The 142,534-nt window shown below is 42.0% G+C and overlaps 4 protein-coding genes across 9 annotated transcripts; 3 read left to right on the top strand and 1 right to left on the bottom strand.

The window, feature by feature from the left end:
- Positions 1 to 579: 579 nt before the first annotated feature.
- On the top strand, positions 580 to 60,541 carry KIAA0232 (KIAA0232 ortholog). 5 transcript variants are annotated; one of them, XM_064151508.1, is made up of 9 exons: positions 580 to 1,081; positions 17,559 to 18,062; positions 30,259 to 30,396; positions 41,362 to 41,428; positions 42,351 to 42,432; positions 43,342 to 46,639; positions 54,834 to 54,915; positions 56,829 to 56,926; positions 57,856 to 60,541. In XM_064151508.1, exons 2-9 carry the CDS (start codon positions 17,832 to 17,834, stop codon positions 58,033 to 58,035), a joined length of 4,176 nt encoding a protein of 1,391 aa, XP_064007578.1. In that variant the 5' UTR covers positions 580 to 1,081; positions 17,559 to 17,831; the 3' UTR covers positions 58,036 to 60,541. The 5 variants fall into 5 exon arrangements, with proteins under 5 accessions (XP_064007578.1, XP_064007582.1, XP_064007581.1 ...); XM_064151512.1 differs by having other exon boundaries at positions 17,559 to 17,600; XM_064151511.1 differs by having other exon boundaries at positions 57,705 to 57,946.
- A 5,598-nt stretch (positions 60,542 to 66,139) lies between these two features.
- Positions 66,140 to 124,965, top strand: TBC1D14 (TBC1 domain family member 14). Of its 2 annotated transcripts, XM_064151514.1 has the most exons (14): positions 66,140 to 66,513; positions 72,026 to 72,737; positions 82,640 to 82,760; positions 95,768 to 95,886; positions 98,109 to 98,191; positions 100,211 to 100,328; positions 102,202 to 102,308; positions 103,216 to 103,296; positions 104,639 to 104,733; positions 105,690 to 105,761; positions 107,483 to 107,611; positions 108,927 to 109,036; positions 119,003 to 119,261; positions 121,602 to 124,965. In XM_064151514.1, the coding sequence occupies exons 1-14, from the start codon at positions 66,471 to 66,473 to the stop codon at positions 121,665 to 121,667; spliced, it is 2,115 nt and encodes a 704-aa protein (XP_064007584.1). In that variant the 5' UTR covers positions 66,140 to 66,470; the 3' UTR covers positions 121,668 to 124,965. The 2 variants fall into 2 exon arrangements, with proteins under 2 accessions (XP_064007584.1, XP_064007585.1); XM_064151515.1 differs by lacking the exons at positions 66,140 to 66,513; positions 72,026 to 72,737; positions 82,640 to 82,760 and adding an exon at positions 91,374 to 91,464.
- Positions 124,966 to 126,517: 1,552 nt separating this feature from the next.
- On the top strand, positions 126,518 to 132,646 carry TADA2B (transcriptional adaptor 2B). The gene is made up of 2 exons (XM_064151516.1): positions 126,518 to 126,789; positions 127,963 to 132,646. The coding sequence occupies exons 1-2, from the start codon at positions 126,520 to 126,522 to the stop codon at positions 128,953 to 128,955; spliced, it is 1,263 nt and encodes a 420-aa protein (XP_064007586.1). The 5' UTR covers positions 126,518 to 126,519; the 3' UTR covers positions 128,956 to 132,646.
- Positions 132,647 to 133,642: 996 nt separating this feature from the next.
- On the bottom strand, positions 133,643 to 138,168 carry GRPEL1 (GrpE like 1, mitochondrial). Its single transcript, XM_064151517.1, has 4 exons — positions 138,042 to 138,168; positions 136,975 to 137,143; positions 135,369 to 135,450; positions 133,643 to 134,702 (listed from the first exon to the last, which is right to left on the bottom strand). Exons 1-4 carry the CDS (start codon positions 138,110 to 138,112, stop codon positions 134,356 to 134,358), a joined length of 669 nt encoding a protein of 222 aa, XP_064007587.1. The 5' UTR covers positions 138,113 to 138,168; the 3' UTR covers positions 133,643 to 134,355.
- Between the last annotated feature and the right edge of the window lie 4,366 nt (positions 138,169 to 142,534).

Below are 142,534 nucleotides of genomic sequence, written 5' to 3' on the forward strand. Positions count from 1 at the left end.
TTCATTACTCCACGGTTGTGTAAACAGTTCTGATTAAGGTGGCATTTAACAAATTGGAGTACATTTTCCCCGGCTCCTGAGCTCACCTACTAAACCCGACTCTCAATAGCATCTATCTTCTAAAAGACGACTTGCCTTCCAGACGGGTTTTCATTTAGCAATAAAATAAACTTTATTTGCAAACCTTGCCCTGACAGTCATTCAGGATTTCACAAGGACTTCACATTACAAACACCGCCACACTGCATCATTATCCCCCGTTTCCACCTTCGCGTTCCTGCCCCGGCTTTGGGTGTTTCCCTCTCCCTTGTTAACGCAGCCAGCCAGCCCGAGAAGGCAAGGGGCCACCGCCCGCCCCCCCTCCCTGGTGCCGGCTGCCCCAAGGCGGGAGGGTCGGTGGTGCTGCTGCCCTCGCACGCTACTGAGGCGGCCCGCGAAGGCTCCCTCGCCGCCAACCGGCCGGTGACTTTCAAACGCCTCTCTCCCGCCCCTTTTCTCCTCAGGAGCCCGGCGAAATAGCGCGGCCTCTCACGGCAGGCGGGGCCGGGCCGAGGCTGTACAACCAGGGCACAGGGACAATTTCCCTCCTCCCAGCTCCCATCCTTCCTGCGCGGCCGCCCGTCCGCCATGGAGTCGGCTCTCTGGCGCCCGGGCACTACTGGACGGGCACGGAAGAGCCCGTCTTTGCCGCACAGGCTAGCCGCCGGCGCGGCGAACAGTCTAGCGCGCTCCTAGCCGCCACCCCACTGGCCGGGCACCCCGGTGAGGCCGCACAAGCTCTGCCAGCTCGCCCGGGCGGCGGCATGCGGGACGCCCTCTGGGCGGAAGGATACGGGGAGGAGCCTGCGGCGCGGTCCGCCGGGGCGCTGAGTCCTGTTGCCGGGTGACGGGGCGACCGGCCCCCTCCCTCCCCGTGGCGCTGGGAGCCGCCGCTGCCGCCGCCGGTTTACGTAACGCCTCTCAGGGCAGGTCCCGGCTCCGTCCCGCCCGTCTCACTCGGGGACGGCAGCAGCGGGACGGAGTCCGCCGCCTCCTCCGGCTGCCAGAGGCCCCAGGGCTCCGCTCTACGCTGCCACGGCAGGTAAATGCCCGCCGCGGGCCCGGGGAGCAGAGGGAGGAGCAGGACTGGGAAGAGGGCGGCAGCCGCCCTCCCTGTGGCATGGCGAGGACGGAGTCAGGAGGCAACGGGCGATTCGCCTCCCCCCGTTTCTTCCCGCCGCGCTGAGAGACGAGGGGGGAGCGCCGGGCCAGCGGCTCAGGGCCCGGCGGAGAAGGCCCGCGCTGGCCCGCTCTCCCCTCCTCTCTGTGCTAACAGCCCGGGAAGAGGAGGAGTTGTGGGGCTGGGCCTGGCCGGCGCTGGGAGGAAGGTTTCCCGGGACGGCGTGTCCCGCTTCTCGGCTGCGCCTGCCGCAGCGCGGCGGGAGTGTGTTGGGGAGGCCGGGGGGCAGTGTCGGAGAGAGGGGAGGAAGCGCGGCGACTGGAGGAGAGGGGCCGAGGAGGGGGTGACAGGGAGCGCCAGGGGCCGGGCTGGGGGATGGGGGGGGCGAGCGGGGGGTGCTGGCTGCAGGCCGACGGCGAGGCAGAGCTCGGGGGCGGGGCTGGGGGCCCGGCCGGGGTGCCCCGGTCCGAGCGTCTGCCAGGGAGCTGAGCCCTCCCTGTCGTATGTGTCGTCGTCGTCCCCGCACTGCACGCCTTCATCCCAGATCGGCCCCTGGGGTTCCAGCGTCAGGTGAAGAGCTTGTGCCGACTGTCGGGAGGGAGACGCCGGCCTGGAGCGGGAGCCGTGGCTCCGTGCCTTCGGGCCAGGTCACGCCTGGGAGGAGAGGGGGGAGAGTAAGGCGGCACCCAGCACCCACCCGCCGTGGATACCGGTCTCCGCCGATGTGGCCCCGCGTCAGTGGACGGGAAACCAGAGGATGCAGTGCTTCGGGTCAGGGTAGCGACAAAATGAGCCGAGCAGCCCCTTTCCTTCCCAGCCTGACCGTGAGGCTGAAGTGACAGGGCTCTGCGCAGCTCCCCCGGGCTGCTGGCAGGCATGCGGGTTTTGCTCACGCCGTGACCTTTCATCCTGTGCGTAATTCTACAAAGCGCAGGCAGTGGCCGCTGACCGGCGAGGGAGAGCTGGCAGTCGCCTGTAAATGCCTCGGACGGGAGCAAGTGGAAACCACCTCTGCTTAAGCCAGGCGTTACAGAGTTGCCCTGGGGGCCGATCTGATGGGACTCGTTCCCCTCCTCTTTTTTTTTATTTTTTTTTTCTTCTCCCCTTCCAGCAGCATTGTCCTTTAGGGGCCTATTGAAGGCAAAAGGCGTATAGAAGGGCTAGGGCTGCTGCTCTTCCAGAAGGAGGAGCTGGGCTGATCGCAGAGTGACGGGAGCCGCATCCTATGGCCGCTCGGAGCTGCCAGCCACCTGGGCGGGCCCCGCAGGGCCGCAGCCTCTCGTAGGCAATGGGCGGGGTGGGGGGGTCCGACAAGGTTCGGCGAAGGTTACAGCTGAATGCAGAAGTGACACAAACTGATACTTCGTTCCAGCAAACTCATTTCCATCTTCTCGTCGCGTCCCGATTAAAAAGTATGCCTTTATTAAGGCATGTCATGAAACTTTGAGACAAGCAAAAAGTGCGATGCTGCTTTTTCTGCTTTGCCTTTGTTTTAATTGCTCATTGCAGTACCTGATACTGATCTGAAGGGTGAAAATCCTAAGATTTGCTTTTCCTTCCAGTTCAAAGGCATCTTGTATTCCGATGTTTTTTGTGTATAATACAGGTTGTAGTTTATAGATCTGGGATCAGAGGACCCCGTAGTACCAGTAACTGATTTTCCTCGTGTCAGACCCTTTAGGTGTTCACCCTTATGCTGCCCACCATATATTACTTTTACGTTCCTGGGATGGGGTGGGAATTGCAAATGAAATTTGGTTTCTAAACTGTCAAAAGTGAGCTCACAATGATTCAGTAGAAAATTGGGTAAAACAAACTACTTCACTGCAAAGCTTAATAACCAAGTATTGCAGGCTTCTCACAATCCATGGAAGTCTGAAATTGACATTTTTCTTTATTACTTAAGACAGAAATATGCCTTATAAAAGTAAATGACATGGAACTTGATTGCTACTTGACATGTAACTGTACAGATTTTATTTTGTACTAATTCCCCATCTGCTGCATCTTGTCAGTATGGTTATGCTAAAATGGTAGTGTACAATCCCTTTTTTCCAATCAATAAAGTGTGTTGTATAGGTATAAAAATCTTCTTATTTGGCTATTGAGATATCAGAAGGGAACTTGAATAAAATGGGTATCACACTACATATTTACGATGTCCTTAATTTTCAAAGACTAAAAATTGTGGCATAAATCCTGCCTTGTGCACCGTATTGAAAGCATCAACAGTTTATATCCCTACCATATTCCACTTAGCAGATATTCCCATGTGTACAGTCATAGAACTTCATCAGTTCATTTGTTTTGTGCGTTGTGGGGATGAGATTCTTTGAGACCACAGATTCTGCAAATTTGGATGAGACACATGACACCATAGCTTTTATGCTTATCAGGAATTAAAAGGAAGGATGAAGAGAGTTGTATGTGACCCAAGAAGAAAAAATGGAGGCCTTGAACTTCTCTTGTTATCTTAATATGCTGATTTCATAGTCTGCATTCCCCACTGCTTTTGTTGCTGTTCTTTATTCTCTGAAGAGAAATTCTATAAGCGTAAAATAACATCAGCATTTCCCTTTGCTTGTTTGCTGTGCATTCTAGCAAGAATAGGGACAGAAGAAGGCACTGCTTATAACTTTTGTCTTTCTTGAATATCTTGTTTCTAGGTGGATAGAGGGAAAGAAGGAAGTCAAGGGGTGAATTTTCTGTGGAATTTTATTGATCTTCAGGCATAGTGCTGTAGAGTCGGGATAGATTTCCTTAGCTAGAACCCTGGCCAGATCATCTATCAGTTTGCTTTTTTAAGCTTTGTGAGAAGCAGCATACAAAATTTCTGATGATGGACATTGAAAGTAGTATGTGTTAAATACTTCCTTTAAAGACATCTAAACGTTAGTCTTCAAAATAAGAAATTTTAGATCTTAGAGCTCTTTTTAAAAAATCTGGGTATTTTTATTATTATTAATATTATTTTGAGAAAGTAAGATACCCTTATTTCTTGTTATTCTATTGCAGCTTGGTTTTCTTTCTTTTCTTAAGACATGCATTTGTAGCATAGGTTTCATGCCTGATATCCTGATGTCAAACCCCTAAAACTATATAATGGCAATAACAACTAATAGCTAATAACTAAGAGTAATAACTTGTTACTCATTATAGTAATAAAATCTAGTAAAGCAGAACACGATGAAGACAGCAAGATTTAGAATTCCTGTAGGCTGAGAGAGGTAGTAGCAAGAGCTATTCTTGCTTTCTAAGCTGCCACTGGAGCCTGGAATACAAATGATCTTCTAGAAACTGTTAAATATGCTGTGTATATTGGGGTAGTTTCTTCTATAATTGTAGAAAGGAGTTTTTGTGCTGGGTCCATCCCCCCAACCCCACCTCAAGATTCTTTTCTGAGCAGAGTCAATTTCATGATATAAACCAAAAATCTTTAGATGAATATTTGCATGCACAGTTGTATTTCAATGTACAGTGAAAAAGAAAATTGACTGATAGGAGGGAACAGTACAGCTTTTTTAGTAATTTGGAAACAATTTACCAGAATTTTGTAGGCGGAAATACCAGATAATTGCAGGACTGTCAGTGTTTTAGCAGAAAAAGATCTAGACGAGCTAGTTAGAATATTTTTATTAAAAAGCATCTCATTCTACTTTCCCAAAAGTTGGTTGGGTGTGTGTATAGCGGATATAGGAGGATTGAATTTGTATTTTGTTGGGCCACAGTGGTGGTTGAGGGAAGGGCTGAGTAGTTTGAACTTCCAGTGCAAAGATTATTCTTTCATGGACCTTTTACTAGAACTTATGTATCGACTTTTTGGAAGCTACTTAAATTTTATTCTGCTGTTCTTTGTGGTTTCATATGCAGGTGTTTGGGTTTGCCTGCATAAAACTATTAATTGATTGTTTCTGTATCATCTAGATTCTGTTAATAACTTGGTATCTGTCTTTCCAAGAGATTTCTTTCTAAGGCAGTAGCATGGCATTGTCAGTTATAAAGGATTTACATTCATTTTTTACTCTTGTGATGTTACCTGTAACAGAGGAGTTATCTCCAGTTTGTGTATAATCTGTCCTTGGGCTTGCTATAACAATACCCACTTTTAATATAATTAGGGCAATGCCTAAGTTACTTTTTTCTGTATTGAAGAAGTTTCAAATAAATGCTCCATGCTGGTTTTACTTTTGCCTGTAACTTACAAGGGTTGTTCTAGAAAGCATTGCACGTGAAAATTTATGCTTGGTGCAAATAACTTTTTAATAAATTGTAACAAGAATGAAATCTGAATAGTTTTGTGTTCTTTCTGAGGCTTTAAGAATCTTCTCCTAATTACTATTAAATTTGTGTAAGGAACAAGCTCTGTTGGCTAGAGTACCGGACCAGGACTGAAGAGGCTGCAGTTCTCCATGAGCTGTGTCACTGAGTGAATTCATACAACTGTTTCATCTTAATGTTCCTGTTTTAAGGTGCTTCATGGAAAGCAGGAGCTCTTAGATCTTTTGTATGTCAGTAAATTGTGTGAGTGTGGGCTTTTTTTGTTGTTACGGTTTGGTTAGAGGAACTAGCTGGGTAATAGAAGAATTCAGAAGGGATTTATAGTTGCATTGCAGATGAGATTTTGCATATATAGAGTGTGGAAGAAAGTATGGAGATAAGATGGTAGGAGAAGAGAGGCAGTTGAAGACTGGAAAAAAGAAAGCAACTTTTCACTAGATTATGTAGTTTTAACATCATTTGCAAGATACAAGTACTCTGCAAGGTTATTCCAGGTAACATTTGCTTGGATGAGACTTAGATGGGCATAATGATATGCAGCAGTAAAGTGAGAAAATGGGCTAAAACATACACAGAGTGTATGTTTAAGAAAAGTAGTTTGGTCGCCTAGCTTGTTTCATATATGCTTTTAAATAAAAGAAACTGTCTTAACAGCCTAAAGAAAAAAGGCTGCTTGAAGCATTACTAATGGAGAAATCAGTAATGTGCATTGCTGCCATTGGATGAGTAATTAATTCTCATTAAATCCTTTTGACGCTCTAATCTGCTATTACAAACTTGAAACAAATTTGAAGACTCTGTCAGAGTGGGAATGCAACGCTAAAACATGCAATGAATTTGGGACACAACTATCTTGAAAGAGGCAGAGCCAACTTCCAGTGATTTGTCTAATTGATGATTTTGGCTAGGAAACTTCAGGAAGAACTTCTACTATTTCATGATGTTTTAATTCTGCTGGCTGAAGATTCTGAGCTAGTGACTGTAACTAATTAGCTAAACATTGCTGCTGAGTGAATTCCTGGTCTTTTTTTTCCCCCGTGGTAGAAGTTCATGCTGCTGCTTATTTGCCTATTGCACTTAACAGTGAAAACAAATACTTACCTGTAATATTTGTGTATATGTGTGTGTGGAAATTTTTATAGCTGCTTTGCTGAATTGTGTGGGATAAAACAGGAGTTCTGAAATATTTCTCTAAGTCCAAATAGTAAATTTTCATGTTTATACAAAATGTTCTTTCACCACCGTCTCTGACCAGAATATCTTATCAACTTGTGAGAAACCTCAGAGTTTCATTTTTTAGTAACTTTGTTCTTGAGTTGTGAAAGAGTTGCCTTGGTTAATAATGCAGTAACTTCCTTAAGGAGAACTAATGTAACGCTGACCTGCTGTTTCTGTAAGAGGTTTTTCTGCTGGTGATAGTTAAATATTTTTCCTTTTAGTAAAATAAGATTTCAAGCTGTCATTTGAAGTAACAAAAAGCTATTTCAGTTTGTAAACGTTTTAAAAATAATCAATAGTAGTGGAAGTGGAAATATGATATAGCAACAACTATCACCACCGCTTTTGTCAAAAAAGAAGAAAGCTTTGTTTTCTTGGTGGTCTTACAACATAAACTGATACAAATACACTCAAATACTGAGAGGTTCTTTCATGTGAATTGTTACTCTGTCCAAAACTGCAGTCTCCTACTTCTGATCTCAATTTATTAAATTAATAGAATTTCATTTGCACACATTTTACACGTTTTCTCTGCTGCAAAGTTGGTACCTTCTCTGCAGGTTAAGTCCTAAAGCTTGCAAATTCAGCTTGTCCAAACTGAGCCTCTTGTGGCTTACACTGTGCATTTTTATATAGTTATTAATGAGAATTTTGAGACTTGCAAGTGAATTTAGGATAACTTTTTTTTTTTTAATGAAAAGAATTGCTGAAGAGACTGTATAATTATGCAATAGTTATATTTTGTTTTAAGCCCTTCATGAGGCTATTTTAAGCTTTTCAAAAAGATGATAATTAACTGGCATTGCAGGCCCAGTACAGAAAACTTCAGCAGTAAGCATTCAGAGAAGACCTTTCTACAAATTAAAGAAGTTAGTAAAACAAAGTGCAATGTATAGTGCATTCATTAACTAGTTAGCTGTTTATACAGAGCTAGATTATTAACTTTGGAAGTATAAATAGATGGAGAAGTATATACAGCTCTTAAATTAGTAATGTTTATTGGATCTTTGGAATCCATAGTTCATTCTCCTTTTCCCTCTCCAACTGAAAGCTGCAACATATGCCTAGGAATCAATTGTTTATTCAGTGAAATAAATTCTATATGGTTGCACTGAAAGAGTGGCCACTGAGCTGCTGCTGCAGTAGCTTTCCAACTGACATGGAGAACATTGAATATTTTATCAGCTGGGGGATGATTCCTGCTGGTGGCTGCTTGTGCCTTGGAGGAGGCTGGCAGTACTGGGCACAGTGGTGTCTGTGTCTTTTCATGGAGGTGTTATGAAACTGGAGGCAAGTCTGCTTTAATGGACACAAATGTAACTTAATGCTCAGGCCTCCAAGCCATTATTTTCCCACTCGGGAAAGGAGTTCAAGCACAGAGAAATAGCTGTCATTAGGAGGTAGTTTGAACTGTTCTAAAAGTTGAGGAAATAGGCATCAGGAGGGCAGGAAGGAGAGTGATTGAAATAGCATACATCTGTTGCTGGTGGATAACAAGTTAACTATGGGACAGCAATGTGCCCTTGTGGCCAAGAAGGCCGTCTTGGGGTTTATTAGGAAGAGTGTGTCCAGCAGATCAAGGGAGGTTCTCCTTCCCCACTACTCTGCCTTGGTGAGACCTCATCTTGAATACTGCATTCGGTTTTGGGCTCCCCAGTCTAAAAGGGACAGGGATCTGCTGGAGAGGGTCCAACAGAGGGCTACGAGGATGATTAGGGAACTGGAGGGCATGGCTTATGAGATGTTTATAAACATCTGAGGGCTGGTCAGGAGGTCGGGACAGGCTCTTCTCACTTGCTGCCTGTGATAGGACAAGGAGCAATGGGTGTAAGTTGCAGCACAAAAGGTTCCACCTCAACACAGGGGGGAACTTCTTCACTGTAAGGGTCACTGAAGCAGGCTCCCCGGAGAGGTTGTGGAGTCTCCTTCTCTGGAGCCTTTCAAGGCCTGTCTGGATGTGTTCCTCTGTGACCTGTGCTAAATTGTCCTGCTCTGGCAGGGGAGTTGGACTCAATGATTTCCTTGGGTCCCTTTCAACCACTATCATCCTGTGATCCTATCTTGCCCTTAGTTGACTGTATCCTCTGCTGTGGTGTTAAGCCTCAGATATGTTCTAGACTCTAGAGGTTGAAAAAGTCGATACAGTGAGACACAAGTTGAAAGATTACAGGTTTCACATGCTGAAAGTCCTGAAGGTAAATGTCTCAGTGAGATTAAAATGTGTGCATCCTTTGTGATCTCAGTTATACGTGGGTTGTTTTTTATTAACTCCGTTTATGTTCCTTAAATCTAACAAAGAGTTACTGAGGTATGGTGGTTGCTTGCATACATAATGAAAGGTAGAGCTTTGGTAGTGTCTCCGGGAAGATTCCAAGACCTCTCAGGCCCTGCAGCAGTCCATCCAGGGGCAATCCCTGTGTGTAACAGACTTGAAGTAAATGGGAAAGTGAGATGTCTGTCACTAGCTGTGCTTTGGTACACTGATGTAATTTTAAATTAAAAAACAAACAAAACCCCAAAACCAAACCAAACTTTTATGTGTGTGTGTATATATATATGTATATATGTAATGGGGAACATGAAATGCAAAATGCAACAGAACAGTTGGTAAACTGATGTTGGTGGTACTGAAATTACACTAATTTTAGAGAGAGTATTCAATGTCTACGTTTTTCAGGTGTACATGTGCTGCTTTCTGCAGCAGCACTCGCACTTCCCTCGGGTTCTCCATGCTTTGGGGATCCATAATGTTCTAGGCTAGTGACAGTGCAACATCTGCTTCTCTTGTACCAGACATGAAGCAATTGGAAATTTCTTTGTCATCTCCAGACTGCTGTTGAGGTGGGATTCTGTTTGTTTTGAGGCTGAATGATATCAGTGTGGGAGACAGCTGGCTGGGTCGGTAGGGAGTTTCTGTAAAAATGTTGCAAGTACCTATGATGTGTGTTGAAGTGTTTAGATTGACTTCCACACTTTATGTTCCAAAGAATAAAGGTGGTCTAAAAGACTTGCATCTGCATTAACTAAAGTGTAGGTTCTGAACTCTGCCTTGCTAAGGTTCTTTTGCTATACTTAAGTGGGCTGCTGCTGAAAGGGCAACCCCACTTCCTTGGCTTGTGCCAGATGTATGAATTTTGTGGCAACAGAGTTAGTAGCTTATTTGTATTTTGTGAACATTGGCCCACCAAAACCTTTTTTTTTTTTTTTTTTTTTAATTTCCATTTGGAATGAACTGATCCATTTTGTCCTAGGAACCACACAGGGGATAGGTAAAGTAAAAGGACAAAAGGATGTGAACAACAGGAAGGAACATGGGAGAAACAGCAGAACGTGCTCTCTTGGTGGCAGTGTGCAGTTGTAGTGCAATGTGTGTTACACTTAATAACTTTTGAGTCAGCAATACATTTTTTTTCTGTCAGTATCTGGTGATGTTTGTTACTGCTGGTGTAAACCTCCTCCATTCAGTTTTTACAAACTGGTACTTGTGCTGGCAGTAGTAATAATCACTTAAAATTTTGTCAGTCAATGCAGCATTGCTTTAAATTAATTTTTATGTAAAGAAAAAAACCCACTTAAATATTTACTTCAATTCCTTATCATTAGATGCTGATTTGCGTGAAAATTACTCAGATTACTGAGAATTCAGGATCCTGGCAATGTAGCTGTGTCCCCAGTGCAGGTGCCTCATCTGCCAATTCTGCAGTCCATTAACGATTGCTTCCCATAGCTGTTCCTGCTCTCTTGACAGGATTGATGTTCTGACATCTTGTAACAAAGTTCATATATGTTAATAATGTGCAGCCCTGTGAGAGGATCAGCTAATTGAACTCCTCCAGCTACTGTTTTTTTGAAGTCTTGTTCTTGTATTATGGTGAACATGAATGTTTTATAGGAACAGCTGTACTGGTTGAGACAAAGGCTTTGTCAAATCTGTACTTGCCTGGAACAGCATCTGTAAATGAGCCGTTACGGGCAAAAAAGAGCAGGGAGAGTGTATGTGATACCTCTGCTGAATACTCCCTCAAATCTCACGCTGTTTTCAGTCTAGGGGATTTCCTGACCCTAATGTGGTTTGTCTAATTGGTAACTCTCATGGGATCTCTTGTTCAATTTCCTTTGAAGTCCATCTGATTTTTTTTCCCTCAGTATCTTTTGGCAAATAATTTCTTGTAGCTGTTACGTGAAGTTTTGTACATTGCTCCTACTAAGTCCTTAGTGCATTCTGTTAAAAAAAGGCATTGGACAGTCAGTCTCTGTTGATGGAGGGGCATGTCTCTCTGATATTCCTGGATCAGGGTTGCATGTTATTTTATGTTCACTATCCCTGATAGCTTGTCATTCAGTAACTTCGTAACTCTGCCACCCATCTCATCTTGCAGGTCACTTATAAATTTGTTAAGCAATGCTGGTTCCAGTGCAGAATCCTACAGAACTCTATCAGTAACTCCCCTGGCATTGCCTTGGTGTTCTCTCTATTCTTTTTCTTTGGTAACCTAAGTAAATGAGGCTTACATGGTAGCTCTTGAATCCTATGAGTATTTCCATTAAGCTTTTATACAGGATTAGCAGCTTCAGATTTTCATTTGGGTAGGTGTTACGAAAATAAGCTTGCAGATTTACAAGAAAGAAAAATCCTGCAATAACACCCACATGCTGATTCTGCCTCCTGGGTTCTCTGGTTTGACTTAACACTGGAACCACAGCATAAGCCCAGGCCTCTTAGACATCAGTCAACTTCAGAACATATATCCACTACAAATGAGATTGTGTCACTCTTGCACGTCAGGATGGGACTTCTTAAAAAAGGAAATTCTGTGTACATCTACAAGTTAAGTCACAGAGCTGCTTTTTTGCTTCCAACCGCTTTTTGGAGGGTTCCTCACTTTGATTCTAGCCAGGTGTTTCAATCCTTGTTTCTCTTGGCACAGCAATACTTTTAAAGCTCTTGTCTGAATCGAGGTGGAAGCAGAGGCTTGTATACATAGCATAGACCTTATGAAGTTTTTTATTTTTCAATAGCGTTTCAGTGCCTTGGTCATGAATCAAGTCCCTGCTCTGCTGTTTATTGTACAGTAACATCAAATGTCACTAACTTGGAAGAAAGCTGTCCATGCTCTGAAGACTATACAGCCAAATTTTTTAGATTGTCAAGGAATGTGATTAAAAAAGAACAACCGCTACTTCTTCTGAATTCACATGTCTTTTAAACACCATGTGAAATTTATTAAGGACACAGATTCCATTGTTAGCTAGATTTTAAATAGGCTTTGTTCCTGGGCTTAGACAGTGCTCTGCCCAGTGTGTGACAGTTTGGTTCACTTGTTAAGGACTTGTTTAGATTTTTTCAGTGGGAAAAAAAAGAAAAAGGCAAGAAAAGAAATGATGGTAGAATTGCTGATTCCTCTACAATATATAAGAAGAATTTTGGACTTCTGTTGCCATCACGTCATGTGACTGTGCTTTTGATTTCTAGAAGGGACTGAAACATATTGAAGTATCTTATTTTGCTATTGACCCAACTTGGTAAAAGTTTCACTTTGATTTATACTAACTAGGATTTGCATTTTTTTTGCTATAAATACTTGTTAGGGAGAGGAAGGATTTGCTTTTAATGCAGCCATACTAAGGAAAAATGCTGCATCTAAAAAAAACTTTGTTCTGGTTAAAAAATGTGGACACTTACATTGACATTATATTAAAAAAAAACAATCTTTTTTTTTTTTTTTCCCTTCTTGCAGTGAGAAATTATCCTGTCAAAGACCATAGTGGGGGAAAAATCCTGTTGAAAAGGAGAGATATTAATTGTAATGTGTGTAATATACTGGTGTATTTCAAAGCATAAAAGGGGAAACTTTGTGTAAAGCAGCAGTTAGAGCTTAACTATTGTGTGAGGATGTGTTTGGTCTAATTGTTAACATATAGGAGTAGGCAGAGTGAAGCACTGGAAACACAAATGTGTTTTGGGAATGGAAAGAATCAAAAAGTAGCATCTGATGCTTTATCCACAAGATTGATTTCTCTGCAGTAGAAGTATCAAAATGTGTAAAGAGTAACGTTGAGGTTGGACTTTATTTGCAGACTGTACAAATAAATAATATATTAGTTTTCAACTTCATTCAATTTGTAAGCCCTGATGGTTTTTTTTTTTTTTTTTTTTTTTTTTTTGTTTTCTACTAAGAGCACAGACCCCAGGTGTATCCTTAAGAAAGCCTGAATGCTTGTTAAAGCATTAACTCTATGTATTTTTTTCATTTGCAAAAAATGTTTATTCAGAAACTTGCTGTGTGGATACATAATTTTCAGAGGCCTCTTGATGCTGATAAAATACAGATGAAGTTAGTTTAGATTAATTCAGTGGGTTTTGTGGTTTGGATTTGGTCTCTGTTTTCTGAGATTAGAAACAATTGGGGAAAAAATACTTTTAAGCTTCTTAAAATACTTTTTTGGTAGAAAATGAAGTTATGTAGGTAAAAGAAGTGAAAATGTCTTGCTTGGCAAGAGCTTTTAGCCAATCTACTCTTTGAATTGATAGTCTGATAAGAACAGTGACATGTGCTAGAGTGGTGGGCTTGTATCAAGCCTCATTGAACAGTGATTTAATTTCCCCTTTGTTTAGCTGCCCTCTCTGATAATCTTAGCAATTTGACACTATCATGCTGTGTTCTGGTAGTCTTCACAAGGTCTGTGGCTCTCATGGCTATAGTACCAAGAAAGGTTTTAAAAAAGTACTTCATGTATTTCTTATGCCAATAGCTGTATTCCGTTTCACTTACTGGGAAGAGAGGGATTGCTTAGTCTTCAAAAAAGGTTATTTACCGTGCAAGAGATGGCAAATATGGTATATACAAAATTATATTTACCATGTTGCCTGGAGTGGACCTGCAGTTTCTACACCATTGATCCTTTTTTCTTGTTTCTTGCTATAGATTAAGTTGTTACTTTTCCATAATTGATCTCAGGAGACTAAAACTCAGTTGTTCGCAGCTGTCTGATTTAGGTCAAAAGACTATTCAGTGATTACCACACTAAGCAGAATTTTGAGAGTATGTATTTATTCTGAGATGATGGTCCAAACTGTAAAGTCTGCACCGTTTTTTTTTCACATTCCTTTGCAAGATGCTTCAAAAATTGGCTCTTGTGCCTTCAGTTGTTAAGCTGTTGACAGCTTATCTACTGGTGACCTTATTAAGGTCACTGATTAGTGTTAAAGAAACCCTGAGGTTACTTAATAAGAAAAATGTTACGAGAAAGTGGATAGAAATTCATTTGAAAGAACTTAATGACATATTTTTTACTTTAAGATTTGTAAGTCATCAGTAGTTTTCATAACTACAACATGTAGATTTTCCTTTGTTAATTCTTACTGTAAAATATGTCCTTCAATCATATTTTATATCTGGAAATGGAAAACTCTTTTCCCACCTTTGATTAGTAGCCTTATACTAATTACTTAGGCTGTGTTGTAGTCTCCCTGTTCAGATTGGTCGTGGTCATTGTGAGGATGGAGAAGATAATTTTTAGCAACATAAGATTAAAAAGGGCTGATAACTTCTGAGAAAAAGTTGTCTGTAAAATCGATCTTTGTATCTCTTAGCAAAGATGTTTGCTCTTTGAATGACTTGTATTAATTTTATATGAAATGCCTCTCTGTAGTACTGGGATGGGGAAACAGCTTGCATGAAGTTTCGTTAAACATATTTCCATTATCTTTTGCAATTAAAACTTTTTGTGTAAAGCAAATTACTTGACAGTTGTAAAATTAGAACTCTCAAATGTTATTTTGAAATCTTGTCGAGGTTTTTATGGCATGTTTGTATTTTAAGATTTAAAATATTGTCAAATTAGGTGACTGAGTATGATCAAACTAGGTGGGTTACTTAGGCATATTTCTTAATTCCTGTGAAATTTATTTCCCTCTTGCATTCTCTCCCCTCTACATCTGAAAAAAAACAAGACATGTTTTACCTGGTCAGCCAAAGTGAGTCAGTGCCTAGGAAATCTCAAGAGCTGTATTTCTCAAATGCAACATGAAAATTAGTGTTAAGATAGAAAAGAGAGGCTCCATTACCACCTCATTCGGGGAGAAGCGGAAGCATAAACTCAGGTCTTATTAGGTTCTGAGGATCTAAGCTATGTCTAAGTGATTCTTGATTGAAGTGATTCAGTATCCAGAAGGTCTTTAGTTTGTTGTATAGAATTAGAAAGGTTGAGTCGGAAGGATCCTCGGTGCTGTGGGCGGGGACATCTTTCACTAGATTAGGTTCTTCAAAAGCCTGTCCAGCCTGACCTTGAACAATTCGAATAGGTCGTTCACAGCTTCTCAGGATAAACTGTTCCGCCCTCATTGTAAAAATGCCTTCCTTGTGTCCTATCTAGATCTACCTCCTTTCAGTTTAAATCAGTCAATCATCCGTTGTCCTGTCGCTGGACCCCTTATAAAAGGGTCTGTTCCCAGAAAGTACAGAAAGGCTGCAGTAAGATCCCACTGCACCCTTCTCTTCTCCAGGCTGAACAGCCTCGAGTCTCAGCCTTTCTTCGTAGGAGTGGTGCTTCAGCCCTCTGATTTTCGTCACCTTCCTCTGGATCTACTTTAACAGCTGCGCATTTTTCTTCTGCTGGGGTCCTCAGAGCTGGATACAGTATTCCAGGTAGGATCTCATGTGAGTGGAGTAGGGAGGGAGAATCTGCTGGCCGTTCTTCTTTTTATGCAGACCCTTGAAACATGGGGTTTAAGGCTGACTGGAGTTGACTTAGGGGAATTTTTATCGTGTGTTGTGCTGTGGAGTACCAACGGGAGAAAGGTGAAATACATATTTGTGTGGAATTTACAATTATGAGAATATGAATCACTTCAGAGTTTGGACTTGTGGATCTTGGAGTATCTTGGTCACGCTATTAGCCTTTTCTCACGCTTTCCGTTTTCAAATTATCTGATGAAGCAGTAACTGCTGGGACTGTTTCAGGAGGTTTCTCCCTACTGTTACTCGTGCTTACTTCTGAGATTTTCACTAATACAAGTATGTACCTGACAAAGATTTAATGCTCTTGTGTTACTACTTCCTCAAAATGAGCGTTGCTATCAGAGAGGTAGTGCAGCTTGTGGTAGTTTGAAGCCAGCTGGAATATTTTGGTGAGGAGAATTAGATTATAGGCTGTAAAAAGGAAACAGTGGTGATGTCCGTTTCACTCGTGGGCTGGCTGACATGTATAAAAACAAGAACACAAACATAGATAGCACAGCTTCTCGGTCTCTGGCTGCCTGAACTTTTCTCCCTAACCTGCTATCTAACTAATCCTTCTGCTTTCTAACTGCCCTGGCCGAATCTCCAGAATCACCTTGAAGGGGTTGGGAGCTCCTCCTGGGGACTCTGTTTTCTGGGAGGGCTGTTGCGTTTCTGTATTACTTTTTTTTAAACCTGTGTATTTCTGTATATAGTGTAAATATCTGCTTATATATTGTGCTAATGTAAATGTAAAGCTTCATTCTAGTTTTCACATCAGCTGAGTCTAGTCTGGGTAATTTCATAAGGGGGAGGGGGGCGGGTAACACCCAAACCGTCACACAGCTTTATCTTATTTGAGGGTTTTGTCAGCTCTAGCAACTGGTTATGATGCCCTTATTTTTGCAGTTGACATAGTAAAGATCAGAAATACACAGTTGTACCTGGGTGGTGATGCAAAGGAAGCTCATTAAAATGCAGCCTTTTTTTGTGTGGACATGGAGATCAGCTGTAAGGTCGCTTTTCAATTTCCTTTGGCTGCAAGCCACATGCTGCCCACAGTGCATAGTTTAGATAGATACATTCGGTGATGTCTGTTCTGAGAGTGTTGAGCAACTTGCAGTGGAGTGGAAACAAAACAGTACATTTTGCTTAGATCTTTTAGTCTTTGTTTCCTTTCAGTGAAGGGGTATTTCCTGTTAGGATTGAAACTTTGCTTTCTCTTGCTGAGAGAAAGCTGGAGAGAAAGGCAGATTGGCATGTGGCTGATGGACAGCCCAGTCCAAAAATGTTTTTTTTTTGACTAGTATTTTCTGGCTTAGAGGACAGAATGCCCACGTGTGGCGCTTGCACCTCCTGCTCCTTACTTAACAATATCGATTTGGAGTTGCAGGCATAAATGTTTGGATGGGTTATATTTTAGGATATGGTTTAAAATGTAAGCTCTCAGGTAAGACAGCTGTGTGCTTTCTGCGAAGAGGGTAAAATGTTAATTATGGTAAACTGTTCTGATGAAATTTTTAAAGTTATTCCGGAGATTTCAAGCTTTCTAAGGACAGATTTTGGATGGTAAAATGTTTTACTGTCTGGAGACAAGACAAATATTTAAACAAACAAACAGTAAACAACCCCCAAACCTGACACCTGAAGATAGCAACTGTTCTGTGGTAGGATTTATTAAACTTCAGGCCAGATGGATTCAATAATTTTTTTTTTTAAATAAACAACACGCTTTTTCATATTCCAGAAATGGAAATAATTGCAAACCAGTAGGATTATATTGTCTTCTAGTGAATGTGAAATATACAGCCAGTTTATGCAAACTGACATAGATTTTTAGGTGTGTTCTTTTTAATCAAAGTGGGTTTTCTTCAGCTGCTAGTGAAAGCAATAAGTCTCCACTTTCCAATAGATCTAAGTCAGACATATATTTCAGTCAACCGATTAGTTGTGAGGTCTGTAATGAAAGAGTCTAGCTTCTTGCATTAAGAAGTATCTTTTCTAAAAGTCACATTTAAACTGGAAACAGTTCCTTCAAAATGGCACTGAACAGGAGCGCTGCAGACATGGAGTGAGCAGTATTTAAACAACTGCTTTCTACATTGGGTGCTTATTTTCACTGTTTAATATTATTAATGTATGGATACATATTATCACAACTTATCATTTTTTCCTCTTTATAGGTCCTGCTGGGGACTTGCATCTGGCCTCAATGTGAAATTAAGGTAGAAAAACACATCTACATATGTGTTTGCTATTAGGATTTAGTTTATTCACTGGTCATGCCTGAAGAGTGATGTTCGTCTCTAGACGGCTAACTGCCAGGAAATATAAATGATTGTCCTAGAAGTCAAGCCTCTCTCCTATTTACTGGAGTGAAAATCACCTCCAGATACCGACGGAATATCAACTGCAGAAAATGCTTCACCTTATAAGGATGCCAACCACCTAGATTCATGCGCCCTATCTGTACGGTTGTTGTGGATGGTTTGCCATCTGAAAGCTCCTCAAGCTCTTATCCAGGCCCTCTATCTGTTTCTGAAATGTCTCTGCTACATGCTTTGGGTCCAGTGCAGACCTGGCTGGGACAAGAGCTAGAGAAGTGTGGCATTGATGCCATGATTTATACTCGGTATGTCCTCAGTCTTCTGCTGCATGATAGCTATGACTACGACCTGCAGGAACAGGTATTTACATATTTTAGATGTTGTCCAGTGAAAGTGAGTTCTTGTATCAGTTATGTTTTGTGTATTGTACATGGGCATGGCTTAGATGGGGAGGTGGTTGTTTTTCAGTTTGGGTGGCAGGGGGGTATAAACCACACTGTAGTCAAATTTCATGGGTTAACCAAGATTAATGTAGTTTACTCTATGAGCTATTAACATTTTCACATTCCTACAGCAGATACCAGAATTACTAACACTGAAATTGTTCTGCATCATAAATGCAGACCTTCAGTACATGTGATTTTAAGGTTAGTTTAATATTGAGACATCAGTAAACTAACGTAATTCTTACAAAGTGTGTGTCAAATTGTCCTTTTCACAGTAGTTTGCAGGTTCCTCATCACTTCTCATGGATTTCATATTGTGCTTTTTTCAGTAAATAATAAAAAAATACAAACACTTTTTAAAAAAACAAGTATTTAAAATACATTCTTGATCATATGTTAATAATCTCTTCTAAAAGAATATTAAGGTGCAACCCTGATAAGAGATGTGCGGAAGAGTCATGAAGCTGCTCTATGTGGCTGTGGTTCAGAAAGGGCGGAGGAAGAGGAGTGGAGCTCTGGGTGGGATGGACATCACTGTTACTGTTTCCCATGTAACTTTGTTGCTGTGGATTTTACACCTCATTCCAACATAGTTTTCAGTCCTGATTTCACCTCTTTGTAATTTCTCTACATCATCAATGTATATCAAAATACTTTTAATAGTGGTTTTCTGGATATAGGATTTGGAAAAGTTCTGGTGTTTTCAAGAAGGAATGAGGATGATGTTGAACATAGACTTATGGTGGCTGTGACCACAGTGAGAAGAAAGGAAAGAAAATTGGGTGGCTTAATTATATATATATTTTTTTTGTTGCTGTTGTTTTGGTTATATTTATAACTATTTCAGAACTTTATTTTTTTCCTAGTTTACCTTTTTTAATAACCCAGCAAGGGCAGGGCAAGGTTGTGAAATACGTCTAAATGTAACTGGAGCAGAAAAAAGTCTTAGCAACCATTACTGTGTATAATGTCCTTCATTATGCTTCCCTTGTGCAAAACAGAAAACTTGATGTGTAAAAGTCTTTTTTTTTTTTTTTTTTTGTTCAGAAGTTTATCTGACATCAGTGGAAGTCACCATGAACCACCTTATAGTTAATAAAATTCCCTTTGACTGCAGGTACTCCATGGAATGTACCTTAAGAGTGAATTTACCTAGGTCTTGGTCAGACACGAACAGCTGTATTTTAGAAGAGGACACAGAAAAGTTCCAAAACTTGTATGGTGTAGGGTGAGGGTAGAAAAAAATAGGAAACAAGTGAAACCACACCAGAATTTGGAAAGCTTTATGAAAAGCTCTGTGGCCTTATGGGAAAGATGAGGACTCTTCTGTCCATCTGAGCGTATAGTCACCACTGCGAAGTCACTGCTGTGATAATTGGAAATGACTGAAGTGCCATAATTAGTTTTCTTTTCATCAGGCTTTGGAAGAAGCAGGATAACCCTATTATGAAAACATCATTCAGTTTATTTCTCCTTTCGATACCTTAACTGGGTGCTTTGTGGGCTGAACAGCAGAGCCTTAAGGAATGTGTCTGTTCTTTTTCCAAGTTGATTATCTGAATCTAGTGAGCCAGAGAGAGAAGAATGCCACATGAGTAGCCAAAACCTGTGCTGTTGAGTGGGTGCTGTAGTAAAAACATGCAGGATGTCTTGTGAATGACATCGAGGTTTAAAGAAGCTGGAATTTTCCACCTCCTCCAATTTGATCTTGCTTATAACATAGTTCTGTTACATTTCTTCCTTCAACTTGGAACCAATGTTTTGTAAGTTTTGAATCCATTTAGTGGGAAGGATGACAATTCTGTGGTAATGATTGGATGCATGTGTTGTGAAACGTGTTGCTACCTATCTCGAGCGGCATAGTCTTTGAAAACTGCAGTAGAGATTTCTTATGTCGAGGAAATCTTAAAACGTCTGATTGTACTGTTACTTATTGTAGTTGTACTTACTACCTCTAAACCAAAGTTTAAAGTGCCAGGTCATTTGTATGACCTGGCACTTTAAACTTTGGTTTAGAGTCATTCAGAAATAAGAAAATCTGTACTCTGAAGCATATGTTTACATATAAGCAGTCTCTCTTTAGGGGATAAATAGAACATTAGGACAAAGGGGGAAAACAAATCCAGTGTTGTTTACAAACTGGGGACAAAAGCAGCAATTAAACATAATATAGGAGTAAAATAAAGTTGCTGAACTTCTTTAATTCCCATGGAAGAGCTGTTTCTTATTCCTCAGGAATTTTCTCTTCTATGTAATTCCTTTGATTCGTCAGAAAAATGACAGAAATTCCAGGGAAAGAGCTGTTCTCAGTAGTGGGATGGTTATGATTTCTCCCCAGATTAGAGGACAGTTATAAAGAGGATGGAGAATCTCTACTCAAAAGGAACCACGCAGAAAAGATGAGGGACAACTGGGCTTAAGTTGCACTGGGTGAAATTTCAGTTCAATATGAGAAAGAACCTTTTTTTTTTTTTTTTGTGGAACAGCCTCAGGCATGACAGGCTCCACTGCTGGAGGTTTTCAACATCTGGTAGAACAAGGTGCTGGATACGAGACTCCTTTTCCCTTGAAAGGGTGGACCAAATGATCTTTCAAGGTCCCCTCTAACTTGGGCTGTTCTATGATTCTGTAATTCTTTGCTTCTGGAACTCTGTTACTATGGGGAGTAATTAGCTGTTACTTGTTCCCTAGAATACAACAATGACTTCTCTTTTAGACAGCTTAGAAGTAATGTGTGGTCTCTGAACACAGAGAATGGGATACTCATGAACAATTCTTTGCAATGAAGTGTTTTTTTGGAGGATGGTGAGGAGAATACTGTGTAAGTCACCTGCATTGGAAATATTGCAAACTGAAGTTAAGATAAACATTAAGACTTTTCCACTTCAGAATGTTGATGATGTCATCAACACTGTTTCAATTGCTTCAGGTAGCCTCCTTCCATGCTTTCTTTATAGTGTTTGGTGTCCTTAACTGTAGGAAAGAAATGAAACTCTGAAGCCTTGGACTGATGTTCTGTCAGTTAAGCACAGAAGGATTTAAAATAAACAGTGAATGAAAAAACATCCCCAGTCTTACAAGGCATAGCCAGCTATTTAAGGCTTTGATTTTACTGCATTATCAGTCCCTTTTCCTTGCATTTAAAGTAAGTATTTCAAAAGAAAATAGTAGGTTTGATTGACTAAGTCTTCAGAGTTATTTTTTAGAATAAGAAGGATATTCCCTTCAGATTTGCTAGTAAATGCACAACACTTGCTCTTAGTTCTTAATGTTTAACCAGCTAGTTGCTTTAAAGACTTGTGATTGCTTTTTAAGTGCTAATTAAGAGCGTGCTTGCAGATACACATCCGTACTCAAACCAGTTTGTGATACAGTAAATATTGCATTAAGATAGTGTAATCTGCGTGAAGTGCAAGGCATTGCCTTAAAACACGTTTTGTGTGAAACGTTAATTCACTGACCTGTGTTTGCACAGCATTAAAAGCAATGCTCTGTGTTTTATCTTTTCTATACTCTTTATAAGAATAGCTGCTCCTGAATGTAACAAGTCCATGTGTTGTTGCCTGCAGACTCTTCTCCCTTTATGAAGGTTTTTATTAAAACAACCCTCCCAAACCCAACAGCTAGACACTGAGATAAAGCCTTTGTTTAAAAGCCTCTGGTCATGCAGTGTGGAGGTCTAAATGCATTTATTGTGCATACTTTCTGTATCAAGTATCCTTTGTTGCTACTTCAACTGATTTTGGAAGCTGACTTTTTTTCTGATCCTCAAGTGTAAAAATCCTAAAAATTGCTTGTTTATTTGTGGCTTGGAGTTTTGTGTGTGTGATTGTTTGTAAATATTTCCCTAACTCTCAGAATTACATAGCTGATTTACTGCAGACTCTAGTCTTTTGTCACCAGCATGAGATTTTTTCCTTTTGATCTTTCTGTTTCTAAGACAGAGTTTCATTCTGGAAGACTAATTATTTGTAGACTGATTTGAAATAGTTCCATTCAGGTAATCTTTTACATGGAGGGACAAGTCTTCAGGATGAGAGCTACACTTATCCTGACTCTCTCATAATAGTTTTTGTTCTTACTTTTTCATTATTAGCACATACACATTTAATGTTGAAAATACAGTCATTTTTTATGTATTAAAACCAGAGCAGTTGAAAAGAGAGCACAGCCTGTATATGCTAAATTTAGGTCTTTGTGGGTTTTATCTCTAAATGCTTTTGGCCTGTCACTCTGAACTGGGTTGTGGCTGTCATTGCCAACTCTGCTGGATTTGACTGGTGTGCATTTGACTGGTGATGGGACTCTTTACTGACATCAAGGTCCCAAATCCAGCAATCGAGGGGTGTTTGTTCAGTCAGTCATCCCATGTTAACCCAGTAGAGTGACCTGCTGTCGAGATTTATATTCTAGTAATGGATATTTAATTCTTTTCACATGTGTTTTAGGAGGAAGAGGGTGTGTTTTATGTGAAAATCTCATCCGTAACCCAAAGATAGGAGGGGATTTAATCTTTGTGTTAACACTAACCCTTTATTAGTCTGGCTGGTGGCTACTTAACAAAAGATGATGATGCAGATTCTAGTGTAACTATAACTGCTCTTTTGTCATCCCTAAGAAATAACTTTGGGTCATTCAACCCCCTGTTTATGTGTGTTTGTTTGTTGTTAATGCATTACAGTATGCAGAGTGTGGCTTAGTTACAGTAGGATAACACTGTGTCACTGCTACACATAAGTGTCATTAAGTTTCACCAGCAACTTGAAGAAGTAAATTTCTTAAATGCAAAATATTTTCAGTTCTGTTAGTTTTGGTGCTTACTTATGTGCAACATTCCTGTAGGGACAATTGTAGATGTTTTCTGACCTTAGCTTTTTAATCATACCCCAAACCAATATGTAAAATTCCACTTTTGGAAATTTGTGTGTGAGGAAGAGAATAGGTAGGAAAAGGAGACAAGACTTCTGCCTGTACATTTTTGTGTATAAATAATTTGAAGTCCTTCTGTAATTCAAAATTCAAAGGTGTTCATATCTGCAAGAGGAATAAAGCCTCTCTTGCTCATATGTAAACAAGAAAAGGGAAGAAAGAGCAGATTGATCATGTTTTCAAAACAGTGCGGTATTCTCAAGTTAATATGTCCTTAAAGCTTATTTATTAACAGAAGGTAGCTTAACTTCTGTGAAATCATGGATGAACTAATTTGAAATACTCACAGAGGAAAACTGAGCTGCCCTCTCCCTCCTCCCTGACTGTCTGAGGTCTACGGAACTCACACTGTTGTGTTTAAACTTTGGTAAATAACTTTTTTCTATACATGATAAACTTGGTGAGGAAAACTAGTGAGGGTTGGGGGTGGTGCTGCTTTGGATTCCTCTTCATTTGACAGAGGAAGGTAACTGAAATAGTTTTACTGTAAAGGCATGTGCAGCAGGTTAGGGCCTCTTGGGGTTTTTTTTTTGTCTCAGAGCAAGCTTGAGCTTTCTTGGCACAATGGGTTTTGTCCTTTGAAGGCACCTCTGGATGAGCTTGTGGAGTTTATTTTTATGCTTTCACCTCTCTTTTTTTTCATTTTCCTTTTTTTTGTTTTACTTTTCTCTCTTCCCTCTTTCTTCCTGCATTTGTGGTTTTGTTGAGTTTTAGGGATAGGAAAGGTGGTGGCAGGGATTTGAGCTTGAGAGAAGACTCTCAGGGTTGTTGTATTTGCGGAAGCTACAGGTTTCAGGGTAGTCAGCTTCAGCTGCTGTATTAGTGAAGAAGGACTGTGGTTATCTGAGAAATGTTTCTTTCATAACTGTCTTCTGCCTTTGTGCAGGTCTGAATGATTGTGTTGCCTTTGACACTGTTTGCTATAGCAAAGTCCTGGCCAAGCTGGCAGCCCTTGGCTGGGACAAGGGCACTTTGTGCTGGGTTAAGAGCTGGCTGGAAGGCCAGGCCCAGAGAGTGGTGATGAATGGTTCCACATCCAGTTGACAGCCAGTCACTAGTGGTGTGTCCCAGGGGCATCGGTGCTGGGCCAGTCCTGTTTAATGTCTTCATTGATGATCTGGATGAGGGGATCAAGTCCACCATCAGTAAGTTTGCAGATGACACCAAGGTTGAGCCCAAGTGTTGATCTATTAGAGGGCAGGAGGGCTCTGCAGAGGGACCTGGTCAGGCTGAATAGATGAGCACAGTCCAATGCCATGAGTTTTAACAAAGCCAAGTGCCAGGTTCTGCACTTTGGCCATAACAACCCCATGCAGCACTGCAGGCTGAGGACAGAGTGATTGGAGAGCAGCCAGGCAGAGAGAGACCTGAGGGGACTGGTTGACAGCAGCTGAACATGAGCCAGCAGTGTGTTCAGGTAGCCAAAAATGCCGGTGGTATCCTGGCCTGTATTGGGAATGGTGTGGCCAGCAGGACCAGGGAGGTTGTTCTGCCCCTGTACTCAGCGCTGGTTAGGCCACACCTTGCGTACTGTGTCCATTTCTGGGTGCCTCAGTTTAAGAAAGCTGTTGCTGCTTGAATGAGTCCAAAGAAGGGCACCAAGGCTGGTGAGGGGGCTGGAGCACAGCCCTGTGAGGAGTGGGAGTGGGAGCTGGGTGCTCAGGGGAGACCTTACTGCTTTGCAGCTTGCACAGCTGATTCCCTTTGATTGGAACTTCCTGAAAGGAGATTGTAGCCTAGCAGGGGTTGGTCTCTTCTCCCAGGCACCCAGTCACAGAACAAGAGGACAGACTCAAACTGTACCAGGGCAGGTTTAGCCTGGACATTAGGAAGAAATTCTTCACAGAAGGAGTGATTGGCATTGGAACGGGCTGTGTAGGGCGGTGGTGGAGTTGCCATCCCTGGAGGTGTTTAAGAGGAGACATGGTTTAGTTAATTAGAAGGGTTAGATGATAGGTTGGACTCTGATCCTAGAGGTAGTTTCCAACTTGGTTGATTCTGTGATTCTGTGAAACGTTGTTTCCTTTGTAAACGTGTCTGTTACAGTTTGTCAAGCATACATTGCAGGACATCACGTTTATGTGGGGTCTGCGGTACCTATCCTGTGTACTGTCCTACAGTGCATTAGTACCTTTTTTGACTTTCTGAATAGCATCTGATATGTAGTCACAGCATATCTCTCACAGTCCTAAAAAGAGTAACAATCACTTTTTTTGCTGTTCTGATTTCTAATGTACTCTTACAAAGGCTTACATACTGCAAAGCAGAGATGCAAGCTCAAGTGCCAATCCTAACAGTCAGGATTCATTTGCAAGCACCTCTCTTGTGGTGCTTCGGATTCTGGGGCTAGCTTAGAGATCTCCTTAGTGTTTATGCAGTAGACCATTGAGTGACAGCACACTTAGCATGTGTCTCTAAGAACAGGTGTGCACTGCCTATATTCTCTGAAAGCAGATGATTACAGTGGTCTCTGGTGCTTGCTACACAGCTTTATCTCAAAGTTCAAGAAAACTGCCATAAATGCTGTGGAGCAACTTCTCCAGTCACACCATGTCCCTTTCAGATGTCTGGACTTTAGTGCAGTTTGAGTTCTTGGCTTTCTTTTTTGCCATGTGGTTAAGACATGCAAGTAAAATGATGGCTTTGTAGCTTTATCCTTGCTTTTCTGCTTTAACTTCAATAGGAAAACTCTAAAGGCAGCCTGCGCAACAAACACAGGATTTCAACAGATGCAGCATTTGCATGTTCTCTCGCTCTTGGGAGCGGGTGTGATCAAATTTCATCTGCTTGGTTTCAGCCTAGAGAAACTTCTAATTAGTGAACAAGACCTAGACTGGCTTTTCAAGTTGATAGGATTATAAGCAAGAGTTCATAATTGACAGAAACTTGGATTAAAGGATTTTATACTTTGATTGGTTTTGATAGGTATGAGTTCTTCACTGCATGCAGGTAGCAGATTCATCAGCCCTTGAATGCCCTGAGGACCTTGAAATCATAGCAGTGTGTGATGTGTTTCTGAAACATCAATTGTTCTGTTACAGTCCAGCTGCACGGGACTGTAATGCTCTTGTAACTGGGAAGGAGGTGACTGGAGTGGCTAGGTGGTGCTCTGGCTTCATAAGATAAATTCTTTCTCTGGCAATACTTGGATTTGGAGTAATTATCTTAATATTAAAGGATTTTTTTTCCAGGCCTCCATTCTGTGGTAAAATGGCTTCTGACATGGAGAAAACTTGTGCCAGTCTCTGAACTGTACTCAGCTGCTATTTGTCTGCCGAACCTCTTATTGCATATCTTGTGGCGAATATGAGAAGATGAGCTTGTGTCACTCTTATGTTTTCTTCTGAATTGTCTTGCATATATGTTACCTCATTACAGACTGAGACAGCCTTTGAGGAATGTCTGAGCGGATGCTGGCCCATTATAGTCCTTTCTCATTAATTATAATGAGATGCAATGTCTCTTAAAAATGTTTGCAAAAGCCATTATGTAAAGGTATATATGCATGTGGCTGTGAGCCATCTGTCAGAGTTTTTCCTGAGTCTCAGTTTAAGGAAGTGTTTTTTAAGGGAAGATCACTTGAAGTAGTTATACAGCCTGCTTCTCAAGTAATTTTACTAGTGAAATACATGTGTGATCTGTCATGATTTCCCCCGACTTCTCCATTATGAGCTCTGCCAAGAGGTAGTGAAGCCTTACTTATATGCATATAAATATCTAAAGGGTAGAGGTCATGAGTATGGAGCTGAGCTCTTTTCAGTGGTGGCCAGTGATGGGACAAGGAACAATGGACACAGACTAGAACACAGGAGGTTTCACTTGAACTTCAGGAGAATCTTTACTTTGAGAGTGCTGGAGCTCTGGACCAGGCTGCCCAGAGAGGTTGTGGAGTTTCCTTCTCTGGAGACTTTCAAAACCCACCTGAACACCTTCCTGTGCAACCTGATCTAGGTGTACCTGTGTTATCAGGGACAGTGGACTAGATGATCCCCAGACAGCCCTTCCAGCCCTTGTCATTCTGTGATCATACATTACAACTGGTTTGTGCTCCATTTAAAATGCTCAAAAAAGAGGAATTTTCAAAATACTCTGATTCAGAACTGTTTTAACTGCTTTATTCTTTTCCATAAGAGAATGGAAATTCTTGTCCTAAAGTCTCTTCTATATAATTTAAAATAGAAATGCTGACCATATAAGATAATTAAGGCTGCTCAATACATTATCTGAGAAGTCGATATACATTATGTTTGCTCATCATCTTGATGTCCATCTAATTCAATCTGTAGTACATTTACACAGGGAGAATGTTGGGAAGTCAGTTTCTTTGAAGTTACTTTAACAGAAAATCTGATTTTTTTTCCAATATATTTTTCTGCTGATTTGATTTCTCCATTTGGAGAATTGTTTGATCAGGTTATTAAATCTGATTTCTTTCCTGTGTGTTCTGCTGATACAGCAACGTTTAAGCCTGTTTACTTACCTGAGCAGAAACTGGAACCTTGAGTCATCTCGTGTTTCTGCATCAGGGAACTTGACTCCAGCCTTTATGAAATATGGGTAGTTCTAGCAAGATTCTTCAAGTACAACACCAATTTTCCAATTTCAGTCATATCACAAGGTGTAATTTTTGTTCTCTTACTGATAATAGATTTTATTTCTAACAAATGAAAGGAAGAGCTATCTCTACCAAACCGGCTTTCCTTGTATCCTTCTGCTTTCTCGGTAGTGTGGAGGTGGTGGATTCACTGCTTTAGCATAGTTGAGCAGGAGAAACACTTTAGAAACCTCTTCTTAAAATTTGCACCTGTGTTTTAATTCAGGATTAAATTAAGCACTCCAAGTACTGGATTTCTTGAGGCAGCAAGGAAGCATGCAGAATACAGATACTTCACCACTGTTTCTAGGTGATCTTGCCTTGGCAGGGAGCTTGGTCTCAGTGATTTGTAGAGGTCACTTCCAACCTCTAAGGTTCTGTGATTTGTAGTTCTTAAGGTAATTGTGTAATTTTGTGACTTTCAGCGTCTTTACAATTACAGATCTCTAATATGGAATCGTGTAGTTACTTGGGAGGTAGGTACAGCAGTTCAGGTATTTATCCTTGATTTTTTTCCAGTATCGATGGCCTTGTCTTGATGATATTTATTTGGTAGTCATCCCTTAAAAATTTAAGCAGTGGTAGTCTGCTTTAAATATTAGAATCCTGCAAGCCAAGTTCCCATTTTTCTTCTGTGTGTATGCATGCTCTTTGGGTGGCATTGTTTTTTGAAATACTCAGGGAATGCTCACAGAATGGGGAAAATGAAGAGTGATGGTGGAGCTCTTGCACTGAAACAAGCATTGCCTTGTAGCCTTTAGTTCTATTAAGGATCCGAAGGGAAATGAAGGCTTCTAGTAGCTGAAGAGAACAAAAGTACTCAGTGATTCTTTCCATGTGAAGTAATGAGTTTATTTGCCTTTATGCATATAGAGTGTTCTGTTGAACTGCTCTCCTTCCTGTTTGTCATGGGCTTAATATTTTCCAGTCTAAGAAGTAAACCTACCAATAGACTCCTGACCACCGGAGACAACGGAAAATAAAGTGAGGAAGAAAAGCAAGAGATTAATTTGAACCATTTACCGTTTGGGGGGGGGGGGGGAAACTTTTTTTAAAAATAAATTTATTCATCATATAAGCAGAATTCCACTTATTGCTGAACTACACCTCAAGTTCTGCAAACTTCACTCTCTAGGATATGGCATTGTTTTGTTTCTTTTACCTCTTCTACTGTAAGGTCTTTATTTCCCTTTTCAAAGTCTGATAGATTAGAACACAAGAATTACAAGTAAGGATTTTTCTTCACTGTTCTGTAGTGGTTTATGGGTGTGGTGTTTAAGTGCAGAAAATGCAAGGTCCTCAATAAATTTAAGTGATATCAAATGCATATATAGTGCTGATAAATAGTTGATGTGAGGACTTAAAGCTTCAGCATTTTGAGTGAAATAGCTGTAATCCATCATGTTTGCTAATCTTGTGAAATATGAGGCAATTTTGTCCAGGAAAAATAATCAAAACTGAGTTTCAGAAGGCTTTTTCATGAAAAAGCAAAGTTGTCAGTGTGAAATGTTGACAGCCAGGTGTGACTGAAATCATATGTTCAGAAAGAAATTTTCTGTGTATTGTAGAAAGAGGTAGAAAGGAGGAGAGGGTTCTTCCAGAGCTCTGTCTTCAATCACTGCATCCTACAAGATGCCACATGGTTCCCAGCATCAACAACCAACCTATCTACTCTGCAAGCAGGGATGAGTCTGGTACATGCAGCTCTGTTGTGAGGGCCTGAGAGAGATTTCCATTTATAGCCTGCCTTCCCCTCTCTAAAAACCTGGATGTTCACTGCAAGGATTAATTTTTTGAAAATTGAGAAGTGTTGAAGTTTGTAGGCAAGTGTCAGCTGTCTTTCAAATTATGTGTGGAGAACTGAATTAAATGCTTTTATAAATCTCTGCAAGCATGAGGGTTCTCACTGCTCTGCTGGCAGACCACTAGTGTGTGTAGCTGGTAAAGCTACTCTTGCAGAGCTTGGCTTCAACGCACCAGCACAGAGCAAAAGCTTTGCTGGCATGGATAAAACAAAGCATATTGATGGAGTGGGGCCAGAGAAGGGTAACAAAGCTGGTGAAGGTCTGGAGAAACAGGTCTTATATGAAGAGGGAACTGGGGTTGTTTAGTCTGGAGAAAAGGAGGCTCAGTTCTGGTTCTCTACAACTTCCCGAAAGGAGATTGAAGTGGATGTTGGTCTCTTCTCCCTAGTAATGAGTGACAGGAAAGAGGAACTGGCCTCAGGTTACACCAGGGGAGGTTTAGGTTGGATATTAGAGAAACTTTTCACTGAAAGAGTTCTCAAACACTGGAACATTCATCCATAAGCTGGCCATAAAATTATCTTTATGGATGTGCTCTCCCATTGGAAAATACTGTGATGTCTGAGTCACCTCTGTGTCCTGTGAAAAACATGTGTCTTTCTCTGTATAGTAGTTCAAGATTTTCTATAATCAAACTAATATTTGTTTTGGCAAAAAGTAGTTTTCAATAGATAGGATGAGGTGAATTTGGAATTTTATTTGTAGTTTTGTTCTGCTATAGTACTGAGATATTAATCTACTTTTATTTATAAATAAATGTAATTTCTTTATTTTGATTTTAGGAGAATGACATCTTCCTGGGCTGGGAAAAGGGAGCTTACAAGAAATGGGGAAAGAGTAAGAAAAAGTGCTCTGATCTAACACTAGAGGAAATGAAAAAACAGGCTGCTGTCCAGTGTCTTCGCTCTGCTTCTGATGAAGTAAGTTTGGACTATTTAATAGATCCTTGAGACTTTATGTCATTTTTTGGTGTTATATTTAGCTTGCAATGCGAACATTTCATTTATGGCTTAATGCAGGTTCACCAAGAGTTCTCTGAGAGTTCTTTATTTTTCTTTAGGAAATGATGAAATGTGTGTGTGTATGGCAGCCGAATTTCACAAGATTCTGTACTGTCATGCTTTTCCTTTCTGTAAGACCTCACCTGTTCTTGTCAGTGACAGCTGCAATGCACCAGTTTGTGTTGAAATTACCAGAAAGCTTTGCATAAAGATATTTCTTAAAATTCTAAACTTGCTTTATGTTGTGTGTGAGCAGCAAGGGATGGAATATTTGGGCAGAAAGCTGCCTTGCTTTGTGCACGTGGTGTATGTAATCCAGACTCGCTAAATAAAATGCAGTGTATAGTAGCAAATGTTCACTTGTCAAATTACGGCATTTGAGTGGAAGTGGGTGGAGTTGAGGTACACTGACTGGAGAAGGTGAGGAGAGGTGAAGGCAGCAAGTTCAAGGAAAATATCAGCGGCAGCAGATACTGTGTAGCTTAGTGGAACAGTGGACAAAGGGTGAGGCTGCTGAAGGAAACATTGAAAAACAAAAAAATAATGTGTAGCAGAGGTCACTGAACTCTGCAGGGAGATGTTTCAGGCAGTTTTAAGAACCAGAAACAGTTTGATCTGTTGCTGCTGCAAAAAGAAACTGCACCCCAGCTGTGCAGCCTGATTGTGTTACTGTTCTGTACAGCCTCCTAGTCGCAATTTGTGCTTATGCAAGCACTTGTGTGGTTGTGTGGAGAGCTCAATTGGAAAAGTGAATTAGTTGCATGAGATTAACCTGGTTAGGATGAAGGAAGTGTTAACCCAGAGAGGTTTCCTGGTCAGATTGGTATCACAGACACTTGTACCGGCAAGAGTGCGGAAAGTGTCGCCAAGAGTAATGATGGAAGTGGGGTTGATTTGTGGCTACTCCCACTGCCACCACCTTCAGCAGCATTGCCATTGTATATTGAATTACTGTTTGTGAAGCTGCTTGAGCATTTCTTCAGTTAGTAAGTTGCTAACTGACTAACTGGGTGACTTCTGAACTCCCATTTTCTTGAAATGGTGCAAAATATAATTTTGTTAATTTGCTCTGCTCTTATAGTTACAGAATATTCAGGCCAGCTTTCTGACTACCATAAAAACTTGAAGCCTGCATGAAGAAAGTAATGTTTTCCTTGAGTAGAGGAGTATCCTTGTATACTCAGTTTATTTTTGTATTGTGAAGGGTCTGTTAATAGCCCATGAGCAGTTCTGGAGTTTGCTTGTAGTTTTGCTTGTCATTCTGTGATCCTTTTGCCAAAGTAGGTGGATATAGAAATACCAATACCCTCACACAGATACAGCACACTTCCAGCCTAACCTCTGCTTTCAGCCTTAACAGTGAAGCAAAGCAAGCAAGGTTGAGGTAGCTGCATTATTGAGAGTAACTGAAAGAAGTTTTTGTGTATTTAAACTGAGAAACAATTTAATGAAGACTTCAGAAGTTTGCAGCCTGATCTGTTCTAGGGAGGACAACATGCAGTGGAGGAAAAGGCATTAAGGAAGTTTTCTAACTCTCATTTTGATGTTTAATTATTGCATGTTGAGAAACCAAAGATCCTAAAATTAGGTGATCATTTTAAAAAAGATGTTTGGTGGGACAAGGAAGTAATAAAGTAGACTAGGTGAAAACTGACTGGAGAACAGTAAATGCTGTTTTGTCAGTCTTGTATTTAATAGTTGAAATACTTTGAAATCTGGTGGATTTTCGTTTACACAGCACTCATTCTTAGGAAGTAGCTTGATTTTGCTTGAATTCATTTTTTTTTGGTCTCTTTGGTATGAGTAATGCTGTAAAAGTCTAATCTGACAGTGCTCTGCTCTGCATCACAATGTTTTCAAGTGATGTGGACTCTACTTTTGTGAGAGGAGGCCTGATTTTAATAAATACTAGATGGTATATGTAAGACAGAAAATTGTTAACATTATGACGACAGTATTTTTCGTGTACAAGCATTTTGGTGTCTCAAATTGTTCATATTCATGTGAATCTTTGGCTGCAGATACTTTTGATGCAGTCAGAAGCAGAGGAAATGTAAATACCTTGCAACTTGCCAGAAAATGAAGACTGAATGATGGTGAGAAGAACTTTTAAGACAAGTACTTTAATGTAGCAATCAATTGCTATTCTTACTGCAGTTATGAAGTTTATTTTTTTCCAACACAGTTGAACGAAGTATAATTAGCAGTTAAAGACTTAACTGAAGACTGGGTCAAACTTTTAAAAGCTTGTTAGTATTGACTTTGAGTAAAGAGTTTATCTTAATTCTTATCCTGTTGAATTGTAGAAGTGTTGGTTTGCAATTAACTGTCAAAGTAGGGGTATCTATCTTACTGAAATGCTGGGTAAAAAGAAATAAACCTATAACTCTTTAGGACTGGGGAGTGCTTATGCAAAAATCCTTTGGGGAAAGTAGGAAGTTTTATCCTGGAGTTACTACTTCTAATTCTAAGTAAAACCAGCTGGTTCTGTCAGCATTGATTTCTTTTTTTCTAATGTTTGTTATTGTTTTAATTCCTATCTAATACACCTGAAACTGAAGAGGTCAATTTCTTTCTGAGATTGTTTTACTCTCAATTCCTTAATTGAATAAGGAAGGGCAGGTCTCGCCAACATTTTATGATCAGGTTACCTGGCTGGTGAATGTGGGGATGTAGTCTACCTGGACTTCAGCAAAGCCTTTGACACTGTCTGCCACAAGAAGCTCCTAGCCAAGCTGGCAGCTCATGGTTTGGACAGATTCACTCTGTGCTGGGTCAAGAACTGGCTGGATGTCAGAGCCCAGAGAGTAGTGGTGAATGCTGCCACATGCAATTGGCAGCTGTCACTAGTGATATTCCCCAAGGATCAGTGCTGGGCCCAGTCCTGTTCAATATCTTTATTTGTGATCTGGATGAGGGGATTGAGTCCAGCATCAGTAAGTTTGCAGATGACACCAAGCTAGGAGCAGGTGTTGATCTGTTGGAGGGTAGGAGAGCCCTGCAGAGGGACCTAGACATGCTGGATAGGTGGGCAGAGGCCAATGGGATGAGGTTTAATAAGGCCATGTGCAGGGTTCTGCACTTTGGCCACCACAACCCCAAGCAGCACTACAGGCTGAGGACAGAGTGGCTGGAAAGCAGCCAGGAGGAAAGGGACCTGGGGGTACTGCTGGATAGTAGGCTGAAGATGAGCCAGCAGTGTGCCAAGGTGGCCAAGAGAGCCAATGGCATCCTGGCCTGCATTAGGAACAATGTGGCCAGTAGGGCAAGGGAGGTTATTCTTCCCCTGTACTCAACACTGGTCAGACCACACCTTGAGTGCTGTGTCCTGTTATGGGCTCCTCAATTCAAGAGAGATGTTGAGGTACTGGAAGGTGTCTAGAGAAGAGCGATGGAGCTGGTGAGGGGGCTGGAACACAAACCCTATGAGGAGAGGCTGAGGGAGCTGGGGGTGTGCAGCCTGCAGAAGAGGAGGCTCAGGGCAGACCTCATTGCTGTCTACAACGACCTGAAGGGAGGTTGTAGCCAGGTGAGGTTGGTCTCTTCTGCCAGACAAGCAGCAACAGAAGAAGAGGACACAGTCTCAAGTTGTGCCAAGGGAAGTCTAGGCTGGATGTTAGGAGGAAGTTCTTCACAGAGAGAGTGATTTGCCATTGGAATGGGCTGCCCAGGGAGGTGGTGGAGTCCCCGTCCCTGTGGGTGTTGAAGCAAAGCCTGGCTGAGGCACTTAGTGCCATGGTCTGGTTGACTGGCTAGGGCTGGGTGCTAGGTTGGACTGGATGATCTTGGAGGTCTCTTCCAACCTGGTTGATTCTATGATAATGAAACTTGTCAGTAAGGAGACAGAAAGCAGAATCTTTGCAACTCATAGTTCAGTAAAAAAAGTAAGAGTTGAGAAATACCTGAGGTGTATTTTTTTGCAGGTTGTGGGTACTGTCTGAACAAGACTGACATTGGAGGTTACTTGTTGAGACTTTTCAGTAGGTGTATTTCCTAGTAGTAATATTGACATTAATGATGTGGCTTGTTCACTGGTCATAAATTCAAGCTTAATTACCTTTTAATTGACCAATTTTCTGCTAAAATTCTGCTCAATAGTGTGAGCAGATCTTTCATCTGTGTTACTGCAGTTTCTGTACAATACAGTTGCTTCACGTGTGATTTTTCACCCCAAGATGGTGCCAGAGTTTCAGTTAAAGCACTTAGTGCATCTTTATTCTGCTGAACTGTGAGGACATTTTTAGAGTGAACAAAGGAGACTAAAAGATACTTCCTATGTATTTTGCTTTCTGCACTAATATTCCCATATCTCCCAGGCTCTTTCCTCTTCTGTCTGTAGAGCACATGTCCTAGAAGGGCTCAGGCAATGTGGTCCAATTTGTGTTGGTTTCAAAGGTTTTCCGTTTCCCCATTCATGTACTAAGAAGTTAGCTACATGGTATTATATTTGGCAAACTACATTTGCCTGCGTTTTATAACTTCAAATACTATATAGAGAATTGAAGTGACATTGCCTTGCCATGGTAACCATCACAGAATAATATAATGGCAATAAATCAGTTCCTTTTTGCCTTATGGCTTTGGTAGTTAAATCAATATTTATAGTACTGTGTCTCATTTGTCAGGCTACTGCAGCTGGTAGCCTGAGTGTAATAGTAAGTTTAATTTAAGCTGACAAAAAGTTTAATAATTCCAATTTTTGAAGGAGTTTCCTTGACCTAGAAAAAAAGTATGTATCAAACTGGAGAAGTTCTTTGTGAGACCTTAGTCCACACAGAATTTGCTTTGTAACATTTGGGGGAGAGCACTTCTAAGTTTACATCAAGCTAGCAAAAGTGAATTGATATTGAAGTATTTCCCGTAGAATAATGTGGTCTTGGAGGCTGAAAGTAGATGTTTGGTGTAATTGAAAGTTATTTCTCCTTGTGTGTGCTCCCAGTGATAATGAGGGAGAAATTGGAGTAAGGCAATTCTCTCACCACCAGTTTCTCTAAGACTGAGACAAACAAAAAGAAATGTCTGGGAGGGAGAAGGCAGTACAGTCTTGTAGGTACACAAGCACGGGCATGGAAATGGCAGAGAAATTGGTTACAGAGCTCTCCTGAACAATGCCTGGTGTTTCAGCACAGAACAATGTCACTAGATCATAGTTTTCCTTAATGTAGAACAGTCTTTCACCCAAAATTTGCATTGGTATCTGTTATGAAATCTTACCCTTTGCACAATCAAACCTTAATGACTATGGCAGAATACCCGCTGAGGAAATTTCAAGTGTCCTTTCTGCATTTCACCTGATGCAGAAAATAACATTTGCATAATTGGTGGGAGCACTTTGAAAAGTTTCTGCTGTTTCATTGGCAACATAGATAACATTCCAGCATCTGGAAGCTGAAGTACCCTGATTACCTGAAATCTCACAGCAGCACTGCTTACAAGGTCAGTAAGCCTCCTTTGACTTTGAAGTCAGCATATTTGTTTATAAGACATGAATAATAATAAAAAAGACCAGTGTCTAGAGAGAGATTAGCCCTTTTTTTAGAGAATAACTTTTTATCATCATGTAGCCTGCTATGGGAGGGAGCTACAAGCATTAAGTTTTAAATAACAAAAGTCAGATAGCTGCTCTAGTAACCTACATTTAGGGGTATCATATTCATTTTAAGTTAATTCAAACTGGTAGTTGACCTCTTATCTAGAATTAGTAAATGTGCTATTATCTCTCTATAAGAATGTGCAGTAGGAAGTGGTAAATTACAGCTCTGACATCTGAGCCTGATCTTAGATATGTGATTTGCCTTTCCTAATACTGTTTTAATACAGAAGACAGGACTGGGAGAATTTCAAGAAAATTTTCTTATCTCCTTGTGTGTGGGGCCTGTTGTTCTTGTATTGCTGGAAATTGCTTGGATTTTTGTGGTGTTAGCTCAGTTTGTTTGCTTGGAAATGATATTCTAAGGTCACACATTATTGAAGATTACTTTAGTCAAGTATTCATGAGCCTCAAACAAGAAGTTATTAGGGTTTTTTTTTTCTGACTGCTTCAAAGTATGTGTTGTAAATCATTATATATTCAAGTGAAAAGATAAAGGTTTCATTGTATTTTCACTACTGAAGGTTCAAAAAGGTGTTGTACAAATATACTCTTAAATGTTTGTTTGTGTTACCCATGCATTATTCTAGGGGAGAATCCCACAATGCAAACTGGACCCTTGCTTTATTCCTTTGAGCTGCTGTTTTGGTGTATTTATTGGTTTAGTTATTTATACAGCAGTGATCTTGGGATTGGGGTTTGGGTTTTGTCGGTTTGTTGGGGTATTTTTACTTGTTTTTTAGTCTTTCTGTTGAGCACCTCTTTTGGAGGTACTTACAATCATGGAAATTATACTATATCAGAATGTTAAAAAATGAAAACCTAGACTATTATCTAGCTATCATCATACTACAAAATATAGAAATGGCTGCAGTGAATCACATTTTGTGCTTTATTCAGTTCACATGGCTTAACAGCTGATTCATAAAGAAGAGCTACCTAATCCTGCTCTTGGTGACAGGCAGTGGGCCAAGAAAACAGTCTGACTACACTCCAGTCAGAGTTCCATCTTTGTCTGGAAACTCTATGACCTGTGCAGAAATTGTGGCTTTTGCACATGGCATGTCCTTTGCATGGCCTTTTTGGGTGGAAGTATGAGATCCATAACTAGACAACTTTACTGGGTCACAGGAAGGGGGAAAAGCTCAGTGGAAACATGAAATTTTGCTGAAAAACTCTCCTCAGTTCAGCAACTATGTGAAATAATAGTGGGGCATGAACATATGTAAAAAAACTTAGTCTCCTGGATGGTGACTTGCTTGTTTGTAACAATCAGAAGTAACCTCCCAGATAAGAGTGTCATCAAGACCTGAAATGATTCATCAAGAGTCTGAGAGGAGCTAATGTTTCACAGCTTTTTAGTGAAAATTCTCAGAACGTAGAAACTGAATTTGAATTTGGTGTACAAAATAGCTTTTTTTTTTTTAACATGGTTCACAAACTGAATATTTTATATGTATAAAAATATTTCAGAAGTAAATAGACTTGTAGATTTAATGTGTTCGGGAACATTTTCTGCAGCTCTACAAAGGTGTGAATGTATGTGCAAAAGCTCCTGGGTTGATTTAAGATAATGAGTTACCATTTGACATCTCTGTCTGCTCTACTTTCAAAGTAGAGTGTGTTAAGAAGATCTTTGATCTGAAATTCAGCATTACCACTGTCCAAGTGTAAGATCTTGCTCCACTCTGAGACCCCACCTGGAGCACTGCATCCAGCTCTGGAGCTTTTGAAACAAAATAGGCATTGAAATGTTGGAGCAAGTCCTGAGGAGGGCTGTGAAAGTGATTGGAGGACTGGAGCCCCTCCTGTGAGACAGCCTGAGAGAATTTTTCAGCCTGGAGAAAAGAAGGCTTTGGGGACACCTTAGAGTAGCCTTCCAGGATTTAAAGGGAACCTACAGGAAAGCTGGAGAAGGACTTTTAACAAGGGTGTGGAGTGATAAAACAACAGGTAAAAGCTTGAACTGAAAGAATGTATATGTAGATTAGATGTAAGGGACAAATTATTCAATGTGAGGTGATAGGGCACTGGAACAGGTTGCCCAGAGAAATTGTGGACGGCGCCTTGCTGGAAGTGTTCAAAGCCAGGCTAGATGGGACTTTGAGTAACCTGATCTAGTAGATTGCCTGTCGCAGTGAGGTTGTAATGAGATGATCTTTGATGTCCCTTCCAACCCAAACCATTCTATGATTACATATCTAGATATAGGTATATAATTTCCTGTGTGGAAAAAACAAAACAAAGCAAGCAAAGAGACAAATAAAAAGAACAACAGCAACAAAACCCCCACACAAATCCTTCCCCAAAATCCCAAATGAACAAACAAAAAACTCCAAACCAAAATGAAACAAAACCCCACTAAATCAACAAAATTTTTTGCAGAGACATTTGAAAGTGTGGGAGCTTTTACTGCTTGCTTGCTTGGGCTTTTTTGTAATGTGGGATTTTTAATTACTCACATTCCCTGTTATGGAGAACTACATTTATTTGGCTCTGAATGGAGACATATTGGTCAGTAAGGAGAACAGTGGGTAGTAGAGTCTTGTAACTTCAGCACCAAGATGGGCTGTTCTTGTTCCTGCTGGATGAGTTCAGAAGCTTAATTTATCTGTAAGCATGGTTGCTCCTATGCCAGTAATATAACACCTCTCCTTTATGTAATCCTTCCCTTGCTTTAGCCAGCTGATGAAAAGTCAAAAACCAGCTTTTGATGGAACTGGATGTAAGTTAAAGCAGGAGAAGGAAATGGAAATACACTGGAAACAGCATAAAATTTGTTTGGTGTGGAGAAAGTTTTGTTATGTAAAATGAAAAATACGGATTAAAAAATGTGCTGCCCATTGTAGTTTGAATGAGAGAAAAGGGTTAGTAGAATTCTGGGTCAGTCGTTCAAGTGTTCTTAAGGACAGCTGTGACTTGGAAGCCTTTTATGTTGGAATGACCAAAGAGATCATAATTTAGCACTTCCATGTTGAAAAATGCTGTTAAGATACTTCAGTATTGTACAGTTTGGGAACTATCTTTGAATTTGAACATAAGCAGAGCAGGCAGATCACTGAACTGATTGTGTCCTGCTGAACCAAGCCAGTGCCTGCAGTATCTTTCTGGCTGTTGGGCTGCTGCATTAACTTAAATGATGGAAAAAATACAGCAAGTAAATCTTGGAGACTAGTGCTGGCATATAAGGAGTAATTGCTGAGGCTTTCAGCACACTACAGCTGCAGCTCATTTTTTGTTACGGCAGCAAGAGGTTGAGCAAGTGGTCTCTGGAGACTTGGTATTCTGCACAGTGGCTTCCCCCCCTTAAAGCCGGCACTGGCCACATCAGTGTGCTATGCAGGACAGCGTGCAGCCTGTCAGCTGACTCAAGTATTAGTTTCATGGTACAGGAGGAAATTAAGCGTTTGCTTCCAAAAGTTTTCCTCTCTTCAGTGTCATGGTGAGCATACTGTTGCTGTTTTGGGGGATTTGGGGGTGCTTTTTGGACCCGGTGTTACAATTAAGTTAAGGGAGCAAATCTGTCTTCCTAATATTTAAGTGTTTGCTACAGGTGTCCTGATAAGACATTTGGAGAGCTAAGCAAAGCCAAGGCCAGCTCCTCCTCTGTTGGCCTTTTGGGGGGGGGGAGGGGGGTAGAGGGGGGAGCTAGGAGTGGTATAGCCATAAAGTGAGGATTGTTACAACTCCAGAGGTTTGTATATCTGTGCTATGTGGTTCTTTCTAAACAATTTAATTTATGATGATAAATTTACTGGTTTAGAAGATACCTTCTAAAGTTTAATACTGCTAAGTCATCCTCGGTTAAGTATGTGGCATAAAGGTTTATATTTAGCACTTCAGTGCAGCAATGCAGTTAGGAATAGAAAATTGCTTTCTCACTTGACTGCAAATAATTAAAATCTAGAAGTTAGCATAGAAGTCATTGCTTCAGTGTGTGATTTTTTTCCCCCTTTTCCAACTGCATGCTTCTGGCAGAATTAAAGAAGCTGGTTTCACTGTATAAAATTAGCATCCCTTTTTTCAAAATGTCTTCTCATACTTCAGCAGTATATATTTACATTTCTCAACAGTTTCTATCCAGTAATCAGGAGAATTAGACTCTTAGATCTTGGCAAAATGAAAGCTCTATAGAGGTGACACAGCAAATCAAATGCTTTTGTATGCGTTCTGTAACTTGATACTTGACCTGCATTAGCTTTGGAGACCATGTGTGTTCCATGGTGCACACAGCATCGCATCAAATTCAGAAGGTGACATGATACTGTAGGTTTGTGTTGAGTCTTGGAGTCTCCAAGCATGATGTTGAAACTGCACATGAGAGAGAAGAAGCTGCACAGTTCCCAGCTGTATGGTAGTGTGCAAGCACTTCTTGCATATTGCCCACTTGCTCTGGATTGCTGCCTTTTGCTGTGATTCCAGCCTCATGTTTGTAGTTGTGCAAAGTGTCCTCTCCAAAGGTGATCCCTGAACATCAAAATAATGAGCACAGTACCCACCTCACCTAGTTTGCCTTCCAAAGAGAGAGGCTCTAGATTGTGACAGACATGCAGCTTTTATTCCATTAGAGCAGTGTGAGGTTTTTCCCCTGTGAGGCAGTTGGTAGTATGTTGTCCCACTTCGAGTCAGTCTTCCAGAACTTGAAAGATTTATGCGGGGGAGTAAAGGAAAGGAGAAGCTCATAATGAAGATAAACAAAGTATTTATATTTCCTCTCTGCTCTCCTGAGTGAACAACACAAGTTTAAAAAGGAAAAAAGCTGGGCATTGTAAACTATGGGATATGTTTTGCGTGGAATTATACCTCCTACATGTATGTCTTCATGCTGTTCTCCGTCTCACCTTCACTCTTGATTTCTCTGTATCCTTTTCAACAGTCTCATTCTCACAGGTATAAATCGTCCAACCAAAAGGGGCAGGATTAGCATTTTTAAAATGCATCTTAGTTATCAGTCATTTCTTGAACTTTTGTCCTAAGACTCTGATCTAAATCCTAAGTGATAAAGTGCAGTAAACATAATGATGCAGAGTGTGCAAAACCTTGGACCTAACGGGACAGTATAACTTGTAGTGCAAAACCTGTGTGAATGTATCTGCATTTGGTGCAATCCTTTTGACCTCTAATGTATTTATAGGAATGGATTTAGAATTAGTAATAATTCTTGTTGTGCCTTTTTTTTTAAAAGGCAGAAAGAAAAATCCATATATGCTAAGATATGTTTACTGTAACGATGTCTTCCTCTCAGATGAATATTCTTTTTAGTAAGTTTTCTATTTTCTCTTTTTGTCATGCAGAGCTCTGGAATTGAAACGTTAGTGGAGGAGCTCTGCTCCAAACTGAAAGACCTTCAGAGTAAGCAAGGTGAGAAAAAGCCTTGAAATTTCTGAGGCCATACATTGTCTGTGTTACATTCTCATATGGTGGGGTGGGGGAGCGAGCTTCTCATTCAGTAGCTTTTAGTAGAGGCCATGGAATTCACAAATACATTAGAACCATTTCATTCAAATGCTTTAATCAAGCAGTACTTACAGGAATGTTTCTTCAGCACACAGCACTTACAGTAGTATTAATATGCTTGTCATTCAGTATAAATAGCTGTAAATAAGGGAGAAATATTTACTTGCTTACAGCATGATTTTAGCTGTTTCCATTTTCTGGTTTTGTCTTTAAACGTTAATTGCAGTCAGCCCTTAGTAATTGAAGTGCTGTGCTGTGACACTTATTTATTCAGTCAGGGTGCCGTTGGCCATTTATTTGGGGAAGGAAAGATAAAAGCAGTGTGTATCTTGCAGCATTGTTTTGTTATTTTACAGATTTTAATATCTCCTACACAAGAAATACTACTGCAAGCCAAAGCATAGCAACTACTGTAGGGATGTTCCCTATAATGACACATGAGAAGTTAGATGCAAAGATTCCTAAAAATACTTGGTTCAATAGTTGATTAAAAAAAAAAAATCTTGTTTTCTATGAAGCACTGCAAGGAGGAGATGAGGCATTCTCCTAGGGGAGGCTTTGCTAGCCTTGCAGCTGCATGCAGCTGCTAGATGGATATGTTTGGAATTTACAGTTATCTTGATTAGTCCCAAGATATGGATCCCAAAATATGGATCTTGGGTGGTAACCTGTAACTTCCTTATATAGTAACCAGAGTATAAACTGTGATGCTGTTTACAGTGTTTTATGGAAAGTAACTACTACTGGATGGTGCTTTTTGTTAAGCTGTTATACACTGGCTTTTTGAATTTTTCTGTTAAGCATTTGGAATTTTCTTCCAAAACAGAGGAGAAGATTCACAAAAAGTTAGAAGGCTCTTTGTCTCCTGAGACTGATTTATCTCCCACAGCAAAGGATCAAGTAGAAATGTATGCATTTATTATTATTATTATTATTATTATTGTTGTTGTTGATGTTGTTATCTGAGATGCTTTTCCTTTTCTTCTTTTACTCTCCTATATTTTAACACAGTGAAGTTAACTTAGTAGGGAATCAGGAGTTCTGTGGATATTAGGAAATACATTTTTTTCTGCTATCTTCTTTCATTAATCTTATACATTTAAATATAAGTATTTGGTACTGTGGGCTAGTTTAATTTCTGGCAAAATTGTAGGTTTCTTTTGATTATATACAGATCTCAAACCATACTGTATTGTAGTTTCCTTAAGACCAAGCTAACTAGATTAATCAAAAGCCTTTGAAACAACATTAATTGACATGTTAGACTTGCTGGAGAGAATCTGTTTCATGGGTTCAGGACTCTTTGTATTCTGATGCAGAATGGGAAAGAAACTTAACAACCTTTAAAGTCTTCATAACCAAAGTGGTCTGCTAGTTGCCAAGTACCCAAGTCCAGTGTAACTGAAGTACCCAGGAATTTGATCATTTACTTCTCTTGGATATATGCCTGCTGCTGTGTCTGTTAGTAACAACCATTGGTAGCAGCAGTCTAGTTGATAATTCCTCAGGGAACTGATTGTGCTAATGTAGCTTGACCTACGTCCAAATGGTTGCTAGCAGGTTTTCACTGAAATAGATGTGATTCACTGTAACCCAAACCTATATTAATGAAAACACTTCTAAAGCTTGCCTTAATCTGTCATGTGTTACTGTACAGATAAACAGTGCAATGAGTGGCATGTGCACATGTAGTACAAACTAGATTTTCTAGCAGTGAGTTTGGTAGTGTTTTGATCTGCTTTTTTAGTAATACTTTCTCACCTTAATACCTGTCTGAAGTTCTGTGATCTGAATGTCACCTTCTGTTTTGCTTTCAGGTACTATGAAGCATTTCCTCCTCTGTCTGAGAAGCCTGTTTGCCTGCAGGAAATTATGACTGTATGGAATAAATCCAAAGTATGCTCTTACTCTAGCTCCTCATCTTCATCCACTGTTCCACCAACTAGCACGGATACATCTTCTCCGAAGGACTGCAATAGTGAAAGTGAAGTAACTAAAGATAAAAGTAATAAAGTATCTGCCACTGTACAGGAGAGAGGCCAGCAGAAGAAAAGTAAAAATGAGAAAGAAAACAAATTTAGTAACAACACTGTTGAAGAGAAGCCCGTTTTGTACAAAAAGCAAGTCCGACATAAGTCTGAGGGAAAGATGCGTCCTCGTTCCTGGTCATCTGGGTCCAGTGAGGCTGGCTCGAGTTCTAGTGGTAATCAAGGTGAATACAAGTCGTCAGTGAAATGCATTAAAGTCAGACACAAAACAAGAGAGGTTCGAAATAAAAAAGGGCGTAATGGGCAAAGCAGGCTTGCAGTGAAATCTGGTGAAAAGGCTGATCGCAAAGTCCACAGCGGAAGCAGCAGCAGCAGTAGCAGCGGGTCCATCAAACAGCTGTGCAAAAGAGGTAAAAGGCCATTAAAAGAAATTGGAAGAAAAGAAGCTGGTGGTAGTGATGGAAAAGATTTGTATTTGGACAGCAGAAACGAAAAGGAATATAAAGAAGAACCCTTGTGGTACACTGAGCCGATTACAGAGTACTTTGTTCCTCTTAGCAGGAAAAGCAAGCTGGAGACGACGTACCGCAACAGAGAAGATCTATGTGGAGTATCATCAGAGGCTGTAGAAGAGTTGTCTGAATCAGTGCATGGTCTTTGTATTAGCAACAATAATATTCATAAAACATACCTCGCAGCAGGTACTTTCATTGATGGTCACTTTGTAGAAATGCCTGCAGTTCTAAATGAGGATATTGACCTCGCTGGGACCTCAATATGTTCTCAACAAGAGGACGACAAATATTTAGATGATGTTCATCTGTCAGAACTAACTCACTTCTATGAAGTGGATATTGATCAATCCATGTTGGATCCTGGTGCCTCAGATACGATGCAAGGGGAGAGTCGGATTTTAAATATGATTCGACAGAAGAGTCAAGAAAAAACTGATTTTGAGGCAGAATGTTGCATAGTGTTAGATGGAATGGAGTTGCAAGGGGAAAGTGCAATATGGACTGATTCGACCAGCTCTGTTGGTGCTGAAGGGTGGTTCTTGCAAGACCTTAGTAATTTAGCTCAATTTTGGGAGTGCTGCTCATCTTCTAGTTCTGGTGATGCAGATGGTGAAAGTTTTGGAGGAGATTCTCCAATCAGATTCTCTCCCATCTTAGACAGCACAATACTTAATTCACACATGCTTGCTGGCAATCAAGAGCTCTTTTCAGATATTAATGAAGGGTCTGGTATAAACTCTTGTTTTTCAGTGTTTGAAGTGCAATGCAGTAACTCTGTTTTACCATTTTCTTTTGAAACACTCAACTTGGGAAATGAAAATGCAGATTCTAGTAGCACTGCTAATATTCTTGGGAAAACACAGTCTAGATTGCTAATATGGACCAAAAATAGTGCCTTTGATGAAAATGAACACTGTTCCAATCTTTCAACGAGAACCTGTAGTCCATGGTCACACTCGGAAGAAACACGTTCAGACAATGAGACTTTAAATATTCCCTATGAAGAATCGACGCAATTTAACGCAGAAGATATTAATTATGTAGTTCCTAGAGTGTCTTCGAGTTATGTAGATGAAGAAATTCTAGATTTTTTGCCAGAAGAAACCTGCCAGCAACAAGCTAGAACTTTAGGAGAAATGCCCACTTTGGTATTCAAAACAAAATCTAAGCTAGAATCTGTCTGTGGTATTCAGCTAGAACAAAAAGCAGAAAGTAAAGACTATGACACTACACAAGGGTGTAGTGAAAGCAGTCCACGTGAAGATGGCTACAGCTCAGGGGTTATTAAAGATATTTGGACAAATATGACAGACAGAAATTCTGCAGCGATGGTAGAAATAGAAGGAATAGAAGATGAATTGTTTTCGACTGATGTAAATAATTATTGCTGCTGTTTGGATACAGAAGCAAAAGTTGAAACCCTCCAGGAGCCCAATAAAGCAGTGCAGAGATCAGAGTATCATCTTTGGGAAGGTCAAAAGGAGAATTTAGAGAAGAGAGCCTTTGTCTCAAGTGATTTATCGAAAGTAGATGGTGGTGATTATACTACACCGTCAAAACCTTGGGATGCTAACCAGGAGAAGGAAAACTCATTTATACTTGGTGGAGTGTATGGGGAGCTCAAAACATTTAACAGTGATGGAGAATGGGCGGTGGTGCCACCTGGTCACTCAAAAGGGAGCTTATTGCAGTGCGCAGCTTCTGATGTAGTGACAATAGCTGGTACAGATGTTTTTATGACTCCAGGTAATAGCTTTGCTCCCGGTCATAGGCAATTATGGAGGCCGTTTGTATCATTTGAACAGAATGAGCAATCCAAGAGTGGAGATAATGGATTAAATAAGGGGTTTTCTTTTATCTTCCATGAAGACTTACTGGGAGCTTGTGGTAACTTTCAAGTTGAAGAACCAGGGCTTGAATACTCATTCTCTTCCTTTGACCTGAACAATCCATTTTCACAAGTTCTTCATGTAGAGTGTTCGTTTGAGCCAGAAGGAATTGCATCTTTCAGCCCTAGTTTTAAACCCAAGTCAATCCTGTGCTCTGATTCAGACAGCGAGGTTTTACACCCCAGGATATGCGGTGTTGATCGAACGCAGTACAGGGCTATACGCATTTCTCCAAGGACTCACTTTCGCCCAATTTCTGCATCTGAACTTTCTCCAGGTGGTGGAAGTGAGTCAGAATTTGAGTCAGAAAAAGATGAGGGAGGTATTGCTGTCCCTTCTCAAGTAGATGTATTTGAGGATCCACAAGCAGATCTCAAACCTCTGGAAGAAGATGCAGAAAAAGAAGGGCATTATTATGGAAAATCAGAGCTTGAATCTGGAAAATTCCTTCCCAGATTAAAAAAGTCTGGAATGGAGAAGAGTGCACAAACATCATTGGATTCCCAAGAAGAGTCAGCTGGGATATTGCCAATAGGAAGCCAAGATCCCTGTTTAGAATGCAGCATGAAAGAATCTGTAGATGGGAGGGCGATGGAGAGCTCTAAAGTAAACTGCAGAATAGTGGAGCCACGTGAGGAGACTGGCAGGTTCTGCAGTTGTAAAGCAGGGTGCCATTTCCCCACGTACGAGGATAATCCTGTTTCTTCAGGAGAGCTTGAAGAGGTATGTAGCTATATAAAATTACAGAGTTTGCAGCTGGCAGCTGATAACCAGCAGTTTGTCATGTGACAGTTTGATTTCAGTGTTTATAATTGTGTAGTTCTCTAGACAAAATAGAGTTTTGTAGAAACACTGGAGGTTCCATCTGAACAGCAGGAAAACCTGTCGTGGTGATCTAGCACTGGCACAGGTTGCACAAGAAGATTGTAGAGTCTCATGCTTGGAGATACTCAAAAGATGTCAGGATGTGGTCTTGGGTAATCTATTCTAGATGGTGCAGCTTGAGCAAGGGGCAGTTGGACATGATGTGACCTCCAGAGTTCTCTTTGAACCTCAGTCGTTCTGTGATCGTGTGAAAAACCATCTTCAGGCATTACGGTGTCATCTTGCATACCTTTAGGAATATATGCATGTGTACACTCATGTGACTTTAAAGTCTGTTTACCTTAGGTTTTTAGCTTATCTGATTTACATATAATAGGTTAAAATGTGCATAACATTTGAGTACTGAGGTGTTACTGATCTTGACTCGAACCTATTGTGAAATTTTGAAAAGGAAGATCTGAAGTCAGTCTTTTCAGTATAGTTACTTCCAAGCAGAAGAATTTGGAGTGGGTTGAATTATCAGGTGTAAAGAAAAGAAAGCAAAGAAAGACTTGATTGTCTGGAAATCAAAATATTCTCTTATTGGCATAGACACAAAAAGAAACAAAACATGGATGCAAAATATCCATCACAGTACTGTAAGGAGGCCTAACTGTAACTGTTAAGCTCAGTTTTCTTGTAGGTAATCGTAGCCATATATTAAGAGCAGAAATCCTCTCCATGCAAAAATACTCAAGTGTTTCTTGCTGTGAGCTCCTTCTGCTCTTGAGAGCAAGTTCTTGACCAACAAAATAATTTATTTGTGCAGCCAGCCCAGGGGTATTGTCTGGACAGTTGTAAGATGCATCTTCTATTTTCTCTTCAGCCTCCTCTTGTACATCCTCAGCAGTTGTACTGTCTGTGTTAGAAGGAAGTTTGTTTCAATTTCAAATTCAGAGTTGCACCTAGTTCATGTGGCCTGATTATGCTCTTCCGATTTAGGTTTGAAATGCTAACTCCTGTATGGGAAAGCTAACCTGTCTCTTGCTAAAACTAAAGCTATCCTGTTTCTTAAATAAAATCAGAATTCCTTGTTTTCCTCCTTCCCTATTCTCCTCTCATACTCCTTTAAGTTTATTGCTATTGCGACTTCTTTTCCCAGTGTCAGTGAGTTGTTGTTTGCTGCTTGCAGGAGAGAATCTGATTTGTGACTTTTTTCAAGACCCTTTCTAGATATCTTGGTTCCTTCTGCTCTGTTAAATTGATGTTGAAGTGGTTCCAAAATTCTTTACTGGAATTTCTGTTTGTGCCAGGCCTTGCAAAATGAATCACCAAAACAATCAATTGACTTAGACTGTAAGTCAGGACAGATTCTGGAGTTACCTTTACTAGGGTTAGCAGGATCTAATATCGTTGTGCAGCAGGGCATAATGAATGATAAAAAAAAAAAGCTTTGGTAGTGAGTAGTGATCAGGAAGGTCTGATTTTAAGTTCTTTAGTACAAAAGGAACACTAAATACTACCCTTGCTCAGGTTTGTAGGTATTTTCATAGCTTCAAAGTTAAAAGTACGAGGTGCCAACAGCTGCCTCAGCAGTCTAGACTCCAATTTGGTTTGCAGTTAGGCTCTTCCTGGAGGGGCTTGAGAAGCCAATTACATCTTAAACCTGGGTTAACTATCCCTCTGTATCAGTGTGTCTCCAGAGGATGTGGGCACACTCTGGGCTTTTCTAAGAGCCATTAGTGTGCATCTGAAGATAATTGGATTTTTGGCATGAGATGATTCATATACATTTATTGTAGTTAAATTTCTCTGTGCAAGATGAGGTTGTTTTAAGCATTAAAATATTTAATATGCTAATGATACTAATTTTTTTGAGTGTTAAACAAAATCAATATGAAATACCTTGAGTCAGAACAGGTTAGGAGAAACATTCTTCCTGCACATCCCCAGCATGTACATGAATGGGAAAAAGAGTTGTAGCTTGAGCAGAGGCTATGAAATGGACTGATTAGTACAGATAATATTTGTAAATAGCTTTTTTAAAATCAACTTCTGTGCTTTCTTTTGTTGACTTATGACAAAATAAATCGCTGTTAGCTGACAGCAAGTTTGAGTTGTGTCCTGAGGTGCTGTCAATATTTTTGCATCAATAGTGGATGTGAAAATAGGAACGTAGAGCATTAGAGTAATAGTGACACATCCTGGTTTGCACCTTAGAAACCTACATTGTGTACATGCTGTGCAAACACCTTTGAATGCCTCCTGTTTGCAAGACTTGGGAGATCGTGGTTCAGTTTCCTCCCTCTTACCTTCTATGTTAGAGCACTTCTTTTAGAATTACAGTATATTTTACTGCAGGACTTTGCTGATAGCTCCTGCAGGAGTTTTTTACAAGTGCATGGTAAAAAAACCAACCAAACAAAACCAACAAACCCAACCCCCAAAAAACCCAAACAACCAAGATAAAAAAAGTCAACCGAACAAAAAGTCAAACCCAACACATACAAACCCAAAACAAAACAAACTCCCCACCCCATCCACTCCCCCTCCCCCTCCACACACACACACACCTTGACCCTCCAAACATCAAGAGCAAACCATACAAAAAATGCCCTCACAAGTAGAGTCCTCTAAGAGTTCTTCCAAGTAAATGCTCTTGCATTTAGCTGTGGAGTGGTGGTGAGTACACAACCGTATCCAGTTAGTGATCTCAGAATGTAACAGCCCCAAATATCTTATCAGCAAATCTGAGGCTCTGATCTAGAAGATGTGTCCTAGGAATGCTTATCCTCGTGAGTCCTTGTGGTGGATACAGAGACTGGTGGGGATTTTTTGGGGTCAGTCTCCATGTGCCTAGGATGGTGCATTAGGAAATTTTCCTGGCAAAACACATCTTTATGGAGCTCATGACTTACCTGGCCTGTTAGAGTTGGTGAGACACTTGCTTGACAGGAGTAGTGCTATGTAAGTGCGGAAGTCTTTTAGGAAGGGTGGCAAGAGAAGGGAAGAGAGGTGTCTTACATTGGTTCCAAGGTCAATAATGTAGACAGAAACTGCCATGAACCTGGATAGTGAAAAAAAAAGACAATTCAGAGGCATCTGGGCCTTAAAACCAGGATAATCAAGTTAAAGACAACATAGAGTTGTTGTTTTTTTTTTCTGGTCTGGACCATAACATTTTCATATGGAATCAAAAGATTGTTAAATTGGAGAAAGTGTCTGCCCAACAGGGGCAAATGCAAACTTCTAAAGAAAACAATCATCCTCAGAAATGCAGTGTGAGGAATGATAGATGAGGAAACTGAAACAGAAAATCATCTTTCAAAAGGTCATAAGCTGGGAATACAAGGGGAATGTCACACTGCAAAAGACAGCGACATAGTGGTATATAAATAGGAATGCCCTTTTCTAAGGGGGAAAGAAATTGCTCCTCTCTAACTGGAACTGCAAAGCCTTCTGCTGGAGTACCAGGCTTAGCTCCCATTACCTTGTATCAAGAAAGACGTCCTGAGGAGAGCAACACAAAGATCGCTGCCTTTGGAAAATAGTGAAGGAACTGGGTTGGTTTAGCTCAGGAAAAGAAGAACTTGCAAAAGAATCCAGCAGCTTTGCAGAAGCTCAGATACAGGAGATCAGGAAGAAGGTATGCTTGTCTTGTAGGCTCTGGTATGTGCAAAGGAGGTGAATGTCATGACCTTCAGTCATGGGGAAACTGAAGAAAAAGAATTCCAGCCAGAAAACCAGCTTACTATAGTGCCCAGTTATTTTTATGGAAGCAATGGGAATTCTCTCTCAAAGAGATTTAGAGTTTTGGAAATTGTGCATTGCAGTTGTGTGAGTAGAGACCAGTGATCTCTTAGGGACCCTTACATATCTTTTCAGTGATGTCTGAGAATTAGGAGACTGACAAATAAGTGTTAAGAATATAATGTCTACACTTAGCTCCCTTTGTGACCAGCTTCTTGATCCAGATATATCTTCCCTGGGTAGCTGAAGAACTAAAATTAGGATGTGTTCCTTTGGAATGGGACTCAATGGGTTCATTGCTGCTTTGACTTCTAAATTATTCACAGGTTTCTTGTATTGGTTCTGATAGTAAGGGTCTGCCAAGTAGGTTCAAGGACATTTGTACTGACAGATTAATATGACTTTTTCTGTACTTGGTTATGAAACTGTCAGTTGTAACACTTCAGGTAATACTCAGATTATAATGAGGCTTGAATGCTTCTTCTGTTTCCATTCTGCAAAACTCTTGTCACTGCCTCAATCCTTATCAGCATGCATTCTGAAAGAGCAGAAATAGTCAATGCTGGTGTTTTCACATTAGTATCTGAAGCTCAGTCTATCATGAAAGGCTTAACAATTTAGATAAAAAATAATAGCTAATAAGGTGAGTAGCTAGAAAGCTTAATAAAAATGTTCATAAAATATAGGGAGCAACTTTTGTTTCAAGACTTGCAGGCAGATGACCTTTAAAGTGTAGATTCCAGCTCTGAGAAGATGCTTTGCTTAAATTCTGCTAGAAGAATCAAATTCTAACTAATGTAACTTTTCTGATTAGCAAATGACTAATCTGCCATATGAACTTGCTGTGGACTTTTGTTTGTAACTCTAGGGAAAAGAAATCAACAAAACTGATTGCTGCCTCCTACAAAATAATTAAAGAACAGCAAAAAAGAAAAGTCATACTAATAATATGTAGACTGTTGATGAATCGAGATTCAGGTTAAGTGCATCTTCTGTACTTAACAAGTTAATGTGTTCTTGGTGGAGAAAAAAAGAAGTGTTGTGTATTGGTCTCAAAGAAATTTGTATGAGGTTGCAAAATAGAACTGTCATTTTCTACCAAGAAGAAATAAAGTAATTGCTTAATTAACTACTTGCATGAGCAACCAAGCTTTCACTTGAGCAGCAATATTTATGTGTATATATACATAACAAAAATAAAACCAATCATTTGGGGTTTGTGGAGATTCTTAATTTATCAACATGAATTTCCCTTTTAATACATCTGGATACATAAGGAGAAGGAACCCCACCCATCCCCTGTCCTCCCCACATTTCTCCTACCTGTTGTTCCTTGGCTTTTCCATTACCCAGACGGGTAAGAAAAAGCTCACACTGGAGATGTGACAGTGCCAGTATTTTGTCATAAGCCTGGGTGGTTTTTCCTTGCATTCTGCTTTCATACTTCTAGATTTGGTCTTTCTCAGCTTTGTTAATCATTATTCCCTCACCTGCCTAAATGCTCTAGAAGTCAATTTAGTATCCTGTCATACAAGAACTTCAGTTAAATTTCAGCTGTGTCAGCAAACCAGCAGTACCACTCCACTGTGCTGTTTATCAGGCTGCCTACTGGTCACAGCTGAAAACCTGCTGTGGTGGATGTGTCCCTTGCTGTAGGGAGTTTGGAACATTTTATGCAAGCGAAATGAGGGAAAGAGCCAAATGCTGCTTCTGGTAGGCTTGGCTCCCCACTCTTTAAGTGTGTCAAACATGCCCTGTCCTTTTGCCCAGATCCATGTAACATGGTATCCTGCTGCATTCTTCCCATACAGCTTCAGCAGCTCAGGAGCTGCTGGCATAGCAGTTGTGAGGAGAAAGAAGTAATGCAGTAACACTGTAGTAATTGTCCTTGGCTGCTTGATTGTATTTGTGCGAGTGAAAATGATGAGGAATAATCTCATCAGCTGTAGGAAATGACAGTCACAGTGCAGGAAATTTCTTTCACTTCTCTACTTGTTTTTCTGTTTATTCAGTTGCATCCCTAAACTGCTGAATTGTGTTTCCATTGTGATGCTGGAGATAAAATACCCTGTTTAAAATGGTCATTATCTACTTGAACCTACAAGGTCTTTTCTTCATGTTAGCTGCTTTACTCCAGCTAGATTACAGAGTCATTCCACTGTTACTTGATCTTTGAAGAGCACTAGATTATTTTGGTTGAACAAAACCCTAATACTTTAGAAAATACTTGTACTGATGTTTGCAGTCTGATTGTTGTTTTGTGTACCAGAGGTTTCATGGGAAATTCTGGATGAAAGACCCAAGTGAACAGTTCTGTTGTATGTAGTCCTTAGAAAGGTTCACTTGAGAAAACAGACGTAAAATGATTATGGAAGAACAAATGTGAGCAAGATGCCAATCAAAGACATACAAATGTGATTTAAAGTTTTGAAATACCAATCAAAATGATTTGCTTTCTGTTGTTGGCTTAGCTCTCGGTATGGGAGAGGTAATGGGGACAGAAGCAGAAGTGTAGTTTTCTCAGTTTCATGGTGCCAAACTGTGCAATTAGAGTAAACATCTGAGCAGTTGTAGAAAAAAATGTTTTCTTTCAGCTCCTGCCCTCCATCCCCTCCCAACCAAAACCCTAAGTGGCTTTAGTTTGGATAATGGGTCTTCCTACATTTGTCCTTTTGCTTTATGCATCTGACCTCAATGGTGGTTTAGAAACCACAACTGTTCTTCCTCAAAGGCCAGTGTGGGGACAAGAGGTCAAAGTCTGAGCTCAAGCTGAAATCTTGCTGAGCTGTTTTGTGTTCAGCTGGGAGAAGCATGTCTCTGGTTTTCTCAGCTCTTCTGGGAGGCAGCCTGCAGCTAGCATCAGTTGTCACTGAGCCATCCTGAAGCAGCTAGGTAGGCTCTGATGATGACTCAGCCCTGGGAGCAAGACCACTGTAACTTGTTTGCTGCTAGAAGACTCCATCTGGCTTTGCTGATAACCTACTGGGGTTCATCCAGCTTGTCACATGTGCAGGTGTGACACCAGCCAAGTGAGAAACTTTGAAGTTAATAAAGCATTGTGCCTGTGGAGTTATTGATGCCTCTATCTATAGTTAGCAGCAGAGTGAGGCTTCCACGATTGAATTTATTTTTAAACTCCCAGATTTCTTATCAAGTCCTGCTTCAAATATGTTAAAGCTTGCTTGTTTTCCTTCATTCTTTCCTTCTATGGCTTAACCTTCTCAGAACTCCCTCTTCTGGAGGTGGGGTCTGAAGATTTTGGAGAGCAGTTCCGAAAGGACTGTTCCTCAGCGTTAGGAGAGGAAATAGATAGATTTTTAATAGTCATTACAGCAGAATCTTGCAGGGAAGAAGGTTTAATCTGGCACATGCTTCTGGGTTAGAGCACTTGAGTTGCTCATTTGATTTGAGATTATTTTATTAAGTAATAAATAAAGTTTAGGTTTTATAGGTGTGCAGTTCTACAGTAGCTACAGTAGCTTAGGCAGGAACAAAAGGAGGCTTCTGATTTTCCATGCGTAAGTGTTCTAAGGTTTACAGAGATACTCAGTGCTGATGCTTATTTGTTAATGGTTTTAGTAGCTACCTGCACTGTAGTTTGGTTTTGACTCATTCTATCTTATGAGACCTACAGGGGATGTTACAGGCTGGTGTTCTCTTTGGAAGGTTGATGGAGTTACCAAAAGAAGTGACATGTCTGTTGTGACAAACCTTTGGTATTTTAGCCACGTCTGTTAATTCCATAAGGAAAGGGCTCTGGCAAACATAAGTTAGCATTAAGATAGGGGATGAGGGGAGTATCTAGGCATTTGTAGCGAGTAGATTATATTTAGCATAAAGACAAACTATTAATCATCCTTGTAACCACTTTTTCCTCACATCAGCATGTTAATTCTCTGGTTGAATTTTCTATTGGCCCATTGATGGTTCTGCCTCAAACACTGAATTTTGCTGCTTTCTGTTGGCTTTTAGTTTTGTTTTACTGAACTATTGATCACATTGCCTAATGTTGCATCGTATTTTCATCTCTTCAGTAGCTATCCAGTCTCTCTTTTGTTTTCTTCTTAGAATAGAAAGTGTAGGGCTGGAATTTATCTTTTTGTTCTGGATTTGCAAAGCTCCATACGGGCAAAGTGTGAGCCTCTGCATGGCATCCATGCAGGCTGCAGGCGTTCAGATTGTGGTGTTCTGTAGTCTGAGTCCTTTGCCCTTAGCATTAGAAATTGAGCAGCGTGACCTGTAAGGCCTGGTAAATCACTTGTTACACCAGAGTTTCCTCCTTTCCATGTAAGTATGTGATTGATGGCATAATGTAGTATGATTATTGTCTAAACACTTTCCTATATTGAATACTAATCTGCAGAGAATGAGTGGCAGCCAGGAAAAGCAATGCTGGTGGGAAAAGGCGCTCTATTCTCCCCTTTTTCCTGCGTCACAGTGTGAAGGTAAGAAGCAATGCCTGTTTGAATTGACTTGCTGTTAGAATGAAATGCTCTTTTTTAGGGTTGCAATTGTTGCAGGCAAGTTAGAACTGCCATCCATATTTAAAATAAACCAGTAAGCTTCCATCAGAAATTCTCTTCTCTGAGAGAGAATTGGGATGCTTCAGATAAATTTTAAGCTTCTAAATAGCTTTTAAATGAAAGGACTTTTCAAATAGTCTTAATATTTATGCAAATTTTCTTAATTCCGGAGTCTGGAATTAAGTAAATGTGATATTAATCTCTGACATTTTTGGTATGTTTAGTATGTTTCAACCCTAATAATACTTATTAGGTAGCTGATTTATAAGAATATTAAAACATGATAATAGCCATAAATAACGGGCCAGTTATTCAGTGAATGTGTGGAATTTCTCTCAAGCTGAGAAGGAGAGGGATTTGCCTCTTGGCCACCCCTTTCACAATGACAATCTGAGAGTTTTTCTGTCCTGCACAGAGAGTTAAGTCCAGTGTGGGCAGGCAGGCAGCTGGCAGGCTGGAGCAGGTGTACTTCCAACACTCTCTGTTGCCTCCCAAGAATTCATACTATCTGACAGCTGGCTTAAGCCCAGGTTTTCAGTGGGCAGGCAAGAATCCAGACAGGGTTGGGGTTTTTTGTCTGCAATACCAGTTTACCTTTGAACGAGAAGGCAGGGAGCTAAATAATGAATTTTTGTGTACTGCATTTACAGGCTCTCTGATGCTTTCTGCTGGCAGAGGCTCAGTTCAAAAAACATTTGAACAAAGACCCAGTTCCTTATAATCTGGAAGCAGATTATCCAGTGGAGTGCACATTAATGTGCAGCCAACTAAACTGTGTTCTCTCCTATACTTTGGTCTTCAGGACTGTTGGGGTTACTCTGAAGAACCTCTTAACTTACTTCACTCCCAACTACTGCAAGGTGTTTGCACAGTGAGAGAGAATAGATCGATTCCTCCTGGACTGGTCACAGAACCACCATATTAAAAAACATATATACGTTTTGCAAAGTCATGGTTCTTTTTTTTCACGGTGTCAACTGCAGAGGTCTAAGAGCAAATGCAGTGACCCACATTCTTGCGCGTGTATTTCGTAAAGTAATCCTTGCGTCCCTGCGAGATGCTGACATCTGCTGGTGAACCTGCTTAGCTCTGCAAGTGTCTCACCGCCTTTTTGTCAGAGGCAGGCAGAATACACAGTGTAAAATGCGATGAAGTCCAGAAGCTGCCTGACACAGTGGGGGAATTTCTGTGAAGCAGAACAGCTGCAGGATTTCCTCTTCTAGACTGAAGTTTAGCAAAACCAGTTCTTTATCCTCGGAGTCGTTCTTTGACAGATCTTTAGCCGTGTCTAGTTTACTGTATGGGTATTTTTGTATATGGATATTGATGCATGTGATCCGTAGACATATCTATATGATGAACATTCATATTACAGTTGAATATTAAAGTAGAGACCACAGTCATTCACATCACCTTTGGTGGGGTTTTTTGAGCTTCAGTCCAGATCGGGCTGCTGCTGCAGTATATTTTGTGTGGGTATAGAAGTGGGAATGATCTGGAGCACTGTGCAGTATCAGCATTTATAATAGAAAAGTCATTCCTGCACTTTGTACCTTACTGCTTTAGATATTTTCATCAAGTAGCTTCTTTTTGTTGTCATTTGGTTTCCCAGGTAAGAGCTGATGAAGCTTCCATGAGGTATTATGCTTAGCTCTTTAAAGACACGAGACTATAAAAGTGTGTGTGTCCCCTGCTACAAACACAGAGTTATGATTCATAGAGTGTGAATTTGAAGAATACTTCTCTACATTTTGGCTAAACATAAATAACAGTGTTCCTCAATTCTGTTTTTTCTTCCTTTTTCCTCTGGAACACCCCCACAAACACAATGTAAGAGTGTTACACAAATGCCAAGGCAGAGAATGGTGTAGGAGACTTTGCAGATGTAAAGGAAATATCCAATGATGATGAACATCTTTTAGATTTTAATATGGTAAGTTTGCCATTGGTTTGGGGGAGGAGGTTTTTTTGGTTACTTTTTAACACTGTGCTGCTACAGCTTTACTTTCATCACAGTTTTCAGTCTGGCCTCAAATTCCTGCGAAAACCTTCAAAAGCTTTTCTTTCCTTGCTGTGCTTTTTAATCTCCTCTGACTCTTGGGCATTCTTCTGCAGATTCCTGAAAGTGCCGTGCTTTGGGGACTACAGCCCTTTGTAAACAGTTGAGCAGTTAAACTCTGTTTCCTTTGGGAACACTTGGTTCTCGCTTGTCCTGTGTCTTCTTTTCCTCAGTTTACCTCAGTAAGCTGGAATGGGCTGATGTGCATGATGAGGGCAGGAAAGGCCAGTAACTAAAGGTGTAAATATCATGTGTGCTGAATTCTGTTCTGCTTACAAGCAAAATTCCTTGATTTTTTTTTTTCTGTAGGGAAAATATGTCACATTCACATGCACTTAGTGATATACTTGTAAACTTTATAGTGACAGCACTTCAGCTTACACTCTGACATGCCTGCTGGAGCTGTCCTGATTCAGCTGTAAATACATTGGGTTTGCTTAAGTTCAGTCAGACCTGTGTTGTGTTTTCTGCGTATTTAACACTTGGTATCAGATTGAGGAGGTAACTTTTGCAGTAATTTCCTAACATGACCTGTGATAATGATACATTATAACCAAGTTCACTTTTGATTCTCTTGCTGTTTTGTGCAAATCCTAGAATTAAGGAATAGGACAAAATAATGAAAGCCCCACTTTTTTTTTCCATTCTGCAGTCCTTTCTACATAGTCAGGAAGGAGGAGGACTTGCCCTGTAATTGTGACATCTCTCCTGAACAACTACAAATCTATCTAACCTCCCAGCCCAGAAAAATACAAGCATGTTCTTTATTGTTCCACATCAACACTGTCAGTTTAAATCCTTAGGTTTCTTCTGTTTATGAAGCAAGATGTGCAGATGATATAAATGCTGAGGCAAAACCAAATGGCTTCAGGAAGAAGATCTACTCCAGTGATAGCTCCAGCTCTGAAGACACAGCTTCAGAAGGTGGAAGTGAATGGGCTGATCCGTGTGAGGAGGAGCTTTTTTCTCGAACTCAACTATAGAAACTGCAGAGTAGAACAGATGATTTAAAAAATAACATGAGATGGAAAACTATCCTTCTTGAGGGTCTGTAGCTCTAAACAACTTGAGTTTCCTCTTCAGTTAATGGATTCAGATGTGTATTTATCTTTCTCTTCTTGCTTATTTTGTAGATGAGGACACAGCTGTCCTGTTGAAGGTCTTTTTTTTTTCCCCTTCCCTCCCCCCCCCCCAAAAAAAAAAGAAAAAGAAAAAAACAAATTGTTACATTCTTGGCTCTTTGAACTAGGCTAGATTGTGTTGTCAAATCAAGAATGGATGTGCATGTGCTTGTCTTAGTAGTACCACTGCTTTTTTGCATCTTAATTGCAGTTATTTTCATTCGTAACTGTAGCCCTACCACTATGACTATCTTAGCATCGCAGTGTCTACAACTACTTCTGCTATTCAGAGACTTCAGCTTTCTGCACATTAGGCTTTGTTCTTTAAGAACTGGGAGATAAATACTTAACACTGTAATCTATCAGTGCCTTTCTGAATGCAGGAGAAAAGCATGAGTGATTTGTCCAGTCTTCATTCAGTAAATCATAACTTTGAAGTAGGAACAACAGGGTTGTGCTTTAGAGACTAAAAGAAACTGTGTTTTCTATCCTATGATTCCCCCTCCCGCAAACCAACACTGAGGATACCATGGTTTGTATTTTTGCTAACTGGAGAAGCCAAGGATTTTTGTAGGTATGGAGGCAATGTGGGGTTGTTTTGGTTTGGTTTTTTTTTTCCCTTTCCCATGCCCTCTCCCCCTTCCCCCTCCCCCCCTCCTTTTTTTTTTTTTTTTTTTTTTGTCCTTTTTAGCAACTTACCAATGTGGGCCAGAAGATTTAAAAAGTAACACCAAAAATAATTAACCACTGGGGTGATGTGTGGATTGTTGTGAATTCTGTACTGAGTAATGAGAACGTTGTCCTGTTGTGGGTGATGGCGTTCATGTAACCTGCAAAAGCATCCTGAACTCGAGCCTGAATGACTGAAACTGTCTGACATGCTCAGTGTTGAGTGTTTAAATGCCAAGGGTCAGTGCTTGACTTGAAAGAAATCCTGTGGCTGCTGCAGTTAGCTGCTGTTGTGGCTGTAATTTAGTAAATCTCGTAGCTCATTTTGTGTTTCTGAGAGAATGTGTGGGGCAAGTTCTGTGTGTGGTGGGTGGGGGTAGGGAAGGTGATGGACTTACAGCATACACGTGTGATTGCAGTAGTGATTGTTGCTTTATGTGACTTGCTTTTAAATTTTATTTTGTTAACTTAGTCAATACATTGTCAAGTTGCATCTGTACAGGACTATCAACTCCTTGTGCTTTTAACACATTATGCAAAATGTATAAGCCAGGAGGAGCAATATTTGCAAAACTGAACATTAAGTTTTTACCAACTCACAGTTTAAACAACAACAACTAACTAGTCTATACAATAGCAGCATGTCTATAACATCAGGAAATGCAGAAAGTCCCATACTGACTTGAAAAGCTGAACCACTCATTTTGACAGGCAATAAACCTCATGAAAACTATAGCTGTTTGAAATGGGAGCTGAACTGCCTTTGAAATATGTTCTGTGCTAGAAGAGGTTTCTGAGTAACTAGGTTTTGTTGCCTTTATTCAATTAGGATGTAAGATGAGGCTGGAAAACCCTGTCACTGTACAAGGCTTTTGTTTGGATCCTTACTTAAAATTGGCTTGATTTGTCCTTACCCAGGGACTTTCTCTTGGTCCTCCTCTTCAACAATGTTTTAGGGTTTGTAGTCATACAACAAATCTTCGGACACTTTAGTGTTTAATTTATTTGCAGACATTGGATAGGTTTTTATATATTTTACTTTATTCTGGAGCTTCCTTGAGAGGTTATCACCTGCACTGAGAACTAGTTAACTGTAACATGAAAGTAAAAAAAAAAACCAACTTTACACACAAATTCTTCAAATCACTACAGTGGAGAATGGAATAGAACTTCATTTGACAACAACAAATGACCAAATGGACATATTTCAAATACAAACTTCAGCTCAGTTAATTTTGGCTAGAGCTGCTTCTCGGGTGAGAAAGGGCTCAAAACCAGCAAAGGTGCTGCTGATAGTTACATGTTGGCATGTAATAACTCCAGCACCTTTGGGGAAAATAAAATCCTGTGTTGAGCTTAGGCAATAACAAATTGTCTTTACTTGTTTTCATAGTTTAATGGCTAAAGCTCTAAATCTTTCAGTGAGAGTTGAAGTGTGGTTTTTAGTTTTTCTATATGGATAGAAACACACAACAACAACAGCATTAAAGGTTGGCAAACGCTGAACCGCACTGTGGTATGAAGCGCATTGCATATCCATAGCACTGAAGTATCAGTTTTCCATTCCTGGGCTGAAATTTGTTTCTACTTTTTGCTTCAAGTGGTTGTATTGTTCTGATTTCACGTACACCAGAGTAACTGATTTTGTTTTCTTGTGGAGTTACTTAACACCAAATAAAAATAAAAAAGGACAATTGGATGGTGTGTGTGCGTGTTCATTTTCTGTGCTGACGTGGGTACAGGTACAACATGGCAGTGAAGCATGAAACCTGGAGAGGGAGTATGAGCTATCTCATTTGGGAGCCCTTTTCATTGCTAGAATGTTTTAATCTGCTTTTTATCCTTTTTCAATACAAGCCAGGAAAATAAAAACCACTGCATGTGATGTTTCTGAGAAATACAAAATATGCTTAGTTCCCACTTTATGATATTTTCTACAAAAATAATTAATTCCAGAAATTCATCTGTAACGACATTTTCACCTTTGGAGAACATGAAGCCTTTTGCAAAAAAGAAAAGAAATAAAATAAAACCACCAAAGCCACCCAAACAAAACCAACCAACCGAAAACCAACAGACAAACCAAGCAAACCTAGACCCTTTCTCAGGTAACAGCGGAAGAGCTTTTATACAGTGTGGGATCTATAGCAGACATTTATTTCTGTTTTGAACTTGTGTTTGGTCATTGCCTCTCTTCTACTTTTGGAAGATCTGCATCTGTGGCAAGAAAATAGACTCCTAACTCCATGGCCAGGCCTCTTTTGAAAAGATCAAAAAAGACTCAGTTTTCATCAGCTGAGTGGAAAGGTGCATTATATGGGTTCATTTACAGCCACAATGCCTTAGGATTCCATAGAATGAATCCTGAATTAGAAGTGCCATGAAAACAACCCATAAAGACACACAGGAAACAGGGGAGGAGAATTGCTCTCTAAGGTCCTTGGGTGAACACTTTTGTTCCTTAGTATCTGGCATGCTTTAAACTTGGTAGTTGAAATTGTCATCAATTATTGAGCTTATTGAAGATGCTTGATAAAAGAATTTATCCACCAGGCCTTTCAACTATTGCATCTGAATTAACTCCTCATAGCCTATACAGTTAATTTCTAGTGTAAATAGTGCTTCTGTCATGCAACCCCCAGTGTAGAGTCCCAGGCAGCAACTGCATCTGTCCAGGGTAGGGCAGGCTTTAAATACATATCAGACTGTGACTCAGGGGAGTGAAGGTGCCCAGCATTTCTTGACAGCAACTCATTCATCTCCTGACAGGACCACCAAACTTAAATATTACCCCAAATTAATTTGTCACCTACCTCTTACCTACAGCATTGCAATGGGATTTTAGCCCATAATCTTTTGATTCTGGAACCCTTCTCTATTTGACAGTGGTCTTCTTCAGGAAGTCTCAATTTTCATTCATGCATTTGAAGTATTTTTTCTCATTTTTTCCTATAATTTTATTCAGTAGAAAAATACTAATTTATTTGGGGCAAGTCAGATCCATAGAGACATAATAATTTGATCTGTTTCTGCCCAGATTGAATGTTGCTTGGTTTTATCATTACCACTTCTAGACAGTTAATTTTCACTCCAGTATTTTTTTTTCTCCTAGAGAGTCCCAATAGAAATTTACACATATTGGGTGCAATGCCTTTTGTGCTACAGAATTAATCCATTTGCTTTCAGAAATGCAATTTAAATTGTGCTTGGTAAGGGAATAAATCTGCTATAGCATCCCAACATCTCATTATGTAGCTGTGTCTAACAAAACCCCTGTTTCTGCTATGATTTAGTGACGAGTGAAGGCCCATAACAAGTACCATAGAGGCTTTCAAAGCCATTATTTATGGGCACTTAAGATTGTGTAGTTCTGAGGTATTAATACAAGTAGTGGTATTTTTAGTTTGTACAGTCTTATTCCTTCACATCTTATTACTCATTTTGTTTCTCCTAAGCAGCTTGTAGGCAGTGCTAGAAACAATCCAGTCACACACACACACACTCTGTTTCAGTAATATCAATTCAGATGTGCTGGGAAGTCTCCACAACCTTCCCCTACCTTTCTTGCTGTCTCATGGAAAGGAACTTCACACTATTTTAAGCCTTTTCTTACCCAGTGGTTAACAGTAATGGTAGTTCTAGACCTGGCTTCGTTTTCTTCATCCTTTATCAGGTTTAAGCTTCTATAAGAGGAGGCAGCCTTATAGAACAATGAAATGGGACATTCTCCACCCATTTCAAATTCACCTCACACCTGTTAAAATAGTTTAGTGCACAGACATTCCACTGCTGATAGGAATGTCTGTGCAGATGGTAGCTGTGCTGGAAATGGGCTTCTGTCAAACACAAACATACGAAAGACAGACAAATGCTAGTTTTCTGTGAACAAAATTAATGTGTGATAAAACTGGAGTAGCACAGTACTCTCCAGCATTTACATGTGAGGTATTCATTTTTTATCAAGTAATCCATCCTCCTTATTGCTACACAGCAGTAGAAACCTGAATTTGCTCCTTGTTCCCATTCCCTGTGCCATGAAGCATGCAGTAGTTACTTTAACCAGACATACAAGTAATTCTGTAAAGTAAGGAAGGAAAGGATCAATGTCTCATCTCTGTTCTAACACCTTCAAAAGAGAGCTTTTCTGTCTCTTGGCATGAAGGATGGTAGCCAAGTTTATCTATCTCTTGCTGCACTCAGTACATTTCCACTCTTGCTTATGTGAGCTAAAACCAGCTTAAGTGACAGCAATGGGAAACAGCAGCAGAAGCATGTTCAGTGATAGGCAACTCTCGTACCCTCACAATATACACATATTTGGTTAATCAGAGGAAAAAAAATGTCTTCCAATTCTATTACAGAGAATTTCTCACCTCAAGGTGGAGAGGGAGCTGCACAGCCAGGTCAAATGAAGCTCAGTTTTGTCAGTGCGAAAGCTGCTTGCATCATACCTGGCTCCTGATGAATGAAAATTGAATCACCATGTTCCAATCTAGATCTTATGGAAAAGAGGGTGTATCAATTGCAAAATTGCTGACACTTCAAACCAGAAGCAAAGGCCTGAGCAGAGAATAATTTTACACAGCTAGAGGCACAGGGAGCATGAGGGATATTCGTGTCCCCGTTCCTTCACTGCCTTGCTCAAAAGGGACAAAGGAAGAACTATCACTTTGTGTACTTGTGTGTTTGGAGAGATCAGCAAGCCACTGACTCTAGATGCATTCTTGCAGAAAAATCATAAATGTGATGTTCTGAATTCTGCTGGCATGAATACAGCTTTGGAATTGTTTTCAGAACATTAAATTTTCTTAGCAGTGATCTATTATTAGACCCTATAGATGTCTTCTCTTGCTAGGTGACAACCAGTTGCCAGTCTCTACAAAACAGCCAGAGACAAGACACTTGAACAGAACATCAGGATTTTGTCCCAAGAATTTTCACAGTTAAGTACTTGACTGTTTTACCCAACTGAAGCAGTGGCAGAGGGGTAATGATAACCATACTCTGTAAGCACTGCTTACCGTGCTTTTGGGGATTTCTTTACAACCCACCTGTTAAAACAGGAGGACCTGATTTCTTGGTGTGCCCTTCTGGATGAACTTAATGATTGCAAAGCTGAAAAACAAAGGTGCTGAAGGTCCTCTTAGCACTTAGTAATGCTTCCCTACCTGGTAATACCTGTTCTGTTTCCTTCTAATAATTAGGGCATGCCATGCTTCCATGCCAGCTGAAGGTGTGACACTGTATTTAGTCACATAATGTCAGCCCGCCAGCTTTTACCAATGCAAAGCAATAAATACCCAACACTTGCAGCCAGAAACAATGTTGTCCTGGGTGGAGGTGGCTTTAACAAAACTAATGGAGAAAAGTCAGCTTTTGCTAACAGCTCGTAACAATCAGAAATGCTGTTTACCCATCTCCGCAAGTTGCGCTGTCATTCACATGCAATAAAGAGTGTGTGTGTGTATGTATATATGTATATGGACTGGGCTGTAAGTTCCCTGTAAGCATTTTGAGGCTGACTCTGACACTTTTGTACTGTCTAGCACATTACGACCGTGGTGATTCTGTTTCTTCAGTGCAAAGAACAATAAGAATTGTGTGGCAATGTGATCTCGGAGGATTAGAGTTTTAGGCAAAATTCTATCCTTAAACACATGCTGACTCAAAAAGTGTCAAAATGCCTAACTCCTTGTGTGATTTGAAACTTTTAGCTGTATTCTGCTAAATCTGAAAGATTTCCTGCAGATTTTTGTAATAGTTTCTTCATCCTAAATAGTATTACAAAGATAGCAGCACCATTATTTCCCTTGGAGACACTGCAAATTCAAAGAATGCATGACTCTGCATTTCCATTGTTATTTACCCTAGGAACCAAACAACTCGACCCAAATTTGATGATACCTTGATCATAATACACTCTTCTGGTTGCTCCAACAGAAGAACTGATTCCCAGTCTCAAAACCAGAAGAAAAATTTTAATGCTGAAAATGGAATTAGTGTCGACATATAGAAAAAAAATTATGTCTTGGCTATGAACATATTAAAAATGCTTCAAAGCTGTTTTGCAGTTACTGATCTTTTATACAGAAATAGTAATCTGCAGGTTGTTTTGCAGGGGAATCGGTGAGTTTCAAAGAAAGATATGGAGAAATCAGTGCCAATCTTGCGTGATACCCATCTCAGAAATCCAGCAGAATAAGCACTTGCATCTATCCCTCCCCGACCCAGTCAAAGGAAGTATCTGCAGAGGAGTAAGTTTTGGATTACAGTAGGTTTTCAGTGCCTACTTCTCATTTTGATAATGACTCAGTTCTCATTTTGATGGCATGGAACTGGTGTCAGTGGGGTCACGGAGGCACTTCCTTCCGTACCGGTTTACTTCAGCCTCTCACGGCTTGTTGAGGCACAACTTGACTTAACGAAGCTTGATCATGGCTTTGCTGGGTGTTTGCATCTGCTGCACTCACGCTTCCAGGCTAAGAGGTGTGAGGTGATGGCAGGCCGGTACGTATATGCTCAGTTAGCAGGGAGACAACTTCATCTTACTACGATTCTAGACACGCAATCACTGAGTCCAAGTGCAAGACGCCTGTCACCCTCGCAGGGATGACATGATAAGGAAACAGGAGACCTCTGCCCCCGTGAGGTACTCACTGCTCTCAACAACTTTGATTAAGTGTGCGGGTGGAGAGAAGGGGTGTGCACGTCAGGACACTTGGCGGCAGAAGCTAAAGGGAACAGAAAGGGCAGTCAAACGTGCCGGACTAATCACTGTCCTGGAGCCTGCACTTCTGGTATAAAGCTCAGTTCCAGAGAGCTACGTGTGCACCTTTACTAGACACCCTGCACGTCCTGCAGCCCAACCTTGCAGAAGCCACTCAGTTTTGCTTCCCTCTTAGAAGCAGCCGAGCACACAAGCAGAGCTGCGCCACAAACGTACTCCCCGCGGGCACCCCCAACACGTAAACCCAGCGCGGCGTAGCCCCCCAAGCTGCAGCGACCCGCTGCGAAGGACGGATGCGTCCGCCCGGTAGCGAACGAGCAGCTCTCCTCTAGCGTGGGATTCTCTGAAGGGGCAGCCGCAGCCAACACCCACCCGCCCCCAACACGCTCAGCTCCTCAGGGCCCCCCCAGGACCTCCCTCGGCGCCAAAGCGGGCGCGCGCCGCCCGGGACCCGCTAAGGCCATCCAAAATGGCGGACCGAGCGCAGCCCCGGTGCCCAGTGGCCGCCTCCCCACCCCCAGGCGCGCAGGCGTTTCCCTCCCGGGCGGGCGGCGCTTCCCACCGCCGCGCTAGGGAGGGCGAGCGGCACCGGGGCGGGAGGAGGCCGGGCCGCGGAGGCTGGAGCGTCCCGGGAGGAGCCTGGCACGGGTCCTGCCGGCAGAGCATCGCCGCCGCCCCCGCAGCCAGGTGTTCGCCGCACTGCTTCGTGCCCGCCGCGGGGGCGCGCGCCATGGGAGGCCCCGTGCGGGGCGGAGGCGGCCCCCGGCGGGCGGAGGCAGAGCTGCCTCACCTTCGCTGAACCCGCCGCTCCTCCGACGAGACCGGAGAACGACATGGACCGCCCGCCGCAGGCGCCAGCAGCCTCCTAGTCCCGCAGCAGCAGCTGTGGGACGGGTTGGGCATGGCCCAGCCGGAGGAAAACGACGGAGGGCAGCGCTACCCCGGTGAGGAGTCAAAGTTTCTGCGTGTCTCTTCCTCCTCGGACGGCAGACGCAGCCGCCGGGTCTCGGTCCGCGTTTGGGGCTGGGGGGCATGTTCGGTGGCACCTGTTGGGGTGCAGGGCAGAGCCAGGGAGGTGAGCGAGCCGTTCCGGGGGCGCGCCGCTCCGCCATCACCTGCGCGCCGGGCGGGAGGGAGCAGCCCCTCGGCGTGGAAAGGCTGACCGGGGCAGCCCGAGCTGCGGCGCGATGGGCTGAGGGACTGCTCGCCTTGCCCCGTCGCGGCCGCCTCAAAAAGTTAAGAGGAGCAGGTCGGCGCTGCTGGAGTCGTCACCGAGTGGCTTAGAGACAGCAGAGGAGGGTGAAGGTTGCTTCCTCATGGCTCTGAGGAAAGGCACTGGTTGAGAGAGTTTGTTGTTTCTTCTTTTTTTTTCTCCGGTGAATGTGGCCAGCTAGAGACCCTTGGCGGTGAGCCTCAAAGCCCGTGAAAAGGCAGCAACTTTTCATCTCCCTCGCTGCCTCTCTGGTCAAGTATCCTGGGCGATTCCCAAAGACCAAACGAAAGTGCAGCTAACGTGAGCTGAAGTTCTTGTGGCGCTGCTGCTAGTTCCGCGCGGCCTCAGGTCTGTCAGCACTGCTGGTGCGGGGAGTTTAAAAGCTCTGGAAACGGCCTCTGGAGCAGAGACTTTGGAAGGACTCTGTGACTCATCTATATTGCCTAACTGACGCAGTAAAGAAAGTGGAAAAGTGGTGAATGGTTTGCTTCTGATCGCTCTCCAAACGCTGCGCTCCGAAGCCACATTAGTAAAGCTCCTGCTTCATGCCGGGAGCTGGCTGGGAGTTAGATAAAAGACTTAAAAAATCCCAACGCGTTTCTTTTCGTCTTCCTATTAAAGTTTTGGCAGTGCTTAACATACGTTGCCTTAATCTCTGTATTTTAGGCTTTGTCAAAAGCTGGACTGTTTCGTAGCCTCAGGAATTCTTCCCTGTCAGCACTGCCCTAGCTGTTAGAACGCGAACACAAACAGTCCGAGCCAAGAAATGTTTAATAAACAAAACCGAGTTGTGCACCAAGGTCACCCGCTCTTCTACTTGATAACATCAGTATGTCTCTTGGTACATACAACTAAAATATGGTCAATTGCGCTGAGAGTATAGGCCCTTAATTTTAAACCAGTTTTTTTCTAAGACAAAAGGAGAGAGGATTGTGCATGTTTGTAATCTAGGAAGTTCCTTGTCCTTAAAGACTTGGAAAAAAATAGAATTGCTGGCAAGTCCATGTTGGTGAGACAATGTGCGTGATGCACATTGAGGTGTTAGCTCTTGGGAGAACTGAGTTGTATGTGTAACCATTCCTTTTCTCATTCCTGTTAGGCAAGAAGATACAAAGCTTGTTTTGTAGACAGCTGTCTTACTCTTCCTTTCAAACAAGTTCATTGCCTAAATAGCATTGCAACCCTCAGCAAACTTGGAAGAAAGTGGCTCGAGTTGGTATCTTTATGATTTTTGTTTAATGCTTTGGCATTGCTGCTAACTTTGTTTAAATTTTACACTAACATAGGTTAAAAAGCCCTTTATTTTAGGTCTTAGAAATTACAATTAAATATGACTTGCTCCCTCTGTGTGACTGAGTGATACACAAAGTCAAAATCTGTTTTAAAGCCTTTGGTCACTGTCAGAACATGCCTTCTTGCATACCACTATCAGAATCTGGAGAATGTGAGGTTGTATGGACAGCTAGACTGGAATGGACCTAAACTTCATGTGTCAGACAGAAGAATTTACCTGGGAGAGGGAGTGCACTGATATTACTGTGAAGCACTGACACTTTCAGTTCAGGGAATTACCGAGTTTTTTCATTAAGGAATCCTCAGTGATCTTTTTGTTCCCTGTAAACTTCTGCATCCGCAGTGTGCTGTGGCAAGGAGCAATGGAGTTCAAGTACCCTTTGCATGAGTGGCTACATCCTGGTGTTAATTTTGAATCTGGCTATAAAGCTGTCTTTATCTGGTGCCCCTTAGCACTTTGAAGAGTTAAAAGAGTTAATGAGTACATAGTATGTACCTACCCTCTAATTGCCACTTGTGACCTGTTGTATTTTTCCTATCTCCCTAGGATATTCACACTTAGGAGATTAAGGTTCCTGTAAAACACAGGATGTTAAGACTTGAAAAATAGCATTTTTGTTTAGATGCTAATGTATTTAAGTAAGCCATGAAGATTATGAATGTTGTGCAGGCAAAAGAGCATACTCTTTCTCAGAAGTTTATTGTACTCTGCATACTTTGATAACACTGTTTATTGTGATGATAATGTTATGTTAATAAATTATTTATGGAAATTAATTAGTATTGAAGAACATGACGCCACCTTTGCCATCAGCTGTCAGATTTTGCACTTACCAATGAGATAGTGAGGTGATATTTATACTCCTTATTTTAGCTGTAGCCTTAAAAAAGAAAGTCCTACAACAATCTAGTGCTAAACGAATCAAGGAGTTTGCATGTATGTTTTTGACAGCTGATTGCATCTCGAGTTTTCATGTAAAGCTCTTGATGGGCATACTTCAAAGCTTCCCACAGTTTCGCTGAACTGTGTAAAACCTTTGTAGTTTGTTATTGCATAATTGCTCCAGCAAACTGTAGCTGTTACATACTTCTGCCTTTGCTTTGGTGTCTGTTTAAAGGATCTCTTCCCGTTAATTTTCTTGCTTTAGAAAAAACACAAACAGCAGGTCAAGTTAGAATAGCTTCAGTACCTTGCGTGGAAATTTATTTTCACTTTTCTTTGAGCTTTTCTTGCTTAGAGAATTTTTTGTCCTCTTGAGCTGTAGTATTTACTAACCACTTGAGTGCTTACATTTGTTAGCTTAGTCAGAAGAGCCGTGCCATTAAACTGAGGACTGGCTGCTGCTTGGGAAAATCGTTGAGCAGAAGTGAAGGCAGTCGCTAGAGGAGCTCATTATGGGAACATGCTTGTGCTGTTTACCATCATCAGAGCTGTTCCAGGCTGATTATGTTTCTGTTCTTTGTTTTCTGGACTGCATTTTCTAGATGCACTGATACATTGTAGTTGTGCTAGAGCAGGCACCTGCTCCCTTGCTTACACAGTTCCATAGTCTGTGTGTATATGCGATGTATGTAACCACACTGGGTGGGCTGTTGATTGAAAGAGTAGTGTTATGGCAGGGGTAGGTGAGCGGAATCATAGAGTGTCAGGGGCTGGAACTGACCTCGAAAGATCATCTAGTTTAGCCCCCCTGCCAGAGCAGGGTCACCTAAGCACCTAGGCTTGGGTTAGTTTTCCAACAAATAATTGAATCCAAGCAAGAAGGTCTGAGAGCAGGAGTTCCAGGTATATGCAGTATTTGTATCTAATGTTCCATGTTACGTCATACTTGGACACTTTGACTATCATTGTTGACTTCATGAAGTAGAACAGCTTGTTGCCTGGAGTCAAAGATTGTTGTTTAGTTTTGGGGGGTTTCCTGTGTTTTGTTTTGTTTTGTTTTGTTTTGCTAGCCCTTGCAAGTTTAGTGACTAAAGAGGTTCATAGTGTACTCACTTGAGAAGCTAGCTGTCTCAGTATCACTTGTCTAAATTGCAGGGGATGTAAACTTTTCAAGCCATGGTAGTGCAAAGAAAGAAAGCCAGGCTGCTATAGGTACTACAAGAAAATGTACATCTTCACTAGCTTTTTAGTTGAAACCGTGCATTTGAAACCTTGCTTACTCGAGGGATTGAGCAGTTGATCCATTGATTGATTTGGCTGGGTAGTAAGTAGCTGGCTATCTGAAAGTTCTGAAAATAGAAGATTAAATAGTCAGGATGGTTTCTACTTGGTTTTTCGTTGCATTTAGGAGTGGATTGCACTCTGGACTGTCAGATTACCTAGAGAATAGCATTTGTTGTAGTAAGCTAAAGAGTTAATATAGTTTAGAGTATGTTTGGGTTTGAACTTTCCATGTGGCTGAAAGCTTGTGGAAAAAAGTCTTACTGTTTGGATCACTGGAATCTGTATGAAATGTGTTTTCTGTTACTTGCTGCCTGTCAGTATCACAGCACCAAAACTTATTGATGGGTTTGATTTAAGAATGGTCACGGTGCCAAACCTTAGTGTTTGGCAGGGCTTAGGTGCTATTAGGCAGTGGTCTGAAATTACTGGGAGAAAGTAGTTTTCCCAAATTAAATGTTTGGGATTTTTTGTTTTGTGGGTTTTTTGTTTGGGTTCGTATTCTTTTGGGCTGGGAGTTGTTTGTTTGTTTTTTACAAGTAGTATATGAGGAGGACTTCCTAGGCATCAGCTGGCATCTTTAAATGCTACACTTGAGAGAGAATAGGAGACCAGAAGCAGGAGATCAAGCTCCAGGAACCAGAGAAAAATCTATATAGAAAGCAAGCTGTTTGCAAGATGGGAGCAGTATTCTTCACTCCTTCACACTTAGTCCAGAGTGTTTCAGAGAGAAGAAACCAAAGCAATATGTGCATGGTTCTGCTGCCAACTGCTGCAGAGTGATTACATTGAGAACTTCAGTAGAGCTGAAGGTAATTTAACTAATCATATAGAAGGAGAAGATGCATGGGAGGTCACAACAATAACCATGCAGAGTTTTAAAAGGTCAGCAGCAGTTCTGGGAGCCAGGACAGCAGTGCTAATGGTATTTCAGATTTATGAAAGCTTGCCCAGGAGGAAAATGCATCTAAGCTGCAGCCCACACTTGATTGCTCTTCTTTGAGGCTTGCTCAGATTTAGACTGGGAGTAGAGCACTGACTGGAGTAACTAACCTGCTGGCAGCCCCTGGGAAGACTGTGAATGTGTATGGCTGGTATGAAGGGTAGCAACCAATACAATATAAAATATTTGCAAGTGTCAGTTTTACAGTGTGTGCACTAAGGAATTGCATCATTTATGTTGTCAAAGTGTTGACTGCACAGAGAGCTTTATAGCCATTCAGATTTTGCATCTCTTAATGCAAAACTGATATATTATGTACTCAGTTCCAGTGACAAATGTATTACTGGTTTTATGGTATCTGGAAGAAAGGTAAGAAACTCTGTTTAAATGAACACTTCAGAGTTTTGGTCTAAGTGCATGGAAAAAAGTTTTGTAGCCCCTCCTCCCTAATATCAGCAAATATGCTTTTAAAATGCATCAAAATGAATTTAAAATAAATCAAATATTGATGTGGACCATGACAGTAGTGCATGTAATTTCACTCTCTGGAGATGTATACAAAGCAGACACCAGCCCACAAACTGCTGATGAAAAGGTTTTCATGCTTGACATTTTCTAGAAGCCTAATTTAAGTTGCCATTGTCCTGCTTATTCAAGCAGAGGGAAGGGATAGTGATAATGTGCAAAAGAAATAACTTTAATTAAAAACCTAACTTAGGACAGGGTATTTGAGTGTATTTAAGCAAAACCTAACAAATAAAACCAACAAACAGCCAAGAACAAACCACAGCCTTCCTGCAAAAACTCATAATCTCATGTTATTCTTTTTTTCTTTTTAACCAGTTACCAGTTGGACCAAGACAGCTGATGTAAATTTATCCAACTCCTTAAATGGTTTGAACTTCGTGGGAATTCTGGACACAAGAGTGGGCAGCAGTATCCAGGGCCTTCAAAAGACATCGGGATCTGTCTCATTGCCTGGCCAGCTGCCTAGTGCTTTAGAAGATTGTCATAGCCTTAAATCAGTGGATTCTGGTATTCCAACACTAGAAATAGGAAATCCAGAGCCTGTTCACTGCAGTGTGTTAAATGTGAAGAGAAAGCCATCAGAACCTGAAATTGTGCCTGACAGGGCTTTTCAGAGTGCGAGTACACTGCCATCTTATGTGCCTCCACTTCCTCTGACTTCTGAGCACAACCATGCTGTGAGAAAATCCTCTACTTTCCCAAGAACTGGGTATGACACTGTCAAACTCTATAGTCCAACTTCAAAAACTCTGAATCGAAGTGATGATATCTCTGTCTGTAGTGTTTCCAGTCTTAGCACAGAACTGTCAACGACTTTATCAGTTAGTAACGAAGACATTTTGGACTTCATGGTCACAAGCAGTTCAAGTGCAATTGTGAATCTTGAGACTGACGAGGCACACTTTTCAGATGTCACCCTGAATTCCACTAAAGAGACCAATGATCAGAGCCAGCAGGAGTGTTGTCAAGAAACGGATGTGGACGGTAAAAGGAAAATATTGGGACCTTTTACAAACTTCTTTTCCAGGTAACGTCTCCTTAAAATCCATTAAATTCTTAATGTCATGTCACATACATAGCTAAGTACAGCTAGGATCTATACCTGTGTTGAAGAGGTTTGACATCTAAGACTTCATAATTGGTCTGTTAGTGATGAGTTATTTTATTGATCACTGTAATTGTGTGAAGCTTCAAATGCAGATGCTTGCCAAACACTTGTCTGACTACTGCAGTTTTTCCAACTATCTATTATGGTTTTGTTAGTACCTTTTTTTCCCCTTCATTTTCATAAGGAATGAGCAAATCCAACATTCTCTCAGTTGTTGAAATGAAAGCATTTGACATTCAAAGAGGTTGCATGACCTCTTCTCAACATGGTCCCTGTCTGAATGATAAGATGTTCCAGAGGTCCAAAGAAAGCTGTGAATGAGCATTAGGACTAGTCTATTTCTGGGAATTTGGGTTGGTTTTTAGGGGTTGGGCCTTTTTATTTAAGGCCTTTATAGTGTCTCTTATTTATTACCTTATCTGAGGTATGATATATTTTGAAAAAAATGATTGTAGAAATAAAGTTTAGACACCAAGCAGAATTGACCATATCTAAATTGATTTGAACATCCCCATCCACAAGAAGGGTCGTATGGAGGAACCTGGGAACTATAGACCCATCAGCCTGACCTCAGTGCCAGGGAAACTGATGGAGCAGGTTATCTTGGGGGTGATAAGAGCGCTCCTGAGGGATGGCAAAGGGCTCAGGTCCAGCCAGCATGGGTTTAGGAAGGGCAGATCCTGCCTTTCTAACCTGATCTCCTTCTATGATCAGGTGACCCGCTTGGTGGATGTGGGGAGGCCTGTGGATGTGGTCTATCTGGACTTCAGCAAGGCCTTTGACACTGTCCCCCACAGCAAACTGCTGGCTAAGCTGTCAGCCCATGGCTTGGATGGCAACACTCTGTGCTGGGTTAGGAACTGGCTAGAGGGCCGGACCCAGAGAGTGGTGGTGAATGGTGCCACATCCAGCTGGCGGCCAGTCACTAGTGGTGTCCCTCAGGGATCTGTGCTGGGCCCCATCCTCTTTAACATCTTCATAGATGATCTGGATGAGGGCATCGAGTCAGTCATCAGCAAGTTTGCAGATGACACTAAGCTGGGGGCAGATGTGACTGAGTTGGAAGGCAGAAGGGCTCTGCAGCGGGACCTTGACCACCTGGACAGATGGGCAGAGTCCAATGGGATGGCATTCAATAGCTCCAAGTGCAGGGTGATGCACTTTGGCCACAACAACCCCATGCACAGATACAGGCTGGGGTCGGAGTGGCTGGAGAGCAGCCAAACAGAGAGGGATCTGGGGGTGCTGATTGATACCCGCCTGAACATGAGCCAGCAGTGTGCCCAGGTGGCCAAGAGAGCCAGTGGCATCCTGGCCTGCATCAGGAATGGTGTGGTCAGCAGGAGCAGGGAGGTCATTCTGCCCCTGTACTCTGCACTGGTTAGACCACACCTTGAGTACTGTGTTCAGTTCTAGGCCCCCCAGTTTAGTAGGGACATTGAGATGCTTGAGTGTGTCCAGAGAAGGGCGACGAGGCTGGTGAGAGACCTCGAGCACAGCCCTACGAGGAGAGGCTGAGGGAGCTGGGATTGTTAGCCTGGAGAAGAGGAGGCTCAGGGGTGACCTTATTGCTGTCTACAACTACCTGAAGGGTGGTTGTGGCCAGGAGGAGGTTGCTCTCTTCTCTCACAGGTGGCCAGCACCAGAACGAGAGGACACAGCCTCAGGCTGTGCCAGGGGAAATTCAGGCTTGAGGTGAGGAGAAAGTTCTTCACTCAGAGAGTCATTGGACACTGGAATGGGCTGCCCGGGGAGGTGGTGGAGTCGCTGTCCCTGGAGTTCTTCAAGGCAAGATTGGATGTGGCACTTGGTGCCATGGTCTAGCCTTGAGCTCTGTGGTAAAGGGTTGGACTTGATGATCTGTGAGGTCTCTTCCAACCCTGATGATACTGTGATACTTCATGTAAATTACTTTTTTTTCTTATGCATGAGATGAATAGGCTGATAAGAACAAGCTGATAGAACTGGGAAATACCTTTCTGTGAAAAGCTGCCTTATTTGCAAAGCTTAAGAGAAGAAGCCATTTCTTCAGATCTGATAAACTGTCAGAAGCCTTCAGTGATTTTTATTCTTAGGTTTAAAGTTGAGGTTCTGTGCAGCATAACTACATTCATCAGTGAGGTCTGAGGTGCTGAAGCTTTTGTGGACCTCTGTTTGTTGCCATGGAACCAGACTTAATTTTGAAGCCGGAGGATTCCCAGCACTTCAAAGCATGAACTTTTGTTACTCCTTCTGGTAGCACAACTGCTAACTCAAACAAATGCAGTCCTTCAGCTTGAAGGAAGCACAGTAGAACAGGCACATTTAAACCCTGCTCGAAGTGGGATGTTTAACACTGCTTCTCAACTTTTCTCATCCAACAAAATAAAGCCATCTGTCCAAATTCTCTTCCAATGTAGTCTCTAGTGCTTTTGCCAATGTTACAGAAATGGTGATTCTCGCTCTTGCCCTGTCTTCTTGAGCAGCACAGGGAAGAAATGTCCTGGGCCCTTCTCTGACTGGTTCTTTCCTCAAGCTGTTGCATGCCTCGCTGGGTATGTCAGGAAGATCCAAAGTGAAAAGAGACTGCTTTCCTGCTTGCCTGCACCTTCCTCTCCTCTTGCAAGAGCTTAAGGCATCGAAGGCACAGTGGTAGGTGGAGTACTAGAGCTCTGTAGGCTCCAGGTCAGCACGTGGAAATGGGTTATTGCTTCTGAAAGCAGCTTTCCCTGCTGACAAATCTGACGTGTTACTTGTTTTCAAGTGACATGTGTCGTGATATTAGCTCTGAAAGGCCAGAGGTGTTTCATATAAAGCAGGAGTTTAAATGATTTTCTTCATTTGAATATATATAGAAACTTGTCTTGAGAAATAATGTGAGCAAATAATTGTCTGGGAGAGTAAAGAGCCTGTCTTGTCTATCCCTTTGCTCTAGTGACCCAGAGTGGCATAGGTTAATGAGTTTTACCTTTGGACTTCACTGTTGAAATGGAGTTTTTGAATGTTCAGGTCTTAAGCAAGTTTGCTTAGTCAGGACTGTTGTGATCTTACCATAGAAGCTGTGCTTTTCATGTATCGTTTTGGAGGCTGAGGCTGGAGAGTGACCATATAAAAGACTGTGTTCACTTAAATAATAAGCTATGCAGTTCCCTTCTAATGGACTACAAGAATCCTAAGTCTTTACTGAGTCCACTGCTGTGCTTATTGTCTATGTTTCCATGAATCTGGATCATTCTTTTCAGGTTACTTCTAGAAGGTTTTGATCTAGACATTCTAAGTAGCAGAATCTCAGGAAACCTCTAGAGATAAGAGAGACTACATGTCAAAATAAAAGGCTTTAAGAATATTAAATTTTACGATTTCCAGAGAACCTCTGTGTTTCTGAGAGAGCTTCTGAAGCAGTGTATCATACACAGAAGTACAAGCCTAGTCCAGACTCTGGCATTACTTGTAATCTGGTAAGAAAAAGGGCTTAATTTTCAAAATAATATCTTCTGGTTTCAGCATCAAGTCTGATGTGAATTATATGTGTGTATGTCACATATGCACACACATGTTTTGAAGTGACTGGTCGCACTAATTCTGTGGTTAAGTTCAGAACACTAAGTCCATCAATAGCACAGGTAAGTCACCTGTTAATGAACAGGACCCTTTAATAATGCTGTTTGTTGTTTTTAACGAGAGGACAGCTCACTGTAGTTCCCTAGTTTTGGTGTTAAAAGCAAGTCAGAATAATGAGGAGTGTTTTAGGGTTGCTTTCCCACTTTGCTTTCTCAAAAAAAGTGAATTCCTTGACCATAGGAGGGAAGAAAAAGCATTAAAGTGATTATGATTGAGTAATCTGAGATATTAAACTTGATATATGATGCTCCCTTCTTTGTACATATGTTACGAGGATGGTGAGGCAGTGGAATAGATTGTTCAGAGCAGTAGTGGAGGGTTTCAACCCTGGAAGCATTCAAGGCCAGGTTGGACAAGGCCTTGAGCAGCGTGGTCTAGTAGAAGGCGTCCCTGGCCTGGAAGGTAGACTGTAACTAGAGGACCCTTAAGGTCCCTTCCAACCCAAACCATTCTGTGATTCTATGATTTTTGGTAGGTATTCTGGCAACAATTTCTTCTCAAGACCATCAGTTTCCTAGTATTCATAATTTATGTCAGTCCTGCTTCTCCACTAAGCAGGTAATTAAAAATCCTGAACAATCGTAGATGCCTCTGGAAATCATGACCAGAGCACCAGTTTGGAAAGTCTAGAGATGAAGTTCAGTCTTTTGTTTATTGAGGCTAAGTGGTGAAGGTTGTAGTTAGTACAGAATACAGAAGGGTCATTGAAAAAAATGAGAGAACAAGGTTGTTACACTTTTAGCCTAAATTTCATAGAGCAAAAACCTTTCCTAGCTAGTGTTAATCTAAAGCTTTGGAATTGTCTCTGTGGTCTTTATTTTTCATCTCCTCTACTTATGAGAATAGTAAATCATTCCAGCTGATAATTCATGGGACTCTTCCAGTTGTTTCATCTGAAAATAACCTTTCTTGAAAGACTAACTAGCTTTGGATGTGAGCATGCATGTTGAAAGCAGGAAATGGTGCATGTATTTTTAACACTTGTAGCAAGAATTTACATGCAATCGTAAATTAGTTTGGTTTAATACAAGTAAAATGTTGTGTCAATTCCTGTTTGAGTTGAGTCCATTTCTAATTAATTCTCATGCACATTTCTTTACAGTGATTGTCTTTTTGAGAGTAAGGAACCCATTCATTTCAGATGGAATCTCTGTGCTAGATTGCTGTGGTCTACCAAAGAGCAGCACATCTCACTTTTTTCTCATAACTACAATTTTGTGCTGCTGAACTTTGAGCCATTGTAAAATAGTAACAACAAAATAGTTAATAATTTTCAGGTATTCTAAAGAACCCAAAAAATATAATCATGAAAATTCCCAAGTGATAGGCTCCTATACCTTATTTCAGGCAGCTGGGATGTCTTGGGACTTGTGGGGGAAAAAAGCTGTCCATTGCCTGAAAGGACAGGTGCAGGATGTGTGTGTGCACCAGCAGACGTCAGTGGGTATATCTGTGTCCACCTCTCTCTAGTCCACCCTCTGACACTTTCTGTGTTGGAACCCGTTCTTTTTCTCCTTTCATTCAAGTGACAGGTGCCAGAGAAACAAGTCTGTGACTCCAGTGGTACCAAACTTGAGAATTATCATAAGGGGCTTGGGGAGCAGTCATGTAAGCTCATCACACCACAGTAGTTGCTGGCAGCTGTGTGTTTACAGACTTCCTGTCTTCTTAGAATGAGCGTTGGACTGAACTAGATACACTTTCTGCTTCAGTGATGATCCAGGACTTTGTTTAAAAGCATAAGCCTGACAAAGCTGTAATAGATGCCGTATGGGTAGGTTCGGCTTGGTTACTTGCTCCTGTTGTGGTTCTAATGAAGTGCTTATAGAACCGAAATGAAGGTCTAAGTAGGGTCCAGGTTTTATTAAAAACCCACGGATTTCCTGACAGTGCTGAGTTGTCTGTTGGTATGGACTTCCTCTGCTCCCCACAGAAGAAGCATCTGGGCAGAGCAGCAGGCAGCACTGCTGCAGTGTGCGTGTGCTGAAGCAGAAGATTGTTGCCCGTCTTCTCTGAAACACAGGATGCTATTTCTATGTAAACATCAACTCTGGAGTTAGAATTGAATTCTCTTGAGGCAGGTTAATTCCTCTTCACAGCTCAATTAAAATAACAAAGTTAAACAGCTGTGTGGTGCCAAATACTGTCTTAGGGAACTGTGTAGAAGTAATTCTCTATTGGAAATGTGATCTCAATTTAATTCTGTGTTTGGCTTTCCTGAAAGAAGCCACTGCAGACATGTAAAATAGTTCACACCTTCGATAGGAATGCAATTATAACCCATAACACTTTAATGGCTCCACGTTAATGATGCTAAAGACAAGTTGTGTCATGTGGGATAGTCCTGTTAATATCCCTGTTGTAAATCAGCAGGATGTGCTCTGATGGCTGTGAAGAGGACAATGAGACCGAGATAATGATCAGCCTGTGACCTTTGCTTTCCAGGCACCTCAATAAAAAAATATTCAAGAACTCAAATTAATTTGTGTGTCCAAAACCAGCTGTAATTAAACTTGGAGATCTTTTACTCTAGGATTTCTGAGCTCATCTTTGACTTGAAGGTCTGTTTTGGTTTGGTGGTTTGGTGTGTTGGTTTTGTGGTTTTTTTTTTTTTTTTTTTGAATATAATACAATTTGTGCTCCTTGTTAATCTCTGTTTTCCATTAGGTAAGATCCACCTTTAGAGTGGATTTTTTTTCAGTGAGCTGTATTTGCTCAAAAGTGAGTCTCCTTAGTACTTTTTTAAATCCTAGGGAGTTGTGTAAGGACAGAATAAAAGAATCATTTTTTTGTGCTGTGGCAACAGAAAAATTAAAGCTTCTCTGAATTACTTACACTTACATCTATATATATGAAAAATCATTGCTTCTTTCTAAGGGACTTTTGTATTTTAAGGGTCCACTTCCAGTCTAGAAGTCTTAAGTAGTGGCTTTATTAGGAACCTGTGGTGTTCTCCAGATCTATCACAAAGCTCTGCAGAAATTGGACTGGAGAACGTTCCATAGTATCTTTTTTTTCCCTTTTAAGTTTTCTGAAGTGAGTTGCAAATGGAGCAGCATCTCTTCTGCCATGTCAGCCCAACTTTCCTGGGGTTTGTTCCAGCTTGAGTCACACTAGGTTTAACAATGCTGCGTGTCCTCAGTCGAAGCAAGAGCAGGCTGCAGTTTGTGGTTCTACATCTTGTGGCTTCTGAGAACGTTATACCTCTGAGTTTTCAGAGAGCATACAGAATGTAGGTGTCAGGAAAACACCGTGACTTAGGCACAGACAAAGCAGGGAAGAGGAGGAAAGGGTGAATAAATAAGTTGCTTTGTATGGAATGGGAATTGTGTATTGATATGTCTTATGCTTTCAGTTCAGTATATATTTTAAGATTTTTAACGTGAAATGGAAATTCCTGGCACAGTGCAGAGGAAGAGGTTCCTGATGGCTTGCAAAGTCCAGTGGAAATCATTTGGACAGGGAAGAGTGATCTGGGCAGGTGCTGTGCCATCTGCTAAGTAAGCTGTAGAACAGATCACTTCTTATGATGCTCACTCTGAAGGGAATAGTTAGGATTGTGGAACTGAACTGAAGTGTGTGAGATGACTCTAGGTTTAGTTCATCTTGCATAGGCACTTGCAGCAGAGAGCTATTACACAGCATCATTCGGATTCATCCTTGTTTTGCCCTGAGGGTAAAGACTTCCTGCTACTCTTCAAGTCCCTGAGGAGACTGGGGGAATTGCTGCTTATGTGTACCTGTGATAGCAACCCCTAAAGTGGAGAGACTGAGAAAGTAGCCTTTAAGCTCTTTTAATTTTCATCTTACTGCAGTGCTAATAGTCCGTGGCAAAAGCCTTTTACTTGCTAAAGTGGTTTTGAATGTGCACAGAAGTGCCCCACAGATGTGCCTCCTTCTGGGGCTTTTTCGGGTGCCCTGATGCTAGAAGTTCTTGAGGTCTCTGAAGACAGTAGTAGTCTGGAATTTAGTGTACTCACTTCTGTAGTAGTAACAGCCTGAAAGAAAGCCTTTCGTAAGAACAGCCAGCCTCGTGTTGTGGATCCCTTTCACCAGCAGTGGTTTTGATGTTGTTCCTGTCACGTTTTCCTTTTTGTTCTTAGATATGTTTGAGAACCTGCTTGACATTTCTCCACTTCAAATTAACAAAGCATCTATGAAAAATAATCTCCGACTTGCTTTACATTTTATTTCCCTGGCAGCTGTCTCAAATGACCCTATAAATCCATCATCTCAGGCGTTCTTACATATTACGAACTTGGGCAAGGCTAAGAAGATAACTACATACAGACAACAGAGAACATTGCTTTATATTGCCATGGTGAAGGAGCTGTTGGTGGAAAGAAAGCAAATTCAACTGAGATCTCTTTCTTGGAAATTGTTTTGATGTTTGTCTCTTTACCAACGTTAGCAGCTGTAGTGGTAGCAGTGTAATCAAACTTGTTGATTAGTGCTCTAGTTTAGCTTCTAAATCTCTACACAGCATTACAGCTGTGAGGATAAGCTACAAGAATGCTTCATCATGCTGAAATGGAATATGCTAGTTACAGAGACAAAGCAGATCTTCGGGGTTAGTCTACCTGTAGAATTATTTCCTGGTTTGAAAACAGCAGAAAGAGGGAAAATGTAGCAGTGTTTCTGTATTTTCCATGCTGTTGTTCTTGAGTGCTTTCCCTACATTTGTTTCCCCTGCATCCTTATACTGGTTTTGTGTAAGCTGAGATAGGGGAATGCTGAAAGGGACTTGCAGGAGTGCAGTCATTGCTTGGTCTTGACATAAGCGTAACTGACTTGTGTGATACCTGCACCTAAACACTTGATTCTTACCTTTTAATATGATAATCTGTTCCTGGTTTGGATTTCAAGGTAACTGTACCCTTGTGATATAGAAGCATGTGATTATTTGTGTAAAGAGATGCAGATTGAAAGATGGCAGCTGTTAACCTTAGAATTAAGTGCACTCTGACATCTGTGCCTTGATTGTTTTGCTCAGATTAAACATTTCTCCTGTATCCCAAGCAATATTATCTCTGTTGGTACATTTATGATACTGTTTGTGTTAGCTAATCCCAAGTGGCCAGGAAAACCAGCTCTTTAGCATTCAGGTTGTTCCTACTGCAGATGGATATTCAACCCCTTTAGAACATGAAACTCAGTATAGTTTTATTTCCCAAACTACCACTGCCAAACCAATTTATACTTGGTTGGTCAACCCACTGCGCTTTAAGGTAGTAACTGTAAGAAAAAAAGCAGTAATGCCAGGCTGGAGGCATCCATGACATGAAGGGGCTATAGCTGCCTGTTGATTAAAGTAGCAAAAATACTTTTATCTCTGTGGAATTACTTTAAGTGAGGGAGTGAAGGCCTATAGGCAAGCTCCCAAAGAAACTACCACAAGCTGCATAAATAAGTGAGCTACCTAACCTGGATGTATTTGAATATTTGCTGAACTAAGACAGCAGGACAAAGGAAAATCTGTTACTTTAATAACCCAGGCATGCCGTGGGTGTAGGATATCCGTTGTGCTCTTGGAGAAGCTGAGTGCTACCAGAAGCACGAAGACTAGTCTGTACCTCCTGTCCAGTTTTGGAAGAGCATGTGGTGAGAAGACAAGTCTGTCATGTCTGTTGCTTTACGATTAAAAACAAGCACTGTCAGTTCTCGGTGGCTTTGTCTATCTTTGTGACTGTTACTGCAGTATTTAAGCTGGTTAATTCAAGACATTTCAGAGAGACTTCAGAATTAATGTGTTTTGATAGCTGCTTTCAAAGTTGTTCAGGAAAAATAATATTTTATGAAAGCAGATCAAACACAGCAAAAGGCTACTGTGTCTGCAACTTGTGTGTGATTTTTGGTTGATGGTGTGTTGTAACAGGCGGGTGGAGAGTGTTTATGCAGCAATAGATTTAGTGCCTTAGTCTTACTTTAAAAATGAGGCTGAGTGATCTAGGCAGAGACTGAAAAAGAGAGCCATTTCTAGAAAGTTACCAATGAACTTTTTCTATCTACTAAAAATTCTGCTTTAACCAAGTCCATTTCTTAGTATGGTGATAATACTACATTGCATGATGTATCTCCTGAGGACAGGAAACCAGTGCCTGCCAGCACAACCACAAGAGGAGTTGGAATATGCGATTAGGATACATAAAGGTAGCAAATCGTCTATCCTTTTGTTTACTGTACTTAACCATTTTTCATAATCAAACTTTCTCTTTTTGTAGGAATTTGTTTACCAGAAAGCAAAGTGCAAGATTTGAAAGACAAAATGATGTGGGATGGAAGTTGTTTGGAAAAGTACCTCTCAGAGAAAACTCACAGAAAGATCCAAAGAAAATACAAAAGGTATTTGCTGAATTCTGTGTTGGGATTAGTGGTTAATACAGAAGCCACTTAAGTTTATGAACCCTGTGAGGATTCAAATAAATTAATTGCTAGGGAGTTGGAGTCCTGCCATGAATCCACCAGTGGTGAAAACAGTCTGCCCACCTCAGATACAGTGGAAAACTGTAGGAGTTTGTGTGCAGCTGTGCTTATCAAGTGTGATTCAAGGCCTTGGGAGCGGATTGCAGGTGTGCAGTAGGTGGAGTGGCAGCCTAAAAGCTTTTCAGTGCACATTGCTTGTTCAGTTCTTACTGCTCCATCAGTCCTTTTTCAGCCTTGATGATCATGTTAATGCAATATAGCTTCCATCATATAAGCTGCCAGCATCACTTTCCCACCCCTCCCACTAAACTGCTCTTATCTGGTTTTCTTTCAATTATTTCTTTATCAGTTAGTTTTGAGGAGAGAGGAAGATGGAAAAATCTTGTTCCTTTTTTGCATCAGTGACAGATTTAGCAACTGAGCTGTGTTCAGCTGGAGACACAACAGCTTTGCTTTTAGGAGTAATGCTCTTAACAGGAAAGAAATCAACAAGATTTATCAGTTCAGTTTTTCTGTGATAATTGGATCATGACTATGTGGAATCAAGTCTAACATATGATAAAGTGAAATTGAGCTTTTGAAATAGCTAAATGCTTGCTCATAGGTGATGCTTTTTTTGTGGGATGGAATGTTAAGTTTATAACAGTACTCCGAGAAGAACATTTATAAGTTGAATTGGGCCAGTTATCATTCAAGTCGATCTTCACATAGCTGCTTTTTTCCTCTCTAATCCTAGCTGATTAGTAAAATCACTACTCAAGATCTGCTTTTTTGGCTTAAGTGTTGTAGGTGGAGAAGCATAGTTGCAGAGCAACAGCACCAGCAGGAAACACTGAAAGAAATAGCTACAACCCATGCTTTAGGCAGACAGTGATAAGAGCTTCTGTTGACTGGTGTGCTTTATCCAGAAATAAAAAAAAAAACAAAAACAAAAACCACAGAGCAGAGTCTAGTGATGTGTGGAGGTTCTTGTGCAGATCCATGTGCAGAGCACTGCAGTGTGGCCAACTACTGCCATGGGTTCCACTTCTGCATCCGCAGCCTCTGCTGATGGGTGGCAGTTGTCTAAAAATACCAAGCTTTTCTAAGTGCTTGCTTAACCATGGTGTGTGCTGTGTCCAGATGGTCCATTCAGGGCATTTGGAAGAGGAAGTAGTTGCCTCCAGCTGGCAGCTGATTCTGGCAGGAGCTAGATCGACAGTTCTGGATAAAGCATTGTCTTCTGTTGTACTGAGTTTGTCTTTGGATAGATCACCAGAGAAATCATTGTGACTTATGTAGCTGTTTGTAGTGGGGTGAATGTTTGCAGGTAGAGCTCTCAGCTGTCTAGTGCAGCTTTTTAATGTTCTGCAGTAGAAGTCCAAAGGTGTAAATGAGTCGTTTCCTGTGTTCTCCTTTTCTGGATTCATCTCCAGTTGTCAGCCTTCAGAAAGGCAGGATTTAGCTCTGTCATAGTGTGCTTGAGCTTCCTTCTTTTAAGAGCAAAGAAACCCAAGTGCAGTTGCAGTGGATGAAGGTTTAGTTACTGTGGTTAGTCTCAAGCTAACCTACGCTTGTTCTTGTTGTCTCTAGGCATAAATGTAACTTTAATTTTCACACTTAAGCATTATAACCTCAACCTTGCAAGCTGCCTTAATGCACTGCTGTTTTGTGTACTTCCTTCCTATCTGGTAAAAAATACATCTATATATTTTAATCATATGCAAAGGGCATCTACTTTCATGGAAGTAAATAAAAATAAGTAAAGGAAGAGAAACATATTTTGTAACACTTAAGTCCTACATTTTTTTTGCCAATAAGAACTGTGCTAAATAGATTATTCAGCAATTCTAGTAGGCTGTATTACTCCACAAAGAGTGTGTTGCCCTTGTCCTGACTTGAAAATTACCTGTCACAAACAAACTTGCTATCATATTTAAACAGATAAGACAAGAATAATAGCTTTTATCCACAGTAAAGGAAAAGGTAACTGAATACTATGGCAGAAGGATTACTCCTGAGTATTTTAATAATAGAAGAATGTAATATGACTCTCACAGGTATTATCATCTAGCAGAGTCAAGCAGCCAAACAACTGCTGATGCTGTTGGGACTTCTTCACTTGTGCTTCCACATGTTCACAACACAGAATGTTGTGAATCCCTAGAAAATAATAAGTTTTGAGTGTAATTTTTAACAGTTATGACGAGCTACAAAGTACTTTTTGGAAGGAAATGAGAGGATTTTTACCTTCTCTTCCAGTTTTAAAACTTTTATTTGAGCTTTATCTCTCTCTGGAGCTCCTCATAAATAGTCTGGGTTAAAAGGCCTGGAAGCAAGAAGGATCTTAAATAGGTGTACCAGGTGATGTGCAAGGATAGGTATCTCCTTTCTGGAATGCAGATACTAAATAGAGATAAAGTTGGTTAGTTACTGCAGTTAAAACTTTACCTGCTGCTCTCTGCTGAAGGGTCTATTTCAGTGCCTGTGGTATGGCCCAGTGGAACTGCTGAAGGTTTAGAGTCATCCAGTGAGACCAGGAAGTTTATCATAACGGAAGCTGTTACTTTCTAGCCCAAGCTGATACTTAGCATGAGGTGAAATACAAATAACCATGGTGCAGGATTAGTTTCAAATGCAAGAAGCTTGACTTTTGAGGAAAAAGTACACAGTTCTTCCTAGCCTCCAACATTTCAAGGCCAAGTATTGGGTTTTCTGAAAACAATCCATAGGTGGAGCTTTGTTCTCATTTGTTGTTAAAGGAGAATCCAACATGCAGCTGGCACTTGTTTGGAGGTTAGTGTTCATAAACATCTCCACCTTTAGTAGCCAGTAAGTTGTTTGGTTTTTTTTATTGTGGTAACTTTCTACTGTTCATGCTAATAAGAAACACACAGGAGACTTTCAGATTTCCTCCTCCTGTGGGTTTTTTAATTAAAAAAGAAGTTTATAGAGACCAAGTCTGAAGATACCAGCACGTACTATCAAATGTTGTACTGCAGAAACACCTGGCAAAACATCACTGTGCAGCAAAGCTAGATACAAACCCTTAAAGGCAAGTGTTTAGCCTCTAGACACTGTGGTGGAACTGCCAGTCGTAACAGAAGACCAGAACTTGCATTGCTAAAATGTGAAATTGAGAAAGCTGCTAGACTTCAGTGTGTTACTTTTGTGTTAAACAGAAGTAAAGTCCCAAGAAACCCGACCCAATGGTTTTCTTTGTCAGCCTTTCAGTTTGTACATCTCAACCTTCATCTAAAATTAAAGAATTGGAGGAGGTGAAGGTTTTGAAAGACTGACTCTTACCATGCTTGCTAGTAACAACCAGCAAAGCTTATGTTCTGCAAAATGAATGGTGTTAGGTCATGTGTGTTACTGAAAACCCAGAGGATCCCAATGCAATAGCTTTTAAAATCCTAGAAAGACACTTAAGGAAAAAGCAGCAGTCTGAAGAAAGGCTGGGCAAATCTCTTCTCTTTTGATGCTCTTATTCTCCCTCCCTCTGAGGACACGACCTAATTTTTCACCAGGACTTTATTATGCTACTTTTGTGCCTCTTAGTAATTTCCATGTAAAAAATTTGATTTGTTCTATTGAGGAGTTGCCTCTTTAGCACAACATAGTTCAGTGACAATAGTTGCATGAGCATTGAAGCCTGGAAATGGTCATTGCTTGAAGATTGACGTTGAAGATATATTGCCTCCCTTCATGTGTTTTATTTATATTTGTGTGTAGCATAAAAAAACTACAAACTCTTCTGCTCAAAACTGAACCTTAAGTTACAAAGATTATATTCAGGAAAACTTGCACACTGCAGGTTTTTTTTGTAAAATTACAGAGAATGCACAGAAGTCTGCTCCAAATGGATGGTGAGAGTTAATATGAAGCACACCATCAGTTTGAGTACAAAAGAAGCTTTTATTAGACATGTAAGAAACTGGCACTGGTAACTGCTTCAAGGGTAATGTCAGAGAAGCAAACATGGACATCACTCAAAGAGGCTTCAGTGCAATAGACTTGCCACCTTTTCAGTCATTTCTAGCTTGGTGTATGTGCTGAAGTTAGGTAGCTAAGTACAAGCCTGGACATACCTTCATAGACAGCTGCTTGCAAACAAAAAAGATGTGCTGTGGTGGGTGTCTGAGCAGCATCATACTACCAGTTGTGTGTTGTGAAATAGATGGCATTGCTGAGTGCTTCCGTGCTGTTGTGGAGATTTGCAAATACTTGAGGTCGTATTTGCAATTGCTTTGAGGACCTGCAAGATAAAATGCTATATTACTGTGGCTATATCCCATAGCTAGCCTGGTACACTGCACATTTCAGAGTGGCATTGGTATGAAGCTGACATGGCATGGAGAGTCTTTTTATTTCTGTTTCTTCAGAAAGAGTGGGGCAGCTCTGACCTTATCTTCAGGCAGACTGAAAAGTGTATTATTTGAGACTAGACAAGAAAGATAAGCTTTCTCCTGCAACATTGGCACTGATGTGAAATGTCAAAAGTAGTTGCTGAGAGATTATTTGCAAGTGTATGGTGCTGAGGCTACACAGAAAACTGAGAGTGACTTGCCACTGGAATGGGCTGCCCGGGGAGGTGTTGGAGTCGCCATCCCTGGAGGTGTTTGAGAAAAGCCTGGATGAGGCACTTAGTGCCACGGTCTAGTTGATTGGATAGGGCTGGGTGACAGGCTGGACTGGATGATCTTGGCGGTCCCTTCCAACCTAGTTGATTCTATGAGTCTATGATTCTATGAGGTGAAGAGATTAGTGAGTGGACATAGATTTTTATGGGTTCATATTCACTGTAATCCCAGCCCTTGGAATTGACATTTAAGGAAAGCACCGAATGCAGATGTTGGTAGTGTTTTATTCTAACAGATGTTCAGTAAAAAGACAAACTATGTAGCTAGTATCTCTTACTCAAAACATTTATTAGATGCTTACTCTGCCAGAAGCCTTTCTTGTAGATGTTTCCACTTGTTTGATGCTGCAGCATATCAGATAGTGGCAGTATATAGGGAAGCCCTGCACATGTTTGTATATGCAGATTAAATTGGTTTCAGTGTTCTGAGTAGTAGGGTTGTGGGTTTTTTTGGTTGCTATGACTCATTTGAGTTGCTTCCAACAGCACACTCTACCATCTCATGAAAGAAAGACAATATAGAGCTGTTTTAAGCCACATGGTTCATAGGTGTGCTTTGTGTCTTGACATACTTGAAATACAGGGAACTGTTCTAGGTTCCTTCCTTTTTGTTAGATAAAGCATGTCACTGTATATGAACCAGAAAACACTTAAATTATTTACATATAGCACAAATGAAATGTGAACCCTGGGGGTGAGAACCACCTGATACGTAACACATTGCATGATTAGAGGTGACAGACTCCAAAACAGCAAACTGTTGTTCTTTCTTGGAAGAAGTAATTTGGCCTTATGGAAGCTTAGGTTTGAAATGTTCCTTAATTTAATACCTCGTTGCTGAAAAGGTGATACTATATAAATACATGTATGGAAACGTTCAGGTATTCAGTGGCTGGAGCAGAGAACTGCAAAGCAAAGTGTATGGCTTATTCTCTCTTTGCTGTTAACTTGTGGAAGGTCTGTACATTATTCATTTTTTTTTTTCAGTGTGATCATGTGAGACCACAGTTGCAGGCTCAAGTATTGTATCCCCTGTGTTTAGGAGTGGTAGATGCTGCTCAGGGTGAAGCACATTTCAGAGTGCTTGAAACGATACTTAAAAATAGGTAATAGGAGGTTTTCTTCACATAAACTGGCCATAATCTTCTATCCTTACACTGCTTAAGTATTCCTGATATAAGTATGTAACAGGAGAATGCTGTGGCAATAAAGATGGGCAAGGTGTTACAGTGGAAGATCAAACTTACAATAATAGAATGCATTGGATTGGAAGGGACCTTTAAAGGTCATCTAGTCCACCCTCCCTGCAGTTAAGAAGGGACGTGTTTAACTAGATTAGGTTGCTCAGAGCCTGACCTTTGAATGTCTCCAGGGATGGGGCCTCCACCACCTCCATGAGCAATCTGTTCCAGTTTTCTACCACCCTCATGGTAAAGAACTTCACATACATAATGCTATCTCAGTCATGTTCTGTCATTACATTGCCATCTTCTGCTCAGATGTCCATAAAAGGATTAAAAATAAATATAGATGAGCAAAGCACATAGGGCTGATGGCTCTTGAGCTATTAAATGTAGATCTTGCCAGGACACTTTGGTAAAGTGTGAGGGTCGAGTGTGTAGCTCTGATTTCTCAGGTTGTTAGATCAGTAACTAATAAACTAGTGGCATTTCAGAATAGTTCTGTACCAGAGTTATGTAAAAAGCCCTCATATATATATCCCTTAAGGAGCTGTTTGAAGGTTTAATATCCGATCTCAGTAGTTTGTATTCTGTCTGCTAAGGGTATTCTCATAATCTGCTCTTTGCCTGAGGTGTCAGTCTTCTTCAGGTCTTTTTGATTACTGTATACATAAGATCTTCATTAAAATACTTCCTTGTGGCCTGATGACATGTCAAGAATTGGATCGTAGTTTTGCAGCCCAAAGACTGCAAGTGTCATTATCTACTGGTTTCAGTTAAGCTTCCGAAAGAAACTATCCTGTTGCTTGCTCCTTTTCTACCCTTTTCCTTCCACATTTATGTCAACCCACAGAAGACACCACCAGAGTAACCAAACCAGTCTAACAAAACTAGAAGCTTTGTTTTCAGCAGTTAATTTCCTCAATCTAGCATGTTGTACATCCATACAGGTACTTGATGGTGACAGCAAAAAGTGATCTGAGGGACCACAGGGCAGGGGAAGGCAGTGAAGTGCTGGGCCTGCTTGGTCAGCTTAAATTTACCTGGTAAACCACTTTATAACTAAAAGGCAAGAAATTGCAAATGGATGTGCATTAGGCAGCTGTGAAGCAACAGAAGGGAATGTTGAAGCAGTACTTAGCAGTCAGACCCAAAAAACAAGGAAGAACAGTTTTCTGTTTGCTTATGCAATCCCTGTCCAGTTGCTGCTTTGTATGTTGAATGCATTGAGAATTCCAGGGTTAAAAATACCCTGTGATTAGAGTTTGTGCACAACTTGTTCGAATTAGCCTCAGGTACTCTTACAATTGTGGCAGCCTAAAAATAGTGACTGCTACTGGCTGGCTGTGTAATATGTGGCAACTCGCAGTGTCCTTAGCTTTTTGCCCACAGAAATGTCTCCAGGACGCCAGGGATCACTCTCTCCCAGACAGTGTTCTGCAGAATGCAGAGATGGTGGAGCTCTTGGCAGACTGCAGATGGCTGTTTCCCCTGTCCAGAGCAGCTGCAATTGTAATTTCAGCCTGTGAAACTGCAGTGATTTACCACGGGAATGCTGTTGTCTGCTGAGGGCTGCTCTTCCTTACGGTCCGAAGTTTTTCTGTGTTAATAGCTGTGGTTTCACATAAATGCTTTGTGCTCTATGTGATCACTTCAGTTTGAGATCACTTACAAGAAGAAGCTTTCACACTGTGGGCTGTAGCACTTTTCATGAGCTGTGTTGATTTGCCACTGTGGTAAACAGGGCTCTGGCGCTACATACCTGGGTGGCAGAGATCTGTAATTAATTAGTGGTGGTGAAGGAAGCTGAGGCACTTCTGCGCAGTGAGCTGTTCCTCATCCGGTATAATATTTCTACATCCATGAGTTGAATGGGTATTCACAGCTTGAGAACAACAGCTGATGGAACAGCTAGCAATTTTTCCTGAATTAGATGTCAGAGCTTTTGGACAAGGAGAAAATGGGAAGCTTAATTAATCTTTATTGAGGCAAAATAGTTAACAAGATGTGATACAGAAGTTGTCTGCACTGTATAAGAGATTTTTATATAGATGTGTAACGTTTAGAGCTGTCTGAAGAGGACAGAGAGTGAGCTGTACGGGGAAAGTGCTTGTGCAGTAGGAAATGTTTCGGCACGACGCTGCTGCTGTTTCTTCGGAACTGATGTCAGGCTAAATGCTCTTGCACTAAGGACTGTCACAGGGGCTGGATCAGCAAGGGACAGGACCGCTACCCACAAACGCCCGGCTCGTAGCCATGCATGAAGGGGGATGGGAAGCGGGATGTGAGAGACCAAGGGAGAGAGATGCCCGTGTATCAGGAATGCAGCACATATCGTTCAGGCTAGTTTGGGCAAAGATACGGATGAGTGCAGCTGAAGCACATGAGCTTGTGCAAGGCTCCAGTTACCTTGCTCGGGTGGCACAAGAGGTGGGAAGCTTGTGGCAGTCAGAGGACAGGGCCTGGCCGGGCAAGCGCTTGCCTGCTCGGGGTGTCCGAGCCGGGGCTGGCGGAGGGGCGAACCACGTCCCCCGCACAGCGTGGGCCGGCGCCGCCTCTCCCTCGGGGCTGGCTGCGCCGTGCGTGCTCAGACAGCGCTGGGCGAGACGGAGAGAACCGATCGTGTACGTTGACTCCGCGGGTGATTAGTGGGGCTGGTGGGGCGGGGCGGGCGGAGGCACTGCGCCCGCGGAGGGCGGCCCGGGCAGGGCTGGGGCAGGGCCGGGGCGGGCGGCCCGGGAGGCCGTGCGGGCCCGCGCGGCGGGGGAGCCAGGCCATGGGGCTGCGGGGCCGCTGCCCGTGAAGGACCGCAGCGTTCATGGTGAGCGGGGCCGTGCTGGGCGGCTGGCTGCGGGCAGCCGTGCCGCTGCCTGCGGGCAGGGCGGGGAGGGTGTTTGCTGGGCGTTTGGGTCGGGAGGAGTGGGATGCTTGGGTTTAAGGGTGCATCGGTGAACGCTGCTTTGTCTGCTTTTGAATCGGCTTTCGACGTCCGGTGAAGAACCAACTTCCCGGGAAGGGGAGCTCTTTGTGTGAGGCGGGGCGGATAGCCCCCGCTGGGGGTGCAGGGCGGTGGTACGGGCCCTCCCGCGGCTTGGGCTGTTCGGGCGTGGAGGCTGCTATCGGGAAACCGACGGGTGTGCTTGCGGCCAGCCGTCTCCCATCCCATGCTGAGCTTCTGGCCGTGGAGCCAGCGTCCAGCAGGCTGGCGTCTGCCGTTGACACCTAGCATGAATATTTCATGTTGGGCTTCCTGGGAGAGTGATTACCTTTTAAACAACCACAACCAAAACAAGATGACCTTGATAGAGGAGTTTCTGTTATTGTGGGTTCAGCGATGCCGCGCTGCTGGTCCCCGGGGAGGCTCTCTGAGTGTGCGAAGCCACACAGCCCTCTCCCGGTTTAGCGCGGTTCATCCACTCTCTCTTGCCCTACGTTCCGGTGGGTTATTTCTGTTCCTCTGGAGAGATGGTTCGGGATCCTTTTCCAGGTCAGCTTCTCTTTCTCGTAAAGCATTGTAGAGGATCGCCACAATTTCAGCTTCTTGCACCTCGGCTGCAAAGCTGCCAGGTTCCACCCAGAATTAAACTTGGTTTCGGGTGTGTGTTTCTGTGGGTTTGTTGTTTGTTTGGGATTTTTTAAAGCAATGCTTTAATCTACAACATGCTCTTAGAACATCTTCAAACCCTAGTTCAGCAACTCCGTCTGAATGCTGAATAGGTTTAGACAAAACCTGGAAGAAAGCCTAAATAGTCTCAGTGATAAGGAGGCATTCTAAATCCTGAATGATCAGCTCATCCTGAATTGATCCTAAAATTAACTTGCAACCCTATCAGGTTAATAGCTCCTAATTACACTGTAGGATCTAAAGAAATGCTGAATTATTTGTACTTCTAAGAGATTTGAATTTCCTCTTAAAAAAGGCCTAAAATGAGCCATTGTGTGGTTCAGCCTATTGCGGTATGCCTGTATGTGCAAATACTTCTACTTGCTCAGTCAGCAGATACTCTTTGTATGAATTTATGGAGGCTTCAGTTTGCTTCGTTGCTGTATCATATATTGTGCTCTGGTCATGATTGCTCTCTTCTTAGTAGAATAAAAGCTAATTTTTGTGAGCTTTTGTCCTCTGCGAGTTTTGTGCGTTTCATTCTTTGGTTGGGCTTCTGGGGTGTGTACGTGTAAGGATTTTTGGGTTTTATTATTCCCAAATTAAAAAGCAGTTTTGTAAATAGTGCCTGTCACCAGCAGACATCTTTATTCTCCTGTGACTACCACTGGAGAGGATGACATTACTACAAAGGACTGGTAATCTGATAAAACGTGCCACTCCCATTTCTCTGCTGCTCTGCCTGTACTCTAGGGTAGTGCTGAGTAGAACACAGCAGTGAATATTTGCTGAAATGCAGGGTGGACTTCTGCTTTTAAGAGGTTTGAACAACTATCCTAATGTTGGTGCTGTAACTAGCCACTCATATTCCAAAATAAAGCATTCCTTAACCAAGAAATTTTTGGAAGACATCTGTAGTGCTGGTCTGGAAAACTTTGAGCTTAGTGGAATAAGATCTCTGAATTAATTCTGCTGTATCAAATAAAATCCCCATGACAGCCCAGTGTGTGCAGTTTCTCTCACTTTCCAAAAGCAGTTTTGTTCTTCACTAGAAGAGGACCCTGAAAATAATTTTCACAAGCCCAAATCAAGCAGCCTTTCTGAATCTTCTGCTGTAATAAGCATTGGAAATGTGTTGTAGTGTCAAGTTCTGTAATTCTTTATAGTGACATCAATATATGGTGGTTTCTGCAGTTTCGTGTGGATGCTGGTGGTTTTTCTTGCCCTAGTATCTCAGCGGAGTAGACATTAGATTTAGGGACAAGATTCACCCTGTCTGTGGAAGCAGTAATACTTGACTATGTTAATTTCTGAGAAAAAGCTAATAAAAAAAATTAAATCAGTATCCTAATAGGAACTGGAAGAAGGAACAATCCTTTGCTTTGTTTCTCTTAGCACAGTGGATATACTTTGCAGCTGATGGTGCAACTGAACCATAGCATGATGGTGCACTCATACACTGGTCACTATCAGCTGCTCCCAAGGACTTACTAATGTAAGAATAATGTCTTAGCTTTCTGAATATGCTGTCAATCATAAAAACTTTTGGAATTCTATTTCTTCACTTATTTTTTGTTGAAGCTTCTTTTTTGTGAACAGTTTTGTTGGCATGAGCACTACCTCTTTATTAAACAAAGCTAAGAACTATTTAGTAGTTGAAATAAGTTTTTCTTGGTTCTTTTCCTTGTTTTCAAACTGATGTCATACCTAGCAGTATTAACTGGTCTTAATGAGCCAGACATTCCAAATTCATGACATTGTTTCCCGTCACAGCAATGCAGGCATCATAGGATTGATTGTTGAGACAGTGCCCACATAACAAATGAGGAAAACAGGTTTTTTTTTCTGTGTCCCATGAGCTTCTCATCCTGCATGAGTCCTGCAGGACTCGCTTGAATTGGAATGGAGTTGTACAATACAGAGTAGAAGACCACAGCACTGTTGCTCTGCATTTGTGTATGATTTTCATCCATCCTTTATTTTTTTTTTAAGGTAGGGTTGGAGAAGGCCTTTCTGGAAGTAGTAGGCATCCTGTTTTAATTTGAATAATCCAAGGAAGTTTTAATGTAATTGACAGTTTAGATTGAGAGAAAGAAATCAGGAGCTGCATGTGCTAATGGAAAGAAAATCCATGACTGGAACAGTGTTCGTAGTGCTCATTTCTAATGGTCACTTTTTCACAGTATGATTTATTTTAATAGAAATGTGATAAGCTACACATGAAATAAGATACTTTTAGAAATTGCAAAATTCATTATAAGGCTGAATGTAAAAGTGTCAATAATAGGGACTTGTGTTTTGCAGAGGACTCTACGTCCATGTTTGTCATTTTGTGAATCACTTAACATTTTGAACACTTAAAGCTTGCTTATAGCACTTCAAGCTTTGGAGTAGATGGGGGTTGTATAAAGGTTAATTTATCACATTAGCTCATGGCTCGGGTACATTCTCTTCCAAAAGAGTGTTGGAAAAATAAACAATAGTATGGTAGATGTAAGACAAAGTCCTCTGATGTAGGTCGTTGAGATACAGTAATTAAGGCTGAAAAGGCCTCTGAGGTGTTAGCTCCCCTCTTAGGGCAGAGTCTGCTTAGAGTAGGTTCCCAGGGTTCATCTGCCTAAGTTTTGAATGCCTTCAGGAGTGGAGGTTCTGCCACATCTCAGGAAGCTTATATCAGTGTTTGACTTTATCTTTCTAGTGATTTTTCTTCCTTCTTTGCAACTAGAATTCCCCTTGTAGCAGCTTGTGTCTGTTGTCTTCACATTCTTTAGTCAAATGCCTGAGAGACTTGTGTCAGCCTTCACTGTACTGTTACTGCTATCTGCAGCTACAGAATATCCCTACAAACCCACCTCTGAAGGCTGAACAAGCCCAGTTCTCTCAGCCCTTCATGTTTCGTTTGCTCCAGACTCAAGTCATCTTGGTGCCTCTTTGCTGGTCTTGCTCTTGTGTGTTAGTGTCTGTATCACAAACACAAATTAATATGTTGTGCTCTGTCAAGGTTTAGAATTGTTGTACTTCAAGGCATCATAACAAGTGTGTGGTTTCTGTCTGACCATGAATTTAACCTCTTTTTTTTTCCCCCATCATCGAACTATTGCCTATGAAAATAGCTTGTGTAAGAGAAATCTTACAATGAGATTTTAAGACATGGAGCTTCAACTGCAAAACCATTTACATAAAGTATTATAAATAGATCTTGTTGTATACCACAGATAGTATCTGCTACTTGTAAGCTCATTCTTAGCAGTGTTTTGTAAAAACGGGCTACTAGAGGAACCTAAGTTTTTTCTGCAAGTAAAAAGAATAGAAAAAAAAAATCAAAACTCACTCCTAAATGTAGCTTGTAACTCAGTCTTCTACTGTGAGGTTCCTCCAGTGAAAAGCTTTAAAGGGACTATAGTTGAGCAGCGGTATGAAAGCATTCTCTTCAAAGGCTTTTGTGGACCGTATTTTTAAATTCTCATGTGAATGATCTTGTTGTTCTCCACCCTTGTCATCTGCTCTGTTTCTTCTCTAGGAATATGAAGACAAAACTGGACGAGGCCACAGACCGCTCTCTCCTAAACAAAATGTGAGGAAGAATCTTGATTTCGAACCACTCTCCACTACAGCACTTATTTTAGAGGACAGACCAGCGTAAGTTTGGGGTCTCTTTGGGGGCTCAGATTAGCAAAGCTTTTCTTGCTGTATGTGAGTAGTCAAACAGATAATTTAAATTAGCTCCCTGCCCCCAGCTAGTGAATGTGAAAGTGGGATGAGATGAGAAAAAACCCGTTCAAACAGTAGTAACCTTATTTTCTAATAAAAGCAATGGACATTAGTGCATAGCTCTAGTGTGGATGAGTTCTGCCTTCTAAACACAAATGAGGGATTTCTATTTTTCCATGAGAGAAGATAAGCATAAAAATGAAGCTAGTATATGCTGAGGAAATGGAGAGGCAAAGATACAGTGTCCTGTTTAGACAGAGAAAGACCACACCTCCATAAATAATGAAAGATGATGATGATTGTTCTGCAGTGGGTTCAGCATTGCATGGTAGAGTTTGTCAAGTACTTGATACGTTGTTTTGTGCTTCTGGTGCAGCAAGGGGTTTCTTTTATATGCAGACTAAGTTCATGAGGATTTGCCAGCAGCTGCTTCACCGTGGCTTACTCCTGAATTAAACCAAAATCAGTCATGTTTAGTCAGTGTATCAGTAGTACCCATCTTTAAGGAATGGCACCTGCCTTTTTAATACAGCTCTGCACTGGCATAGAGAATGGGCATAGCAGGGGCCTGTGTTTTCTTCAACACAAGAGTACCCATATGAAAGTACTCCAGTTATAGGCTTATTTGAGACACTTTTTGGCTTGACTGGTAGATGTGTGACAAGGTTTCTTGGGATGTCTAGAACAATGTGAGAATGACTATTTGTTATAGCAGGTTTCATTCTGTACAGCTGGAAGCAATATGTACTAGCTTGCTAGTTACACTAAAACCTGTCTGTTACACGTCATTCTTCTTGTGAGATACTCTGGGAAGTAGTGTTCAGACAGATTGAATTGGTGACACATTGCAAGATAACATTAAGGATTTTCTTTCCCACTGTTGATAGACTTGAGGAATTGGTAGCAGGAAGGGTATTTTTAAGACTCTAGAAAATTGAATCATAATTTCTTTGGAAGGGAAAACTGTGCTGGGCAGTAATGCTGTCATCTGACAACTCTTCCTAAGGAATCTTCTTTGTTTACTTGTAGCTTGTATACTGTGGGGTTTTTACTTACTAGGTTTTAAGTAACATATTTTTGATTTCCTGTGGTGAAAGGATTTAAGACTTCTGGAAGAAGAATGCAGTGAGAGATCTCTTTTCAAATTGTCTGCTCTTTATTTTGCCCTCACTCGTTGGGTAAAACTTTCTCAGGAAAATCAGTAAAGCTAGAGGGATGACAGAATATTTAACTGGAAAAAGTTTGAGATAATAAACATCACCTCACATGTGTGGTGATGTCATTAAGAGACAAGATAAATTAGGTGGTGCAACTTTAGTCGAATTTGCATTGTTTCATCTGATTTTCCTTTCCAAACTTTGCCAGCTTAGACACTTGGGTTTGAAAAAGATGCAGGTCATTTAAATAAATGAAACTGGAAAAAGAGTAGATTGTTCTCTGTGGTTAAACAAAGGCACCAGTGTGAAAATCCAGTTTCCTTGTTCTTGTTACAATCTTGATTTAAAAAGAATATTCATATGCATATATCACATGGCTGGTGCATGCTTTACAGGTAATGTGATTGTGGAAATAGTAAAGCATTTACTGTTAATGGTGACACTGGTGATGAGTAGCAGCTGCCTTACGTCTGACACCTTGCATATATTTTTGCATATATTTTTACTAACCAGAGGTATAAATTGTGCCCTAGGAACACAGTGCAGTGTTCTGCAACAGAGAAGAACCAAACAACTTGGTCATTTCCTGCTCTGATGTTTTGGTGATCCTGTAGTTGTATGAGATGCATTGTGGTTATGTTAATTACAAATGTGATTAGCTTAGTGTGGTCTGACATAAAGACCGTATGTATCTTATGGCAGGGATGTTACCAGTCCAGGCTTTAATCACAAATAATAAAAGTGCTGAAATTACCAAACATAAGGAAATTACTCAGCATCTTTTGTGTATAAAAGTAGCTGTAGCTGGTCAGTTTTCTTCCCTTCTCCTCTGCTGACGCTGGCAAAAATATTCTTTCCAAGAATTTGTTGTTCTGTTCTTTGATCTAATATTTTGACAGGAGGCACGATATGCTTTTCTTGTAGAAGCTTCTGGAATCTTCTTTAGACAGAATTGCCAACTTTCCTGAGTTTAGTGTTTATTTTTAATTTAAGGAACCTCCCTGCAAAACCAGCAGAAGAAGCTCAGAAACACAGACAGCAGTACGAAGAAATGGTGGTTCAAGCAAAAAAAAGAGGTGATGAAATTTCTTGTCTCCAGGAGAGAAGTAAAACAGAGGGGTATTTCTAAACCTGAAATGATTTTTCTGTCAGTCTGTTGCTCGGTTACATGAGGGATCTGTACCTCCCATCAAAGAAGAATCAATTCACAAAAGAGAGGAAGGTAGATTAATGAAGAAGCCCCACTGCAAGCTGAAAAAGACACCAATCCTAGAATCCTTCAGGAAAGAACGTTTTAATTTGTGACTCTTAAATAATTGAGTGGCATCTGTTTGTGGGACTAGACTTAGATATAGGCTATTTCTTGGTTTCATGTTGGGAACAGCCTCTTGAAGCTGAAGTACATAAACACATAATTTTTGACATAGAAAAAATGTACGTAGTTAACGTACATTTGGTAGTCTGTCTCCCACTTAAAATTTACAGCTTTCCCAAGGTTTTGCTCATAATTTCTTGTCTGGCATTGTTCTCAGAAGTGTCACAGTTGCACTGTACCATGCATGTCAAGTAGAGCTGACAGCAGTGGTTTCCCTACTGCTTGTATTTTGACCATCTGAGTTTTCTAATTAACAATAAGCATTACAATAGTAGGAAATTTGGACCCTGGAGTTTTGTGTCCAGCAAGAGCTACTGGAAATACTTTTTTTTATCCAGTCGTCCGAAACCCTGAGTCTTATGAAGCAATGGAAAGGTGAAGTGCACATAGGACTTGATAGCTTTCTGCGGGTGTTGTATTAATAAAAGTATTCTCTGGTGGTTTTGGCCATCATACAGTGCCGTTCTGTCTTCACCTCATTCCTGTGTTACTGTATCCACTTAACTGTCTAGTAGTCCAAAGAGTTTCTCTGTTTCTTTGTGTGTAGGGTAGATGGTTTGGGAAAAATGAAATCATGGTCAGGTTAGGCATTGGGTCAGGTCCTTGAGCTGTCTTCACTGGACTCAAGTAAGGAATTCTATCAGATCAATACCCTGACAAACTCATTTTTCCTAAAACTATTCCAGATAAGAAGCTTGGTGGAGCGATGTATTGTGTAGAGGTCAGGAAGTCAAATTGTATGAACACCCTCTTTTTGTTCAGAGGAAAATTCAAAGCCTGCATTTAAGCGGACTGACAAAGAGCTCCTATCGAAGCTGAAAATATTTCAGGCAGTTGCTATGGTTCTGCTCAGGCACAGCCTCTGTTGGACTTTAAAGTGGACCCATCAGGTTGCGTGTTCATTCCAAAGACTTATTCATGGCACTTCTGTTCTTCAGTTAGTTTTCTGTGCTGGTTCAGTACCCTCCCATATTGTGTGTGTGTGTGCATGCACATCCTGTATTTTCACCACACTTCTCTAAAGAGCAGCTGCCTGCATTTGTTACCTTGTGTGTCTAACAAATTAATTGGTGGAAAAAACAGCTGATGATTCAAGAACAAAAACTGAGTGATAATGCAAAAAATGTAAGCTAAGTTTAAGCTAGACATGACAAATGTTTTCTTTTTAGTGAGCTGAAGGTTTCCTGTGTTTATGTGCTTGTGATGTATAACATTTAGATTAACCATATGCTAAGTAGCATTAAAAATGTGGTTGTTGTGATTTCCTGACAGTGTATTTAAGTTATAATCTACGAAGAAAACATGAGTGAAGAGGGATTACAAAATTGGTGTTATTTTACCTTGTACTTATGAGTACTTTAAAGAAACAGGTTTTATTAGGAAGTACTCTGACCTGGCTTATTAGATGGGACTGCAGAGATGCTGATTCCAGGTGACCAATGTGATAAGCTTTGAAGGGTCAAAGGATCAGTGTATTACTCAACATCCTTTGTCCCATCCATCCAAAGTGAGCCTTATACAGAGCTCACTTTATTCTTCACTCACATTTGGCATCAGTGCTTCTCTTGCTGCAAGTCTGGGAAATTTTTGGAATTTAAATAATCCACTGCACGTTTAGGTGAATCTAACGTGTTTTTCCATGGCTGTATAGCCATGAGTAGCTGACTGAATACTTGACTTCTGGTTTTATTAACTTATAAAGGAAATTGCTTTTCTGCAGAGCTTAAAGAAGCCCAGAAGAGAAAGAAACAACTGGAAGAACGCTGTAAACTGGAAGACAGCATTGGCAATGCTGTTTTAACTTGGAACAATGAAATCTTGCCCAACTGGGAAACTATGTAAGACAGTATGTTATGCTGAGTTTTAACTTAAAATTGTCCCGTCTGTGTCCTGAAGAGAAGGTACAAAGGTAGCAAGTATAATTTTAAATAGTCTTTGAAGGTTTTCTTAGCAATTTGCTTTTGGACAGCTGCAAAGCAACTAAGCAATGTAAGTTCCAAGGTGGCTGGCAGTACCTGAAGGCCATCTACAAGAAGGGTTGAGAGAGACTGTCTCCAAAGGCCTGTGATGATGGCATGAGGGCAAATGGTTTGGAGTTGGAGGATATTTAGATTGAATATAAGGAACAAGTTATTCATTGTGAGAGTGGTGAAACACTGGAACAGGTAGCCCAGGGAGGTAGTTGAGGCCCCATCTCTGGAGATAATTAAGATCAGGCTTGGTAAGGCTCTGAGCAACCTCCACTTGGAGGGTGTCCCTGCTGACTGCAGGAGTTGGGCTAGATGACCGCTGGAGGTCCCTTCCAACCTCATCCTAAACCATCCTATGGTTTTATGATTCTGTAAATGGTGCAATTCCAGTTCTTATTATTTGTCTTTAATAGAGGTTTGGAATATTCTGAAACAGTGAAACTGAGCAGTGATATAGAATGTAAAAGCAGAAAACACAATGCTTGAACAGCATGCATTTATCAGAAATGAGCTTTCTTTGACTGCTGTGGCAGATGTTGACTGAAGTGTGTGTATGGTATTTGGAAGCCTTTTTGATTACAGAGTGGTATACCTGCTGGGGCAATCAAGTGATGGAAAAGAGAAGTAGGGAAAAGTGTTGGTTTTTTTTAAAATATCTCAGTGCTGAGAGACTTCCTGCACAGGCAGTTGGTAAGCTACCTTCACTGTCTAGTTCTTCATGGACTTTGCTAGTCATCTTAAAGAAGAGAAAGCTCCCCTCAGCATCTCCACCATTACAACAGCATAAACCAACCTCCACAGCACTCAGAATTTGCTTAATCATGAAATTCAGTTCTCTTAAGAACATGTGCTAAAAATATGGACAGAATTTGTTGGTAAATGCACCTCTAGAGAACAGAAATAATGAATTAAGTATAAGCAAATTGTAGATTTGTGTAGACCCATAGATGCCTGTCTTTATGAGAGACATAGGTGTCTGTCTTCACTATCTGTTACAGCTGCTGAAGAAATAAGGACACCTTTTCCTGCACTGGTTTGTAAACTCAAGCATTCCCCAGTGTATTTGCTGTTTTGCATTTTAGTGCAGAATCCGCTTATAGATGAATCAATTGGTTTGGGTTTTGTGACTACCATAAGCGTCCATCGGTGCTTAGGTGCTGTTCTGTTGTTCTTCTGGGCTTTCAGATTGTTGAATCTCCTGCAGCCGTTTCAAAGCCTGTCTTCTGTTAAAATGTCTTCCGTGCTTCTACCTTAAAGTTATCACTTAGGAAAATGCATAAAGATGTACTAGGGGGGTTAAGGCTGCAGAATGGGAGTCTTCATATTCTCATCAACACGGCAGGGTGATGGTGGAGGTGAAAGGGTAGATTTATGTAGCTTGTTTCTGTATTTAATCTTACGTGGAGATGTCCAGCCTTTAGCAGAGGCAGTGGTACAGATGAGGATTTCCTTCTGCTTGTTTATTTCTATCCCCTTGCTGGTCAAGTGTGGTTGCAGATTATGGATATTGTGATTGCAGTGCTTCTGTCAAAATAAGCCGCTGACTTGGAAGGAAGTCAGCTTTTCTTTATGGTTCAAAGCAGAATAGAATTAAAGGATGGGTATGTGCAAATTGTGTTCAACTTTTTGGCCCACTGATAGCCATTTTGATTTGGATCCCTTCAGCACTAGTAGAGGGACACATTTGCAGTTTGTTAGGCAGTGAACAATTTCTTAGCATAATCTGCTTTACTTTTAACAGGTGTTGTTCCCGCAGAGTCCGAGAGCTTTGGTGGCAGGGCATTCCTCCCAGCGTGAGAGGCAAAGTCTGGAGCTTGGCCATTGGCAACGAGCTAAACATCACCCATGGTGAGACTGCTGTGTTCTCTACATTGTCTTGCGAGGAGACACTCTTGTAGGGGGACAGTCTTGTATTTATTACGGTGTGTCGGAACTTGAGGAGTGGGTGTGAGCAGATGTTATCTAGTTAGGCTTTTTTGATGATGCTTTGATGTGCATTGTTCAGAAATACAATGGCTTTTAATCACAGCTGCTCTAGGGCTGCTGCTGTGAATTGTTTCTGGTTGTTGATGTCAGCCTGTCTTGCTTTGATGGTAGCAGTTAAGAGTCAGAAGGGTCAGAATTACTGACCTGGGCTTTTTTTTAATCTTATTTTTAAACTCAATAATTGTTAATTTTGTAGTGCCCGTGAGTATGCACATAGTGTGCTTCCTTTCATTTAGAGCAAGATGCTAGGTTTGTGAGGAGTTAAAAGACCCCTGGAAGAACTTAGATTGTGTTTTGTGTGTTAAAATAGAAATAGTGGGCAACTGGAGAGTGCAGAAAAAACAAGTTCTGAATGAGTAACATATGTTATTAATTCCAGCATGGAAATGTGATAGACTGCTTGTACTCCTGCTGTACTGTGCTGCTTTTCTGTGCTTGGCTTAGTGTAGTTCTTGCATGGAATTTTCTAGACTTACAGCCTGACTGGATAATTGGGATAATTTTGAATATCAGAGCTCTGTAAGAAAAGTAAACACTTGAACAGAAAATACAATTTGTGCCTAGATTGCCTTGACTTTTCACTTGGTCTTAAGTTATAGGTCAATGGAGCAGTCTTTCAGAATCATAACCTATTTAGAAGTTCAACTGCTGTGTCAGATACTGTTCCTTGTAATGAGTGGGGCAGCACTGCTCCTCTGGTAGATAGTAGCTGACAGTGGACATGAGCACATGCAAATAGTGGACTTTGTTTTCTGTTTTCTCTTTCCAGAGCTGTTTGATATTTGCTTGGCTCGTGCCAAAGAGAAGTGGCGATCCCTTAGCACAGGAGGGGCTGAAGTTGAATGTGAAGGTATGCTGTGCCTGAGGGTGATATCGAAAATGAAATCACAGGTTTTAAACAAACAGCCAAAACCAGCTATAAAGATGAGTCTGATGAAAGAACTTCTTTCTGTGGAAGCAGGAAATAGCTGCATTCCCTCTTCTCAATGAAACTGTGGTCTCTTACAAAAGACACTTGTTCCTTTTTTTTTATAAACTCTCTCTAGGCACAGTTTTTGTTTGCCAATTTGTAGGAAAGCAAGGAAAGTTTGAGGATTCAAATTGCAATACTGAAATACTTTGCAGCATCTGCAGTTCTGGAATTGAATCTCAAATTATAGAAAAAAGTCACGTTTCATTCCCTTACTGCAGCTTTGAGCCCATCTCCTGGGTGTGTTTTAGAGAGCAGCAATTTATTTTTGCAGACTGAGTGGTTTGAGGTTTACTAATTGACTGTAAGAGTTGTTGTGTTTTTGAGAGAAAAAACTACAGACAGATGCTTGAAATTGCCTTCAGTAAGTAGTTATGCTGAGCAGAAAGAGGAGAACATACTTACTGGCATTTATCAGCATAAAAATGTTTTTGATTAGAAATCACCTAGTTTGTTCTCTTCAGATGCCTGCATCTTAAATAAGGTGACATTCACTTCGTTTGCAGCTTCCTCTTGCACTTGATTTTCCAGAGGCGTAGGTGCTCATGTGATTGGTAGAAGCATTTGCTAACAACGGCTGCTGGATTTTTTGGTTGCTCAATAAGTAGCAGTAGGTAATTCCCAACTGCACCTACCAGAACAGATAAAATAAAAATACACCTTTTGAGATCAGGAAGAAAAATAATGCTACAGAAAGTGAGTTCCTGTGAAATCCTTTTCAGTTCAGTGTATTGCAGTGTCCATGATGTTTAACAACACATAAAAAGAGTAAATAAGCCAGGTTTTGGCAGGAGAGCAGACAATTCTAGAGATAGGTGATGTCCATCAAATTCTGCTGCTTTAGGCCTTCCATCTCTCACCAGAACTTTTCCACAGAGGCAGCCTCTTCATGAGCTGTTGGGAGGCTTTGTTGAGGGCAAGGGATCACAGGTCACATCTGTCTAACACTTTTTCAGCAGGTAGCAGTGAAGTGCCTTGCCTGCCTTGTCCTATGTCTTACTCCCCATCGCTTCAAAGTATATTGTGGGTCAGTGTGTACTGTAGGGTTGCTTTGAGTTGGGGCAGAGAGCAAGGAGTTGCCTTGTCTCTACCTTTGTTCCTTAGAGTTTGTGTCCAAGTAAATGAGGTATGCAAAAGCTAGCCCTTAGTGGAAAAAAAGCAACAAAACAAAAAGAGCAAACACTGATCCTTGTAATGAATGCAGCAACTTTGGCTGTTGTAGATGCTGGATTTTCTGCAGCCGACAGAGAAGCAAGCTTGGAGTTAATAAAACTGGATATCTCAAGAACCTTTCCTAATCTCTGTATATTCCAGCAGGTAAGCAACGTTCACTTTTGTCTTGAGTTCTCAAATTAAAGGTATATCAACTTGCCTGCCCTTTGGTTGAAACAGTTCCTTGACTTCAAATCTGAAGGAGTGGACATGCTAAGAGGGAAAATTTCCTGAAGGTTTTGGAAAACTAAACAATCCACAAAAGAGTAATCTCAAGGTAAAACATGTTTGGAAGAGGGGAAAGAAACCCAGTCTGTTGGCTAATAATCATGATTCATCTAGCCTAGTTCGTACTGGTTTCTGTTTGAAGTGAAGCAGGTCAGTGTTTCCAAGTCAGTGACTCAATGCTGCAGGGTTTCAAAACCGTGGTGAGGGACAAGCAAGATTTGGTGGCCCTTTTTTGGTTCTGTGCAAGAGTAATTTAACTTCTTTGTCGTGTTATTGTGACTCACTGTAACCACATATTTAGTCCTATACACAAACTGCAGTAGCCCTGTAAAAAAAGTTTGGATTGTGATGAATCACAATAAATTTTGGGTGAAAAACTTTTTTCCTTTGGAAATTCTCAGGTTGTTGCAGTACTTAGCTCTTAATAGCCAACACTATCAAATGCTTTTTAGCTAGAGATGTCATTCTTCGTGTGCTCTTTGTCTGTGTTATGGCATATTGCTGTTGGTTTAACGATTTTCTGCTTTCTTGGCACTTCTGTCAAAGTGCTGCTAAGCTATAAGGAATCTCTTAGGCTTACATTTCTATTGTATAAGGATTTAACTGATGCATTGGACAAATTGCATGCATTTGTAATAAATATGATATGGAGGACAATGTCATGCTTCTGAAGCCAAAATTACTTGGAAAGGCTTGAGGCTGTCTAGAGCTGCACAGGAAAAAAATGTGTCCTTCATTGGAAGTGATATATTGAAGCTGCCTGTAGCACTGGAGGCTTTTTGACATGTTTGTTATGCACTCTAATGTATCGTCTTGTTCTTATGTAATTACAGGGTGGTCCTTATCATGACACATTGCACAGTATTTTGGGAGCCTATACTTGTTACAGACCTGATGTAGGCTATGTAAGTGAAGAATTGGCTTATTATGGGCATGGGGTGAGAGATGCTGCATTTAGTTCTGGTGTCCCCATCATAAGAAGGACACAGAGCTGTTGGAGTCCACAGAAGGGGCCACAAAGATGATCCAAGGACTTGAACACCCTTGCTATGAGGATAAGCTAAGGGAGCTCGGGTTGTTCAGCCTAGAGAAGAGGAGACCTTAGAGCTGCCTTCCTGAAGGGATCCTACAGGAAGGCTGCAGAGGGTCTTTTTATAAGGGTGTCTAGCAACAGGACAAGAGGGAATGGTTTTAAGCTGAGGGGGAGTAGGTTTAGACTGATTGTAGGAAGTTCTTCAGTACAAGAGTGATGAGACTCTGGAATAAGTTGTCCAGGGAGGTTGTGGATGCTTCCTTCCCGGGGATGGTCAAGGCCGGGTTGGATGAGGCCATGTGCAACCATGTCTAGTTGAGAGATGTCCCTGCCAATGGCAGGGAGGTTGGGGTAGATGATGAATAAGGTCCCTTCCAACCTAAGCCATACTAGGAATCTGTGAACTGGGGGAAGGGAGATTGTGTTAATTGGTCCTTTGTTGACCAGTATTAAATGATGTGAATCCTTGTGGTATTTCTGTGTGCTTCCTTCTCATACAACCTTGAGAAGTGTATCTAGTGGTTCTCTTGTTAGATGTAGTTAAATTTATCCTTTGAATATGTTCTGTCCTTAATGGGAATCTTGCTGAGACTCTTCTGTTGAGTATTTTACCTCTCTTGATAAGCATTTGTGTGCCTTAGCACTGAGAGCTTCTGGAATAGTCTTTAAAGCATTGCTCATCAAGGCCATGTGAGCTCCCTCATAGTATCTGAAGTAGTGACTATGAGAGCAATAAGTGGATTTCAGATCCTTGATGTAGTCCTCTTTTTTTTTTTTGCCCAGAGCAGGGATATATAGAGGAGTTTTTTCTTTATTTGGGAGCAGCTGCTTTAGAGAAGGCAAATGCAGAAGGAGGATGTTCCTGTCCTTGAGTGGCAGAGGGTGCTTGGCAGAAGCTGCTGAGCGTGACTGCTGGGAAACCAGAAACAGAGCAGATCAGGTGGTGTGCTTCACGGGCATGGAACCTGTTGCTGTGTTGGGAAGGAGCTTGTTCCTCAGGTTTGCGGGAGGGACTGTCACACCTCAGTCCATGTGACTGCAGTGGCAGTGCTACACCCTCTGAGTAAGCTTTGCCTGGCCTCAGCGTTGAGTCCATAGCATGCTTTGTAGAAAGATGCAGCAGCATCATGAGCTTGTGGTAACTGAAACAGGAGCTGCTGCTTATCACATGAGTCCCTGCAGCTCACAGATGTCTGTAGCTGCTGCTAATTGATTGAAAAAGGAAAGAGCAAGCATTGTTTTCTAGTGTCCTAATCCATCTTGCCACAAATAGGGGTATCTGTGACCCTTCCCAAGGAGAAGAGGAATTACTCAGAAACAGCTTCTGAAAAATTGGTGTATTTGCAAGTGCTGTTATCCCAGCCTGTCTAAAGTTTAACTGAGCCTTTGAAAGGAGGAAACATAGGGGTCATTAACTTCCATGCTCTGAATGTCCAGTAGCAGAGGTTGAGGTGGGTTAAAAAGCACTGCCTCTGAAGAGACCTCACAGCTCAGGAAGTGCATTAAACTCTGGTGATTATGCAGACAAAAGGGAGGCAATATTCCTGGAAGAGTGCGGTTACTACTGAATAGTAACATTTCTGTTCCTTTCAGGTACAGGGCATGTCATTCATAGCAGCAGTATTGATCTTGAACTTGGATACTGCAGATGCCTTCATTGCTTTTTCAAACCTTTTAAATAAACCCTGTCAGATGGCATTTTTCCGTGTGGACCATGGCCTTGTAAGTATGCCACAAAACTGTAATCAACATGTTGTAGGTGTATGTAGGGATTCTTTCTTTCTTTATTAAAGCTCAGTAGCTTGGAAAGTAGATCAGAATTTATTTTAAGGCAGTATGGTCGATTAAAAAAATCTAACCCATACCTCCTCAGAAAAATCTAAATCAAACCAAAAAGCCCACCCTGCTAACCTTTTTGTACAGGCAGGTAAATGAAATTGTTCAGCTGCTGTTTTATGGTGCTGAGAGAATAGTTAAGAGAATATTATTGTAGGTCATTTTCAAATTGAGCACTGTAGTTGAAAGCTGGAACCACTTTAATATTAGAAGAAATATCTTGAAGGTCCTTTTTATCCTGAACTAATAGGTTGCTAAAAATAGATTGCTGCAGGGAGAAGCAGGTTTCCCATCTCTTATTGTGGCAGATGTGTTTGAAAAGGAGCTTGAGGGAATCAACTGAGCAGAGCTCTCCAATTTTCTGTGGGAGCTGGTTGCTTGATTCTCTCTGGAGTCTCAAATCCCTTGTTAGTTTGTGCAGTGGGCTGCTTGTGTGCCAGAGCAAAATAGAGACACAGCCTCTGAAGTGTGTTTTTAATTTACTTTCAGAATGGTTTGGTTTGAGGTTGGTTTTGTTGGTTTGGGAGGATTTTTTTTGTGTTTTAATACATATCATTCTGTATTTCTTTCTCACCTTTGAACACTGTGAAAATCTTACGAGTTCAGATAGGAGAAATAAAGATGCTTTTCCCCAGTCTTTGGCTTTCCTGCATGAACTTCATATCTTCCTCTTTGCAAGAAAAGCCTATTAGCTAATTTTAAGACATGATATAAAAGAAGCTTTGGTATTAGAATATGATTTATAACTGGAACCAACTGGACTCTTCAGTCTTACTGTGGGCTGTTAAAGTATTTTAGTTTCGTATTTCATTTTATAATCCATTGGTCCTTGGATTTTATTCAGTGCAATATTAAATTACTGCCACAAGCATAAACCACCATTCTGTCTTTATTTTGAGAAATCAGGAAATAACTTCGCTTGTGCTGGTAGTTTTCTTTCCAGAGGAAGCTGGCCAAAACCCAAACCAATAATTACATTGTGTAAGAATGGTGTGTAGAGTGGCTCTTAAAGTCTTTGTGCTTGCAGATGCTGCCCTTTATGTAAATATTGAACTGCTCATGGTATCACATAATTCGTGTGATCCTGTCTTTAAACAGCACTAATCCAACAACAGACAGTGCATTAAAGTCTATTAATAATACAGCTAACTGGTTTGTTGTGATTTGTTGTGTTTTTTTCCTCCCCATTGTATTTTCTCAGATGCTGACTTACTTTGCTGCATTTGAGGTGTTCTTTGAAGAAAATCTGCCAAAGTTATTTGCCCACTTCAAAAAACATAACTTGACTCCAGATATCTATCTCATTGATTGGTAAGACACGGGAATTGTAATTGCTCTTGTGCATCTTGGTGTAGAGCTCAATGTCAGAATTGATAAGCTGGAGTGCACTTCCCTGGTGTGTTACTCTGTTGAGATAAAGGCTTTATCTTTTGTTCAGCATTTGAGTTGTCAATCCAGATCATTCCAGCATGCTTCAGTGATGTCCGTTTGCCTAACCTTTATTATTGCACCTGTGTTGAGGTTGAACCTTCTTTTGAGATACATCTGTACTGCTTTTTTTATCCATATTTAATGCATGCTTGGCTTGCTCTTCTGAGAATATCTGTTACAGTTTTTCTGCAGTGTGTGTGTGTGTATCCAGAAATGTTGCTAGTCTTGCATTTGAAATTCATAGACAGAGAAAGACCTTGGAGTTCTGGTGGAGAGCAAGTTCTTCATGGCACAGTAATGTGCCCTTGTGGCCTGGAGGGCCAACAGCATCCTGGGGTGCATTAAGGAAAAAAGCATGGCCAGCAGGTCTAGGGAGGTTTTCCTCACCCTCTACTCTGCCCTGGTGAGACCATACCTGGAATACTGTCTCCAGGTCTGGGCTCCTTAATTTGATACAGACAGGGATCTGCTGGAGAGGGTCTTACAGAGAGCTATGAGGATGATTGTGGGACTTGAACATCTCTCCTGTGAAGGGGTACTGAGGGAACTGGTGCTGCTTAGTCCGGAGAGGAGGCTGAGAGGGGATTTTACCAATGTCTCTTAAGTATCTGAGGGGTGGGTGTCAAGATGAAGGTGCCAGTCTCTTTTTGGTGGCGCCTAGCAATAGGACAAGAAACAACAGGTACAAGCTAGAACACAGGAGATTCAGCCTCAACACGAGGAGACACTATGGTGAGGGTGACTGAGCACCGGAACAAGCTGCCTAGGGAGGTTGTGGAGTCTCCTCTGGAGACTTTCAAAGCCCACCTGGATAAAGAAGACAGTGAGTACCTTTGCATGTACTTTGTTACCAAATGGCCTGCCTTGTTCAGCAATGGGGTCATGTTTTCCTGAGCCTTTTTTTCTGCTGCCTGAGGGAGATCTGTTCTCATTGTCCTTAATTTCCTTTGCTAGATTCAACTCCAGATGGGCTTTGGATTTCCTAGCCCCTTCTCTGCATACTCACACATTGTGTCTGCACTTCTCCAGAGTCATCTCTCCCTGCAGGCTCTTGTGTACTTCCTTTTTATACTGAAGTTTTGTCAGGAGGTTCTTGTTCATCCCATACAGGCCTCTTGCTCCCTTTGCTTGAGTCCCCTCATTTTCATATGCCTCCTGCTCAGAGGGTAGTGTCACATGAGTTTTGTTTGACTTGGCTTTTTTGCTGAGATTAAATTATTTTGCAGCACAAGTAGGGGCATGAGGGGGTGTGTAATGGATAGGCTCATTTCTCCTAACACTTGATGGGAGAAATACAATCAGAAGATTTTTTTCTGATTGAAGGCTGAGAATAAACTGAACTAGAGCTGTGCAAAGAGCAGGAAGATGCCAGAAAAAACTACTGGAATAAGGTAGCAGGGAAGGAAGGCTTGTAAGCTTAATGATAAAAGGAAAGATGTCAAAATTACATTGCCTAAGACCATGTTGTAAACAGCCTGTGTGTGGAGGAAGCAATTGAATAAAAGGGATATTAGAATAGGAAGAATAGACGTGCTGGATAGTAACAGGGTAGACAACATTAAAATCACCAGCTTATCATGTTTTTAATGCATTACTAGTTTAATATCATACTGCTGTAAGTCAGATGGTATTTGTTTGGGTTTTTAAATGTAGGAGAGACTGAAAATGAGTGTTTTTGTGGTGCAGGTGTGTTAAAATTGCGTTAATATCCAAGCTTTGTAGAGCTTGGGACAGCAGCAGAAATTGGAGATTTCTATTAGAAAAGGTCTGTTTCAAGGAAAGGTTGAAGGTTTGGGTTCCCCTCAGCACTTTTGCTTTGACAGATCAGTCTTTATTGTATTCTCTTGAGTAAACATTCATGTGATCAGTTGTTCTCCCTGAGCACATTTATATATTAAATGGAAAAAAAAGAAATAACTACTGACTTATGAGCAAAGAACTGAAGTGTTGATGTCTGAGTGTACAAGGCACATCAATACCCCCTTTTGTGCCTTCTGTGGATCTTAAGAGCACTTGAAAGACATTTCTGTCAGGAGTGCTTGTGGGTGATGCTGTTCAACGTCTTTGTAGAATGGCCTGGTAACCCTTGGTATTTCTCGCTGGCTGCCCACATCCGTAGTAAAGCCGTTTCATTTTCATCACAAGAGCACTATTTATTGTGTTCCTCCCCATCCTTGGAGAGCATCAGCACTATGAAATCTTGCCCAGGAATGTTGACTAGTTGAGGGAGTCCTAGTAGTTGAGGTAGCCCAGTCCTGCGTTAAACCTTTTTCCACACTCGTCTGGAGCTCACTAACTTGTCTTACTTTTGTCTTTAATTTTGTTAGCCCAGTGCAGCTGATGATTTAGGTATAATATTTAAATACCCACACATCACTGTGTGTCTATATAAGTATGTGTGTCTGTATGTGTCTGCATAGGTACATCTATTTGAAAATCCTCTGATCCTGTAGGAAGCAGATTGAGGTTTGTATTGAATTTTAAAACACCCACTGGAAGCTCGTCAAGCTGGGCTTTGCATGCTGTCTTCATCACTTGATCACTTGTATTAACATAGAAAAGATGTAAGGAAAAATCAGATGGGGCTGTGTCCTCCAAGTGAGTAACCATTAAGGCTCAAGACTGGAAAATGTTGTCTGTAAGGCTGCTTGTGGCTGACAGGGAATTTGCTGTACTGCTGTTACTGCTATATTAAAACCAGAAGTGCTTCCATAAAGATGAGAATGTGGTTTTGGTTTGTTTAGAGCCAGGGAAGAACATGGTCTAGTGTCACTCTGAAGAGACAGACCTTTTGGTTGTAGGTAGAAATGTCTGTGAAGCAGCCTTGCTCAAACTACGTGACTTGTTTAAACCTGTGTTTGTTCTGAGCTCCAAAGGGATTCCTGCCGCGGTTCCGGAGGCTGGCATGGTAACTGTGCAGGCATGTGTGAAGTAAATCTCAGTTGGTGTCAGCTCTGGGAGCGCTCCAGTAGCCACTGCTGCACAGTCCAGTTGCTGGGAAACCCTTCTGTTCTTACAGTGGAATCAACTAGTCTCCTTTGTGCTGCTCCCTGTAAGCAGTTCCACAGGGAGCAGCGGTACAATTGGAATGTTTAAGTCACTTTGGAAGGGCTGCATTCCAAGACACACATGCTGTGCATAGAGGTGGGCCCAGCTACATAGGTGATGTAATGCTGCCTTGGGTTTCCTTGGGACTTGTAAAGGCTTTAAGGAGGGGTCCTCCCTGCCCGTTTGGTTCCACCACTGCCTTCTGTGATGGGAAAACACCAAGGACTTAGGCACGTAACTAAAATATACAGTGTCATGATTACCAGTGCACACCTTCCAGAAGACATAATTTATGAAATAGGACTTATGTGCTTCAAGCACAAACTCCAACTGATAAATCTCATGGAAAATAGTTCAAGAGCTAGGCATGGTTTTCATTTTTTCAGGAAGGTAGAGGGAATTCAATGTGAGAAAGCCATAAAGAGCAATGTACAGTCAGACTCATGGAGAAAAGAGGGGAAATAGTGTGCCTGAATAATGCAAATTTGGCCTCTCAGCTCTGTCAGATGATGTAGCACAGGCTCTTGTGAGCAGAGAAGAGTGTGGATTTGCAGAGGACACATGCTGTCTGTTTATGGCCTGCTGCGGCTCTACAAACACCTCTTTATCCTGGCTCAGCAAAATGATTTTGGCAATAATTATAGCCAAAGGCTTTGTTTGTACTGATGGATTGATCAATGGTCCTTCAGTATTGCACTGGCTGTGATTGTGCTCCATGAGCACTAACTTTCAATTGACACCATTTGCCTGTTATGATAAAGGTCCAGGCCATTGGACACTTAGGCACATTTCCAGTGGGCACTTCCAATGAAGTATTGATAAGCTTCCCATCTGTCCTGTTAAGGAAAACATACTCTCTCATGCCAGTAACTCTCCACCCCCTAAAAAATGAAACCTAAGAGCATGCATAAGTGCATGCTTCCTTTACAAGGAGAAAGGAACTCTAATTCTGACCAAAGGTTCCTAGTGGTACCCTGATTTTTTTTTTTTCAACTGAATTTGTTACCAGGCTCTAAAGGATGACAGTCTTCAGCCTAATTTACTCTGTGTTCATCCTTACGTCACTGCAGGTTAGGGTAGGATTAAGTGAACTCTTGCACTGCTGTGTAGTGCTGCTAGGTGAGAGAGCAGAGCTTTTTGGGTGCTTCTGGCAGGTTGGAAATTGCTCAGAAACTCACACACTATTTGTGTTGGATTTGCATATTTTGCAATGCAGCCAGATTTGCTGAGTGCCAGGAAATTGCTCTGTTGCAGTCAGTAATAAATAGTACATGATAATTAAGGTTTTCTTAATAAGGAACTAAGTATATACTTGGGAGTTTTTTTATCTGTAATGCTTTTAAAGTTGTACTAAATAAATTGTTACCATCAATCTCATTGCAGTAACTATAAAGGTGCTAATGAGAAGAGAGATGTCGCTGTACAATGATGGAATGAATCAACAGTTGGGAAGCTGCAGTCTTTGTCTCAAAGAAAGTGTAGTTGAAATTGATGTAACAAGTAAAAATTAGTACCAAGATAAAGGAGGAAAGATCCAAGAATAAGTTTAAAACTGGAACTAATTGATCAGTTTCCACAAATTAATTTAGAAGTTGCAGAAATACTTCTGTGCTGTTACAGAGATCACAGAATCACAGAAACATTTGGGTTAGAAAAGCCCCTCAGGATGACCAAGTCCAACCAATACCCCTACTCAGAATCACACAGAATCAACCAGGTTGGAATAGACTTCTAGGATCATCGAGTCCAACCTATCACATAACCCTTCTAATTAGCTAAACCATGGCACTAAGTGCCTCATCCAGCCTCCTTTCAAACACCTCCAGGGATGGTGACTCCACTACTTCCCTGGGCAGCCCATTCTAATGCCTGACCACTCTTTATGTGAAAAAATGTTCCCTAATATCTAGCTTAAACCTACCCAGTCTCATCTCGAGGCCATTCCGTCTTGCTCTATCGTTGTGAGAACAGACCAGCAGCAGCCTCTCCCACAACATCCTTTCAGGTAGCTGTAGACAGCAATGAGGTCTCCCCATCTCCTTCAGTTGCTCCTCATAAGATTTATTCACCCAGCCCTTCCCCAGATTCATTGCCCTCCTCTGCACTCACTCCAGCACCTCCACATCCCTCTTGTAATGAGGTGCCCAGAACTGAACACAGTACTCGAGGTGTGGCCTCATCAGAGCCAAGTACAAGGGCACAGGACAAACTTATTCATACATTTCAAATGAGAAATTTGGAAAGCAGATATGACTTTCAGCTTTGGTGAGAATAATTTGGTATTTCTCTTGACAAATGTAGGTAACTCTATGTGATTCTTTTATTGTGATTACTGTTAATGTACACACATTGTTATCTAATGGGAGGGAAAAATAAGCAATCTGTGCAGGAGAGGAACCTGTAGTGCAAGAATATCCAAGATCTGATTTGGAGTAGTGCTGCTGTGCCTGAGTTCATCCAAAATCTGGTATACCTGGCTTCAGTGCTGTTGCTAACAACATCTTACCAAGCCTTTTTGGTCAAAAAGAGGGAAAGATAGGGAAGAGGAGCAAAGGAAAGAACATGCAGAGCCTATGATTATCACAGTACCAGTGCTTTGTGGTTTTGATAATATTATTATGATATCATGCTTTGCTTTCATGATGAAGCCAGAGCTTCATACACCTACCTCAGAGTACACTTTCATCTTAAGCAGGACTGGGAGGAGTAGGAGCATCTGGTTCTTGCGGGATTTTTACCCTTTTTCCAAACTGCTAATCACAGAATCAGCCAGGTTGGAAGAGATCTCCAAGGTCATCCAGTCCTGACCTAGCCCTGTCAAATCAATTAGACCATGGCACTAAGTGCCTCATCCAGTCTTTTTTTGAACACTTCCAGGGACGTTGACTCCACCACCTCCCTGGGCAGCCCATTCCAATGGCAAATCACTCTCTCTGTCAAGAACTTCTTCCTAACATCCAGCCTATACCTCCCTTGGCACAACTTGTTCTGCTGCTGTTGCCTGAGAGAAGAGACCAACCCCTACGTGGCTACAGCCTCTCTTCAAGTAGTTGCAGACAGCAATGAGGTCACCCCTGAGCTTCCTCTTCTCCAGGCAGCATATCCAGTATCTCAACTTCTCTCTTGAATTGAGGACCCCAGAACTGGACACTACTCAAGGTGTGGCCTGACCGGTGTTGAGTACAGGGGAAGAATAACCTCCCTTGCCCTACTGGCCTCGCTGTTGCTGATCTAGGCCAGGATGCCACTGACTTTCCTGGCCACCTGGGCACACTGCTGGCTCAAGTTCAGCCTACTATCTACCAGCACCCCCAGATCCCTCTCTGCCTGGCTGCTTGGGGTTGTTGTGGCCAAAGTGTAGAACTCTGCACTTAGCCTTGTTAAATCTCATCCCATTGGCCTCTGCCCACCCATCCAGCGTGGCAAGGTCCCTCTGCAGGGCTCTCCTACCCTCCAGCATATCTACACCTGCTCCTAGCTTGGTGTCATCTACAAACTTACTGATGGTGGACTCAATCCCCTGATCCAGATCATCAGTAAAGATATTGAACAGGACTGGGCCCAGCGCTGATCCTTGAGGGACACCACTAGTGCCAGCTGCCAACTGGATGTGACACCATTCACCCCACCACTCTCTGGGACCAGCCCTCCAGCCAGTTCTTGACCCATATCAGAGTGAATCTGTCCAAGCCACGAGCTGCCAGCTTTGCCAGGAGCTTGTTGTGGTAAACAGTGTTGCTGAAGTCCAGGCAGACTACATCCACAGCCTGTCCCACATTCACTAGGTGGGTAACCTGATGATAAAAGGAACAGGTTGGTCAGGCAGGACCTGTCCTTCCTAAACTCATGTTGGCTGGGCCTGATCCCTTGGCCATCCTGTAGGTGCTTTGTGATGGCATCCAAGATGACCTGTTTGTGACCTTGCCTGGCACTGAGGTCAGGCCAACAGGTCTGAATTTCCCTCTGGCCCTTCTTGTGGATAGGCATCACATTGGCAGCTTCCAGTCTTCAGGGACCTCTCCATTGAGCCAGGACTGTTGATAAATGATGGAGAGTGGCTTGGCCAGCTCATCTGCCAGCTCTCTCAGCACTCTAGGATGGATCCCAGCTGGTCCCATGGATTCATGAGGATCCAAGTGGCTCATCAGGTCCCTTATTGCTTCCTCCTGGATTAGAGGGGGACTGTACTGGTCACTGACTCCATCTACCATCTCTGGCAGCATTCTGCATTTGCGTTGCTGTTGCACAGGACCTTTCTCTGCTGGATGGCTTGTGTTGTCTGGCCTGGCACTTCTTGTGAGTTGAGAAGGCTTCGGACAGAAAATTGTCCTGCAGTACAGGACTGCGTGCTAGTGCTGCTGAAAGCTGCTGCTCTAGTTCTTGTAGTGTAGCAGCTGCTTTATTGCTGTAATGAATTTTAGCTGCGGTTTAGACCAGTAGTTCACACGTCTAAGAAGAACTCTTTCAGTAGAAGTGTTTGAGAGGAGCAAGCGCTGTACCCGTTCTTAGTGCAATGAGCCCTGCTGCTGTTACATTGCTTATTCTAGAGGGCCCAAGCTGTTCTAAAGGCTTGGTACATTTAATTCCATGCTAATATTAATGAAAGTTAATTGCCTTGTGAATTTCCTGCAAATTGCACTTCCTTACAAATCATGAAGAGATCCATGTCAAATACCTTATTTGATGTGACAGCTTTTTTGATGTGAGTAAATCTTTTCCTACCGAAAGTAGTGTTCTAATAAATAGTTCTGACTATTTCTTCTGACAGTTAATTTTCTGCATAGTTGCAGCTTTAATACACATGGATTAATCAGGTTCAGTCTGAATCATGGCAATAAAAGCTCTTGTGAGTAAAAAGAGGTTTAAAAAAAGAGCATTGTTACTTGTTTTTAACGAGAACTATTTTCTGGCTGAGCATTTGCTTGCTACTTGGTTACCAGGAAAGGACTCTGATGAATTGCTTCCTATTAGACCGTTCTTTGTCAGTGGAAAAGCTGTTGCTGTTTCCTGTGCATATGTATATAGACAAAAAGGCTTAGTTCTACTGTGTAGGTATTCTCTGTAGCAAGATGTTTTTGTGTGGTGTGACTGTTTAAGAACTTAAACTTTGCAGCACATCATCATTCAGTAATGCAAAGAGGTGGCGTCTATCACACTGCTCTTAGACATGAGAGTATGTAAAGTACATAAACGAACAGAAGTGAGTGTTTTCATCCCAAGCTCTATCTCTTGCTTGTTTTTATGCTTCTAATTTAGCTTTTGGTGAACAGAACTTGAACCATTTCCACTTTTTATAAAAACATGGCAGCGAGGTGTCTAGATAGGAAAAAAAGTAAAATCCGAATGATCCTAAACTCGTGGTGTACCTGCCGCCTGAATTTGTGCAAATGGTTGAGTTTGGTCTTTCTGCTTGTAGTAATGTATTTTCCCCTTTAAGTGTGCTGATTGACAGAGAAGCTGGATGTTTGGTGGCGCATCATTCAAATAATCTTGTTTAGTGAAAAGCAGATGCTGCAGAAAGCCTTTGCGGGTTAGAATTTGCTGTGGAAATTCATATTCTGTACCTGTACATATGTCTCTTTCTTTCTGTTTTTCTAATGTAAACCTGAATTGTCAAAAAAAAAAAAAAATAAATGGAGATGGTAGTAAGAGTCTTGAACGTGAGAACTACCGTTGGGTTCAGCACACTTAAAATTTGATGTTAGAAGCCGTGGAAAGGTTTAAGGTTGGGGCTTTGCTGACCTCTGCCGGAGGAACAATCACTTGCAGTTTGGCAGAGTTCATATGTGGAGAAATGTTCTGTTTAAACTGAAGGAAAAAAGTTGCTATAACTTTTTTCCCTTATATCCTATAACCTGATTCTAGGAAACTTCGTTCACTTGCCATTCGTGGCAGTGAAACTGCTCTGCCTTGTAACAAGGTGTTGGATAGAGGAGTGAGTGGCTGTCAATGTTTTAATGGAGGAAAAAATGTGCTTTTGTCAGTTAGTGAAAGTACAGTTTTAGCATCTAGGAGGAGGTTCTTGCTTCTGCTCCTATCTTTGCTCTTTGGGGATCACATCTGTTAAAGTATGCTGAGCCAGGTGGCTTTGGGTTCTTTCTGAACATCTCATAGAATCACAGAATTAACCAGGTTGGAAAAAAACAAAGGCGTCCAACCTGTCACTTAATCCTTCTAATTAACTAAACCATGGCACTAAGTGCCTCATCCAGCCTCCTTTTAAACACCTCCAGGGATGGTGGCTCCACCACATCCCTGGGCAGCCTGTTCCAATGGGCAATCACTCTTTCTGTGTAGAACTTCTTCCTAACGTCCAGCCTAAACTCATGTGTTTCTCTCAGCTTACTAGAGTTTAAACTGATCTTTTCTCCAAAACTCATGTTATTACTACTGTGCCAGTCTTGAACTCAGAGCCAATTTTGCCTAGCTCCTTCCACAAAATTCTGTTTGCAGTATGTCTTAATGTTCAAGTTTTTGTGTTCTGGTAGATACAACTGCTTAAGTCCTGATCTCTGAAACAATGATTAAATGCCTTTGCTTATACTTGTAGCCAATGCACGTCCATCATAAGACCCAGATATATTGTTTCTTCTGGTGTGACCCAGATTTATAGCACGGTGCCTTAATGTCTGTGCAGGTTTATGTTGCTTCATGTATTGGTAAGCTGCAACAAACAGACTTCAGTTAGAACTATTTGAGAAGTCTCAAGCTTACTGAAAGAAGTACTCTGTACTTCTGTGAGCATCAAAAGACATTTTTCTTGTCCAGTAACTCTGAAATTTCTATTCTGTGTTTCAGGATATTCACTCTCTACAGCAGATCTTTGCCGTTAGACTTGGCATGTCGTGTCTGGGATGTGTTCTGCCGTGATGGAGAAGAGTTCTTGTTCCGTACAGCCCTGGGAATATTAAAACTTTTTGAAGATATTTTGACCAAAATGGACTTCATTCATATAGCCCAGTTTTTAACAAAGCTACCAGAGGACTTGCCTTCAGAAGAATTCTTCGCGTCTATTGCTGCCATTCAGATGCAAAGTAGAAACAAAAAGTGGGCTCAGGTAAAGAGGATGTTAATCTGTGAGCAGTAGTCTGCAGAGAAGAAGAGAAAGGGTCCTGTTCTGCCAAGTACCCCAAGTAACAGGCATTCTTAGCCAGTGGTTTGCAATCTGTGACATGTAAAGGTTTAGTAATGATTATCACAACAGGAGGAGGTAACCTAAACTAAGCAATCTTCCTCAGTCTCTTCATCAGCTTCATTCTGACTGCACTGGAATTTGCCAGATTGTTTTCAACTGTTGTGGAAAATGTTTCTGAACCATGGTATAAATAGATCTCAGAGTTCTAGCATGCTGTTGGTGATGGCTCACTTCATATCTATCTTGACTTCTGCACCAGCTGGGTTTCTTCAACAGCTAGCTCCATTGCTGAGTAAGTTCTCATATGGAAAGTCTGTTCACTCTCTGGCCTGCCATCCTTTTCCAAACCAGTAGTGAGTTAGGGCACTGATCTTGCTCACATCATGCACTTACTGGAGCTGCTTAGTTGCTGAGGTGGAATTGGTGTAGAAACATTAGCAAGACAAAGAGGATATGGGACTTAGTTTTTATTACTAAGATGCTGCTGCTGGTGGTTTCTTATCCCTCTCATTGGTCTTTAAAGTTGACCGGAAAGAATTTGGACCTGGAAACCTGAACTTTGCTTTACTAGGACAAACAGCATTTGGCAGTGTGTGACTTGGTTGCACAGGTGGACTCCTAGTAGTACTGGGTATAAGTCCCACACAGTGTGCTTGAGAGATCTGTTTGCTGCTGGGGTGTTTCCTAGCTAAGAAATTTCTGCAGGGAAATAGCTTTTCAAATTAGCAAATTAAACATGAAGAGTGATGGCTGCACTGCTTTAAAGATCAGCTCTGAAGTGGGATGACTGACCAAGTGTGCTGGCTCCCAGAGGATGCAGAGTGCTCTCAACCTTAGAGAAGTGAGCTCTGTGTTCTTATCTCTAGCATCTTCTCATTTGGCTACAGGAACTGTGCCACATAAGCAGCGGAGCTTGAGGTGCTACTGCTTTGTAGGTGTGTATTTGACTGTAGAACTCAGAAGGCAAATTGAGCCGCACATCTCAGCAGTAGGTGTAGTTAGCACTCAGAAAAACACCCACTGAGTGAACTTTTTACCTTGCTGTGCCATGGTAATTACAATCCTGTTAGCTTGTGCATCACTTTCTGTCCTGCTGCTGTCTAAAGGTGATGCGTTACAGGCTGCTTATGAAGCTGGCTCTCACAGTCTTGGTTCCCTCATCAGACAGGCTGGTGTGTTTTGCATCTCACTCCATTTATCCTTGGTCACCGACAATGTGATTGGGAAACTAAACACTGAAGAGAGTTGTAGTAAATGTGGACAGCACTTCTAGTAACAAGGACTTTGGTTATCGGTAGGAAGCTCTCTTCTGGAATTCTTTAGAGATCTCCAAGGCCTTCTGCTAACACAGCTGTAGCCTCATGTTGGAGTGGATGTTATGTCTACAGCTTTAGCAGCAGAGGAATAGAGGTGCTACAGCAGAGTGGACTGATTGCTTAGCACCTCTGTGATCTGCATGCTTCAAATTTTGCAAAACTTTATGGAGCCAAACAACTAATCAATCTGAGCTGTGTTGCTTTTCATCGGGCAGAGGTTTGTTTGAAATCAGTCAGAGGGAGGAAAGAAGATTTCTTTCTCATGACTGCAATTGTGTGAGATGAAAGGTTGTTCCTCAATACTTTCAGTTCTAGAGTGGTTCTTGGAGATACTGCTAATCTTCTGTGGCAGCCACTTACTAGAGGATAGGGAGCACAAGAAACTGGCTGTGGTCATGCCCTCTGTACAGGGACTAGCAAAACAAAGTTGTGCATTGGATATTAGGAAATAGAAATTTTCAGAGTGGATGCAAATGTGGACTTTTTGCTTCAGAAAAAGATGTGAGCAGATCTGGAGAGACTTGTGTGATCTAGACGAGCACCAATCAGTGCTCAGATGATTCTGTCATGAACTCTTATGTGATGTCCACTGCTCAGGCTGCTCACTTGCTGTGTTTTCAGACACTCCATTTATGCTGAGATTTACAACTTCTCCTTTCACAGTGCTAAACTTGTGTAATCTGGATAAGAATTTACTCTCTAGGCTTCAAAAGAGAGTGCTGGGAGTGGGTATTGAGTTTAAAACTTTAAAGCCATTGTATCTACCATGCCACAAGGACTTGAGAGATCTCCATCAGTGCAGAGGTTCTCTAAATTCTATTCCATTTAATAGTTAAAATAATACTGCTCAGAGATAATTAAATTGAAAACTCTGCAGACAATGATTAATGAAGTCCCTTTTGAAATCTAATACTTCTTTTTCTCTCTCATTCCTCAAAATGTCTAGATACTGGCAGCTCTGCAGAAAGATAACCGGGAAATGGAAAAAGGAAGCCCTTCGCTCAAGCGTTAACGTTCTGGTGGCCTCCAGGGACTCACGGGAAAAGAGTTAAAGTGGCAGAAGTACTGAGGACTTTGACATGTGTAAGCCTGCAAATCAAAGTGTTATTTCAGAATTTGTTTTAGTAGTAGGAGAGCCTTAAAGGGGACAGAGGAAAAAAGAGGAGGAGAGGGGGAAAAGAGGGAAATCGGGGGATAAACCCCTTAAAAATTAAATCTAGGCTTAGCCTTAAACTTCTAGAGGAGTGAGCATTTGCTGTGGACAGCGTTACATGTTCTCTGCTTCTGGTGAGGGCAGTGAGCTAAACAACATGAAGGGTGGTTTCTTAAGTTTTGGGGTTGGGGTATTTTCCTTCTTTGTTTTAAAAGACTGGGCATTCAGCAGTGTTGGTTGCTTTGAGAGCGATTTCCCAGTTTCATTCTTAGGCAGGTTATATTTCCCTTATGTATCATGGTAGCTGGATCTGGATTTTAAATAACCGGTGCTGGAATTTGTACTTTAATGTTGTGAGGATCATTTCATTAGAAATGCTTCTTAGTTTGTAGGCTCTGGGTCCCATTTACCAAAGAAATCATGTAGACATAGAGCCACATTCCTTTCTTTAATGAGAAAAAAATAAGTAGAGAGTAAACTTGGAAGAGATGTCACACTAGCAGTGCAAAACCAATTGTTCTTCAAGATGCCTTGGAAATCTGTTTTTTCCCATCCAGATGCCAAAGGGAGAAGTTCCTTTAGTCAGACCTGATTCCAAGCTTACTGACGGGTTTCTACTGCTAAGCCGGCATAATTTCCCAGTTGTACTCTTTCCACTGTTTAAAGCCAGGGTCACATACTGCTTTGATGTAGTGTCTCCCTCTTCTGGGGCAGTGCTGTTTTGGAGTGTTCTTGCCTACCATTTACTTAGTCCTGTGCCATCTCTCCAGTTATGTTGATAAAACTGTGGGCTGAGCAGATAACTGAGAAATGGTTCAGAGCAGTTTTTCTAGTTATTTTAATCCCAACCCTGCTCACTGGCAAAACTGAGGAGGAAGAGTACAGAGGAGAAGTTATGTAAGCCAGCATTGCTGCTGAAAAGGTTCTGTGGGATGTTCTGAAGCTGCTGCTGCCACAGTGAGAAAGTGTTATGTGGTATTTTATGTAGTGACAAGTGAACGAAGTTTCTTGGAGAATGTGTCAGACAAGCACCATTAGGATGAGCAGAGGCTGTCATTTCCAGGCATTTTATTCAGCCTCTGATACATGGGAACAAGTTATAGAGGCAGCAGACTGTGGTCACAGTTTTATTGTACAGCTTAGATCTCCCACCTCCCCACTCCCCCCCAAATTCAGATGAATGTTCAGCTGTAAATCATGAGTGCCTCTGATTTACAAGAATGTTTTGTGTCTAGTGTAAAATCTCTTTTATAGATAATGATGCTCTTTGAAAAGGGAAACTCAACTGAAGCAATATTTGTGTTAACTGTAAACAGGCCTTGCAACATCCTCTACCTGTATGGGCAGTGGTTTCCCAATGCTCTTCAGTCTGGTTGATACAGATTATTTGTTGTCTGAATCTTGAAAAAACAAAACAAAAAAGAGAATTATAGTTGCACACTGCTCACCTCTACATAAACTGTAAAGGTTTGTGGCACATAATCAAGATGCTGTCCTTCAGTACAAGCATGTTTTCTGCAAGAGATAGCTTGGTTGTAATATTCAAAAGAGTGAGAGCAAGATTCCCTGGTAAGTGAGGACTCAAAATCATTTTGGAAGATGTGTAATGCAAATGCAGCTTGCAAGTCTTGATACCTCACTGACCTCTTTTCCTGTCCATGTTATGTACCTGGCATAATGGATGTGGCTTTTTGTTGGCCATCTAATTCCTCCATACGATGACTTGTAGTTGTTGCTTACTGAAAACAGATGTGAAGGTGTTGATATGAAACAGGTGTTAATTCTCCCAGGATGTGTCCAGCTTGAGTTTTAATGGCTGGTACCAGGATGTTACCCTACTTCGGAGTGCAATAGAGAGCTGGAAGGTCAGTAAGTGTTTTTTAATCTTACTTTTTCTATTGCAACAACAAATATGCCTTTCCATGAAGGATACGAGAGGCCTACCATCCAAAACGTTTGCACTATGCTTTTACACAGTTTATTAAACACAGACAAACTTTTTTCCTCAGCGTACATTTTTAGGCAGTACTGTAACTGGGTTTTGTGATTTAAGTCTTCATTGCAACTACATTTGTATTTCCTGTTCAAACAAGTCTGCAAGCGTGGCTCATTTGTCTGGTTTAGATGCATTCTTTTAGCCACTAGGTATCCTTGCAGCCGTCGACAGCCTGTTCTTCCTTGAACTTCTTCTCAGTAAGATGTTGAATGTAACGGTGGAAATGGGCATAGTTGTGGGGAAGAAGGCCTGCTGCAACACTCGTGCACTGTTTGTTACCTGCAAATGTTACTATTTTGTTTTGTGATTAATTTTTTTTGACCTTTTTGTTCTTCTAAGATGTATATATTTTCTAAATGATTTCTTTGTGTATATAGGGTATGCTCTTTAATGAAGAAAAGCAATGCAATAAAAGAGCTTTGCACAGTTCATTTTCAGACAAAAGACATTTGAAAAACAAACAATCTCCTGCCTAAAGATGCAATTGTTTCAACTTCTCAGTAACTTGATTCGAAGGCAATGCTTGAATTTTGATAAAAAAAGAGATTACTAAGGCCATAGAATTACTTGCCACTGAGCTTTTGAAGTTTCTTGCAGTATACCAAATCTCTTAATTAGCTGTTAAGGAAGATTTCTATAATAAATTCAGGGATTGCATAAAAAAAGACAATTTTATTGTTCAGGTACTTGAGAGTATCTGTAACAAGATGCATGAGATTTTCTTTCACTGAGCAAGTGTCCCCATCAAGCAAACTTTCTTTTCTTCATGGGTTTAAGGATAAATAAAGATGCCTGCATCTACCACTGTACATGCAGCAGATTAGAGAGACCAGAAAACTTCAGCTAGATTTGGAATTCTGTACAACCTGCACTTTATTATAAAGTCGTTTTTGCAACTTCAAAAAGCAATCAATCATTAACATCATTTCATTTAGTAAAGAATTCCATTTGGAAGAAAAAGGTACCTTGGAACAACTTCTTTTTTTGAATGTTTTAAAAACCAGAATGACACAAGTGTTGATGCATCCTGTGTGTACATCATGTTTAAATTGGTTTTATGTAGTTATCACCTTTGTTTTGTTCAGATGTGTATCAAACTGGAACTTTTTTCAACTGTAAATATATGGTTTTGTTAAATAAAGTCATGTAAAGTTACCTTAATCACCTACTGTCCATGTTATTCAGGAGTTAAAGATTCAGGTACCTGTTTTCTTCACATGCTTCTTCAGCAGCTTTTGTCCTTTTAAACTCAGGACTTGGGCGCATGTAAATATTGCAGGTGGAGGGTTTTTTGGTAATGCTTTCCAGGATTACAGTATCATGTATTACTGAATCATAGGGAAACATTCAGGTTGGAAAAGGTCCTCAGGATCTCCAAGTTCAACTGGTAACACTACTCTACAAGGTTCAGCCCTAAAGCATATGCCCAAGCACCAAATCCAGATGACCTTTAAACACATCCAGGGTTAGTGACTCAACCACCTCCCTGGGCAGCCCCTTCCAATACTAGATTGTATTGGGGTAGAATGGACCCTCAACAGTCCTCTTGTCCAACCCCTCCTGCAGTTAGCAGGGACATCTCAAATTAGATCAGGACCTTATCAAAGCTGATATTGAATGTATTCGGGAATGAGGCCTCGCCCCCATCCCTGGATGACCTGCTCCAGTATTTTACCACTTTCGTTGTAAAGAACTTCTTCCTTATGTCTAACTTGAATCTCTTCTGCACCAGTTGCAAACCATTGCCCCTCATCCTATCGCTACAATCCCTTCTAAGCAGTCCTACCCCAGCTCCTTCTGTAAGTCCCCTTCAGATATTTAATTGTAATTAAAAGTTCTTCTTGAAGCCTTTTGCTCTCCTGGCTAAGCAGCAGAGGCCTGTTTTTGGTGAGAATGTCTCTCTTGCAACACGAGCCTCTCAGTGTCTGCTAGAGGACTAGAAATAAAAGAGTAATAAGTCAATTCCTTTGATTCTTGTCCTGCCTTCGAAGTGCTTCAGTTTAATAGCAATAAAGGTTCAAGGGGAGAAAAAAAATCGTAGAGCTGGTGTTTGATACTGAGTGGTAGGCATTAGGGGAAGAAATAGACCTGTCTCGAAGAAGAGTAAGATAACTCCGTTTTAGTAACACTTTTTCCAGAAGGAGGAGATTACGAGGGGGCAGACCAGGCTGCAGTCACGGCTCGGAGAGGTGCATGAGCTCCTTGTTCCGTTCTCTGGCCTGGACGCGATCCGCAGCCTTGCTTCGGTGGCTCTTGGGACCCGTTTAGTACTTCGGCCGCCAGCGACTTGCCTGGGGCAGCCGGGCCTAACTCGCCGGGCCTTGCGGCTGCCTCGGAGCCGAGACCTCTCCCCGCTTCCCCGGTTGCCCAGGCAACGCGGCTCGGCCCCGCCCATTGCGCCGTGACGCCATCTCGGCCGCGCCCCTTGGTCTCCGGCTACCACTCAGCGGCGAGGTTGCTTGGGGTCACCTCTCGCATTGGTCGCTGGAAAGGAAGACGGATCCCAGTCGGCCAATCCTGGCCCCTCATCCCCTTTAATAGCCCCGCAGCCAGGTGCGCTGGCGCCATTGGCCGGGGATCCGGGCGGCAGGCCACGCCCTTAGTGCCCATTGGCCGTCCGCCGCGGGTCTCCGCCCGCCGGGCGCTCTGCCATTGGCGCTGCAGGCGCGGGGGCGTGCCGGCGCGTGCGCGTGGAGCGCGGGCGGGCGGGGTAAGATGGCGGAACTGGGGAAGAAGTACTGCGTGTACTGCTTAGCCGAGGTGAGCTCCCTGCGCTTCCGCTGCACCGAGTGCGCCGACATCGAGCTCTGCCCCGACTGCTTCTCGGCGGGCGCCGAGATCGGCCCGCACCGGCGATGGCACGGCTACCAGCTCGTCGATGGCGGCCGCTTCACCCTCTGGGGCGCCGAGGCCGAGGGCGGCTGGAGCAGCCGGGAGGAGCAGCTGCTGCTGGACGCCATCGAGCAGTTCGGCTTCGGCAACTGGGTAAGGGCGGCAGGCGCGGGGCGGGCTGCCGGTGCGAGGGGGCCGCGTCCCCCCTGACAGTGGGGGAGCAGCGCCCAGCGTGGGAGCGCTGCCCCTCAGGCCGCTGGCGGGCTGCCCTCCTGCCGCGGACGCTCTCCGTTGCCGAGGGAGGGTGCAGAGACCCTGCTGGGGCCGGTGGCCGCGGGGTGCTTGGGGCTGTGGGCCGCACTGATCGGCCTGAGGGAAGTCAGCGGCCTGGGATGCGGGGAGCCCGCAGGGACGTGCGCGGTGCTGACGGGAGGCCCCGGTGTCACGGCCTGTCCCGCAGCGCTCCGGCTCCGCGGTACCGCATCCTCCAGGCTGGCGGGTGCAGACGGCTCCATGCCCTGTGGTAACCTCAGGGCCGTGTGTGTCCTGCCTGCAGGGTAACTGCTGAGTAAGAAGCGCTTTGGGCTCTCGGATCTGAACCTGTCGCTGTCTGAAGTTCCCCCAGCGTGTTCGTTCCACATCTTGTACCTTCCTCAACTTCCTATTGTCTAGGCTTTTGCTTCAGTGTATCTTAGCTGTAAGAGTGCTGCTTGCTCTCTGTGCCAGTATGCAGCTGGCAGAGAAAAGCATCATCATGTGGTTCAGTAGTTATTATTTCTTTATGGTTTGCCTCACTGAATCTGAAGACTTAAAAAATCTTCACATTTATGATCATCATAGTTTGTTTTAGCTCTTAAACGTGTAGAAAGCAGCAAACACCACCTCTCTTACTCTAAATACTGCTCCTATTTCTCTGTTGCTCTAAATATACTTTGTGGATGAGTAGACTCTAAACAACGTAGCGGTGTACTCTGGCTCTCTCCTGGTGAGATGGCTTCCTGGAAGAGCCGTGGCTGCCCAGGAACCACCATGTGGATCCAGTGTTTCAGTGGCGTTCCTGTACTTAGAGGCTCCAATGCACTTTGCCTCAGTGATATTTCTAGTGTCGTTTTCATGGCTGATGTGCCCCTGTGCACTTCTAAATACCTACTCAGACCTAAAAATGCAGATCTGATGGAGACATGGCTGATTTCAGTGTTGCTAGAGAAGTTCATGTGTTGTGAGCTGGCTTTTAGGGAGCAGTGAAGAGGTTGTTATGCTCTTCCCTGAGTTCTGCTGGGGATGTAATGGGAGTCATTTTCTCACTTCTCCTTATTTTCTGTGCAGGAGGACATGGCTGCTCACGTTGGAGCATCCCGAACGCCCCAGGAGGTGATGGAACACTATGTGAGCATGTACATCCATGGGAACCTGGGAAAAGCCTGCATCCCGGACACTATTCCCAACAGAGTAACGGATCACACCTGCCCCAGCGGTGGCCCGCTCTCCCCTAGCTTGACCACGCCGCTGCCGCCGCTGGACATATCGGTGGCCGAGCAGCAGCAGCTGGGGTACATGCCGCTGCGGGACGACTACGAGATAGAGTACGATCAGGACGCAGAGACTCTGATCAGTGGCCTCTCAGTGAACTACGATGATGATGATGTGGAAATAGAGCTAAAGAGAGCTCACGTAGACATGTATGTGAGGAAACTCAAGGAGAGGCAGCGGAGGAAGAACATTGCACGAGACTACAACTTGGTACCGGCCTTTCTGGGTAAGGACAAAAAGGACAAGGAGAAAGCTCCCAAACGAAAGATCACAAAAGAAGAGAAGGAGCTGAGGCTGAAACTGAGGCCTCTGTACCAGTTTATGTCTTGTAAGGAGTTTGAAGACTTCTTTGAGAACATGCACAAGGAGAGGATACTTCGAGCAAAGATTCGGGAGCTGCAGCGGTACCGTCGAAATGGAATCACCAAAATGGAAGAGTCGGCGGAGTATGAGGCAGCCAGGCACAAACGAGAGAAGAGGAAGGAGAACAAAAACATAGCTAGCTCCAAGAGAGGGAAGGAAGATGGTAAAGAAGGTGAATTTGCTGCCATTGAAAACCTGCCTGGCTTTGAACTCTTATCAGACAGGGAAAAGGTGCTGTGCAGCTCTCTAAATTTGAGTCCTGCACGTTATGTGACTGTAAAAACCATCATCATTAAAGACCATCTCCAAAAAAGACAAGGAATTCCTTCCAAGAGTCGCCTTCCCAGTTACTTGGATAAGGTACTGAAGAAAAGGATTTTAAACTTTCTAACAGAAAGTGGTTGGATATCCAGGGATGCTTCCTGAGACTCAGCTGATCTGAAAGAAGACAGCAGAGGCCCAGTACAGCCTCCAGGACTCCCTTATGATTTTCTTTTCCTTCCCTCCCCAAAGATACAGAAATTTTGTCACTTAAGAACCAACAAAAAACGCAAGCACATAAAGCCCTGCAGCATTCATGATCCATGGTTCAGATAGACTTTTGCTTTGGATCATGGAAAGTATTTAATTGTGAAACTTCTGCATTGGATTCACTGCTTTTGGTACATCGTAAGAGCATATTTCTTTCACGGGAACTTAAGTCCAATAGCCTTCAAGGAGTTACTTTACTCCTTACTGCTGGACACATGCGTATCAGTGTAATCCTTGCTTTTCTTTGAAGATGGGAGACAGTTTCATTTGCTGGAAATCTTCTTCTCCCATTGTTTCATTATTTTGGCGTCATGCTGGCAGCAAAGTGAAGCTTATAAAAGTTCTGAGCTCAGGAGCATGGTGAGCCAGGATTTTTGTGACCGTTGTTGAGCTTTCAGTTCCTTCTCCTTGGTAACTACAGCCAAGGATGAGAGCTTCTGTCAGGAATACAGCAGGGATGAGCCATGGCAGGGAGGGGAAGCAGAGAAATACAGGTAGGTGAGATGCCTTAAGGTACTTGTACTGTGGAAAGGGTTCTTGAAGAGCTGCCTCCACACCCTCCGAAGCTGCAGCATTCACTAATGAGTAGCAGAGTTGCAGTAGTACGGGGGAGCTGTGGTGGTGTGTTCCAGAAGAGGGGTCAGTACTACTGAGAAGTAGCTGATTTCCTGTTTGGGAAAACAGGCAGTAGACTGTCTTGCAGTGGTTGGGAGCCTCAGGCAGCAAAATCACCCTTTCGTTGTGTTGGGGAAACCTGCTTCTACTTTGGTATCTGTAACTTCTGAGCTTCTATGGGCTGAGGCATGTAGCTGCCTCTTCTGATTTGATTGGGAGGGACAGGGAGTGAGACTCTCACGTGGAAGGTGATCACTGAGTGGTTTTTAAAAACAAAACTGAGAAGTGATGCAGATCAGGTTGAGGTGCACAGCTGGTGTGCTGCTGAGTCACAGAGCTGTGGATCCAGTCCTTGCAGGGTTCTAGTTGCACAGACCTTGAAATGTACCAGAATGAACCTGCTGAAATTACTGACGTGGTAGGAGAAGTGGGATGCAGCCCACCACAGAGAGAACAGTGCACTGGGAGAGGGGACTGAGCACAACTTGTAGGGGCTGCAGTCTAGACTGGGTGCTTGTCTTGGGCACCAGGTTGTGATGGAACACAGCATATAACAGGAACACCAAATGCACGGTGCTCTTGTAGTATGGTCTACCGATTAAGGGAAAGATGTTGAAGGAGGACTAGAAAAGGATTTTCATGCTCACTTTGTCCTTAAATTCCCATACCAGTATTTAACCTAATGAACAAGCAGTTGCCAGGTGGAACTGCACAGTGCTGCTTGTGCCTGCCACTGAACGTCAGTTGGGCAGGTCTTCTGGAGTGCATGTGTGCCAAAACATGGACCTTGACTGGCCTCAGAGCAAGTGCAAGCACTGGAAATGTTGGCTTGGTTTGCTGCTTTGGGCTGTAGTCAATGAGGGTACCACAAAATCTGAACCAGGTGTTGATTCTGCAGTTCAGCAGAGTACACTAATCAGGACTGAGTTTCCATTACTATGTTCAGCATTACCAAAAGAGTGTTACCAGTGAGATTAGAATGAAAAGGTGAAATTACAAAGCCAGCATTTCTAAGCAAGAAAATAACAAAACTCTAGTGCCTTTTTCTTTTGAGCTTGTAATGTCGTGTCCTTTCAGAAGAGGTAAGGGCTATGTCCTCTGGGATGTACTACTTTGGCTTACCTGTGAGTGGCTTGTTGTGGAACACCTGGGGCAAAACTGCTTCTCCTTGGCAGCGGTGGAGCTAACCGCACTGCGCTGAGTAGCTTTAAGAACTACTTCCACCCTAGGTGCGTGCACAAACAGCACACAGGTTCCTGAGGTGTAAACCCTCAGTTAATTTTCTGTCCTCCTCTGGGAAGGAGGCTCAGCCTCCTTTCTGTGTCCTTGTTATGCAATTTTGGTTCTTCATTAACCTGTTACCTAACTGCCATAGCACACACCATTACTGAGAGTTTTCTGGAGTCTCAACTCTGTGTGGAGCTGGGAGGTTAAAAGATTTGAGGGGGGTGTTCATGATTTTTTTCCCCTCAAATCTGTGATTTTTATATTTCTACAGTGTTTTGGCACATACAGGTCTAACTGAAGCAATAGCCTAAAGCCCAGCTGAACAGTAACTTTAAAAAATCTAGGCACTAATAAGTCATTTAAATGTTGAAGTGAATTCTACACTTTGTAGTTTCTTAATTCCTCAGCCCCTACAAAAAGTGTTGGATCGTTTTTGGTTGGTGGTTTTTTTTTTTGTTTGTTTGTTTGTTTGTTTTGGTGCTAGAAGTAACTTATTAAACATCAAAATGAATGTAAAATAAAGTATTTTTAATGTATGAAATATGGATATCAATATTTATTTTATACTTGCAAGCAAATTCATGTTGGTAACTGTTTGCTTTAGCAAATACTAGTCTCTTGGAAAGGGCTTCCCTAGAAGCAGTGTCTCATTGTCAGCTACGCTTTTAATTTTAAAGGTGACTTGCACTAGAGGATGCTGCTGTTCCCTATCTTCATATGGAACTGATATAGTCTCAGCATTCCTTTGTAATGAGCTGCTGATTTTTGTTTGTCTGTTTTTAAGTTGAGATGCAGTTATGTTAATCCAGCAACTTACTAGAGCTATGCTGCTTCTCTTCTGTGGTGAAGAGGCTGAGAAAAAAACATGGCAGAGCTCTTCAACTTGTATCTTGTGTGCATCTGGAAGTGCTTCCTGTACTGTACAAATAACTTAGCCTTCATGTTGCTAATGAAAAGGTGTTTTATATGCTTAATGTTCTTGACTTTTCTAATTAAAGATATTACTAATGATAGTGTCTGTCCTAGCAGCATTGATGTAAGCCTATGAGAAAAATGACACTCCATAAGCTGTTCCAAATACTGATCTGCTACTGACAGAGGCAGCAATAAGACTGTTTTAATGTTGTATGTTTACTTCAATCAGTCCACTCTCAATGGTGTTTTACAGTAATTTGCTCACTAAATAACAAGGGAGAATCACATCTCCTCTCTGTGTGTACTACCCAGTACAGAAGGGTTTGTTACAGAGCATTTTGGATACAGACCCTCCTGCCCTGGCCGACTGCAGTCCCAGCAAGCATTAAGGTCAGCATTAGTAGGCTTGCAGGAGTCTTGGACCATAAACTGCCTTGTCAATCACACAAACCGAGCACTCTGCCATTACTCTCTTGTGCTGTGGCTGCATCTAGTACCTTTGCAACTGTAACAGACTCCACCAGCCTCTGGGTTTGCTGTCTCTGCTTGCAAAATGTTCTTGCATGTGCCCCAGCTGCTCTTCGGTGCTGATGCGCTAAGTACTGTGAAGGAAGGTGCCTGGTGAGCACACTCGGCTCCTCAGCTTCTTTCTTAAAGGGAATGTTGCACTCATTTGAGCGGTGTGCTGGTGGAGCTGTGCCAGACACACAAATGCCTGTGCTGAAATCATGTGAAACCTAACTGACGTTGTGCACACTCAGCATTTTACTAGGGTTTTGCATTGTATATTGGTAAATAAAATTGTATTAAAGTTTGTTTCTACTATTGATTTAATGGTAACCTAGCTTGTGTCATGAGGAAAAGGGCTTCAGTCTTTGCAGTGACAAATGAACAAGGATGGGTGGCCCTTGTGAAAGAGTTAAAGCAGAGGTACTGCTGGTGGCTTTGTTGGCTGCTCTTAAATTTCAGAAACAGGTCATTTCTGTTCCTTGATTTCTTCAGTGCTTTTTACTGTTGTAGGGCAGTGTATGGTGGTTTTAGCTCTCAGTAAAGACTGAAGCTTTCCATGCTGGAAGGGCAGGCCAAGGAAGAGTTGCTTAGTTATTGTCTTTGAAGATACTAGTTTGAGTCTTGTGTTGAATATTTAACAGTAACCTGTGTTTAAGAACACCCTGAATGTGTGAGGTGCAAAGAATCTCATTAACAATCAAAGGTGCTAGAGAAGAAGCTATGCTTTTGTTCTAATTACCCTGCTGGGGAAACTTTGACACTGATGCAGTTACTGTAAAATTTAGTTCAGAACCAGAGGGGCTGGGAGGGGGCTATCAATGCATGATGGTTCTTAAAGGTACAGAAACAGACCCTGGTCACTCTATGGCCTATCACTGAAGCATGGGTTCCAGTCAGCATGCAGTGGAACTGTTTCTTCAATTCCACTTCACACAACTATCCTAGAAGCTATCCTAGATGGAAGGAAGTTACTCCTCAATTCAACTTAAGTATAGGGAATCTTCCCTTTTTTGCTCTGTAGTTTTACATTGTCTTTGCACTTTGATCAGTGTGCTTGCTTACTTTGAAAACATTAACATAGTAGTTGTCTTCTCACACAACAACTTACAATTTAGCTCAAAGCTGAATAAAAGCATGAAATGAAGCTAAGTTCACATTTTTGTTTGAGCCACTTACATGCAGTTACATACCCAATTCTATATGACAGCATGTACCAAACTCTCAGCTACTTGTTTCTTTGGGTATTCTTGGCTTTCAGCAGGACTGTAACTAGTTTGCATGACAAACTGATTGCAAAGCTTAAAAGACACAAGACTTATCAAATTTTAAACCAATTTATACAATATTAAATTAAAAATCCAGAGAAAGGATAAATTCTATTGGTTCTTCAATGCCATACAAGTATTAGATGGTTTTCTCACGTCAACATTAGTACAGAACAAAAAGGGTTAAATAATTACAAATGATGTCTACTCTCCATTGTCTTTTATTTACAGGTCACAATTCACAAAGATAACAATTTCAGTTGTTGAGATTATTTCAGAGTAGACAAAAAAAGGGCATTTTTCACATCAGTGTGTAAAAGCTGATGAACACTTGCAGGAAACAGGTAATCTGTATAATTTCCCCCACTTCTGCAGTGTTAAGATTCTACAAAACAAAAGGAATAGTTTGAACTGATACTTGGATTTCCAATTTACACTTAATGATAAATGTGAGATTGCAAAATGTGTTCAATTTAATGTACCTTGAGAAGCAGTAATTGTAAAAAAGACCAAAAACCTAAAGTATGAGAGGACCCAATGCCTCTTGTATTTCACTCTTGAGAAAAAAGCTTATGGAACAGTGATGTTGAAGGCCACTAAGCAGGAGAATTTCATCAGTTCATCATTTCCTTAGACCTCAACCAATTCATTTAAACCTCTTGGGGGGGAGGGGGGCAGAGGAAAGGAGGAAAGCATGGTGTAAAAGAAAAACCACCCAGCTGTTTAATAGTTGTATGGCATTTTCACTTCTCAGACCAAGCAGCTACGCATCTTTGACAACACCCACCAAGGCAGGCCGCAGCGTACGGCCATGCAGCTTATAGCCAATCTTGGACACCAGTGCAATAGTGCCAGGCTCCTTCCCTTCCATGGGAGTGTGGAACAATGCCTCGTGTTCATAGGGATCAAACTTGGCTCCCACAGGATCCAGTCTGAGCAGGCCATGCTTTTTAAACACCTTCTGAATCTGTACTTCTGTCATAACAAGACCTTCATATAAACTCTTCAAGTGAGGATTTTCATCCTTGATTTCTTCTTTTGGAACACTTTCTGTTGCTTTCTCCAAAATGTCTGCAACTTCTAGTAAGTCCTTACAGAAGCTCTGAATCCCTAAAAAGAAACAGAAGGAAATGGAATCAATCCACTGAGGAAAACTAACTAAAAAAAAATCCCAACCTGCATGAAGCACAGTAACAGTATCAAAAATCATGTAACTGAGGAAAACTTTCCCACAGTACATATCCACTGAAGACCCTGAAATGAAAACTTCTGCATTCAGAATTAAACTCTACAGATGTGTATAGTGTGTGGTAAAAAAAGCCTACTCATTTTTCAAGCCAAAGTGGCAGTCAAGCACTATGACACAGCTCTCTTCTGTTGCAGTATTTGAACACAATTTCTGGCTCACTGTCAAAAAGTTGAAGAAAGATGAGTTTCTAGCACTCCTTGTAACCAGTGACTGTATATTCCTGCTACTGGAAAGAATCCTGACCAACACCTAAATGTATTCTGTTTGGAAGGTATGGCCTTCAACAGCACAGTTACTCAAATATAAGTGAAACCAAGCCCAAAACAAGCACTAAGAACATTTGTCTGGCAAAATAATAACAATGTTGATGCAAAGTGAGGAACTGTTCAAAGCTCTCTGTCTCAGATACACTTCTTAATCCAGCAGTCAGGATCAGGACTGTCCAATCTGCAAGCCAGTGTGCTCAGTTTTCCAGGTTCTGCATTTCCTGGGTCTTGCGAAAACACCCAAAAGGAGCCTCCACTCACCATATAACTTTGCCTCTTCTACCAACTTCTGGCTTCTTTGTCTCACATTTTCTGCATCTGCCAAGGCTCTCTTGTACTTGTCCTAAAGAAAAAATAGTAACAGAAGAGATTTTTATGCTTGGTGGTTGGATAGTTGACAAGAATTCAAACCAGCATTTTAAACAGTTACACATCCTAGATCTGCCAGATAAAGAGTAGTATGAAGATGATGAGCCATTTATCACAGCAACCTTCAAAACAAGGTAGATGCTTGCTTCACTTTAGTGCAGACATGAGTGAAGGAAATGAGATGGGCTTCAGCCTCAGAATTTGTCCATGGATTAGCCAGAGAAGTTTTTCATTGTATAACTTGATCAAGTTTCATGATTCAGAGATTTCTCTTTTTTCTGATGAGTGTTCACAGAAAGACTTCATCAGTCATAAAATATTTTGACACTATGGCAAATGAGATACAGCCGAGCCATGACCGTCATAGAATCACAAAACTGTTTTGTTTGGAAGAGACACTTGAGATCATTGAGTCCAACCAGTAAACCCCTAAAAGATGGTTTCAAACCATCTCTTTCCCCTCCATACATACCACTGAGTGTCCTCCAGATTTTTCTAAGCTTAACTCCTCTGTTGTTGAGTTTTAGTCCCTTTCCTAGCTATATGGTCATCCAGCAGCAGGTGTACTAAGAATGAAATTCAGTGAACTGAAGCACTTCAGGTTAAGTGCTTCAGCACCTAACCCAAAACTCCATGGTGGGCTTTCACTTGAATATGCGCAACTTCTGAGAGTGAAGACTCTCAGAATCAAAATAGTCAATGAGTTTAGTGAAAAGCCACATTAGGTAGCCAACAGCAAATGCTGTCAACAGAGACAAATGACACCTCAGCTTTGTCCTTCAGTCTTTTGGGAAAGGCAACAGAAGGGAAATGATCTATTTATGATCCATAGATGCTGCTTCTGTAGATGGTTCTGGACTACCTCTCAAAGTCTCAAACACTCTAAGATGACACTTCATATAAAGCTCCAATCCATAAGGACAACATCTTTGTTTAATCCACATCTCCCTCTTCTCAGGGCATCTCTCACTCTCTGCTAAGTCAGACATGGAAGAGAATGCAACATACATCCAGCCAGATGGAGGGGAAGTGTTGCTTCAGCCTTGGCTCTCCAATCTCCAAGGTGATTTTAACCTTCCACTGCCTAAGTATTTATATAAAAAGCTAAGCATCATTAACCCTGACCTTTGAAAAGTCAGCAGCTGCTTTCAGAAAGCCTACTCTTAGCACACACAAATACATGCAGCAGAGGCACATTCAGACCCTTCCATGCACTTCAAGAAATTATTTCTCCACTGAGCAAAACCTAAGTGAACTGAAGACAGCAACTCACAGGCTGGAGAAGGTCCAATTCTCTCCACAAACTGGGACAAAACTCTGCAAAAAAAATCTTACTTTTGGGCCAGGCGTTGGAGCACATCTGCTCTTAAGTTTAAAGAAACTATTAAACTGTAGGGTTTTGTTCCACAGTTGTATTCAAACTGTGCACCAAGAATCCACAATGAGCACTCTTAGGCACATGGCAAGGTGTGCAGTCTGATGATTAAATCACACTTACAGTAACTTCTTTCAGTTGTTCTTCCAGTTTGGCCTTTTCTTCAGTTAATGTTTTTTCAGCGGAGCTGGATTCAACCTTCTGCTCATTTTGGCTCTGACTTTGGTCCTCTTCAAAGTTCTGGCCACTATTTTTCTGTTGTGTTGCTACACAAAGAAGTCGTGGAGAAGTCCTAAGGAAAAAAAAGTGCAGACAACCAGTTGCTTACTTCTGAGATTAGCATTTCTAGACATACTGAAAATTCTCACAGTGAAACACAAACACAACAATCCTAGTCTCTGAAAAGTAACTGAACTTAGTCCATATAAACTGTTACAAAAAATAACTGTGCTGCAAGATAACCACTGTTATGTTCTATGCCAGTAAATTTTGTTTATGAAGTAGTTACAGGAATTTTAAGAGGAATGCGACGTCTTTTACAGCTTCGTACTCCACGAGGATGCAAATCTAGTTTATGTGATGCAATCATCTGCAACAGTCTCCCAGGAAACACACTGCCGAGTACAGCGGTTTGCCAGTGAGCAAACTGCCGCTAGAGAGCAACTGAAAAACCTTCGGTGTCACTACTTTGTCACTGTTACATCACAAGTATCGCATCTAGAACTGGCCACTCTCCTCCACGGTAATTTATCCCTTCCCAACCTTTTTCAGGCTGAACTAGCTGAGCTGCCAGAGTAATGCAACTGATGAACGAGGCTGGTGGATCAGTGCCGCAATGACAAAAGGCTTCAGATCTCTGCACACCCCATCAAGAGCTCAGACGTGGAGGCCTCCAAACTCCAGACCAAGCCAGGAGGGTTCCTCCAATGCCCGGCCAGGAAAGCGTACGGGAAACCAGCAAAGGGCAGCCAGGACCAGGCGGCCAGGCCCAATCGGTTCCAACTTTAGGAAGGCTGCAGAACCAGAGGGCCCGGGGGTCAGCGGGTGAAACTCCCTGCACGGCAAGGCTGGGCCTTGCTCTCCGCCTGGCCTAGCCCGGCCAGACGCTAGCGAGGCGGTACGTGCGGATCCGGACGCGAACCCGTGGCGACGTGCCCGCTCTAGGCCAGACAGCGCGGCGCGCCCCTTACCTCAGGGAGAAGCTGAGCAGCGGGTACCGCGGGCGCAGCGCAGCCCGCACGCACTGAGCCACCGCCGCCATTGCTCCTTCCTGCCCGCTGACCGCCTGAGCCCGCCCCTCGGGGCTCCGGGAGACGGCCGCCAATCAGCGGGAGGGCAGGCTGAGAGTGACACAGCCAACGAGCAATCCAGGGGGCAGCTGTGCCCCTCAGGACGAATGAGCGGGGCGGGGGCGGAGCCGGCGGCCGCTCCGGCGCTGCGGGAGCTCACGTGAGCCGCGCTGGCCCTCCCCTCCGCTGGCGGACAGTGACGTGAGTGGGCGTGGCCAAGGGCGTGGCCAAGGGCGCGGCGAGGCAGGGCCCGCGGCGGGGCCGCTTGGGCTGGCGAAGGAGGCGGCGCTGGCAGCGGGAGCTTGGCCTAACGGGGTTCTGCTGCTGCTGCTCCGAGGAGCGGCGCTGGCAGCGGGAGCTTGGCCTAACGGGGTTCTGCTGCTGCTCCGAGGAGCGGTGCTGGCGAAGGTCGGGCGCACGCCTTTGCCTCTCAAAGCTGGTAGCGCACGCTGGAGATGATTGGTACCTGCAGCTAGTCTAGTCTGCGTATCATGGAGTGACCTGAGTTAGAGGAGACCTCCAAAGCTCACCTAGTCCAACCCCCCTGCAGTGAGCAGGGCCATCCTCCACCAGATCAGGTTGCTCAGAGCCTTATCAAGCTTGGCCTCGAATATTGCCGGGAATGGGTCCTTAACCACCTTTCTGGGCAACTTATTCCAGTGCTCCCCTTCCTCCTAACATCCAATCTAATCTCTAATGTCAGGCCATTGCACCTCGTCCTATTACTACAGGCCTTTGTAAACAGTCCCTCCCTGGCCCTCTTGTAGGCCATCTCCAGGTACCAGAATACCACTGTTAGGTCTCCCCAGAGCCTTGTCTTCTCCAGGCTGAACAACCCCAGCCTCCTCAACCTGTTCTCAGCCAATGTGTTGCAGCTCTCTGATTATCTTCATGGTCCTCCTGTGGACCCACTCCATCAGGTCCCTGTATTTCCTCTGTTGAGGGCTCCAGAGCTGGATGCAGTACTGTAGGTGAGGTCTTAGCAGAGCAAAGTGGCATAATCACCTCTCTCGCTGCTGGCCATGCTTCTTTTGATGCAGCCCAGAATGACACTGGCCTGGGCTGTAAGTGCAGGTTGTTGGTTCATAGCCAACTTCTCACCCACCAGAATTCCCAAATCCTTTTCTGCAGGACTGCTTTCTATCACATGTGTTGATAACAAGGATTGTTCTGTCCCATGTGCAGGACCCTGCACGTGGTCTTGTTAAACCTCATGAGGCTCACCTGGACCCAGCTTTCCAGCTTTTCTAGGTCCTTCTGGATGATACCCTGTCCCTGTAGTGTATCAACAGCACTACTCAGCTTGCTGATATTTCACTCAACTTACTTGTCATCTGCTTGCTGATATTGCACTCGATTCCACTGTCTATATCATTGATAAAAATATTAAACAATACTGGTCCCAGTACAGTCTATTTAAGTCTTCACACTAAACATACAGGTGTAAATATTATTTAACACCACCCCCCAAAAAAACCCCAAAACAACCCAACAAAAAAACAAACCAAACCAAAACCCAAACAAAGAAAAAGAAAGGAAAAAAAAATTTTTTTTTCCAGCGTTTGAAGCGTTGTTGCCCTTCTCTGGACATGTTCCAGCACCTCAGCATCTTTCTTGAATTGAGGGGCCCAGAACTGGACACAGTACTCAAGATGTGGCCTGACCGGTGCTGAGTACAGGGGAAGAATAACCTCCCTTGTCCTACTGGCCACACTGTTCCTGATGCAGGCCAGGATGCCATTGGCTCTCTTGGCCACCTGGGCACACTGCTGGCTCATCTTCAGCTTACTGTCTATCAGTACCCCCAGGTCCCTTTCCTCCTGGCTGCTCTCCAGCCACTCAGTCCCCAGCCTATAGCTCTGCAAATCCTATGAGGAGAGGTTGAGGGAGCTGGGCCTGTTTAGTCTGGAGAAGAGGAGGCTCAGGGGTGATCTTATTACTGTCTACAACTACCTGAAGGGGCATTGTAGCCAAGTGGGGGGTGGCCTCTTCTCCCAGGCAACCAGCAATAGAACAAGGGGACACAGTCTCAAGTTGTGCCAGGGTAGGTATAGGCTGGATGTTAGGAAGAAGTTCTTCACAGAGAGAGTGATTGGCATTGGAATGGGCTGCCCAGGGAGGTGGTGGAGGCACCGTCCCTGGGGGTCTTCAAGAAAAGCCTGGCTGAGGCACTTAGTGCCATGGTCTAGTTGACTGGATAGGGCTGGGTGCTAGGTTGGACTGGATGATCTTGGAGGTCTCTTCCAACCTGGCTGATTCTATGATCTATGATCTAAGCTTTCAAAGAGTTCTAACATGCAACAAATACTGTAGGCTGCAGTTCTCATCCTGCTACACATCACCAGAACTGGTGACACAAGGAGTTCACTGCATTACCGGATCTTAGAGGCCAGGCAGCAGCACTGAGAACGGAGGGAGCGGCACACGCCGCTGTGGAGCTGCAGTGGCGATGGTTAAACACCGGGTGGCAGCACTGAGCAGGGACCGGGCATCTCCCGCCTCTGAGCGGGGTGCGCAGCTCAGCTCCTTGGGCTGCCTCCTTCGCCTCTTTCAGACTATCACTGCAGCGCTCACCTGCAACCTATTTCCTGCAACACAGCTGAAATGCGGTGCTGCCAGAAACCGAGCTGTTGTCTGGCCCCCATCTCCACAGGCTTTATTGAGCCAGAGGCCTGGGAGCATTTCTGTGCTGTGACGCTGTCTCCACTAGGCCTGTGGTAAGTTCTGGTTTGGGGCAATCAGTCCCAAATTAGGATGAGACAGGAGAAATGAGGAGTTTGGGGTTTTGAATGTACTTTTATGTCTTGAGCTGATATTTATCAAGAGGAAGGGATTGAGATTTACAATATTTTCTGTAAATGGTGTTTCGTTTAGAAACCTGTAAACTTCTGCACTTGTGTCTTTATGCATGTAAGTGCTTAGGGAATATAGCTATAAATATTGCATTTTATGGTTTATATACCAGAATGGGGACAATCCTCATTATCAATCCAGGTTGTGGGATGGTAAAATCAAGACCAGCCCTGTGGAACAGGACTTGGGGGTGCTGGTGGATGAGAAGCTGGACATGAACCAACAACATGCATTTGCGACCCAGAAGGCCAGTGGCATCCTGGGCTGCATTAAAAGCAGATTGAGAGGTGATTCTCCCCACTCTTTCTGGGGTCTGGGGCCTGTCTTCTGTGTAGTGTGGAAAACACAATTTCTCTGCTGTGGAGGGTGTTAGAAGATTTGGTTGTTAAAGGGTTCTGAGCTAAAGAAACATGCAGCAGCACCCAGGACAGCAAGAGCTCTTCCTCAGTGTTGCAAACCCTTGGCTCAGCTCTTTGCTTTTTTAGAAATCCTTCAGAGTTGGAGAGTGTTTCCTGGAAAGTGATTTAGAAGATCAGTTTTGCAGTCTGAAAACTAAATGAGGCTTTCTGTGCCTCATTTTGGGGATTGATTTCTTGCTTGCATCTAAGGAAAACCAGGGAAAAACTTATCTTCAGTCCAGATCAACCCAAAATGTTTTTGGCTTGATGACCACACTGACAGATTAATTATTCTCAGTCCCACTTGTGCACTGAAAAGAGATTTATTTTCTTCCCTGTAAGATGAACCATGTAACTGAGAGATGCCCGTGTTTTCCAAGAGACAGTCAGGCTGATCACACATACTCTGTGTGCAAGCTGTGGTCAGTTGGATGAGACCCATGCTTTTGCTCATGGTCACAGCTGGTGTTCTTGCATGTAGCAGTTTCAAAATTTGGATCCTACAAAAGCTTGTGCAGCGCACTCTTGTCAGTGTAGTGTTCTCAGTGTAAGACAGAACCAGTTTGCAATAAAAATTAGGGAAGAAAATTAGCCAGGACTTAAGAAGCACTATATGCAGATCTCTTACTGGTGGTGGCTAACTGGCCTGATGATGCCTCTCCTTTGGCCCAGAGCCTTGACTGTCTTAGTTGAGTCATTGCAGTGTATGACTATGTTGTGAGCAGTAGCTGAGGATAGGTACTGGTCAGGGAATGGAATTCAAGTTTCCAAAAGCTTCATGGTAATGGATGAGGTGAATGTGATCCTGTTTTTCACCAGATCTAATATTAAAACTAAGAGAAGCCAACTTTAAGGGTTAGAAAGAGTTGCTTTGGGCAGAGGTGACAAGTAGTGAGATTATGCTGGCACAGGAGTTTGTGGAGACAGCATAAGCAGGTTCAAGGAGGACCTGGACAAATTCAGTGACAGTATCAGTATCATGGAATCACAGAAAGATTCTGTGTCCAGTTCTGGTGTCCCCAGCATAAGAAGGACAAAGAGCTGTTGGAGTGAGTCCAGGGGAGGGCCACAAAGATTATCCAAGGGCTGGAACACCTCTGCAATGAGGATAGACAGAGAAAGCTGGGGTTGTTCAGCCTAGAG

The sequence above is a fragment of the Pogoniulus pusillus genome, chromosome 11 (genome assembly GCF_015220805.1).
Source record: "Pogoniulus pusillus isolate bPogPus1 chromosome 11, bPogPus1.pri, whole genome shotgun sequence".
Taxonomy (NCBI): domain Eukaryota; kingdom Metazoa; phylum Chordata; class Aves; order Piciformes; family Lybiidae; genus Pogoniulus; species Pogoniulus pusillus.

Coding starts and splice junctions, on each gene's coding strand:
- TBC1D14 (XM_064151514.1), top strand. CDS start 66,471: ATGGCCCAGCCGGAGGAAAACGACGGAGGGCAGCGCTACCCCG. Junction 66,514..72,025: donor CGGAGGGCAGCGCTACCCCG/GTGAGGAGTCAA, acceptor CTTTTTAACCAG/TTACCAGTTGGACCAAGACA. Junction 107,612..108,926: donor TCCGTGTGGACCATGGCCTT/GTAAGTATGCCA, acceptor GTATTTTCTCAG/ATGCTGACTTACTTTGCTGC.
- TADA2B (XM_064151516.1), top strand. CDS start 126,520: ATGGCGGAACTGGGGAAGAAGTACTGCGTGTACTGCTTAGCCGAGGTG. Junction 126,790..127,962: donor AGTTCGGCTTCGGCAACTGG/GTAAGGGCGGCA, acceptor TTTTCTGTGCAG/GAGGACATGGCTGCTCACGT.
- KIAA0232 (XM_064151508.1), top strand. CDS start 17,832: ATGCGCCCTATCTGTACGGTTGTTGTGGATGGTTTGCCATCTGAAAGC. Junction 18,063..30,258: donor ACTACGACCTGCAGGAACAG/GTATTTACATAT, acceptor TTTTGATTTTAG/GAGAATGACATCTTCCTGGG. Junction 54,916..56,828: donor TCCTGCGTCACAGTGTGAAG/GTAAGAAGCAAT, acceptor ACACAATGTAAG/AGTGTTACACAAATGCCAAG.
- GRPEL1 (XM_064151517.1), bottom strand. CDS start 138,112: ATGGCGGCGGTGGCTCAGTGCGTGCGGGCTGCGCTGCGCCCGCGGTAC. Junction 137,144..138,041: donor CTGCTCAGCTTCTCCCTGAG/GTAAGGGGCGCG, acceptor TTTTTTCCTTAG/GACTTCTCCACGACTTCTTT. Junction 134,703..135,368: donor AGAAGAGGCAAAGTTATATG/GTGAGTGGAGGC, acceptor GTTTCTTTTTAG/GGATTCAGAGCTTCTGTAAG.